This window comes from Labrus bergylta, chromosome 13, assembly GCF_963930695.1.
Source record: "Labrus bergylta chromosome 13, fLabBer1.1, whole genome shotgun sequence".
Lineage (NCBI taxonomy): Eukaryota > Metazoa > Chordata > Actinopteri > Labriformes > Labridae > Labrus > Labrus bergylta.
The window spans coordinates 3,041,076-3,162,971 of record NC_089207.1 but is presented as its reverse complement, the minus strand read 5'-3'; the positions used below and the strand labels follow the sequence as shown (position 1 = coordinate 3,162,971).

General features: G+C 39.3%; 2 protein-coding genes across 3 annotated transcripts; one reads left to right on the top strand and one right to left on the bottom strand.

Annotated features, from left to right (window-relative positions):
* The first annotated feature begins 1,617 nt into the window (after window positions 1-1,617).
* Window positions 1,618-38,067, top strand: tmtops2b (teleost multiple tissue opsin 2b). Its single transcript, XM_020655362.3, has 4 exons — window positions 1,618-2,504; window positions 19,114-19,439; window positions 29,065-29,298; window positions 35,851-38,067. The coding sequence occupies exons 1-4, from the start codon at window positions 2,138-2,140 to the stop codon at window positions 36,064-36,066; spliced, it is 1,143 nt and encodes a 380-aa protein (XP_020511018.1). The 5' UTR covers window positions 1,618-2,137; the 3' UTR covers window positions 36,067-38,067.
* Window positions 29,312-94,857, bottom strand: st6gal2a (ST6 beta-galactosamide alpha-2,6-sialyltranferase 2a). Of its 2 annotated transcripts, none has more exons than XM_020655361.3 (7): window positions 94,616-94,857; window positions 68,253-68,309; window positions 67,075-68,168; window positions 50,887-50,984; window positions 48,670-48,771; window positions 42,395-42,569; window positions 29,312-33,406 (listed from the first exon to the last, which is right to left on the bottom strand). In XM_020655361.3, the coding sequence occupies exons 3-7, from the start codon at window positions 68,078-68,080 to the stop codon at window positions 33,159-33,161; spliced, it is 1,629 nt and encodes a 542-aa protein (XP_020511017.2). In that variant the 5' UTR covers window positions 68,081-68,168; window positions 68,253-68,309; window positions 94,616-94,857; the 3' UTR covers window positions 29,312-33,158. The 2 variants fall into 2 exon arrangements, with proteins under 2 accessions (XP_020511017.2, XP_065817972.1); XM_065961900.1 differs by lacking the exon at window positions 94,616-94,857 and adding an exon at window positions 77,119-77,231.
* Window positions 94,858-121,896: the final 27,039 nt, after the last annotated feature.

Below are 121,896 nucleotides of genomic sequence, written 5' to 3'. Positions count from 1 at the left end.
GTAAGGAGGTAGAAGAGCTAAAGGTCAAGTCAATACTGCTCGTGTAAGAATTCAGCATTTGAAAGAAATGATCAAACAAACAGCAAACCTAACTTTTCATGTAACCAGTGAAGGGTGTAAGTAAGATTTTTTCACATCATTACTCGACTTGGGAATACCTTGTGCAGCTAAAGGTTTATTTACTGCAGCATGGTATCAGTGTTATTAATATACCTGCTGTGCTTTATATCCAGCCGCAACCGTCTGAAGAAGAAAGGAGAAAGTGAAGTCGATCTAATCCAACCGAGACGTCAGTCAACTCCAGAACAGGAAAATGTATTTTCTCTTGAGTTCACTGTGAGCATAGTGAGAGTCGTTTGTACCATTTGTGTAGGAAAAACTCTAAAAGTATAGCTGAATCATTCTAATTTTGTAACATTTGTAGTAGGAATAGTAGGTCTTAAGTGGCATTTAGGCTTCTTAAATTTAATTTAAGTTGTTTTTAATATGCAGGTTTGTAAATGTGCCTCCGGCCCGACACGGTTCCAGGAGGCATGCCAATTTATTTTTTTTAATTTGCATGTTCACAAGTTAATTCCCTTTATACAATTTGTATTTCCAACAGTCAGTTAATGTTCAGTATAGATGTATGTATGTCCCTCGGCGTTATCTTGGAAGCTGCAGGAGTGTCTGCAGAAGCTGTGACATTTCAGTGAACATATGTTGGTTCACACATGTTGTCCTTGAGGCAAGGGAGATGAAACAGATGTGTGATACAAACATCTGATCTCATTTCCGGTTGTTTCTTAAAGAAAAAAAAAGACGCATAAAAAAAGTAAACGTTTCTTTAGCTCAACTTTCCCCAGATTGTTGGGATAGTAAGTCTATCCCAACAATCTAACTTTCGATAAAATTACAAATTATTATAATTTCTGTGTATTCAGAACCAAATCCCAACAAAGGTTAGCTCATAGGTAGATGCCACTTGACATAAAGAGCATGTATGGACAGAATTCTTTGTTTTAATAAGACCAATCATTCATTTATGAAGCAGTTGGCAACAGAGACTAAATAATAGATATTTTAAAAAGCAGAAACCTCGAACAGAACCTCATTGGTGGACAACCATCTCCACAAAGCGCTGTGTTGAGAATGTAAGATACTTGGAAACCTGAGCGTAAATAATATTAATATATTTTAGAGAAGGATATGTTTGGAGCATATTAAGATTCATTCATTTTCACATATTATTATTATTTGTTATTTTTTTGTGTAATTACTCGCCCCAGCTGGCCTCCTGTCATTTCGTCAAAAGGGGCCCCCTGGGCAAAGTAACTTGAGTATCTCTGTTCTGGATTATTAATGTGCTGTGATGACCCTTCCCAGAACGTCTGCAATGTACAATCAGCATTCATCTGTCAAATAACCATCCTGCTGTCAGAAACAGAAAAAAAAAGGAAGGGAGGGAAAAAAGTGACTTATGGAACCATAAATAAAGACAGAATTAAAAGAACACACACACATTATAGGCTACACATAGACACACAAACGCCCCCCCCCCTCCCCCTTGGCCCCTGTCATCCCAGTATCTTGTGACGTAAGAGTCGCCTTTATAAGATGCTGAATAGCGGAGCAGCGCGCACTTTACACATCACTGTCCATGTAGCCGGAGCGTCCACTGTGAGCGCGGATTACAATGAAATGAAAACTGGGGATTTCTAAATGACAGTCTCCCCACACGTAAAAAAAAGAAGAAGAACAGAGCAGGGAGGAGAAGCTAGATTCTTGTGTAAAAATGTTGCGATTGATGGTAGTTATCCCAAGATATCATGGCGTCACAAGAAGCTGAAATGCGCTGAATTTAAATAAGTAAAGGCGCGGTGCGTTCAGGGAACAAACAGGTGGCACTTTTCCTATTTGCTTTTACAGCCTTTTTATTTTTTATTTTTTTGCTCTTGCTTCCGTGTCAGCTTTCTAGCTGAATGTTTTTTTTTTATATCAGTGGATATGCGTTTTGAAAAGATGAAGTGCTCTGTTCTGATGTCCCAGAGGAAAAGCAGCAAGGAGACAAACTGCAATTCATAAACTTTCCAGAGGAGCGCGGTGAAAAGTCAAAACTAGCAAAAAGCCGCTTCAGAGTGGACACAAGCTCCGATGAATGGACAGCAGGATGTTTTCTGGTCAGGCTGGTCTGAATTACAGCTTCAACCTGAGCGATGACCAGGATCTGGAGGACGCACCTGCGGGCAGAGGGAAGCTCTCCCCGGCGGGCTTCGTGGCGCTGTCCGTGGTGCTGGGCTTTATCATGACTTTCGGCTTCCTCAACAACTTTGTCGTGCTGCTGCTGTTCTGCAAATTCAAGAAGCTGCGGACGCCGGTGAACATGCTGCTGCTGAACATCAGCGTGAGCGACATGCTGGTGTGTTTGTTCGGCACCACGCTCAGCTTCGCCTCCAGTGTCCGCGGGAAGTGGCTGCTGGGGCGCAGCGGCTGCAGCTGGTACGGCTTCATCAACTCCTGCTTCGGTAAGACCATCAGTGTATTCCCGACTTACTTTGCAAAATGCCTGAGCAGAAACACACCTGCTACTGGTATATGTTTGAGAAAATAATTTCAGGTAGGCTATACCAGCCAAAGAAAGTAGCCTAGACAACAAGAACAACACATTTTTTGGAAACCAACATCACCAAAAATTGACTTCAATGTACTTTTACATACTGAAATCTGTGCTTCAAATGTTGGTTTATCATGTACTACAAATTTTCGTTCAACATTTTCAGAAGTGACCAAATGACCCAAACTATTAATACAAGTCATATAAAGCATCAGGGCTACAAATCATCACATACCTTAAGAACTAATGATATCTAAACAATACCTGCCTTCTTTTAAATCACTCCTTAAAACCTACATTTAGGCTACATATAGTGGCCTTTTTTAGAGTAAATCTGTTCATAGTATGCTTTTTTAATTATTTTTTATTTCACCTCCTTTTACTGTCCACATTCTTTTATTGTTATATTATTTAAAGAGCTTACTGGTTTAACTGGCAATTGTTTAATTTGAATTGGTCCATATAACCTTAGTACTTTATCTTGCTCTATGAACAGCTCTGACCCCATACGCTCAATATTTTTATGTTATATTACCCTGACTGTGTGCAGTGTTTTATCTGGGGGTGTAAAGCACTTTTGCAAGGTGCCATATAGATAAATGTATTAGCCTATTATTATTATTGTACTACGGGAACTAAAAAAAAAAAAGGAACCCTATAGATTACATTCAAAAGGCTGACATTCCATGTTGCAGCACACAGATGACTGTGAGGACTGATGTGTGGAGTGAGAGCATGGTGTCTCACCGCAACATCTGTTTAATGACTTCACTGGCATGACTCACATGATTTAAAGTTGTAAACACTCATTTGTGGAAATAATGTCATTCCTGGTGGAGGACCCTTTGTCTGGAGGTCTCAGCATGTGCAAAGGCCATTGTGATGTCAGACTTAAAAACTATAGAGATATAGTAGACTGCATATATGTCTGATGCTGGTGCATCATTATGAAACAGCTGCCATGGACAGACATGATGTCACAGGGACATGTCACAGGTTAGCTTTCTGTCCACACAAAAAAGTGATTAAAAAGTTAGCTTATCACTGCCCTCTAGTGGACAAAGTTTGTAACTCGTTTTGGCATTTCTGTGCTTGAATTTCTGTTATCTAATGGCAAATGTTTTTGGATGTGTCTGCTTAAATATTTAACTGGCCAAGGAACAAAAAAAATACATCAGTCAAGCTTTCAGTCTACTTTGTATTCCTACCTTTTTTCCAGCCAAATGTGAAATGTTCCACTGAGCAGGGTTAGCTGTCAGATTCAGAAATTCCTGCATCATGCTGTTAATGACCTCCCACAGGTATCTCGTCTAAAGAAATAACCAGAGTTTTTTTTCCCCACATCCGAACAACCTGGGGAACTTCATCTTTTGTCAATCAAACCTTTGTTACAGGAAATGTCAATGATGGATAAGGACATCTATTTTTTAGATTTTTACTTCATCTCTTTGTCTTTTTTTCACACAGAAGACAAAGAGAGCAGGCCAGGGCTTTCCCAGACGTGTTACATGTTGTTAAATCTGGACACCCAGAGGGGGCTGTGACAGATAGAGGAAGAAATTCAATGCAAACACGCTCAATGCATACTTCTGATAACATTCGGAGGAATTTGATGATAAAAACAATGAGTTGTCGATTCTTGTGCATGTGTATGTTTGCTTTTTGTTTATCCCAAAAGACCAAAAGACTTCCTTTAAGTGTTTAAAAGGAGCTTCACATGACAATCTAGACGTAAGCTCAGAGGCTTGTACAGATCACTAATGCCTACATGTGAAGGGCTTAAAACATTTTTACATAATATAACCTTTGATTAGATCTTAATATTGTGAAGCTATTCCTTTAATTTGATGATTTTTGGGGTCTTACAGAAACCATTCTACTTGGAAACCATCGTAAAACTATAAAAAAGTATCTGTTTTCTGTTTTAAAAGATTAATATTTTCAGTAGCAACTTATGAGCATTGTACTTGCAAAAGAGATTTTTTCTAGTTTTTGAAAAAGAACATGAAAAAAGTATTCCACATATAAGTACTGAGGCTTTTTTCCATGTCAGGTCTTCAGTTTGATAGCAGCTGTTCCTGTTGTTGCACTATAGTCTGTGTAGGTTAGTGCTTTGTACATTATTTCACATCAAACTGTGATTTTGATGAAAGATTTACACTTTAAAAAGATCATCAGACATTAGAGGAAACATGATTTGATGAAGTGCTGGCTTCTTCTTACAACAACGTAGCAGCCATTATGTCCTCCTCCTAAGTTTTGATTCCACTGCAGAGAGTAGTTTGTTTTGACCAAAGGAGGTAGGGTTAGGGTTAAGGAACCCCCAATGGCCGTTGTGGACGCAAACAGCAGATCAAGCGGTGTTGCAGCAATGGTGGGCAGGCAGATATAACTGATTCTACCTGAACCTAAAAAAGCCTCAGCATTTTCTAATAAGCTCCAAGAACAGAAAAGTGGCTAAACACTGAAGCTTCTGTGTCTGGAACATGGCAACAAGCACATGGACTCTAGGGAGGATGGAGACATCTCTCCAATGTTTTGAATTTGGACTGCAGTACCCATTTTTTAACGCTACATGTCAGACTTACATGTTGCTCCTTTGATTCATTGATAAAAGATAATACTTACATTGCTTGAGTTGTCAAATGATTTGAACACTGCAATGACCAATCAAGGTGACCGTATATATTTGGTACTCCACTGAATGTAGTGACTATACTGCAAAGCTGCTTCTCTACAGGCTTCTGTATGGGACTGATTAAAAATGACTATTCAGTCCTCTTGCTAAGCCCATATGCAATACTGAACACACAACTTGACACTGACGCAAAGATAATCAAACAAACACCGCAGATAGTTCTCATTTTGGGTTTCCTCATGGAACAGCTGAAGCCTTACCACGTTGTATTTATTTGGTTTTTATCACATTTCTTTCACAAATGACTTTTTTTTCTTTCAGTTTCTTATCTTTTTTTTGTTGCATTGACGTTTTTTTTGCTTCTGGTTTTTGCACCTGCGGCTTTTTATTTGCCCTCACAGATAAACAGAACGGAATTAATATATTTGAAAAAATAAAATATGCTACTATGTGTCATACTGGGTTTTTGAAATCAGCATGCGCATATTTTGACTTTGTTGTCCCTCTGGGCTCCTGTATTGAGCGGTTTGTGCGAGGCTTTTGTACGCAGGGCTTTACTCAGCATGGCTGTGCATGCTGGAGGCAGTTGTTATCTCAGTGCTGTTCACTGAGTCAGTTGGGCACCTGGCACCAGCGGACATATACAAACGTTTCTTTTGTGACACCTGCAAGCTTTTTATTTATTTGCAGGATTTGGCAAGAAAATCCAGACACTGAATTCACAAATGCAAAGTACTCCGGTTGGAAGCTTTGGAACAGCACATCAGACTGAATTCATGAGATTCAGCAACCTTGAGGATGGCAGAGCAAAAGTCATATAATAAATACAACTTTTAAATCCTATCCTTCAAATGCAAAAAAGAATAAAGGAAGATGTTTTTTTTACTACAGAAACCCACGACTGTCTACAATGAATGAGAAGCACGAGTCCCGCTGGCTGTGTTGTTGTTGAGGCCATGTTTACATACAGAAGACGAGACAGCCTGCTCCTCTCCTTGCCTGTTTTTTTGAACTAGAGAAAAGAAGAATAATATACTCACTTGAGCGTTTTTAGATCACGGTCATTCCGTATAAATATTCATGCAATGTGAAGCTACCAGCTAATTAAAGAGTGCTAACATAACCATTAACACAACAATGCAGGACTCAGGCATTTGCAGCTTGATTCAAGGACAATTTTGTCCGCCCTTTGAACTTGACTCCTTTTGTGCGAAAGCGAGGATTAGGGGGGTTGGAGGTGTGTCGCTGGAGGAGAGTGGAGGCTTCAGTATGGTGGAGGTGAGGCTAAACAGCAGTTTGTTTTAATTTCACGCTGGTGCTCAAGGGAAACAAGTCGCTCATGCTTCCTTTAAGTACAGTCACACATAAACACACAAAAAGCAACATGAAGGCCAAATCCATCGGAGAAAAGAAATGTTTAAAGGACTGCTTGACATAAAGTTCTCAGCAGACTCAGGAGGCAGTTTGTTCAATAGAAGGGTAATAGTGACTACGTGCACCTTCATCTCGATGAGTTGTTTTTCTAGGTACATTAAAGTCTTTCTATGTGATTTTTCACACTTAAATGTAGAAATCAAGAATATCCTCTGAAAATAACTCTGTGAGTCATGACTGTCTACAATGGGTGTAACACCCGAGTCCCACTGTCTGTGATGCTTTCAGAGTTTTCAGAGTCCTATCTTCAGTTTGTTTACATCGCCAGGACGGCCGGCTGACTCCTCCCCTCGTGTATAAAAGTTGTTTAATTGAGGGACTAGAGAAAAGAAGAATAACATACTGTACTCACTGCTTAACTGTGTTTCTAGATCACGCTCATTTCAGGTAAATTTACATGCAGTGTGAAGATACCAGCATAATAAAGATCGCTAGCATTAGCATGCTAACACAACAATGCAGCACGAGTTGTTTTGGTTTCATGCTGGTGCTCAAGGGCGACATCTGCTGGATCAAAAAATCACATATAAAGCCTTTAATGAGGTCTGTACCTGATGATTGAAAAAAAAAAAAAAAACATACAATAAATAAAGTCGACATCACTTCAATCGAGAATGTACACTAACGTGTGTCCACAAACACCAAGAATGAAATTCACCACCTGGTACATGTTGTTCTCCAAGTAGTTTCCTTTAAAAAAAAAACATTAAATCATCAGTTTTGCAGTCCTTTGGTGCGTGTCTATGTAAGGAGTTGGCAAAGTGTTTAAGTTAAACTGCAAACAACCACATTAACGTCTGACTCAGATTATTAACTTCATCTCTAAATCTCAACGCCACCTTCCTCGACCTGTAGTATTTCCTTCACACTAGCCTCACATCACTGCAGGGGCACTAACTCACACCACATGCTCTATGATATATATCATTATTGATCACCAGCTGTTCAAGGTTGGTTTCAAACAAGGGTTTAATTTATACTGCAGAGAGCGCTGAAGCCCCCTTCGGGTCTTTTAAGTGTCCAATTTCCACTCGTCTTTGCTGTAAGTCACCTTCTCTGTCACTTTACCTCAGGTCTGCTGGAAAAGAACAGACCAGTGGACACTAGCATGATGTATGATGACTCATATGAATCACTTCTTATTCTATAGATCTACTGCAGTATTATGCTCTAGTAGTTTAACAGGTGTTCTGTTAGTACCCACTGACTCAGCAGTTTGTGAAAGAGCAGAATTGTACAGCGAGAAGAAAGACATCATAACCCTGTGCCTTTATTCAGAAAGCCATGTGACTAACTGAACAAAGTGATGGAAGTACAATAGTAAACCTTTTACCTGAATGTTCCTTTCTTTCAGTCATGGTGAGGGATTGTTGAGCAGAAGTTTTTCAAGTATTCAGTCAGACATGACTTCCTGTGTAGGGGCGTGTGCAGACTTTTTTATTTTTCAAAGGAGTGGACCAACACTGACTTGTGCATAAAGTCTGGATGCAAAGACATGATTGTTTAAGTAGCTTTCAGTTTAAACAGTTGTATGTATTTTTTTAAAAAAGATAACAGAACTGAGTGGCGGTATACAAACCTCTTAGTTATTTCTTTTAGAACAACAAAAGAAGTTTAATTAAATGTCATAGTTTAAAATGTACAGGTCTAATTTTACCAAATGTTTTCAAATTGTACATAGGTATTGAGTCTTATTTGTATCTATTGTAATGCCTGCACATTTATGCAGATTAGATCCAATCGGGTTCATTTATATGGGAGGGGGGAAAGCATTGGGGGGGAAAATGTTTTATTTCATGCATACTGGATGGTTGATCTGTCTGTCTGTGTCTGTCTGTGTCTGTCTGAGTGTGTGTGTCTGTCTGTGTGTGTGTGCGTGTTACGCCCCACCATAAGGCGGCCCTATGGGTCTAACAGCAAACCATACATTGACCCATTAAAAGACACTAACCACCTTAACAAAAGTCAAAACAAAGGGATTTATTACAATATGACACACTAAATGATAACAAAGATCTAAAGCAAAACAAGAGACAACAGACGATGCCTGACTGAGCAGCACAGCAGTCCCAACTCAAAATGCGTCTCTTTCTGCAGCCAGCACTGGCCTTTTAAGCACTGAGGCCAGGTGTACCTCGTTGTGCAATTAGTAGCTTCACCTGGGCTCACTCTCACTCCTGCTTCTGTAGTCTTTATTGTTTGTGTATTTTATTTTGAAGGGGTGAATATTCATAAGGGGAGGAAGTAAAATCAGAAACCAGGTGGCTTATTGACAAATATTATCAGTTAGTTTTAGTCATGAGCAAAAATGGATTTGTTGGTTGTCTCCATGTTGGTCAGCGGGCTTTACCTAGCACGAGTGAGAGTGACACCGAGGTAGAATAAAAAAAACTGGCAATATCAGAGAGTGGCAGCACATTCATCATGTCTGTGGTTCTCATGAGAAGAACACCTAAACAACAACATGTCAGTCATATTCAGCACGAAGACAAGGATCAGTGGTTAAAATGTAGCAGCACCACAGCTAGAAATGCCAGAAAATAGTGGAAAAACAAGACAAAAACATGGCCTTCAAAATCCTTTCAGCTGAAGGAATGCATTAAATCGTTTTTTTAAAAGCATCCCCAGGCTTTAAGTTTTTATTCAGGCAGACATTTGCCTTCAGCTGCATAAAGTCAGTAAGCATCAAAGCTGTTTTTCAGTTAACAAGTGGGAAAAAAAAGTACCAAAATATCAAAGTCTTAGCTGTACATCCAATTAAAATGACATGTTTACCCTCAAAATAATGTGGTTCTGATTCAACACTGCTGATTTGAATGGAGTAAACATGAAGCCAGGGGAAACTGCTTTATACTGATCGTGTTGGATTTGCTTTTCCAGTCGAATGGTCAGAAACGGGAGGACGTTCAATCCTGATGTTCCTCAAAGGTTAATATGACGTTGAATATCATCCATATGAATTCTAGTGGGATGTAATAATCCCCGAATTAATTCTGCTTGTCAACGGCGATCATTATTATGGAATATGTGTAATAGTAATAGTCTTTAGCCTGCTCATTTTCAGCTGGTGAATGATGTGTTATTGAGACAACAAGCATAAAAAACACATTAAGATAAAAAAAAAAAATTGTCACCGTTCTAATGAAAATCCTATAATCATCACTCCTTATATGACTACAGGACAGGTGTGCAAAACAGCATTCAGTAATGACGGTCGACAGATGGAAACACAAGAGGGATGGGAGTAAACATGTTTGGATTTTTCTTTTTTTTTGCCTATGTTATTAGTTTTTTCCAATTAATTAAATGCCCCCTCTTTTCCATAATACTCAATTTCCTGTGTTGCACCAAGACATGAGCTCTGATATGTTTCCTTTGCCAGCAGAATAATCTCTCTGTGTACCTTTCCTGCAGCCCAGAAAGCTCAGCTCTTTCTCCTAACACAAATCAAGCAGAAAGCATACATTGCTATCATTCTCTTTAAGTATAAGCAAACAAACAATGTGCAGCCTTTGACTTTCAATCCTAAAACCAAACATTCAGAAAGCCCAGTCAGATAGTATTGTGCGTTTTGTCCATACATGCAGTTTTATCAGATTTGAAATGAATAAATCATTATCAGACTGAATTATATCAAAGAGACCAGAACCAACAATGCCTGTGTATTTGAGAGTCCCCTGACCTGTCTGTGGCCCCCTGACTCACGCCTCCTTGTGGCCCCACTGAGGACAAAAAGTCATCGTGAAAGGTTGCAAATGTAAAGATGAATTTTATGAAAAGGTTAAGTGGCTGATTTATGTGATACAGCAGGGAAAATGTGGTAGTTGTAAGGATAAGTCAAAAACAAAGGAATAAAGCATCGGGGTTCAACACTTTAGACAGTAAAGCTTTAAATGGAAAAAAATACACAAAAATACTATTTTGCCCACACTTGTATTTCATTGCTAATTCCTACACAAAACACTGTCAAGTACATTATTCTTTCAGTGTCTGATCCAACCTTCACAACAGGGTCCTAAGACACTGACAAGACTCTTCTCCTCTGTCGCCCCCCGGTGGTGGAATGAACTTCCAAACTCCATGTGATCTGCAGAGTCCCTCTGCACCTTTAAGAAAAAGCTAAAGACCCAGCTCTTTCATGAATAGCTACTAACTTAATGATGATGGTCTCCATATTATTGATGATGATGATGGTAATGACGATGGTTTTTGTTTGATAACGACGACTTATAAGATGGTTTCTATACTGATTAGAGCTCTCAAGAACTGCCCTCAATGTTGTGCTTTGCCTCTGGTCACTTCCTGTCAGCACCTGTGTGTCCAATCAGACTCAAAGCTGATCGTTTGCTCTTACTCACATTGTTCCCTTTTTTCTAGATCCTTGCTTGTGTTGTACTTACTCTCTGATGTACGTCACTTTGGATAAAAGCGTCTGCTAAGTGAATTGTAGAATTGTAGAATTGTAGTATAAGATTCTCTGTTGTTTGTTTGCTAAAAAAAACAAAGGATTTTGATTTTATGATTACATGTTTTCTTTGCAGTCGACAGTATACAAAATCGAAATACAAAAAAGGTGAAAACCTCAGGGAAATATATATTCATTCACTGTTTCTTTTTGCAGCATTCGCGTCAGGGAATAACCATCTGTGTGCGGTATTGTGAATCTAAAACAGCGACAGCCATGGATTTCAATCAGCATTAAGAGCAAACACACATATTGCTGCATTGATCTGTGTGTGTTTGTTTGTCCCATGATGACATGTTGGGTTAGACTCAGACTGAAATAAATAAATCCATACGACTGCATTTTGAAAATAATCCCGGTTTCCTGACCACACAAATAGCCGTTAGTTTGAGTACTGTGATTTCACAAAGTGCTGCCCATGCTCCCCGCACAGCGATTGAACTCTTAAAACCAGGTCTCATGCAGACACTCAGGCTGATCACACAGGTGACGTCAGTTAAAGTCAGCAAGGTTTCGGTGCTTAAAGGCTTAGATTGTGTTCACGATATAATGAAATGTGTGGTAGAGAAAGGAAAGACTCCCCATGTTTAACAGTTAGGAGTGTGTACGTCATCCAGATGTCATATTACAGAACTGGTGGTGTTTAATCCTAACAGCCTCTGTATGAACACTTCTACATTACTGATAAGAAACCTCATAAATTAAGGAGGACGTTTACTGCTACTTTAATAAGCACGTTTCCTTATTTTTCCTAACCCTACCCTAAATATAAGAATAAAAAAAGAATCATTTCCGATTTTGATCATATAATACGACAAGTATGGGTCTAATTAACTACAATAAACTTCTTTATTAAACAAATAGTGATGAGTCTTTACAATCATGAAAATTCAACCAGGCCATCAGCTAAAACCCGTTTCATTCAGGTATTAGTAATGGTGGTCTCTACAGAGCCTGATGACGTGGTGCAGACCGAAGAGTCTTTGCTAACATTAGACCCAGGTGGTATACCAATGTTAGATGTAAGTTAGTCATTTAAAAAGGATGCACAGGGCAGGATTTGTCTTTAGCTATACACACAGTTACAAAGTAGATTAAGTAAAGGCATGTACAAAAAAGTGCTTTAATTGTCAAGTCAGATCTATTATTCAAGTATTTTGACTTTATTTAAGATGTAACAGTTCATAATATGACTATCCAAATGTATTATGTCAAATATGTGTGTAAAAGAGTGTTGTTGGTTTAAGCAGAATATGTCCATATGTGTTCAGATATTTGTAATATTTTATAAAAGGTTTAAACTGCAAATAATCACATTGTGAGGTCGTGTAATGCCCAAGCCAAATTGAATGGCAATGGTTTAGCAATGATTTAGCAATTGTAGTGTACGATATACGTGATGAAGTTAAGACAAAGCGTAGGCTGCATGTTACCGGAAAAATAATACATAAAATATTACTGATTTATTTTTAAAATAAGCTTTAATGGCAGCTGCTTACACCATGTGTTGTTTAGGTTCATGACTATTCATGTCTGAATCTCATTGATGTAGGTGTCGGGGGTTTTTACCATGTCTGTCCATTTTCTGCCTAAAGGGAATAAATTAGGACACACTTGATAAATTTTTCACTTCAGGTGTTGAGCAGTGCTGGACGGAGTTTAGTTATATATAATAAAGCATTATAGTTAATAATGCACAGCCAACATTAAGCATTCCTAGATCACGTTTGGGCATCATAGCGATCATTGTATGCCTACTACTGTTGCTACCTATCATCAAAAAAGTGTTTTAAAACTCACCACTCAGGGACATGTTGAAATAAAAAAAATTTTGATTGCAAGGCTGCTGCATCCTCTTCTGATTACCACTCAAAAAAATCAAGCCCTTAGTGTACTCATTCCAACCACAGGCTTTGCACTGTTGCTTTGCTTCTGTGGCTCTAAACGTGCAATCTATTCTGATACTCCATACTGCAGAGTATCTTGTTTTTGCTTGGATAAACAGCCGGCTCTTCACGAGAGAGCAGAGTACAAAGGGCAGAGGCGAGGAGGGATGTCTGATCTGATTCATCAGGTTAAAAAAGTTCATCACAGTGGGTTATTTTCACCCCGAAATCTGATTTATCAGCATGCAAACACTCCCTTTTCTTTTACTAGGAAATAAAACAGGCCACCATGGATCCGAGCTAAATGTAGACACTGCCAAGAGAGATCGTCCCTTTTCTGAATCAACTGTATTAAGAACTGTAGGGATTTTAAACGGTGTGGGGAAACCTCTGAGGATGAGTCAGTTGGCACAACGTCTCTTATATAATTCAATTTGCGTCATTTTTATATAAAAACGTGAAATCAAAGTGTGTTTTTTTCCCGAAGGCTGTTTTTCTTTGAGGGAGATTTGTGTTGGCCCTTTTGACACTCTGGTGACCTGCCCAGAAATAAGCTTGTGTTTCTAGATATTGTACGTTGTCTTCATGAAATTTGTCTTCAGATGTTTGACTCTTCAGTTTAATCTGGACTAAATATTTCAGATTGGTAAATGGTACTAAAACAATTTAAATGTTTATTCTGTGGGAGTGTTTGTGTGCCCGATTTTACAGCAGTGGGTGTACAGTTAGAGGATTTTATGCCTTCTTACTCCATGTTTCTTGAACAACAATAGAGAACAAACCACATGACGTATTTTTGTAGGCCAACCCGGAAGTAGCATCGCCATGGCGTCTAACAAGAATTCGCCTATGGGAATCTTTCATTGGATTTTGGATCATTGCAGAAAATAATCTCTGTGTTAAACACACGTTTCTGAAGCGTAGGCGTTTTGTTCAGCAGGCTAATCTTCACAGATGAACGCCATTTTTATGATGTTTGAAGCGTTAATGCGGCCGACAGAAGTAAAAAGCTAACGTTATGCTAAAGCTAACTACACCACGGTGGGATGATTGTGACATCACTAGCGTTATGCTTCAGACGATCTCCGATAAACTAATCCACGTAGCTTAATAAATAGTTTACTAACATAATATTCACCTTAACCTAAAGATTAAACCTACAGGAGACATCTCCGACTAGTGAGAGAGTTCCCGCCCTCTGTGTCCGGCGTGATGACCTTTAATGTCCCCGACAACCACTGTAGTCACATTTAGCCGCTTGTTAGCAACCGCCTTTTTAAAGACGAGTAAAAACTTCAAACTTCACAAGTGGAGGTATTACCTAACGTAGTTTATGTGGTCTATCAAAACACCAACATCTCTTCAGCTTCTGTTAACCACAGACCTTATTTCAGGCGTTAACCACAAACACATTCAAAATCCCCGTTGACTTTTAGATGTTAGACCCCATGGCGCTCAAATGCTAACTTACTTCAGGGTTTTAGGACTCATTCCTGTGGCGCTCTATACAGACTAGTTAGTCTGATGGGGTATAGCAAGAAGACTACTTTGTATATCGCAGAAAAAAAGGATGTTTTGGCTCAGATCTTGACATATTTATGTACAGCGGTCCACAAGTGCAAGTACAGCCCAAAAGATGTCCATAAAAAACAGCAGAAATTAAATCATATAAAATACCTCCAAACAAGTATCTATTTGTGAACATAATTCAAATTATTATAAAGTAGAGAGAAAGTGAAGGAAAAAAACAGATAACAAAAACCCATGAAAAACTCTGCATGTCAGGTCCTCACAACGACGTGCTCCAGGCCAGGAGGGGGCGCTGTAACTACTGGGAAAGCAGTGTTTGCTACTTGAATAATGGCAGTATAAATGTGCACCTGCAAAATGGGGGAGAATCATAAAGTTCAGGAACGTCAGAGAGGAAGTACTAGCAGCAAATGAGTCATAGCCTTTAATGTTGGATTTGAAAATGACATTGGTTTATCTCAGGAAGCATTAGTCCTCTATAAAATGTTCTGCAGCTGTTTTTAGTGATCAACTTAATCTGTATTTAATCTAATACGTCTTTGTCCTCTCCAATGCACATTTTAAAAGCAGGGTCGGGTTTGAGTGATGTAAGTCTTGATGGAAGATGTATTTTCTTTTTTGATATAGCACATGCTGCAGTGGACTCGAAATGTGGGGTGGGCTAGGGGGATGGGGGGGGGCAAAGTGCCCTCTTGGATGCCCCTCTGTTGGATGAAACATGATAAAGTGCCCTTTTAAAGTGGAAAAATCGTGATAAAGTGCTCCTCACTCTGAGGCAGAAACGGGGATAAAGGGCTCTCTCGGGTGTCCCCCGATGGTGCATTTTCTTTCCCCTCAGGCATTCCAAGATCACCGCTGTGGAAACAATTTTGATATTTGTTTTTTTACCGGAGAAAGGATAAACAAAGAGGATTCACTGATTTTTAATCTTTTTGCTGTGAACAAACAGCCCCAGGCGGAACGCGTCCGCTTTCATTTTAGTATGCAGTGAAGGAACTGGATATGAGCATTGGGGCAGATACAAGCCATGCATACTGTATCAGGAAACATCCTTGCAGGCTAACTCCTCTCCTCCTGCATTGCCTCGGCCTCATGGGAGCTTCTTCAGAATGAGAATTGATGTTGAAAGTCAGATGAGTTTCAGAGGATGGCTTTTCCTCATTTAAAGTCAAAATCACAAACACCACAAATCTTCTTATGTTCATGTACACGCACACTGCCACGCACTTGAGTGGTGTTATTACTGTCACTGAGTGTATAGGAAGCACTTTGCTGTCATTCTTGGTGATTTACAGCACTGGTGGGAAAAAAAGGGCTGGATGGCAGAAAATATATATTTTTTGTTTGTTTTCCCCCACACAAAGCGAGCTCAGATGTACTGTAGGTACAAGATGGCACGTAATGACTTGTGTTTTTTAGAACACCGTGTGGTGAGTGTGTTTTAAAATGTCTGTCAACACAAACAAGGGGCTAACTGTATGTTGTAACACATCACAAAAACACAACGATTACTTATTCATGCCTAGAGAACAGAGGCGCTTCTTGTCAACAAGGCAAGGCAAACAACTGTAAACAGTGCTGTTTACATCTGTTAGTCCGCTCACTGTCCACTTATATCTATTCTTTTTATATTTTGTATTTTAAGTTAAGTCTAAGCTTTAAGTTGTATTTAAATTGACACTTTATATTTTAGGTTTAAAATGTTTCGTACTTGCGCTGTTGTTAATTTACTGCTCTGTGTGCCTTTGAATTGCCCCCCGGGAACAAATAAAGTTTTTTGAATTTGAATTGAATTTGAACTGCTTGGGGCCTTGGACCAGTAGGGGGCCCCTGAAGTAACAAACTTGAACCAAAGCAGTGGAAATGTTTTGCAATGACAGCATAGGAAACCTCCCCAATTTGACGGGACTTGCTCTCGTTGCCCAAAGAAGTAAAATGAAAAGGAACAATCTGTTGTTAGGAGAAGTAAGAAGAGGAAGAGGAGTAAGCATTGTGACACTGGCAGACATAATGGTGATGACCGCTGGGTGGAGGGACCCCAAATGGTTCTTGCTTAAGGCCCCAAGAGACTCTAGAATCGCCATTGCTAGAGAGTGCCAAAAGAATAACAAGTTGATGTATTTGGGCATGTTGAACCAAATGTAATTAACCAACCAATCAATGATTAATAATTAAGAGGATTGGCAGTAAAGGCCTCAGAAGGGCCCAGTTGTAAACTATATTGGTCATGATTTTTAGGTCAGCAGGTCACTTTTCATACTCAAATGCCCCACAATGCATTGCCGTTCTTTGGCTATCCAGTGGCTTAGGCTTAGGCCAAATGATATTAAAATAATGGCTTAGCTGTATAACAATGACTATTTGTATATTGTTGGTAAATTGCATGGCCGACTGACAGTACTGTATGTTACTACGTGGTTTCAGACACAGCCTAAAAGATTCAAATAAAGAGTGGTGGTGATGTGTGTGGGGTAGCCGTGGTTGGTTCCCCAGTGTGAAAATCTGATGAGTGACTGTGGGATTCATTTTTGCTCCAACACTTCTGAGACTTATTTAAAGCCATGTTTTTCACTCGCAATTCACCCAGAGTTTCTCCTGCCAGACCCCGAACATTTTTTTCCGCTGCAAGTCTGAGTGGGCTGATGTGAAAAGGCCGCAGGATATTCTCTGGAGAATTCACCTCGAGCCAATTCTTTAATTGTTTTGTGTCAAGTCACCTGAGGAGCATACGTGAACAGCCAGGTCGGGAGAATCTCCGGAGCAGTCCTCCTGAGTGCAAATGTGAAAACGTCTTATGAGATGCCAAAAGGTTTAGAAACCTCACACATACTGATTCACTTGTCCACAGTGTAGGACAGTTTTTTTTGTATGTACTGTATATGTCATTGTGTTGCCACAGCCTAGGTTTGAAAAATAAGAAGATCTGGCAGCCAATCAGCTGTTATACTGTCAGCAATCAGCGGAAAAATGCATTAGCCAGGTCCCTCTTAATAAAATATACGGTCATGTTTACACTTTGCATTAACAACCATCTTGAAGTCTGTGCACAGCCCTTATGACTCATGGTATAAATAAGTGTCCCTTACATCAGCTCACATCAGAATCACATCATTATTCCATTAAGTAAACTGTCGAATTTTCCCTGTCTAGACCTGTAATTAGCATGCATCTTGTGTGATGTGATGAGTGGACAGCTCTCAGTACAGCAGGTCACACCATGAGATTAGAATGTGTCTCCACATGTGACCACTAGAACCACATGTTGAGATCCCTCTTACCGGGTCTGTATGCAAACAAAAACGTACATAGTTGAAGTAAAAGAGCCATCAAGTTGTGAAAAAGTGTGATGCAGAGAGAGAGAGAGAGGTTTCATGATAGCGATAGAGAGGCAGTGTGGGATTTCCAACAGAAGTGTCAACATGGTCTAATGTATCGTTCATCACGTCTGTGTTTTATCACAGATGTCTCTTTACAGTGACAGACATATTGCTCACACTCTTCACCCCGCCGGCAAGGGATTTCCCTTTATTGAAAAAATAATGTTTTACCATACCTGGATCATTCAGATTTAAGATTTGTATAGTATTGTTTGTACAGAATAATTTAATGTGTTCTTAACATAAAAAAAAGTTTGAGAAGACACAAATTCAAAGCAATTAATCATTCAAGAAAAACAGTTCAGTCATGTCTCTCAAGCAATCGTTGCCTTCCTTGAAGAGACGAGGCCGTCCTTCAGTGTGGCCCAGAACCATCTGCATAAACAACACTGGAAGAAAAAGGGCCCAACCTCCAAATATTGTCTGAGCAATTGGATGTCAACACCTGGTCAACACTTTTTGTTTCGCATATTGGACACATCACAGTTGTGCAATGTGATTGGCTCACCCAGGAGGATGTGTTACTGTCAGGTGTTAACAGACAGGAGTGTCGCCCACCAACATTTTGTCAGCTGTGTACAAAAACATTTATGCAGCTACATATCCTGATATACTGTTTTGTGATCAAATAAGTAAATTACAATGCAGAGATTTCAATTTATTTTACCTAAAGACTAAAATGCTACAATAATACTTGCCATGATTTCTCTTCACAGCATTCATGGTTGAGACTTTTATGATCTCCCTGGATGCTTTGCGATCACCTTGATGATATTTTAGCTCAATCTTCATGCTCAAAAATGTCACTTTTTACTTTGTTTTAAGCTTATGAGTGAATCTACTGCATAACTTATGACATTGAAACCAGCTTCAAATGTGATTTGGGTCTCCTGCTAAATAGGAAATGTTGCTAACATCGGCTAAATTCACATTTTAAATGCAGAAAAGTTTAAACCTGCTAAAGAAGCGCTTTGCCATTGAGCCAAAAGCATTGCGAAATCGAGACTCAAAGATCAGCTAGTATGGCTGTTGTCTCTTGTAAGAGTTTATACATTTGCTTGTATCTAAGTTTTATGGAGCCCTTTTTTGACGGTGCTATTTTTTCAGTTTTTATATAAGTTTGATGTTTCTCTGTAATATTGTGATGTTGATCTCGGGGACTCACAGCCGTCTCTCCGTCTCTCTCTCAGGTATTGTTTCGCTGATCTCTCTGGTCATCCTCTCCTACGACCGCTACAGCACTCTGACTGTTTACAACAAGCGCGGGCCGAACTACCGTAAGCCCCTGTTGGCCGTAGGTGGCTCCTGGCTGTACTCTTTGTTCTGGACTGTGCCCCCTTTGCTGGGCTGGAGCAGCTATGGCATCGAGGGGGCGGGAACCAGCTGCTCGGTATCCTGGACGGTTCGGACGGCTCAGTCGCACGCCTACATCATCTGCCTCTTCATCTTCTGCCTGGGGATACCGGTGCTGGTGATGATCTATTGCTACAGCAGGCTACTATGGGCAGTCAAACAGGTAGACACATAACACTGTGTGCATAAGTGTGTGAGTGCGATGCTTTTTCCTGTCGGGTGTTCAAGGAAAAGATAAAACTTGCTTTATATGTGATTTCTTGATCCAGCAGATGTCGCCCTTGAGCACCAGCATGAAACCAAAACAACTCGCGCTGCATTGTTGTGTTAGCATGCTAATGCTAATGATCTTTATTATGCTGGTATCTTCACACTGCATGTAAATTTACCTGAAATGAGCGTGATCTAGAAACACAGTTAAGCAGTGAGTACAGTATGTTATTCTTCTTTTCTCTAGTCCCTCAATTAAACAACTTTTATACACGAGGGGAGGAGTCAGCCGGCCGTCCAGGCGATGTAAACAAAGTGAAGATAGGACTCTGAAAACTCTGAAAACATCACAGACAGTGGGACTCGGGTGTTACACCCATTGTAGACAGTCATGACTCACAGAGTTATTTTCAGAGGATATACTGGATTTCTACTATATTTAAGAGTGAAAAATCACATATAAAGACTTTAAGTACATGAAAGTAAAGTGTGGTGGCTGGATGGGGGTCAGCCCTATGTTCCCATATTTCTAGGACATTTTCAAAATTAGGTCTTGTGTTCCTACAATTCCCTTCAATTTAAGCCCTATCCTCCCACAAGAATTCTGTAGTTTAGTTTGTTTATTTAAAAGGACAATGTGCATTTACATTAAATGTTTGGGCGCACCAGATTTAGCTAAAAGCTACATTCTACCTGTAGTCCATTGCTACTGGATAATAGGTTGGGTGTAATTAGCTACAAAATTGGGAGAAAGGGGGATAAAATCTGATACAAATTTATGAAAAAGGAAATGTGGGAACGTAGGGCCTAATTTTGGAAAGAAATCGTAGAAATTTGGGAACACATAGGCCCGCTCCCGCTGCATGCCTCTCATGCTCATATAATTCACAGCTTAGGGTTCATACAAACATATATCTATCAGAAAGCAGCAAACATTGGGCTTATAGTCCTGGGTTGCATTGCAGAAAACAAGTGAGCTGATATGACCTTTACTAGTCCAGGCATATACCCACTGGCCTTGACACAGTCTGGGGACTGATGCATGTGGCTTCTCACTCCCGTGGAGCCCAAGATGTTAGAATAGGCCAAGGAGAACGATTTTTCAGTGATGTTTCTTTACTGCCAAGGGAGCAGGAAATATCAAGAACAACCGAACACACCCTGTCTTTCTATGCAGGGGCCAAACAAATTGCCCTACTTCTTGCCAGAGGGAGACTCCACGGCCTCCTGGGAAGGCATGTGATTGAGCAGTAAAGTGCAAATTCCCTAAGCAAACTTTTTTTAGTAAGTCTTTTATTAACCACTGAAAAAGGGAACACACACCTTTTTTTTCCGGGGTGGGGGGATGTATTTAACTGGTAATTGTTGTAATATTGATTTAGGGCAAAAGCGCATCAAATTCAAAAAACAAAATTATTTTAGTCTGATTAAAAAAAATAATCAGCTGGTTAACCTTTTTTTCTGCCCATTTTCACAAAGAAATTTGGAAAGCCTTTTATTTACAAAAAATGTATTTCATAGTTCCCCCTATAGTTCTAAGACTCTGCGTGTATTAACAAGAATCTCGGTGTAAATACAATACAGTGTAATACAATACAATATACTTTTATCAGCTTTGAAAAACAGGAGGGGAAAAACAGATGACAAAGTTAAGGGAATTCATGCAGTGTGAAGATGCGAGCGTAATAAAGATCGCTAACATTACCATGCTAACACAACAATGCAGCGCGAGTTGTTTTGGTTTCATGCTGGTGCTCAAGGGTGACATCTGCTGGATCACAAAAATCACATATAAAGCCTTTAAAGTATCTGTTAATTTACCAATTCTGGGAAGTGTGGCCATGACAAACGTACATACGAGACCCATCTTCACCGTAATTGCTTAAATCTATCCATTTGTAAACAAAGTGCGAAGGTCATTTTTTCCATAACATAGATTTCATTAATTGTAGCCAGTGTCTAAGTTATAGTTTTTTTTACAGGCAGTTATCAGAATGCCAAATAGGTAAACATCGAAGTGCCCAGCAATTGTCAACTTTCCCAAAAAAGACTTACACATTCTTATCTCTTCTTTATATTTCTGTCTTAAATGCAGAAGAGGAAAAAAATGTATCTCAGATTTTTTTTCTCCATACACCTGTAAAAATCTTCATAGCACATCCAACTTTGTTGAAGTGGTAGAATACGTCCTGTAAAACTCTGCAGGGCCTTCCAACCGTCTCCTTTGGACATGTCTGACACATGTGGTTTCTTCTTGGGAAAGGTAGAAAGACCCGCTGCCAGTCATATTTTAAAAACTTCAGATTCTCCACAGCGATCTGAGACACCTGACAGACAGAAGTGGTGGACGGTGAAGGATGACACAATTTTGACGGCGTGGCATCAATGTTACCATCTAAAGTTTGATGAATTGTGAAATCTGTGTACATACATCAACAGTAAATGTCAGGTTGGTTGACAGTCCATAGATCACAGAGATACATATCAGAGAAGAAGTTATAGGCCAGACCTCCTCAAATCAGCTCACTGACTTGAATGCAATGCAGCTAGCAGACAGAGATCCCGGTCGTGTTCATGGACACACAAATGGTCACCTAAGAAACACAATATTTTACTGATTCGCTTGTCTGAAGAGTTGTCCCAGAATTCCCACTACATATATTTTGAAAACATTTAATTTAAGTGCTTTATCTGAGTCTTAGCTCTGTGAAAGGACCCAACTGTAGAGACAGGAAGAGGTAGAGAGGGACTCGTAGTCACCAATCACTGTCCTTCATATTTAGAGTATCCATTGCACTGATGGGTACACTGAGTTTTGTTTAGTTCTTGGAGAGCTTTACTTGCACTCTCATTGATATATTCGTGAGAGCAGAGGGGGGGGGGGGGTCGCAGATTAAGCCTCACAAAGCTGAGCTGCTGTGACAAAGCCTAAAGCCACGCAGACATTGGAGCTCAGTCTTTGAAGTGCTGCAACAAATAATTATTATTGGAGGACCATTGCACAACAACACACACATAGAGAACGCAGAGGGGGGAATAGTACTGGCACTCGTATCAAGCTCAACATGAGTACAATTATTTTGACAGGTGTTTTTTTTTTTCAGGGGGGTTTCCTCGTGCAGTTCCCTCTGACTGCTGGACAGCTTAGTCCTAAATAAATCATACCCTCTGTTTGTTGTGACCTTCTTATGTCCATAAGCAGCTCTCACAAACCCATAATTAGCTCTGTCGAGGCCCCATTATCTGAATTGATTTCACAACCTTTTCTCTTCCTGAGTCTTTGAGGCACCTGTTGATTTAAGCGCCTCTACAAATATCACGTTAGCTGGCAGAGTGTAGTGAGTAAGTAGGGCTAGTGCGATATAGACCAAAACTCATATCTCGATATTGATTAGCTGAATGGCGATACTCGATATATATCGATATGTATTTTATTAACAGTGACAACACATATAAACTACCTGTTTGTGAATTTAAAAAGTAATATTCTAAAATAAAAATGTTCCTTAAATACAATAAAAGAGAGAGAGAGGAGGAGCAGGGTGAAGAGGGACAGACAGTCAGACATCATCAGTGAGATGAGAAAAAGGTGACCTGGCACCTCTGTAACTTTATTTTAATGCAACATAAACTATATCGATTTAAACGATATTGTCTTACCTTATATCTTGTTTGAAAATATATCGATATATATCTTAAAAACTCGATATATTGTATTTCCCAGCCCTAGTAAGTAGCACACAATAAGAAGTTTTACCATTAAATAAGGTAGTGCTTTAATGTCAGGTCATAAAAGGAAATAGCCTTTAGGTTACATAACAAAAATGATTAAATATTTATACTTCTATTTTTGACTTAAATTTCTCCCATTGGAAGACCGGGAGGCACCGTGAGCAAACTGAATGTGCATCATTCACCGCAAATTGTTTTTATATTGTCCGTCACATGCACACAGTGCTTTGTGATTATAAAACGAGCATTTCATATGGGGAAAAAAAATAAATAAATAAAAGGTTTCATTTTTTCTAAGGATGCCCAAGCAGGAGCTGTTCATTCAAAGTAAACACACATGGCCACAAAGCAAACAAGGGGGACGTTTGTTTTCTGTCTATAAGATAAAATATATATGAATATGTGAGTCCCAGTAATCTATCCTGCAGGTGCAGACGATCAAGTAGATTCCGGACATGCACTTTTAATATCAAGATGTAGAGATCATGTTGTACATTCCTGTAGAAATATCAGGAGCATTAGTAGGGATTTCTCTGCATCTCGGAGATCCTGTTCAGCTTCGGCTGCTAAAGCTGGCCCCTCAGATCCTCGTGTTTTATTAGTTTCGAGCTAAAACTGGTTCAGTAAAGAAATGTAGATCTTTATCGAAGGCATGGCTGACGTAATGGTCCGTCTGTCTGTACCAGCCACAAAGATTCTGTTCTTTTCTGACATTTCATTAAATGCCTGAATGTGTAAAACGCATTCCTATAGTCTTCACAAAAGGAATCTAGAAGTGTTCATACAGACTGAGTACAACACTTCAAGTGGGTGTTTGTTAAGGTTACAGGTTACAGGAGAAGAAAATTATCCAATTTGTTTACAGTTTCTCGCTCATGTTTGTCGCCTCTGGAATAAATGGATTTATAGTAAATGTTAGTGAGCACCGAAAACAATAAAAACTGAAATTCAGTGTAAAAAAAACTGTAAAAATAATCTATGATTCTTCCATGAGCATAAGAGCATAATACATTTTAAAGACTTCTCCTCTGATGTGCTTTAACCTCTTCAATCAACAGGTTTTGTCAGGGCCGAAAATGTATCGCTCATCGAGAGTCAGAGCAGCAACGATGATTCTGCTGCAAACATTAAGCAAACTCAAACAACGATTATTAGAATTTATAAAACAAAACAAACAAAAGTTCAGCACATATAGAGGAGGTTGTGTTAGTTGAGGGCGATGCTGATGAATGAGTATATCAGCAGAGCAATGCTGAGATGTGTCGGCAAGCTGGTCAATGAGTCTATGATGGTGATTCATGAATGGAGCAGCTGAAGGCAATTAGCCAATCGAGTGCAAAATTAGCTCGGCTTAATTCAATGCTTTAAAAAAAAAACGTGTGTTAAACATGGATGTACTCTCTTTGACTTTAACAAATTTGTTTCTGAAGAGGAGTTTTGAAGCCCAATGACCTCAGCCGCCATATTGAAAATAGTAAATACTGTCTTACAAACTGACTTTTGATCAATCTAATCTGTCATTCAGATCAGCTACCTCTATAATTGCAAATTTATGCCTAACTCTTTTCCTTGAAATGATCAAAACTGATTAAAAACACGACACATACAGTGTGGACCAATACAAAAAATTTACCATATGGACCAAAACCATTTTAATTAGGCTGTAAACATGTTTATTACTGCTGTGAAAATGAGAAATTTAACATGAGAGTTAATGGGAGATCGGGTTGACAGTCTCAAGTGGACACTCAGGGAATTGCAGTTTGCACTTCCCTATTGCCTAATTTTTCAACAAAGACGCTTCTCTACAGTATACTGCCCCCATTTTACAAGTTGGCCATTCATGGTACTGCCATCATGAAGCAGCTTATATTGACCCACAGAGGTTATCTGTAGATGCTGCGATGTCTTCCCAATTTAATCCAATCTAGACAGTATTTATCGCTTTTGGGGCAACTTGAATCGAGCAGCCTGCACATGAAAGACCGAAATAAACACAGCAACATTAAAGGCTTTATATGCTACTTAAAGCCTCACATATAAAGCCTTTAATGTAATATATATCAAATAAGTTAAACATTTTGATATTAAACACTCTCGAACAATACATATAGCAAGTGAGTAAAAACACCTAAACTCCTAAAACCTCAGGAGTATTTAGTAATATAATTAGATTCTAATCTACAAACAGGGAAATGCATTACTCTAATTTTAGTCCGAGAGTTTCATATTTATATAGAATGTCCACCAAAGTTAAGAAAATACATTTGAAAAGTAAGAGGGTGAGAAAATATGTCTATGAAGTAGTTGCGCTCCGCAAAACTAAGAGTGAAAAAACGGAAGAAAGTAATTAGTTCAAGTGAGTTGGTGCCATCGTCCTACAATACCTGAATGGATCTGACACAATACAACATTTCTGAGGGAGAAACTCCCCTCTGCCACCAAAACCTCTCAGTGGAAATCTGCTGTTGCAGAAATAAACCAAACTGACAGAAAGATGACGACAATTACCCGACGCAGTCATGCTTAAAGAGAACCCCGACCGCTAACCCAAAATTATACATTCAAGGTGGTTATAAATAAAACTGCTCCGCACTGAGGTTCCTCTGCATGAGTGACTGATCAGCTGGCACCGACTCAACCTCCTTACAATTTAGAATCATTTGAATTAAATGTGTGTGCGGGGTGGGGGGGAGTCTCAAATATATAAAAAGTGGGGTTTAGAGAGTCTGTGAGTGTGTCATGCGCTGAGCTATCTATCACAATTGCTGAATATCCCTCCAGCTGATTTTTTAAATTTATATAACAGAGGGGTAAAGGAACAGCTTAAATGTGTGTGTGTGCATTTTTAATTGGATTTGGATTCAGATTTAGATCGATGGATAATATAAAAATAAGTTTTAAAGAGACAGGTTGAACGAGTTTAAAGAATATGTCTACTTAATGTAGGTGTCAATTGCAAAAATCCCAATCTCCACCTTTAAGCCGAAGAACAGGACTCTAAGAGATGTTAATAGTGTTAGGCGTGCAGTGCATGACTATGAGAAAAACTGCAGGGCAGCAGTAAGCACTCACACACTTACCAGGAACACACCTCAAAGGTGCAAGTCTGTGAGTGTGAAGATTTTGGATTGGGCAAAATAAGGTTTTTCAATTGTGATCTCAGCCTGTTATTGCACACTCAGGTGTTCTTCTGGTGTGTTCATAGCTTTCATGTCTTTTCATTGATTGCAAATGTGTTTGATGTGTTAAAGTCTGTAAATCTACTTAAGTGATGTATGTTTGTTACCTGTAATTATTATTATTATTGCTTTATTAGCAAGACTCGAGGTCCATTGTAATGTCTCAGATGAAGGATTTTGTCAATATTTGGTTTTGAAGTTGGATAATCTATGTTGCTTTTTCATATTTGCTGTTTTGTTGCAGACCTTGGCTTGTAGTTTGCTTGATTACCATCCTGGTTGGTCTCATTTTGTTTGTTATTTTGTGTGCAGGAAATCAGAAACGATGTATTTTCTAAGTGGTATGGAATATGCACAGCTAAAGTACAGTATCCATTTTCATGGTTCCCTAATTTCCTGCCTTTAGTTGTTATTGCTGATGTTTCTAAAAGGAGGAATCCTCCACCATCAAAAATGTATAAAACCATATGTGAAACACAGAAACATGTATCTGAGTTGTCTTGCCTTTCACACCCGATGACTCGTTGTTTCTCTTTTGGGCTTTTGTGTGTCCTGCACTTGATTTAGACCTCTGCACTTTTAAGACATGGCAACTAGTTCTTCCAGGGGGCTTTAACAGGTTATTCCAGCCATCTTGATTGAAGGGAGGGGGGATCATCAGTGACCGACTAAAGGAATTTTTAGAGTCAAATAATATTTTATCTCCTCTCCAATCTGGCTTCAGAAAACAGCAAAGCACTGTTACAGCTGGGCTGAAGGTCCTAAACGGTTTAATTGAAGCTCTGAACAGCAAAATATATTGTGTCGCTCTTTTTATTGATCTGTCAAAATCATTTGACACAGTAGACCACAACCTGCTGATACAAGCCTTACATCACACTGGCTTGTCTAAACATGCAGCTGCCTGGTTTGCCAACTATCTATCCAACAGAACACAATGTGTTCAGGTGGCTGGAACTACCTCTTCTTTTCTGGACATTACTAAAGGGGTGCCCCAAGGTTCAATGCTGGGACACATTTTATTTTCAATATATATAAACAATCTCCGTAATAACTTGTCAAATGCAATGTTTCATTTTTATGCAGACGACACCATTATTTATTGCTGTTCAACCTCACTCATCCAGGCTTTTGAGTTTTTACAAGCTGCTTTTAATGTTATCCAGTCTCGTTTATATGATCTTAAGTTGGTTTTAAACACAGATAAAATGAAGCTCATGGTTTTCCCTCATACAAAGGTGCTACCCCAGAACATTACAAATATTCTAACATCTAAAGGAAAACCTATAGAGCAAGTTTTAAACTACAAGTACTTGGGTTTTATCCTAGATCAGGAGCTTTCATTTAAAGCTCATATCAATAATCTGGTAACTAAACTTCGTATGAAGCTTGGGTTCTTTTTTAGAAATAGAACCTGCTTCTCTCTCAGGGTCAGAAAGAAATTAGTAACAGCGACCTTCTTGCCCATTCTTGATTATGGGGACATGCTTTATTTGAGTGCGTCATCCAAATGTCTCAAGTCCTTGGGCACTATTTTTCATTGGGCACTGAGATTTGTCACTGGCTGTAGTCGTCTCACCCACCATTGTGAATTGTATTTGAAATCGAACTTGCCTTCCTTGAGTGCACGCAGATACGCACATTGGCTGACCCTAATTGATAAGGCTCTTTTAGGCTTGATTCCTTTATATTTGTGTGCTTTATTGCAGAGAACAAGCAGTCGCTATGCCTTGCGTTCTTGTACCACACTTGTTCTATCTATTCCTCGGGTAAGGACTGAATTAGGAAAAAGAGCTTTCAGCTTTGCTGCCCCCTCGGCATAGAATACTCTACAGACTGAACTAAAACTCCCTGAACTTATTCCACTTGGAGCTTTCCGTTCTATCTTGAGGGACAGACAGCGTGAGACCATTGATTGACTGTGTTTTTAAAATCTTTAAAATTGTTGTGTCACAGCTCCCACACTTTCTTTTTTTATTGAAAACACTATGTTGTTAATCTGTACTGTCACTTCATTGTAACTGTTCTTATGACGTGCTGCTGACCTCTTGGCCAGGTCACCCTTGTTAAAAAGATCCTGATCTCAATGGGTTCGTTATCTGGTTAAATAAAGGTTAAAAATAAATAAAAAAAGGGAGATTAATCAAAAGCTAGCAGTGTATGACAAATATACCAGTGACATGTTTAATAAACTGAACCTTTTCTGTGTTTAAGTCCAATTAAACTAAGGGTTCATGTAATGTAATGTAGCTATAAGTTTAAGCCTAAGTGACTTTTTTACTGTTGCATGGCAGAGAAATGAAAAACTGTATTAATGTCTTCCCTTCAAAACGAATCAGATTCATTCCATCTTTTCAAATGTTACTGACGTACATCAAAAGAAGTAGCATTGGAGTGTTATCAGTGCAGCTGTATATATCTATACATGCAGCATTGCTTACATTGAGATCTTTGTAAAGGACGGCACTTCTCTTTAAGTGTGCAAGGTTTAAAACTACTTGAAATACTGGAGAATGTTTCAGCCTCTAAATGATGGAAAGGAATGAAAGTCGTCATAATTGAATTCTTTAGAAAAAGGGAGGAGCACTTGAAGAACTCCAGTATGTTAGTCATGAAAAGATTCTCAGCTTTATGTTTTTGCCCCTTCTCGGTCTCCCCTCACAGGTTGGTAAGATCAGAAAGACGGCCGCCCGGAAGAGAGAGTACCACATCCTGTTCATGGTTCTGACCACAGCTGCGTGCTACCTGCTGTGCTGGATGCCTTACGGCGTCGTGGCCATGATGGCAACGTTCGGCCCGCCGAGCATCATCAGCCCCGTGGCCAGCGTGGTGCCTTCCCTGCTGGCCAAGAGCAGCACCGTCATCAACCCGCTCATCTACATCCTCATGAACAAACAGGTGAGTCGGACGCTCGACGTAGACAACAACTTTATTTTACATAGTAAAAAAAGTCCAAATCACAACAGCTGAAATCATACAAATGGTCTATTTTAAATATCGATTCAAGTGTAAGAAGAAAGAGAATTCACAAATCAACAAATCAAAAGTCGAGAAGGACACCCTAAGGCTGCTGGGAGTGAAACAGGACCTTCACTCGTATTCTCTCTCCAGGCGCAGACGCTTCTGTTCTGTTCTTCCCTTCTTTTCAGGAGTACAGTAAGACACTGCAGGAGTCTCTTTAATGTGTAACAATCCTCAGGAGGCAGTGTGGTGCAGCAATTCCCACGATACTGAGTAAACAAAAGACATGAAAAAAAAGGCCTTGAAAGTAAAGAATGGAGAGTGTCTTTAAATATGTCCTCATCTCCCGGGGAAAACAAAAAAAAAAGTCGACGTCATGTGTCAGGGAAGTACGTCCTTTATTTACTGACGCCGATGCAATCGTTCTCGAGGAGATAAAAAAGAGTAAGACATCAAGTTCCATTTTAAGAAAATCCCCCAAAAAAGCAATAGCACCTTAGAAGTCCTGCTATTACTCTGAAGTCTCCCTTCCTCTCCTTGTTTAACACTTCTAAGACGAAACGAGTGATTGGAATTTGGCACAATATTAAGACGTAAAAAATGAAAAATTCAGAAGATATTGTACGTTCTCAAGTGCTCCCAGGAAACTACTGTTAGCTGCAGACCCATCTTGATGGGATTTCACTGCCCACAAGCACACTCTACAGTTATGCAAAACACTACCCGAGTAAAAGAAAAAAAAACCTTAAATCAGGATCTCCTCTCAAAACGTTAATGACAATGGTGTCCTCCTGCAGCACAGTACAGCACACACAGTTGAAGACTATTAGCCCTGATCCTGATTTACATGCTCTGTGCATTGGGAAAGTAATCAAAAGTTATTAGAAATATACATGAATAATAATGTCCAAGGGGGGTTTGCACCTTCAGTGTGTTACAATCAAGCAATTGAATATATGATTAGTTTATTTCAACAGAGAAAACCTACAGCAGAGCTGAGAACCTGTGTTATCCCAAATAAAAGATAATCTCCTCAAGCTTTCAAAAAACTTCTTCAGACTCTAAACTAATCCTCTGGTGCAGTCCTCTAACTTCAGCTGACTTCACAGGGTTCCCTTGTCGCAAGACTTCTTAATAACATGCAAAAATAGTTCCACTGAAACCGGGGCTGGGCATCAAAACCAAACTAGTTTTCGCAATCCGAGCAGAACACATTTGTTGCATTAGAATCCGTCATATTACCACCATACATATAAATAATCTCAGATCAAGGGGGGGGTCTACTGTTAGAGATACTTCTATCCAATTTTGACAAATGCAAATCAATGAGAATTGCTTTATGGCAAAATTAAATCTACAGGACTTTGCATCAATGTGATGAAATACTATTGTCATGTATGTAACACGATGAATCCATCAGGTTATGCTCATCAATACATAAACTCAGTAGATGCTTAATTACAGTATAGGTCTACCTCATTAAAAGCAATGAAATCCTATGCAACACTACTAAATCCAATCTTCAGAAATATTATAATCTTCTGTCATTTTCTTATTGACATTTTTCAACAGAGCTGAGTTTTGTCCATTTATTATAGGATGTTAAGATAGACTTAGTTTGACTAAATACTGCCTGATAATCTCACATGAGCTTCCCTAACAGATTTCTTTTAATCACTATATCGCAACATACAAAATATCAGGGTAAAATTGTAAAAAATGTGAAGTTGATTTTATTTATATAGCCCACCCTATCTCTAAATTTGAACCAAATACTCGGTCCTAGCTTTCCTCTTCCCTATAATCGAGTACCAACTGAATTCAACATTTTTCTGGTTGTTTCATAGAAAACAGGACACACATATTTGTACAAATGTGTACGATGATACCCAGCCCTTCTCAACATCAAGGTCAACTCCTACGCCAGAAACTACTACAAGGTCATCTAATTCAACATGACTGACTATTCAAAGAAACATTTCTCTGACAACTTTTCACATCTTTACACCGAAACCACAACCAAATGGCACGAGAACATTTTTTGTAGAATAGCACACTTAGCAGTAAAAAAAATAATGAAAATCTTCGTTCATAGGCAAGATTTTTTTTCTGAAGACCGAACATCTGCAGCAGAAAATCACAACCAGCCCTCCTCTCCTCTCCTCTCCTCTCCACGTTGAGCTAATAACCCTTCACAGCTTGCTGAAGATCTTTCTCTAGCTGTAAACATGAAAATTATCCTCGCTGCAGACAAAGCAATTTTGATGATATTACCAGTTTGAATTCCTCTTTTGTTATTGTCTCCACTCCGAGCTGCAGACACGGTGCATGCCGCTATTAGAGGATCTAGGAAATATGAGACATAAATATAGTGTAGGAAATGAGCTTAATGCATGTTACATGACCAAAGAATGACCCCCGCACATATGCAGACACCACTGCAGTGCGGAGATCCGGAGGGGGGGAGGGGGAGGGAGGGGTTTGGCCATCGCACGCAGCGGTTAAAATTACATTCAATAAAGAGCGAACTGACCGTCAAAAACAGGGGGGGGGGGGGGGGGGGGGGTGCTGGTTGCTGATGCAGAGCTGAGAATCTCCTGATACAGCGAATATCAACTGCTACTACTACACAGCTCCCACAGCTAGTTTGAACTCCTCATTACTTCCCACAGTTTGCTACTGCATTTATCCGAACAGGCAACAAGGCAACCCGAGGAAAAGTGTTCAGTTGACCACTAGGCACAGGGTCGCGGCCGTTCTAAGCACCGAAGATCCCGCTTTGGCCCCGTTTTCTTTCTGATTGATAAGCTGTGAGCGTATAGGAAGGCTCCTTTTTCTGTACGTGGGGCGAATACCAAAAAAAACCCTTAGCTTTTCCTTCTCCCCTTCTTTTCTTTTCTGTCTGTTTTTTTTTCATTTTCTGACACATTTTCTGAATCTCCTGAGGGAACCTTCCCAAGGGATTAGTTCTTATTGACAGACCGCTTGACACCAAATGGTAGCGGAGGTTAGCTGGCAGGTTGGCATGCACAGGAGAGTACATTTGGTGTGAGGCCTGAAAAACATCAATTGTTTGAATAACCCCCTCATGACAACAAGAAAATAAACTTCTGACAGATATCAGAGGAATGTCAAACAGGGAGGAGCGCTCTATGCAAAGCAATGACATGAACAGTAATATGACTTCTCTCATGTGTGCCTTCTTCTGCATGTGTTATTCATGCTGTGTGCGTTAGTGAGCACGTTTCAATTTCGGACATTCAACACAGATGACATCTCTGTTTATTCACAACCCTTTTTAGACCAGTAAAAAAAAGAAGGAACAAAATAAAATCACAAATATCCACCATTAGAATCTGTGGTTTTTCCTTTAAGTGGAGAACCACCCTTTCTATTGAAAAATACAGAGCACACCATTGAATCACATCCAGTTATTGAAAATTCACTTGCCTATCTAAAAAACACGGATCTGTTGCTACCCTAGTCAGCTCCACAGCTAACGTGGCTCAGCAAAAGCAGAGAGAGAGAGAAACGTCCTTTTCAGCCCCGTCTCAGAGGCTTTTTTTTCCTGCCCTGTCTGTGGGTCAGGTATTCCATCTTAATGAAGACAAGTTCTCCCATGTTGATCCCCCCACCCCTGGAGGGATATGGCTTATGTTCTTCATGGGTCTCATTTCAAAACTTGTGAGCCTCAGCTTACATGTCTCCTGTGGCTTTATTGCACCTCTTCCCTTCAGTCAGCCAGAAAAAAAAAAGGCCGTTGTGTGTTTGTATTGTCCGGGGTCACTTTTCATATCTCAGATGTCACAGTTGACGGTGCTCAAGCCGGGGAGGGTGACCCGTCCCTTCCTCCTCAGGTCCCTCTCGGGGCCCGTGTTGATCCGCTGGATCAGGCTCTTCTCGTACAGCAGCGGGTGGTAGGCGCCCAGTGTGCAGGCGGCGTCGTAATAACGCTCGTGGTAGTGGCACAGGTCCGTCTGCCTCATGGAAGGGATGTACTCGTACACATGCACCTCCTCGCAAAGTGCCATCATCAGGAGGATGCCTGCATGGCAACAGAGAGAGAGAGCGAGAGAAAGACATATTTTTAAGTACAAAAATTTTCTGAGCTCAGATTCTGTCAGAAGCATAATAATAATAATACATTTTATTTAAAGAGCGGCTGAAACTCCAACATAGTTTAAGGTAAAAAAAAAGAAGGTCGAATTCTGAAGCCTGTAGCATTAGTGCGTCATTATAGCTCATCACTTTAGAGGTTAAAATGTAGTTAGTCGGGCTTCAAATTACTTGATAACATTTTTCTTTTTTTAACAAAACAGCATGGTCGTCCAGAGTTCAAATGATTGTACATGTACATACATTACCAACTCATATGTAAACTGAAGTATTACTATGCATGCAAATCTGATTACATAAAGTAAGGACGTAATAATCTCCCCCAGTAGCTGCTTCACAAGCACCTTAATAAAAGCATGAATCAGAAAATCTCTAATGGATCTGCAACGAGTCAAAAGTCAAGGACTTGAGTGCAAATGTGATTTTTTTTGTGTGAAGTGTAAATGTAAAGTTCAGTGCTGAAGAAGAGCGTGCACCCTCAGCAAAAACCCCACAGTGTGTGATAAGGATAAAAATAGTTCTGAATACATAATACATGAAGACAGTGAGTCTGCCTGCCTCAGCATGCTCTGCGTGGTTCCTTTCATACAATAGAGGCGACGTGCTGACACATAGAGCAGTTAGCTCGTATACATGTTGTTGCCTTTTTGTTGTTTTTCATTCCACCTGGCATTGCATGGTTTCTGTTTTTCATTGTCTCTCTGATGATTACAATTCTGCTCACATTCTGTCCTCTTGCTGCTGAGGACAGCAAGAGGCTGCTGCTGCTCTCTAGTATAATAACGATCCAAACAAACAAGGGAGTCAAATCCTTCCAACAAAATGTGTGAGAATGTGTGGATTCCTTTGTGATTTCTTTTTTGATGATTGATTCATTAGTTAGCTTACTTTGCTAAAGCACCGTTCTTCACAGTGTGTGTCGGCCAAGTTTACTGTCAACATCCAGGAGTTTCCCATCTACCTTTTTACTCTCTAGAGTGATAATCATTTTGTTGAAGATCAGAGATAATTAGCGTCAAATGGCTCCCGATGGCTGCGCTATCATCGTGTGATTATGTGTTTGAATGAGTTTGGATAAACAGCCTGATGCACCTCTACTGCCAAGTGTGTGAACAGAGTGTGTAGGGGTGTTTGTGAATAGGATAAATGGCATGGAGATTATTTAGTTTAAAAGTCTGAAGACTGAAAAAAAGCCAAAAAAAAAGTGCAGTCCACTTATCAGAATTATCAACAATCATTAATAAAATCTCAATATTGTAAACGAAAGGTTCATTACACCAGTTTACAGTCGTTTTATCAGCCTTCACAACACAGACCTTGTATAAAAAACAATACATGTGTTTTTACAGGAAAATAATACTCTTTGTAGCCATGTATTTAACTTCCCCTTTTGAATAATCTGACCATTTTATTTACTTATTCACTGAGACTACTTTCTTTCCAGCGAGCCATCAGAATCCACACAATGGTCCGTCAGTGTTGGCGTAGGCCTCTTTCATTCGCTTGTCGAATTGAATACTGAAGGACAAGAATAAAGATGATACAGAAAAAGTATTTGTATTATGACTCATTCCTCTGAACGTTCAGGAAGCATAGAGAGACCATAACCTTTATGTGTTGGAACAGCTCTCAGAGCTTTTCAACTGTTTGTTTTAGTGATTTCAAAGGTCAAACCCAAGTGTTAGTGGCTCTCTCCTTCCATTAGGGGATGCTTTCCTCTGCTCAAGTGGCACTTCCTGTTGTACAAGGCCAACATTTAAGGCATGATTTCAACCTAATCAAACTCAAAGACATGTCTGTGAGAGCGCCGAGCGGCAAACCACGGTCACTCTCATGGTCTATATAAAATGGAGGAAACGTCTACACCTCCTCCTGTTGTACAAAAGTGACAAAAACATCCATGAAGCAGACGCTAAATGACTCTTGTGTTTGTTGTGGTTACATTTCCTCTAAACGTTCCTTCTCTACTCTGCAAATCGGGTACAGAATGTGGCAGGAGCCGTCAATCAAGGCCCAAACCAAAGAGTTAGCTTACGTTAATGAGGCAATTCTAAGTAAAATCTCAATTTATGAATTTAACTTAAGGGGTCACTTAAGGTCCCAAAAAATAAATGGCAATCTGAAAACAGAAAAACAGTCACAAAAGATCAACAGTCCACAACAATTAAAGGCTTTATATGCGATATTTTTGATCCAGCAGATGTCGCCCTTGAGTCGCCCAGTCAGTAGGGTGAGTTCCAAGTGTTTTGGCTTCACTTTTAGGGTGCTGTCTTGTTGTGCTTTTTTATACAGTTAATGGTCAGTCCCTTTGATGAATCCAGGAGGTCTCAGTTTGCCGCCTGTGTCTCAAATTCCCACTGTCGCTTTTTTCAGTTCTACAGGTGCTTCCTGATACTGTTTCACTGTGATCACTGGTCAGCAGAGAACGGCAACATCTCCATGCCCTCCAAGACCACCGTGATTCAACTGAACCGCAGGGTGTACAGCAACACGGTGGCGTGCACCGCCCAGATCTCCACAGACGCTCTCAACCAGTTCAGCAGCACCCCCAACACCAAGCACACAAACCCCCCTGAGGTCCAGAACTGAGCCGGGGGTTAAACTCCAACATGACCAGGCAGGAAAAAACAGTCAGTTTGACTCCTACACTTTGCAATGTGAACTACTGGAGAAAGTGGACTAAATTACAACGTGTGCTTACAGTAAATGTACAGTATGTGTGTAAGCTTGTGTTTGTACAGAATGGTTTTTTTTCAGTGTCTATTTATCCATTTTTGGTTCGAAAAGTACAAGACACAGATGTACTAAAATTATTTTTTTAAACACTATATGGCCAAAGGTGTGAGTAAAACTGAATATAAGAGTCTGTCCTTGACTCTGAACATTTTAATGTTGATAACAGCCTCCAAATCTCCAAATCCAAGGGAATCTTTCCACATGGTTTTGGAGATTTGGGCTTTAGAGATTTAGCTCCCATTAAGCCACAATGTGAAGCCGAGCCCTGATATTTGGCGATAAGGCCTCTCTTTCAACTGGCTTCCACTTTATCCCAAAAAGGTGTTTGAAGGGTTTATTCTAAGCTTCTGTCCAGACCAGTCCAGTGCTTAAGTGGAAAACAGTTTGAAACTTGAAAACCATGTATTTGTGGGTCTTACTTTGTGCAAAAAATGTACTACAATGTTAAAAGAAGCTACACAAAACTTTTGCCTGTTTGTGTCTGGAATCTATTTCTCTTATTTTGTTTTATGAGGAGGCCCTGTTTTTAAAGTACAGAATGGAGAAATCTACTTTTGGTCATATAATGTCACTCAATTTACTCATACTTTCCTTTTATTATGATTTTTTATAGCAAAGAGTAATGGTTAGTTTGTATAATTTTTGTGAACACACCCGTCAGTGTCATCACCAACAAAGCACAATTTATCTCGTTAGAATTACAATCAAGGTTTTTAATGTTTGAGAAATTATATTTACAAAAAAGTTTTATGAATTTCCTAATTCGCCAAAACTCCTTCAGTTTTTCCAAAATTGTAATACTTCAATAACCTTCCAACATATATATATATATATATATATATATTTGTTGGCAGAATTTGGTCTGGAAATCTACGTCCTGTTTCGGTCTTTTCAACCATATTTTCTACAACACGGAAAAAACCCAGTGCCTACTTTCTGTAGCTGTTCACTCACTGTGTCATTGTGCTGCTGTAAATGCCTACACTGGATAATCATCTGTGCTTCTTCAATCAGTGTGTAAGTGGTTTGATGTGCTCATGATTCAAACTTTGTCTTTTTTCCCTCCAACATCTGCGCCTCTCTGTCTATAAATGTCTCACAACTTTCAACTTGTATATACTTACAAACTCTATACTTTTGGTCTGTGATATTGCATGATTTTGTTGCACGACTCAATCAACTAATAACACCTCGATTTGATGCAAGAGTCATGTTTTCGGACTGTGGGACGCATGGAGCAGTTTGGCTACAATGGGTTATGAGAAAAGGTAAAAGATGCCAAATGGCTCATATTTCAACTTGTAGTTTCCCCAACACCTGGAGGGAATGAAATCTGTGATGTTTGACTATGAGATGCACAAAAGAAAATGGATGAGTCACAAAGACATTCTGTAATGGCTGGAGAGACGGCATAAAAAATTGTAAGGGGATATAAAAAAAGCTTTCTGAACACATCTGCATGACTTTGTCACGAACAAGGCCACCTGTGGTTTCAGAGTGCCTCTCCACCTGTTCCACAGCTTTTCAAGACCAGGAACAAGGAGAGGATGCAACATTCACAAACGAATTGTAAAGCAATCAAGTGATTTACTCGGACTGGGCTCCCTTAAGTCGAGATGTCTTGCTGTTAAAACAGCGCTGGCTGACACTCTCACTGCAGGGTGGTGATGAGGCTAAGTCAAGTGACTGTTAAGACAATCTGACTTTAAGCTCATCTGGAAGCTGAGTGGAGTCTGCTCCAGCAGTTAATGGATGCTAAAAACCCCCTGAGCTGACTCTTAAGCAACAAGTCGTCATTTCATCGTGTAATACTGTTGGTTTACTCTGTTTTAATAAATGTCATTGCTGTGGAAATATGATGTTTCGCTGGTGTGTTTTAAAATGTGCTACAAGTTCTTATGGCAATGATATGAAAACAAAATGAACAACAGGACTCAGAGAAAAGATGATTTTATAACAAGGAGGATTTGATGGTGGTTTAGATGCCACATTATTGTACTCTCTTAAAGTCTTTATATGTGATTTTTCACACTTAAATATAATATAAATCAAGTATATCCTCTGAAAATAACTCTGTGAGTCATGACTGTCTACAATGGGTGTAACACCCGAGTCCCACTGTCTGTGATGTTTTCAGAGTTTTCAGAGTCCTATCTTCAGTTTGTTTACATCGCCCGGACGGCCAGCTGACTCCTCCCCTCGAGTATAAAAGTTGTTTAATTGAGGGTTTAATTGATGTTTTCAGAGTTTTTAAATTTACATGCAGTGTGAAGATACGAACATAATAAAGATCGCTAGCATTAGCATGCTAACACAACAATGCAGCGCAAGTTGTTTTGGTTTCATGCTGGTGCTCAAGGGCGACATCTGCTGGATCAAAAAATCAAATATAAAGCCTTTAAAGACCCTTTTTTTATGATTCACACATTCTTGGGAGATCATTTGATATTTACACTTTGGCTCAATAATTCCTGACTATTATAATTTATCTATGTATTATCTATTAGCTATGAGATGCTTTAAAACCTTAACATAATAAAGTGTAAATCTGCGATACTGCTCCTCAGTGTGAAATAGTTTACACTGAAAATGGTTTTAATTTACTTACACAGGAGTGACAAGCAATGGATTTTATAACTAAAAACAGCACACGACCAATACCTCTCAAGACAGAAACAAAATGCAGCCAATCTTGAGTTAAAATGATCCAGATTATATGTTTGTGGTAGTGATGGGGAACCCTTCTTCAGAAAGAAGAAAACCCTGTCATTAAAGCTACACTGAAAACTGAGCATTTTCTCTCCTTTGTCACCATAATGACTCTGTATCTTTGAGAAGATAAACAATTACACAGCATCTTTTGTTAAACCCATGGTGACTAAGGACCTTGCACTTACTTATTTCCAGAGAAACAAAAGAAGAGCTCTTGTTTCGAGGTTAAGCACACTTATTTAAGTCAATTTATACAAAAGCTACAGATAAATTTCAATGATATGAAAATAATTCAATTGCAGCACTTTCCTTTGTCCTTTCATGAATGGGACCCTTTTTTTTATTTATTTTTTTTACTTTTTCCACTCAGGATTTTGATTTGAGTTCTTTTACACAACTTACATGCACTTCCTTTGTTTAAATTGTGCACCTTCACTTTTTACAATACATTGTCTTTGTGTGCTAATGCTTTTCACTCCTACGTCTCAGTGATTGGCAGTATGGAATTTAATTATTATTATCAATTCAATTCACAGTTTCTGAAAAGACATGTCTTTAACAAGAGAGAGGGGGATTGTTTGACCTTTATAGTCGGGTGGTCATTTGAAACAGCCGGGTAAAAATCAATCTAATCAGCATGTAGCAGAATTAATCAGCCGGCAGTGGAATTTACAGTCTGTGTGGTCCAACAAAACATGACAAGAGAGGACAGAAAAAACTCATGCAAGGAACACGCAGACATGCAAGCCACATTGTTTGTTAAGCTTTCAGTCTGAATTTGACTTATCTCAAGACAGTGACTGATTTATGCCGAAAAAACTGAATATATTTTAATTTAAAAGGGTATTAAAGTCTTTATATGTGATTATTCACACTTAAATGTAGAAATCAAGTATATCCTCTGAAAATAACTCTGTGAGTCATGACTGTCTACAATGGGTGTAACACCCGAGTCCCACTGTCTGTGATGTTTTCAGAGTTTTCAGAGTCCTATCTTCACTTTGTTTACATCGCCGGGATGGCCGGCTGACTCCTCCCCTCGAGTATAAAAGTTGTTTAATTGAGGGACTAGAGAAAAGAAGAATAACATACTGTACTCACTGCTTAACTGTGTTTCTAGATCACGCTCATTTCAGGTAAATTTACATGCAGTGTGAAGATACCAGCATAATAAAGATCGCTAGCATTAGCATGCTAACACAACAATGCACCGCAAGTTGTTTTGGTTTCATGCTGGTGCTCAAGGGCGACATCTGCTGGATCAAAAAATCGCATATAAAGCCTTTAATGGTTATAATGCAAACCAAAACTTCTGCTTCCTGGGTTGTGATACAGCCGATGCAAGTTGGCAATAATTAAAGACTAGTTCAGCTCCAAAAGATCAAATCGTGAGCAATCGATCAAACTGTACTATTCTGCTCTTTTCATTCTGTTCAGATGCCCAATTTAGAATTCTATTGACATAGCTTAGGCTTTGGCCAACCAAGTCAAAGCAAATGTTTCTCTTAACTAGTATTCGGTATCATGCAATTCTATCATACTGATATGCTAACGAGGAGATGGGAAGATGACAGCTAAAGTATAGTTACACTTCAGCTAACATTAGCATCCAACCATTTCAAACATATATGTAATGCAGTTCTATGTTTCTATTCTATCCAATGGCAACGTTTGGCTAGGAAGTGGCTGAATGCTTGTATTAGTGTTTTCAATTCGCTGCTTCTGGACCGAGCAGAAAGACCATGTTATAGTGGTACACAACAGCTGACTTTAGCATCCAACAATGCTAATCTAACATTATTGTGAGGAGCTTGTATTGTGGAAATGTATCTAAAGGGTTATGGTAGGTACAGGCTGGGAAACTATGTTAAGTCTTTTCCCCAATAGCTTATATGTTATGAAATATATAAGGGCTGTCAAACAATAAAAAAATGTAATCGTGTAATCGCATGTTTGAAATTCCCTTATTTCGCATTTAAAAATATAAATTCTTAGGCTTTTATTTTGAATTTTTGTGTTATTTGAAAACAAGAGTAATTCACTTGCCGTTTGAATTCAAACCTGCTTTTATTTTGATGAAAAAAACTAAAAGACTTTCCAGTAAATTTGAAGGTCACCACATTAAGCTAACATCGGAAAAAGGAAGGAAGTAAAACAGCACAAAGGAACGGTAAAAAAAATAAATAAGTGAAATGTTTGATGTCATAAGGTGGATATGACTTTTGACTCGTCAGCTGCAGCTGTCTGAGAGTTCTTTGTAAAGTGAAATGAGACATTCAAAGATGCAGCATTGTTGTTCTTTTCCTTCACTATGACAACAGGGAGACACCGTAAAAGGACAAAATAGCATAGCAACAATAGCAGCAACAAAAAATGTATGCATTTATTTCATACCTTAGTTAACTCATTTACCAGTTAATGCTGACGGCCCTAAAACGTTTTTTCAAGGTTTATTAACCTTTCAAGTTGTACAATTTTAACAATTTTCTCCAATTTTGTACAACTAAAGATTGATTAGCAGTAGTTTCCCTAAGCCTTTTGGAAATTGTCACTTACAATTCTTTTTTATGATACAGGTCCTTTAAAGGTCTTTTCCCCCCCGATCACAGACTTCCACTTTAAGCCTTTAGCAATAGTAGGTTTTCATTTCTAATGGATATAATTTTGCAAAGCATTATGCACTGTCTTTGTAACATATGTGCTTAATTTTCACATTACCATCATGTTCACAATAACCTCATAATGTATTTGTTTTTTTATTGAAGAGCATTAGAGGGGGGTACACTCAGAGACTACAAACACACATGTTGGTTTATTATTAAACTTTAGAAAACAGAATCTGTATATTTCAGCACCAAATGTCACAGTGACACTTAAAAATGATTCTTCATAAGCACATTCAATACGTCTAGATACAAGCCGATCAACAGTGAGAGTCATTTCCTGTCGCTCTGAGATAAACACATTCTAAGGACCATAATTGGATGTTTTATGTTATTTGTCCGTGTGCAGGAAAAAAAAAAAAAGCAAAATGAAACGTCTGAAAATTATAAAGTGCTGCAAACAAAGATGAAGTGGATATTGACAAGCAGGAGAGTTTCTCAGATGAGCTTACAGTGGTCACATTTCTGCTGCCCCACCCCTGCACAGATGTACCGCTCCGGATTGCACTGTAAAGCCCTGTTGCATGCTGATTGTGGCACTATGCATGGTACAGATTAAAAAAATGCATTATGTATTCCAACGCATGGTGCATATGTGTATGTCTGTGTGCCTACATCTCCTCCAGGAGCAGGAAGGAAACGGCGAGATAAGAGTACAAATGGGAAGTTAAAGAACAGACGCACTCTGCATGCATACTGACTGTATGTATGTATGCATGTAAGTCTGTGTGTGTGTGTGTGTGTGTGTGTGTGTGTGTGTGTGTGTGTGTGTGTGTGTGTGTGTGTGTGTGTGTGTGCGTGCTCACCTATGAAGCCAGACGAGGGAGGATTGGGCTGGATGTTCTCCTGAGTGTTGCCCTGTATCACATCCCAAAGTCTCCACACATATTTGGGGTGGAGGATGTAGAAGGGCTGGTCGGGGTGGAGCTTGCGGTGCTCCACGTACGGGCCGAACAAATTGTAGTCCGGACTGGCATACCACTGAAGAAGAGAGAGGTGAGACCGCAGAGAGTTGAGAATCAACGGATTCTGTTTTCATTTTGAAATTCAAGTCGATCTTTCAAACTGCCAAATATCCATCAGTGTGAGTGTTTGGTGTATGTAAAAAAATATTATGTTCATTTTGTTTTTTACAGATCCTCAGCCTGGTTAAGACAGCAGGCGAGGTCATGGGAATGTGTGCCCCTCTTGCCCCCCAAGGATCTTTTTGAGCAGGCTACCATCACACAGGCCAACGGCATTTTATCGGACATTTCCCATGTATCGCACTTGGAATATGTTTTGTTGAACTCGGGGAGAAGGTACAGGCTTTCCTCTGTGTAAACACAACCGCTTCAAAAACTCATTAGTTCCTTTCTCAGTTAAATAATAGAGGATGAACGATAAAACAGGAGGCCCCCAATGTACCGTTAACTGTAGCCATGTATATATGTATGAAAACATTTGGAGTGTGTACATGTGCATGTGATTGTAAGAGTGAGTGTGTGAGTGTGTGTGTGTGTGTGTGTGTGTGTATGTGTGTGTATGTGTACGGATACTTAAGCAGACGCTTGGGTAAACTGTAGCTAATGGGATAAGCTAATGTTTTTGCACATTTGTAATTACTGTTTTTATATTGTTTTGATGTATTGTCTATGCAGCAATTTCCCAGAATCCGAGACAAATTTCTCCCTAGGGAGACGAATAAAGAAACCTTGACCTTGACCTTGACTTTGATACAATTATTGGTCAAGCCCGGAAGCACCAGGTTTTCTGTATATACATTTCTTTGTACTTCTTGTTACCCAACTTGAATGTGTGGCCTTCATTATACTGAATCATATGCAAGCAGAATTAATTACCAGAAGAATGTTGTCTCATTTAACTATTTCTGTGTCCTTACATTTCTACATTTCAACCATTTTGAAAGCCAAACTTTACTCAACATGAAGCTCAAGTGTGAGCAGAAACACCTCATGCACAAACAATAAAATCATTTCTTTCAGTGACGTGGGGGAGACATTTGTATAGTCATCGATTATGAGCTTTTCAAATGACGTAGAATAAATAAGAGTTTAACTATAAGTTATGATTTTTTTTTTTGGAAAGACCATGTCTGATTTTTTCTCTTATTTAAATAAGAGTTTATTTCTAGGTTTAATGGTGGTTTCTAGGTGCAATGTGGAAACAGTAATCATAGGGAAGAAGGCCAAATAAATACATGAAAGTGAATAATTATGAGCTCATAGTCAAAGCCAATATAATATATGCTGAGAGGATCAAAAAAGTGAACATATGAAAGCACGTCACCGGCCGGTTGGCACAGAATGAATGTTAAAAAAAAGAAGAGAAATGAAAAGGTGAGGCGCTGGTTTGGCTCAGTTTGTTGAGCAAGCGCCCTATGGAGGATGCAGGTCATCCCCCACCTTTCCTGTCACTCCATTCCTGCCCTATCAAATAAAAGGCAAAAAGCCTTTTAAAAGAAATCTTTAAAAGAAAAGATTCTTTTGAAAAAAAATATATTGAGAAGGCAGCAAGAAGGCCCCTTCAGCAGCTTTCACTCTCATCCTTCTGCTTAGTAATGCTAAGTTAAATCCCGGTTGTACATATTCTCATTCTTAGTTTTGATATTTTTAGTGCTTATTTACTTTGTATTTAATATTATATTGTGTTTAAATTTGCTAATATTGTGTTTTTTGCTCATATTGTGTGTTTGGACAACCTGCTGCTGTAAGGCCACAATTTCACAGTTTGGGATCAATAAAGTAATTCTATTCTATTCTATTCTATTCTGTTCTGTTCTGTTCTGTTCTATTCTATTCTGTTCTGTTCTATTCTGTTCTGTTCTGTTCTATTCTGTTCTATTCTTCTCTCATCTTTCTGATGAACTGAACTCAGACCTGCTTTCATCAGAGCTAAAAAAAACACATTTCCTTTCTTGTGCATAATCTCAAAATGGTATCTGACTTCTCCAGTGTGCTACAGCTGAACAGGAGACTATTTCTTATTGCAAAATTCATGGTCCTGACAAAAGCGAATACAGGCCTCTCTTGTGGCAACTCCATATGAACACATACTTGTCTTTTATTGTTACATCACCTGTAAAAGACAAGCTTTTCAAGCCTTCTGTTTCTCTGTTTTTTTGTTTTCTTTGTTCTGCGTCATGCTGTTTGGTTACACGGCTGTTCCAGCAATCTGCACAGTCTGACTCAGTTTATGTGTTTTTCCACAGTAGGTGTCTGATTTACATTATTCATGGAGGTTTCTTATTGTTACCCTAAGAGATAAATCGTCTATGACATACAATGCGGGTATAAAAAAAGAGCAAGAACAAAGAAATTTTTATATAACTAAATAAACATCCATAGATTACTTCACCATAATGTACATCCAAGCACCAGAGAAGAGGCTGTGTTGGGTTCTATGTAATGAATGGGTGGCAGAGTCATAAATGCACCTTTGTCTTTCAAGGTCTGTCTTGATTTTATAATTACAGAAAATCTTCCTGGTAAAAGGTGAATATGCGACTGTAAAGATTTCCAAACATAAGACTGTATTAGGTAGTAGTTCAGAGCCCGTCCTGTATTTTTCTTCTGTGGTAAATGTTTCTTTCTGTACCTTTGCCCCCTCTCCACTGACCCTTTGTCCTATTCTCCTGTGGGGGAGGTGGCTGTCAATTCATTGACAACCAGTTATTACACCAATTCATCCCTTTAACTAAATTCTTTAGTTTTTATTTTGACATACCATAATGCTATATTGGCTGTCTCTACCTCTTAGTTTATTGTTTTTAAACTATCAGGGAAAATAACAACTAACCAAGCTAAGCTTTTTTATTTATTGTGCAGTAGCAGGAGCGGGCCATAGAATGTACATGGATTTAATTACCACTATGTATATGTCAGGTATGCTTCAGTGTAAATGTAATTTTACTGCATGCTTAAAATTGATCATTATCTGACGACTGTCCTATGGGAGAAGAGATTGAATATGCAGTAGAATTAACATAGAGGTTCTGTTTAACTATGTGTGGTGAGAACAAACCATGAAGAGATCCCCGTGTAACACATGCAGTAGATTGTATAAAAAAATGGAGGAAACATCTTCCCCCACCCGCCAAAAGATTTAGAGCTACCCCCCGACGGACTGGCTGCAGAGTAGGTCCAGACTGTCTCGTGTTAACAGGTGGGACATGGGTGAAAGTTTAAAAATGAAAATACACACAAGGTAAATCTATCCTGAAACTGAATTCTGTTGTGATAGTTATTATCACACTGATTTATGTCCAAGTGTTCATTTAACTAACAAATTTGGTTTTTACAACATATTTGAGGCAAAAAAAACAAAACAGCTGATGTAAGACTTCTCCACATTCAGTCATTGTACTTTACATAACCATGACTGTTTGCTTCAAGCTGACGCAAGAATTCTGCAGTGGACTATACCAACCCCTTCAACGAGTAATTTGGCTTTAACAATGTTTGACAGAAGAATATGGAAACGCTGTGTCCATATTTATATACATTAAAGGCTTTCTATGTGATTTTTCACACTTAAATATAATAGAAATCAAGAATATCCTCTGAAAATAACTCTGTGAGTCATGACTGTCTACAATGGGTGTAACACCCGAGTCCCACTGTCTGTGATGTTTTCAGAGTTTTCAGAGTCCTATCTTCACTTTGTTTTCATCGCCCGGACGGCCGGCTGACTCCTCCCCTCGTGTATAAAAGTTGTTTAATTGAGGGACTAGAGAAAAGAAGAATAACATACTGTACTCACTGCTTAACTGTGTTTCTAGATCACGCTCATTTCAGGTAAATTTACACGCATATAAAGCATTTAAACGGTATCAAAACTCACTAATATATGTAACAGGTTTAGCTGTTGCTTCAGGGCCTTTTGTGGATTTCTCCATGCTGAGTTGCCATCATAGATACAAAGTTTTTGTTGGACTTATGATATATTCAAACGCATAGCCTGGAGAGTCTATTTCTTGTCAAATTAAAGGGTTTTGGAATCTGTCAATTACTCAAAAAATCAGCCTCAAGGAGAGCTTTTTTTTATATTTAATGCTCCTGTCTGATTCAACAACTTGACAGTTTCCACCAAAAAAAAAAAAAACAAGCATGTCAGGGTTATCAAAGTAGACGGGGAAGTTGTGAGCCTCTGACAGAAATCATTAGAAGAGATATATAACATGCTGTGTATAGAGAAGGGGCTGTCTGCGATGAACAACACTGAACTATACCTGTGTAATGAATGAGGCAGAGCTGCTTGATGGAGGATGCTGAAAAAAAAACCCCAGCTCCAGTCCAAAGAATCCTTTGTTTCATGAGAGCTTCATTTACAGTCATGAATAAAAGAAACTAAACTAAAAGCGAGAATTTAGACGCACTCATTTCTATACACCTTTCCTTGGGGAGTTAATGGCCTTTTACTGTGAGATGTTTCCTGTCTTTGTTGGAGCAACAAAGTGAAATGTTCTAGATCAGCAAGCTGAGAAGCTGCAGAATGGATTCTATATGTCCGTGTTATCAACCTTTACGACTGTGCTCCTCAATGCAACACAATGGCTCAAACTATAAAGATGATGATATAATGGTTGATGCTGCCAAAGGTCAGTTAGGCTGGATCAAAGGAAGAAAACACATCATCTATAATGATAACATGTAATTTTTCACTTTTTCAATGCGCCATAAAACTGTGCTTCCTTTTTTCATTAAAATGTCTCAATAAACTCTGATTTTCTTGATGAGACACAGAAGAGGCTTCATTAACTTTCATTTGCTGTTTTTCATGAAGCATGACGAACCTGATGAATATTGCATTTCTCTATAGAGCCTTATTAAAAAAATGTATCACAGACCTGAATTATGAATGACTTTGACTTTAATAGCATGACTACATGTATCCAAACTGAATAAATGCAATGTGCACACCACAGTCTGATGTGACGCAATATGTTAAGTAAAAACGTTTTTTTAAAGGAAATTTACAAAATAAGAACTTCAACAAGAATGAAGTTGTCGCGCAGAAACAACATCTAGCAGCTGCAGCTTTTTATAACTCTGTATTTAGCTATTTTTAGCGAGTTAATTTCATTAATTTCAGCTAAATAGCTTAATGACAGCTGATGGGTTCTGGGATGCATTATGGCCATTGTGTCTCCTCTAGTGCAGATATCCTGCAGACAGAAATATAACGTATTTATTTAAACACAATTATATAAGAAACTGTACCACATACAGTTTAAATTAGGCGCATTGCAGTATTTCCACATGCTAATAAATCAGCCATTTGGTGTCTTCATCACATCCGCTGTAAGAATCTATTTGATATCTTACAAAGAATCCTTCACGTTCCCTTTGTGTGACACTATTGGTTTTATTCAGCTGAAGGTTGTCGTGGAACAAGAAGCATGTGCAGTGTGCAACGTGCATGTTAGTGTACTGGCTATTGATCTGATTAACCTTTATGTGCTTTACTCTTGGATCAAATGAGCCATTAAGGTGATGGGAGAGAAAAAATGGCTTCAGCTCAATATGTCAGCGTCATGTTGTGTAATATGGGAGGACCGTGCTGGACAACAACACCCCCTGCTCTTACAGAGAACTAAAGGTCGCCTAATTTCAAAAGACAAGTGCGTCTATTATTAACTTGTAAAAAAAAAAAAAAAATGAAATGTTGGAAGTAAATCAATGGGAACAGACAAGGACGTTTTTTTTTTTTTAAATGATCTGGCCTCATAGAAATTTGCCAAAATAATTGAGAGAAGCTTACGTGCAGCATGCAAATCAATTCCAATTGCAAATTGTGGTTTTCAGGATATTATCCTGGCTGCTTCAGCTAAACAATCGTATTAAAAATTATGGCAGCGGGCCGTTCCACGAATTATAATTAAAAGATAGAACAAAGAAGAAGAAGAGCGGGAGAGAAGGGGAGAATAGATTTATATTATGAACATTTATATTATTTTTATGCATTACTCTGGTTACATATCCATCTTTAGAATTCAATTCAATTTTAAATCCATTCAGTGGCTATATGAACGGGTTGCATGTTTGTGTGAGAAACAGGCTTGTACAATACAAAAACACACCTTGTGTAGGTTGACAGTATAAGGTGCAGGGTCCCAGGCCACCAAAGTCACATTCTTGTAGATCGAGCTTGAGTTGAACTGGTGTCGAGGGTTGTCTAAAATCTGTAAAGAGAAGTAAGCAACATGAGAGTAAAAAAAACTTTAAATCAAAAGTAACATTTTCATTGTATAAATTATCTTTAAACTAACTAACCACAAGAGTATCATCATTGTGATATTCTTGATAAATATAAAATTCTAAGCTTTGACAATTTAACTTTCTATACCAATGTCCGCTTAGTGTATAAAATAATCCATGATGCTGCTCCCCCGCCATTGAAAAGCTTTGTGAAACCTCGCTCTGAGCTGATAAGCAGATCTTCAAGGTCTGCCTCTAACGGAGATTGCAGTATTTCCTAAACGTGGCTTCGCTTTAGCACAATCTGTTTTTTCTTTTAAAGCCATTAAAGAATGGAATAGTCTTCCAAAACTTCTGCACTTTCACCCGGGAAGTCAAAAAATGGATTTTATGGAACCAGTCTTGTCAGCATTAATGTGTCATCTCGACAACCTTTTAGAACTCTCAGGGAATGTTTTAATATCTGTAAATTGTTCTATGTCTTTCTTCTCTCTTATGAAATGTGTGTGCGTGTGTGTGTGTGTGTGTGTGTGTGTGTGTGTGTGTGTCTACCTGTTGCCCTCAGTATCTAGAGCTGATCTGAATACACAGAGTGGTGATAACACCTTTCTGACACTTCACATTCCACACTCATTAAATACATGTTCACAGTGATTAATAAGAGTAGCTGTTACATCCTCTGACTGGGCTGTGTTTTTGTTTTGCTCTCCCTGCCTAACATTCAAGTATATGTCCTTGATTTGGCCAAAATGCAGTATGCAGTATATGAAGAAATGTGAGATCTGCAGTATGCCAAAACTACCCAGAAAATCATACTGAATCAGGAAAAATTCACAGAATGAATCAGACCAGAATCCAAAGTGCCAAGTCACAAGAGCCGTTTTCACATCTGCACTCCGGATAATATCTAGATATTTACAGGAGGAACGCTCCGGAGATTCTCCTGACCTAGCCGTTCACATATGCTCCTCACAGCGGGGGACTTTCCCTGTCAGGGGGGAGGGGGCGCGGGGGATTTCCCGAGGTAAGAGGTAATTTTTTTTAATTTAAGATTTATTTTTGGGCTTTTTGGGCCTTTTATTGTAGAGATAGGATAGTGGATAGAGTCGGAAATCAGGGAAAGAAGTCATTTAAGGATACCTTTCCGATAGAAAAGGACAGCTGTCATTAACAGTAACACATGAACACCAAGACTCCTTCAAGTGTTTGTGTCGCCGTGTCGGCATGTCAGCTTGTCCCCGCTTGTCAACGCTTCAAACCTAGGGGAAACACTGGAGTCTGCTACACAACGTTATAATGAGAATATTTGTCTTTATATCAATGCTATGTGTAATCCAATGGAATGACAACATCCACAAAAGAGAGGAGAACAACAAACTGACCAACAGAAAACAGAATGCAGACGTTTAATTAGTGTATGGAGATCGTAGAGGTCGCGTGCAGACACTTTAGACAGTCACTATATAAACATCATTCTCTTTCTATTGGCTCCAGTTGAAATCTCTGGAGTATATGCTGCTGCGTCCAGACATCAGCTCACTCGGATGTTCTGCAGATAAAATACTAGAGGTCTGGAGGAGAAACTCTGGGTAAAGTCTGTGTGAAAAATGTGTCTGTTTGTGTTCACACATAACCTAAAGAACCTCCGGGTAGACAAATCTCTGGAGTTTTTCAGGAGATTTCCGTATGTGTGAAAAGGGTTAATGACGGTAAAGCAATGGGAAATAATCAGACCAAACCACATGATCTTTTTGGATTCTCAAAATCATGTGAATCAAAATTAAAGACTGCTGTCAGCTTGATTTTCTTCACTTCCGCAATTCAAACCAAAATGTACCGAATGCTCGAAAATTCCAGTCCCAAATGTTCAACTCTGAGCTGAGTTCTCGTTCTAGTTAGGCAGCGGCTCGAATGGCTGTACTTCATAAAAGAACATTAACTATTACTGCTAAAATAATAATTAGATCAGAGTCATGAATCATTTACATTTCCCTCGTATGCGGCTCCACTAGTCTTACATCGCGTGCCGCAGAGTGCTGCAGATCCTCTGAGTTTTTAATCAATGATTCACGCATCACGCCGCTCTCTAAGTCACTCACCTGTGAGTTGATGATGCGAATAGTGGTTTTGTTTCCAACGTCTCTCTCGTATCCCTCTGTGGGTGCAGCGTTGAACCGTAAAACTGCATCGTGGGTATCTGAAAGGAAAAACACAGCCCGAGGCAATTTCATTAATGACATGCAGGAAGATATAACTTATTGATCATTCACTGAGTCTGTATCTAATATATCACTACTGAGTGTTTCAGGAAGCTAGCAAAAAGCAGTACATGTCGCATCTGTAACGTGTTTTTTTAACAGTCACAAGACATGCACGCATGCACATGATTGCCCACTATGATTTCGGGTCATACTACATCATTGATGTGACGTCACATTTAGTATGAAAAGTCTGAAAAGTATGCGGTTTTTTGGACACAGTCCCAGTGATGTTCTCTTGTCTAATCAGAATGCTTGGTCGGATCAAACTTTTGTATAAAATGTATTGAATGTCGTTTTTTTTTTTCATTTTCTTGAATCTAACTATGAAAATAAACCAGAAACCCTAACAGCCGCCTTTATGTGTGATTTACATGCAGAGTGCAGATTACAGTAAAAAACTCAAATTTTGAGGTTTTGGGGTTTAATCTAAATCTGTAACATAAAGGAAGACACATGTTTAGTGTTAAAACCCGGAGAGAGCTCAGTGACATTCACAAACCAAGTCCCCACCGTATGATTATCCTCCACAAAGCGGGCTTTTAAACGACTAAATGCCGTCATTTACTCTGAGCCTGATGGGCTCTGATTACAGCTTCCTGATGACACAATGTTTAAAGCACTGACTCTGAATAAAGATGAGATCATTTCCACCACTGATGCTGCTCCTCGTGTTTTTACCACGGTTCAGCACCCCTTTTTAAAAAAAATGGGCTCTGCATGGGGTCTTTTCTTTCTTTCTTTCTTTCTTTCTTTCTTTCTTTCTTTTCTGACCCCTCTTGAATCATTCCATGTTTCTTCTCATCTTTCTTCTACAAAACGTTCTCTCTTTAATGAACCTTTTGCAAATCTTCATTTCTCTATTCTCTGTTTCTCCCTCTCTATCTCAAATTTGTATACCTCAAATTTATAGTCTCTTGAAACTCTCTCTTAAATCACTCGTGAATCTTTTCTAAAATGTTGCTTTCCTCATTTTCTCAAATTCTTCTGCGTCAGGTCTTTCTGTCTCATAGTTTGTTTTCTTGAATTGCGTTGGCGCTAGAAACAATCTTGCACCAAATGGGGTAAATCTTACAAGTACCATTAAAACAATGTCAATAATAAGTATTCAACTGACTGAAAACTGAGTGAAAACAATCCAAAATTAATTCAAAATAAAACACTTCAATGAACAAAATAATAAATTCCTCCAACAAATGCTGTTGTTGTCCCTCCTATACAAACTGTACCAGATTAAATTCTAAACTGCTGTTTATTTGTTTTCACCTTTTTTCCCCCCATCTATGTATTCATCCAATACATCTTTTTTTAAAACCCTGAGCATCAACAGAAGGTAAACAGGAGAATAGTCCAAGGACTCTCAAAGGACTCTAGAACATGTGAAGATGAGACACACACTGATCCCCGTGCTCTCAGGTATGTGGTGAAAGGATAATGTTCAGTTAAACAGGTTGCTTCTCGTCATCAGAGGAGAAAATTGCCAATTGCAGAAAATTACAGTAACTATAAAGAACTCGGGGATGACGTCTCCAAAGTGTCGAGCAGATGTTGCAACGCGTCAGCCTAATTCTGTATTCCTACTACTGTCATTTTCTGAGAAGGCGTGCAGAACAGACTTCATTTACATCCTGAAAAACATGTCCAAACAAGGTCTCAGCTCAACACCTCCAATGTTGCAAATCCGGAGTCCAATGATGCAAATACCTGCTGTCACCATCTCCTCCTACTAGATGGAGTAAATCAGCCGTACTCCTCCAGAAGCAGGTTTGATGTATGTCCTCCTTAAGTACGAGTCATTATTAAAAGGCATTGCTTGAACGGCTGTACAATAATGACTCCATTTGTCCTTAAGACCTGACTGTCTTCAGTGACGTAAAAACACCACATCTGTATTCAGACATATGCATGATGCTCGTACATATCAGCTTTGGACTATAATTTGTCTTTCCGCTTGAATGTGCAGCTTCACCTCAGGCATTTTGGGTCACAGAGACACAGCTCTCATCCCGTTCCTGTGGCGTTCTTGTCTTCTACGCTTCAGTAGTGGGATGCCATGTCTCGTTTGTGATCTCTTGCTGCCAGAGCTATTTTGACGGACAAAGAAATGTGTCATAATTATAGCGAGCTACGCTGTAATGCTCTTTTGAAAACTCTGAATGCCTCTGACGTCCAGCATATGGCTAACTGCTTAAGATCAGGGTACGAGGCAACTATTCTTTCCTGCGCCAATGTTTCTGTTTGTCATCCGTCCAGTAAAGAGACCATCGGGTATGGAATGTCTTTGTTAGGTCATCATGACTGTAACCAATGTCATGGAGGGGGGGTGGGGGGTATTTAATGTCCGCAACATTTTTGAACTTTGACACTTGCCTGCTGTATTCTGGCTGAAGACCAACCTGCCACCATTTTTCCTGATTTTGAGATATGTATCATCATCCAACCGTTGAAAAATGTTAATAAAAGATTATGCCATAAGACGAAATATTGTCATCATCTTCTCATCTCAACAATGTTAGCTGTAATTCCATTGAACAAAGCAGACCGGCTATGGAAGCGATTAGTGATCAGAATTCAAATGATACAGCTCATTTGAAAATGAAAATGCATTAACAGAAATTATTTTTAATTTTCAGAATATGGGTGTATTATTTGACTATGATGACTAATTTATCTAATTAGAATTTTAGTTTTCAACTTCAAAAATGCACTTTCTTTGACTAAATTAAAATGAGGAAGAAAATGACATTTGCTTTTTCATTTTCAAAAAAAGCCCCACAAAATCTGTATCATAATTCAAATGAAAAAGCTAATTTTAAAATGAAAATGCAATAACAGAAACACGTTTTAATTTTCAGAATATAGGTGCTTTATTTGACCTATATTTAAAATTAATATTCAGTCAATTTGCATTATACTTTTGCGCTCTATGTATGCATATGTTTATGACATCATTCGAATGGAAATTAAAAGGTTTTTGGCTTTTCGTTTTCAAACTTGCCGTGCTAAAAAGTTCTCATAATTCAAACCAACTCGAAAATGAAATGGCAAAGTGGACGGCGCAGGAAAGTGACGTCAGACTCCATAGATCGACCAGTGGTTGGTTTGCATGCCCCATTTATGGAGGCTGTAGTCCTAAAAGTGGGCGGCCCGGGTTCAAATCCAGCTTGTGGCTCCTTTCCCGCATGTCATTCCCCACTCTCTCTCTCTGATTTCCAGCTCTATTCACTGTCCTGTCTCTCCATTAAAGGCACAAAAAGCCCCCCCCCCAAAAAAAACAAAACAAAGCAGACCGATGAGGCACTGATTTGTTGTTACAGTTTTATGAAGGTCTTTTTTTCCACCATGCTGCTCCCCTCTCAGACTCTAGATTTACTCCACAGATAGATGATAATGAGCTGGGAGAGGAGGATGCAGCTCATTTTCAGTTTATTTTGAAGGCCAAACCGCAGCACCTGGACAGATGTGATACCAGATACACCATCTGTAACACAGATTCCTTCTTGGAGAGAGCCAACCAAAAGCCGGCGCTCTCATCACACGCCTGCATAATTACAACAGACTGTCACCGCACATATGGAGGAAAATGTGTCCTTATCTATTTCAAGCCATTTTATTCAAATAATGTAAAATGATTATTTTCAGGCGGATGCATTTCAAAACATCTTATACACTGCTATGTAATAGTTAATTGATTGTTATTGTCATGATGTACATGTAGAGTGCAATAGACAGAAATAATCAGACCAGCGGTAGTATGTAATCGTCATTTCAAAAAGGGGGAAACCAGAAGAAGACAAGGAATTATTAATTATTATTAATCCTTATGCTCCCTACTCAAGTGACATAATCCCTGAGTTTCCTCTTCCTATTGTTCTTTATAGTTACTGTAGTTTAGCACAATGGGTCTTTCACCCCCTCCTGGCCCTACCAGAGGTAGATGTAGAGCAGCCTTTCCCAAACTTAAAATGAATAGTCATGACATGCCTTACTAATCACTTAAAGGGTTGACTCATGGTAACTCATCATTATTGTGATATTTCTTTTATTTTAATACTTGGTTGAGGGCTTTTCGCTGCCCACCTGCAGTACCAACACGGCCCACCAGGGGGCCACAGCCCACACTTTGGGAAGCACTGAAGTAGAGGATATGACCACTGACCTCTGCAGTTTATTATTATTAAAGCTTCTGTTAATGATTTTTGAAGTGGTGGTCTATCAGGTATCATTAGTGAGTGAGTGCATTTCATAAAGTAGATGACAGTCTGCATGGCCCGTGTTTGGAGAAACTTGGTCGAGTTATGCAATGTAAGCAATTTGCATAAATACAGGGTCATGAAAAACATGTATTTTAGCCATTTAGAAAAAAGGTTCTACCTTAAAAAATAAAAGTTGACATCATCCAATGTGTGTAGTACATTCACTATTAAAGTAACTTTCCCAACCCCCTTCAAACGATCTGAACTCTCCCTTTAAAGGCTTAAAAAGTAAAAAGTGTTGTGTGTTTGCGTGAGTAGATATTTGTCTGACACAGGGTGTAGATGCTTGCCATTGGCTGCCTATTTCAGAGGTACTATTTGTTGTACAGCCCAAAGGGGGTCACTGCATCCTTCACACTTTCTTTGGCGTGTGAGGAGGTTCAGACGAGGTTATTTATAAAGATTAGAGGACTATGGGGGGGGGGGGGTGCAGCTGATGAAATACTTTGACTGAATGAAAAACTGAATATATTTAAAAAGGGTATAAGTCTTTATATGTGATTTTTCACACTTAAATATAATAGAAATCAAGTATATCCTCTGAAAATAACTCTGTGAGTCATGACTGTCTACAATATAATAAGCATAAGTACCAAGTGAAAGCAATAATAAAGTACCGGTAGTATAAGTAATAAGCTATAATGTTCAAGCGCAGGCAATTGAAAATATAAACAATATTTACAAATATGAATATAAAATGTATAACTTTAATATTTATTTATCAGTACTAATTTGGAGACAGATTAAAGGTTTTATATGTGATACACTTAAATATAATATAAATCAAGTATCTCCTCTGAAAATAACTCTGTGAGTCATGACTGTCTACAATGGGTGTAACACCCGAGTCCCACTGTCTGTGATGTTTTCAGAGTTTTCAGAGTCCTATCTTCACTTTGTTTACATCGCCGGGAGGGCCGGCTGACTCCTCCCCTCGTGTATAAAAGTTGTTTAATTGAGGGACTAGAGTAAAGAAGAATAACATACTGTACTCACTGCTTAACTGTGTTTCTAGATCACGCTCATTTCAGGTAAATTTACATGCAGTGTGAAGATACCAGCATAATAAAGATCGCTAGCATTAGCATGCTAACACAACAATGCAGCGCAAGTTGTTTTGGTTTCATGCTGGAGCTCAAGGGCGACATCTGCTGGATCAAAAAAAAAGTATATAAAGCCTTTAACAAACCAACTGGAAAATACAATCTGGTACGGTATTAAAAAGCAAAGAGGATTTTGTTCTCATAAATGCAGAGGAGGATAAATCAAGACTTCAAATAGCATTTTAAAATGTTTGCACATCAAATCTCTAACATCAGCTGGAGCATCTCAAGGTCCCAAAATAAAGTCAAGACTGAAGTAGAATGAAAGCCAAGGTAACTTCAAAAGATACCATTAATTATATAAAAGGGCACGGCGGCTCGCTGAAACATGCACACAGTTGTTTGCATATGAATGACTTCCACCTCACACACAGATTCACACATTATCATTTTCTTTTGTAGATAGTCAGATCAATGGCTCAGCAGCATCAAAGTGTGTGTCGCAGACTTCCTATGACAACACATAACAGCAGTGATGTATGATGATCACATAACCAAAGTGCTCTCTAGTGTCTTGCCCCTATAACTGATGCTATTTTAGAGCTTTCCTAGAAAAAACATTATTGTTCCACTTCTGTCCTTCACCGCCCTTCACTTTCACGCCAACATTAAATCCTCAGCTTGATGGATGAGCGTGGTAATAATTAGAAACTTGTAATGTCTGCCCGCGTGTTGATCGATCAGCCGCCGGTCTTCCTCCCGCATCGATCCAACACCAGAATGGATGCTTCTCAAAGGTTTTCATCTGATGCTTCTCCATCACTGCCAGCACTCAGCTAATAGGCATTCACGACAACAAGACACACGCCGCCGACGGTCAGCCAGCACGTGCCGTTCACTGGTTTGACATTGAGTCTGCCCTCCTGCTCCAGTGAAAGACTGTAAACATGTCGGCTCCCTGCGGGGCCGCGGCAGACTGATGGGTTTTCAATAAGGTGTTTCTGAAAGCAGGGAGCACTCTGTGTTCATCCTTGAGTTATTATGTGTGGGGCTGATGGAGCTTGATAACATGAACGGGCAAAGTGACCAATCACAATGGAGTACTGAATGACAAAGTCCAAATCAATAATTGAAAAATTAGTCACTAGGAAATAAAAAAAAAAGATACAATGGCAAAGCACAATACACACTGTGTAATGCTGCAGAGAGTGAATAGTGGAAGTGAATCATCTCTAAATGAGTTAGCTGTCATTAGATGTGATTAACTCTAAGAGAGAGTCGGTAATTGTTGATGTTATTATTGACCTTCTTCAAGGGATCATGCGCATTTCAGTTGTTGTCGTTGTCTTTTTATTTGATTTCTTTTTTTACGTTTTGTTTTTCTCTCCTCGTCTTTGTGCAGCTTCACTGTAACAGCATCGTATTGTATGCTTGGATATTGTTTGCTTGTGATGATTGACGCTGAAAACTGAATGCTGAACTGTTCTTTATGCGTTACATTAACGCTCACTGGACTTTAAAAATGTATCTTCCTAACATGCACTCTGTGATTAGTTACACACACTAAGATTTTGTTTTCTCATAGTCCACTGCACAGCTCCTACATGTCACCTTTTGTACATTTTGTGTTTATTATATTTTATATTTTTAAATTCTATTTTATATATTGTAATATCTTCTTATTCTGTATTATTTAAGTTGTTTCTAGTTCTGCTTTATTTCCCTGTTAATTGTTTAGCACCAATACACTAAGTCAAATTCCTTTATGTGTAAATGTACTTGGCAATAAACCCAGATTCTGATTCTGATTCTGAAAACATACATACAGATTATCAATGTGTCAAGAGATACTTACAATGAGACATGTTTTCTGAAAATGTTCATTATTTATTGTTCTTTTTTTATACAGTAGACTTCCCTTGTGGAAATTCTGGTTTACCATCTGTTATTGAGTAAAATATCTACGTACTGTTTATCTCTGAATGCAGATGTGCTATTTTCACATCATGGAAGACCGTCAGGTGCAGATTCCAGGTCTGAAGAACAAATGGAGTCATGGTTGTTCAGTAGTGCAGCCAACACAAACACGACGTGTGGACATGCATTAGTGGAGAGATGTCAGAGCGGGTGTCAGATGTCACATATTATGGTTCGCATCGGAACTTGAACCGGCGACCCTCGGGTTCCCAACCCCAAGTCCCTACTGACCGATCTAATGCCGCCCAATTCTGTAAACGTCTGTAGAATGAATGAATGAATGTTTTTATTTTGGTCATTCCTTAAAGAATAACAAGAGTCAAAAATATCTAAATAAGGACGGCTTCTTATTAATTGCTTTATTGTTTATTGTAAGTCTGTTCTGCACGCCTTCTCAGGAAACGACGTCAGTAGGAATACAGAATTAGGCTGAGGCGTTGCAACATCTGCTCAACACTTTGGTGACGTCATCCCTGAGTGTATTTTGACTTTCCCTCTACACGTGTTTGATTGTCTTTTTCAATTTCCATATCTACCCTTTTATTTTTTCCAATTGATCAATTACCATTTATCATTAAAAAAACAAAACACTTGCACTCCTCTGCCTGAGGATCTCAGACTAGCTCCGTCAGTACCTTCCTTTAAATCACTTTTTAAATAACATTTTTTTATTGAAAGTCCTTTTTGTAATCCGTGTTTTATCCATGCTGTTATATTTGTTCTAAAGTCAAAATGAGTCAATCTTTGTCGTTGTTGTTTCTGTTCCTGTTGTTTTGATTTTCATGTTTTAGGATTTAATAATCGTGTATTTTACGGTTGGGATTTTATATTCTGTAAAGCTCTTTGTGACGTTGGTTTAGATCAGTGCTTTATACAGAAACATCATTATAATCCTTTACTTCTAATATTTAAAAAAACATATATATTATTAACTTTATTCCATGTTTCATGATTGCACTTTGAGAACTCCTTTTCTCCAACCCTTGCAGGATTTGTATCAAAGATTTGATCTCGGTCTTAATTCATCCAGGGTGTTTCATGGAACACGTATTATTACTCCTGATTACAGAGCCCTCGCTTGCATTATGCATCACTTGTACCCTACAGTTGTTATTTATAAAAAGGAGAGGAGCTTGCTTCGGTTTCCTCCTCTCAGCATCGGTGGACACAGCGCCTGACGAACAATGATCAGCTGTGATTTATGAATGTATTTATGGAGACTTGATGTTCAGCCTTTATTGCCGTGTTTATATCTTTGTTTAGAACTTTATTGAAATGGCTGTAAACGAAATAATCTCCCTCTGGGACAATTAAGTCTGAATCCATATTTAAACCTTGAGCTCATTGTTTGTATCTTTGTATGAGCCTCATGGAGCTCAGAGACAGAGAGATGCTTACTTCTTGTAGATTACATGTGAAGTGGGCTACTTGAGTTACATAAACCTCCATCACTGAATGTTTGTATTAGCCGACTGTGAGGTCAATAATGATTAACGTTTTGTTTATTTCTACTTTTATTTACAGGGTTAATTTGACAGATAATGGAGCACAATTAAGTCTAATCATTGATACTAAGACGGCGCACTCAGCCTCCGCTTGTCTGACATCAGTTATGTACAGATGCATCTAAACCCCTTAAAACCCCTTAAAAATAAAATCGATGCCCCACACATGACCCCTTCACAGGCTGCGTAACAGGCCGAGCAACTTAATGGTTAAGTTGCCCTCTCTTGTGTCATTCAGCGTTTTTAAAGACCTCGTGTCCAAACTACCTCAGGAAGGAAATTGCAACTGTTTCACAATGTGAATTCATTTAAATGGACATGGTTTTACATGTGTGAATATGTGTTTCAGTATCCAGATGATATTATGTTTATATTGCTGTTTCTATTTTTGTATTGCTGCAGGGGACCCCTGGAAAAGAGACCTCGGTCTCAGTGCCGAGACCGAGTCGGTCCTAGCTGCTAAAATAAAGGATAAATTTAAAAAAAAATAAAAAATGTTAAGGTTAAGATTAAGATTAAAAAAATACAATTGATTACTTTCAAATACTAAAGTAGCTCATAAAGAAGCTCCTTTGCATGTTCTACATGTATATCTTGCTCCAATAACTTTTTTATTTTCAGTATTTTGGCCCTCAGTAGTCTGACCTTTGACCCTGATCGTGAGCCTCTCTGTTCATCAAACATCGACTCCTCTGATCTTAATCTTCTCTTCTACAGTATTGAGTTGCAGCACGTTGCACTTTGTTTATTCCACCATTTCCCACAACAATTGTTCGGTGGTTTAACCTCAGCTTGACCAGGATCAATAATCCACCTCTCTGACTACATCCTGTTTGTCTCCTTGACATTTTTTCAGGACTAGAACACACTCTGAATTTCTTAATGACACTAATGAGAATGTTCAGCTTCATTTAGTAAGCAGTATTATTTGACAAGTTTATGAAGTGTGGCTTTTTTGTCCTGTAAGACAACGTTTGAATACTTTAAGGGTAAAGAGTTGCACGCACAGATCTTCAGAACAAACATATCAAATGTCTCCCTGAAGATCTGTGTGTGTGAGCCTTTGCATTTCAATGTTTGTGTACTTTTATAAAATGTATTTGTCCAGTCTGATACAAAAAAACTGTTTTGAAAAATGTCTGTGAAGGTCAAATTAACTTCTCACGTTTCAACAAGACAAAACTTTGATATATTTCTCAATCAAAATGTAAGCTGAACATGGTGTGCTTGTAGCGTACAGTAGGGGTTAGTGTGCGGCGCGAGCATTGTACGGAGCTGTAGTCCTTCAAGCGGGCGGCCCGGGTTCGAATCCAACCTGTGGCTCCTCTCTCTCTCTCTCTCTCTCTCTGATTGCTGACTCTGTCCACTGTCCTGTCTTTAAAGGCATAAAAAAGCCCCAAAATAAACCATAATTAAGCTGAACTCCCACCATGGTGTGCTTCCTGAGATGAATCCTTAATAAAAGGAGTGTATTACAGAAAAAAATAAGTAGAGTATTAACAAAAAGACAGCGAATAGATCTCAGCTCAGTTGAACAGTGTGTGTAAAAACAAAAGGGAACAGTCATTTTGGCTTTCTTCACTTCAGTAACTTGTTTTTCTGTGTTTTTATGTGAAGCGTGTGACATGTACAGTGATTACACTGCACTAATACAACACCATGTTTCACACTCTGTCACAAAGACTTTGATTAATTTACCCCTAAAGAGCTCATCTATCAGTGTAGACGAGATGAAAGTCTGATCGTACACTGTGTTCATGTTTGACATGTTGCACTTCACCTGGTGATGAATCGACTTCATGCTTTCAGATCAAGACCTCTGTGGCTGCGTCTGTTCTGTTTACTCGCTGCTTTCTGACGCCTCGTGTTGCTTTAGAAAGTCAAATATAGATACGTTGATTGTTTGACCTGTAGGGTTAGTGCTATTAGCTAAATATAGCTGACCCTGTGAGTTTTATGATTTTACTGCTTTAAAAGTTGGGCTCTTTTTATGTCTAAAAGTGAGCCTGTTAGCCTGACAGATGAGCGTGGGGGCGGGAGCAGATGTCATAAGCAGGATGCAGGATGCTGGATGTCTGCATGTTCAAAAACCTGTCATGTTTTTTCAAACTTAAAAGGATAAAATATCACTTTTTTTGTAAAATGGGTTTTCCTTCTTTCTACCTTAGCGATCATGATGCAGTATAATGGTGTTAACAAGGCTCCAGGTATTAACTCGACATACAGTGAATGATGTGAGCTGGACACCTTTAATTGGCTTCACAACAGGTTGTAGACTGTGAGGATTTCTCACTTTTGAAAATTCATTTTTTTAAATAAACCTTGATCGAACATCTTAACCTACCTCCTAACCCGTTATATGCTTTCACTTCATGTTTTAGCTAAACCTCAATATCTTTTTAGCAAAGCTTTTGTCTGTAAATATTCATTTTCCTTGTTCTTTGTTTCAGTTTATGAGGTCCATGTTTTGAATTTGGACTTCAGAAATATCTTGTAAATATGTAACTATAGTTGTTATATTTGCAAGGGTTGAAATGCTCACTCGATTTAATCAATCATTAAATTATTTGAATTTCAACAACAAAAACAGCTTGAAATTTAGTTTTTTCTTCAGGTCATACTTCACGTGCCAAATACTGTCCAGTCACAGCTTCTTAAATGACAGTGTTTGTGTTTTTATTTTATGCAATAATAAAGGAAAGACATTTAAAAGACATCAAGCCGTGCGACCTCATGGCTCTGTAAATATTCATTCTTTTTTTTAACATCTTGTGTTCAACAATTTTGACAAATCAGTTAAAATGTAAAACTGACAAATGAACACACAATGAAAATAAACGTCTCTAGTTTTGATATACTCGTCAATTTTATAAAAGCCAAGTCCATATATGAGAAATAAATCTTCTCTTTACTGCTTTGACAGGGATGCATTTTGATACATCGCCCCCCGTGAACACTAGTGCTGATGCTTTTATTTTATTTTTATAAGAACCATTTGAAACATTTTTCTGTTTTTGGTTTAGTTTCAGGGTAACAGATCATGTTGTGTAAAAAATATGCCAAAGCTTCCTTTCAGTCGCTTTAGTCCATGAATGTATTTCAATGTCATTTTCATTTTTAATTGTAGTTTTTAATATCACTTCTAAGCGTTTTTTAGAGGGGATAAATTACTGCCGACAGAAAAACATTTAAAGTCAGAGCAGTGAGTGTGTGTGGAAGTTTCATGTTAATTGCAGATGTTTGTTTTTGCTTCATTTATTCCTCTGATGGAAGGAATTAAAAAACCCTCTGCTCATCTAACGCTTTAAAATTCAGCGATCTAGTAGATCTAAGAACTGCTCAGATAATGTTCAAGGCGTACAATCATTTGCCTCCGAACAGTATTCAGAGGTTTTTTTAAACTAGAGAGAGCCGGTATGAACTAAGGGGAATAGGTGTGTATAAAAAAACAAAGGTAAGGACAAACATAAAGAACAGGTGTAACTTATGCCATGGAATTAAGAATGTGTCGTTCACTTTCCAGATTTAAAGTTTTGTTTAAAAAAAAAAAAAAAAAGGTGTTTAACAAATATAAAAGATTGGTTTGATGTGTTTTGTGATTTTGACTTCTGTTTTGTTTTTTGTTTGTTTTCATTTGTTTTGTTTTGAAAGAAATTCTTGGAACATTTGGAAATTTTGTTCTGATATGTTTTGGTTTTTTTGTAACCAAACTAGTAGTGTCTTAAATAATAAGATTTGTAATAAGGGGAGGTGTAATAAGCTAAAGCTTCAGCGTACACCTTTTCAGTCAAAATGTTTTTGTTTTTTTCTTGTTACCGAAATAAATGATTAAACAAAAAAAATGAAATGAACAATAAATCCTATTTACTGTCATGAAATTATAAATTCCCACCCCCATACAAAGAGGGACGAGGCTTTTCTGACAAATGCTGAGGATTACTCAACAGGTTATTACGTCAACAATATTACAAACTATGATCAGTGACACTGGGTAGTGCTCTATCATTTCAATCATCCTGAGGATGCAGTGTCTGTTGTTGACCACATGATGGCAGCCACACATCACACACTCAGAAGAAAGCGAACCTAAACCTCAGCTACAGAGTCTCACAGGATGCAGGTTCTGCAGCCGCTCATAAAGATGCTAATTTAAACCCCAGCCAAGCTGCAGGCTGCACAGAAAATAAATGATGTTCAGATTCATCATTCAATGATTTTTTTTTTTTTTTCCACCATTCAGAAGCTGCCTGGCGGGATGTTTTTTTTTTTTAATGCAGTGCAGCCTTTTTGGAGAGAACCGCAGGGTGAGAAGAAGAAGAAGAAGAAGACAGAGCGGGATCAATGCTGTTTGATTTCATGTTGAGTCTGAGCCCTGAGTATTAATGTAACAAAGTCAAGCTCCTCCAACTCTGAGAGGCAGCTCAATAATTAATCTGCTGTTACATCTATCTTAGTCGTCAAGTCACAGAGTCCCCTCTGAGGAGCAGCATCTCCTTTTTTTAAAAGAACTGAATACCATGATGATGACACACTGATCCAACACCCTGCTACCGCCTCTTTGACGTAGAAATGTGTGCGATTCCCTTTCAGAGAAGAAACGCTCTTTGGTTAACATTTAATTTGACTTCATCTCAGTAATTTCTAATGAGTCGCATGAAGCATAGAAATTCTCTTTACGAGGTATGTGTGTTCAAAGCAGGAAGAACAATGAAGGCAGATTCTGAGCATGTGCATATGGATCCCATTATTGGACTCAAACCAAAAAACGAACATGGGGAGGATGATGATGCATCGACAGAGATTTTCGAAGCACCTGCCGAGTTTAAGTCCAAGGCCTGGAGCCCTAAAGCTAAAGACTGTCTTTATTTTTCGCTGCTTCCTAAAATAAGTTACCACATGGTTCGAATGTTCCACATACTCCAGAACTAAAAACACCAACCAGAATAAAAATGATGATATTTTTTCACAACATGTTCTCTCCTGATTCTGCACCGGATGTAAGCTTGAATTTCTGCTGATACCTGCTACCTTTCCCACACCATCCATCCATCCATCCATCCATCCATCCATCCATCCATCCATCCATCCATCCTACAGGTAGGTAAGTAGACTAAAATGTGATCACGTATGTATGACAAGGCACAAGTTTATTTTTTATAGGGGGCTAATATTCATGGTAGCCTATAAGCGCATTAGCATTCACAATATCCCATTAAAGGCTTTATATGTGATTTTTTGATCCAGCAGATGTCGCCCTTGAGCTCCAGCATGAAACCAAAACAACTCTCGCTGCATTGTTGTGTTAGCATGCTAATGCTAGCGATCTTTATTATGCTGGTATCTTCACACTGCATGTAAATTTACCTGAAATGAGCGTGATCTAGAAACACAGTTAAGCAGTGAGTACAGTATGTTATTCTTCTTTTCTCTAGTCCCTCAATTAAACAACTTTTATACACGAGGGGAGGAGTCAGCCGGCCGTCCCGGCGATGTAAACAAAGTGAAGATAGGACTCTGAAAACTGTGAAAACATCACAGACAGTGGGACTCGGGTGTTACACCCATTGTAGACAGTCATGACTCACAGAGTTATTTTCAGAGGATATACTTGATTTCTACATTTAAGTGACAACAATCACATATAAAGCCTTTAAGGCCGTATTTGATGGAATTCTGATATTACTATTCTTTAACAAGCCAAAAAAGATACATGCAGGCATCCAGTCACACACTCACTCAGAGATTTAATCAAATGCATCCTTATTTTCGGTGAACACGACGCACCCACACCTGTCTTTTGCACAGAGCAGCAAGTGAAAACCTCAGTGAAGGACTGCAGCGATGACTTTTTCCGCTGAAACCAGGTAAACTCCACTGTGACCACAATGTTTGATTACATCGCTCATGTGCATTTTATTTTCTCTGAAACATGTGCTCTCTATCTGGGACAGTGTTATCTGGGACAATGTACAGAACGCTATAACAGAAACAAAATGCATTAAGACCAAGCTCTTCACCACAAAGAGCTCTGAGCATCTGAATTCACCAGAAAATGCAAGAAAAAACTATACACGATACGAAGCAGCCTGATTGTTAACCAGAGGGGGGTTCAGCTTTCTATCTAGTGAGCCATCTGTCACGGAGTTCACACCCTCCCTACTTACCCAAAACGCTGCCAGCGCCTCTAAACCGAAAGCACACACACACAGTCTGTAATGCAAAGACACACTGTATAGCCTAGTAGGCACACGTTCAAACCTGCTCACAGTCAGCTTGACGAGTTAATCAGCGAGTGCCGTGCATAAATTAACGCAAATGCAAATCATTGGAGGTGCAAATGGATTTTTTGTTGACCTTTAAAATTCAATATCTTAACAAGCGACTGAAGCAGAAGAGATGAAGCTACGTTTCGAGATAGAGCTCATGATGGCAGCCATGATTTTCTTTTAAATCTTTAATAAGCTAAAGCTGTTTGCCAAATCGCAAATATTTAAACAACCGCTCACAGGACGACGCAATCAAGTCTGCAGACGTGGTCGAGATAATCTTTGTTTAATACAAAATGTCTCAACAAGGACCTTTGTAACACCTTTTAGATCTTAATTCATGTTGCTAAGCCTCCACTGAAAAAAAAAAAAAGCATATTCAAAATATCCTGGACTCTCAGCGTACATGTTTGTGTGTGTGTCATCCTTTATCTTCTTTCAACTGGCGGTGCCGGGTATTATTTTTTGGTTTTTTTCCCCAAAACAAAACGCCTGAGGTTAAATACTGATAAAAGCACTTTTTATTCCTCTGAGGGATATTTACATGCTTTTTCTGCAGAAATTTCTTTAAAAATTAACAAATAAAGGCGCAAATGTTGTCTGTCTGTATTTCTAAAGACAAGCAGGGCTTTGCTCCCGACCATCGTAAATGAAGCTTTAAATAACTTACAGTCCGATCAAAGCACAAGAAACTTAAAAGTGCAAATCGGAGCAAGCATTGGATACAAGATTCTTTTCAATATTAATGTTTGGTTACCAGCCCTTTTAGCCCTTTTGTTTTTATTTGTACTTTTCTACTTTTTTTTTTTTTCTTATAATGCTATTCTCTTTTATATATCATTTTTAATTTTTTTGTAGAAGCTGACTCAAGGAGAAACGCACAAAAATTCCAATGTACCTGTACTATCCTGTACCTGTGCAAATGGCAATAAACATCTATTCTATTCTAGCCTTTCCCAGTTCTTTTGTTCTCTCCACTCACCGATCTCTTTGCCCAGTCCGGAGCGCAGGATGGCGCCAGCCGAGGTGACCACGGCGCAGGTCTTGTAGCTGCTCCGGCCCTGATGTTTGTAAAGCTGCTCCAGGGGAACAGACGGAATGAGACGGCCCCAGCCGAGAGAGGAGAAGGGCTGCTCCGACCCGTCCACGGTCCTCAACCGGGCCTGGGCTTTCATCTGACACAGCAGCTCCTTGGCGCCCTGGGCCGGCCTGCGATGCCCGCTGAACGAAACGTGGTGTTTGTTGGCGCTCATGTAGTCTTTCATGGCGCGCTGGAGACGGGGACTGAGCATGCCGGCGGACACGCGGCCTCGCCACAGACGCTGCACCACAGAGGCCGACTTTGAGAAGTAATATTCCTCCAGATTGGAGGAGTCACCGCCGGCCCCTCTGCCTCCCGCTGCAGTCCTTATTCTGTTTCCTAGTTCTTCTTCTTCTTCATTGTCCCGGTCGTCTTCTTCTTCTTCTCCACCGTCGTGACTTTGCATGGCGCTGACAGGGTTCTGGTACTCTGCTGTCTGGGAGGTTTTCTCTCGACTCAGGGCCGCAGGGTTCGAGTGAGAACCCACATTTTCTGTACCAAAAGAGGACCAGGCAGCCAGACTCTGCTGGTCCAGGTAGTCCTGCTGACTGGCTTCCTGGCTAGCGTAATTGGCATAGGGGGCACCGTTGGGGCTGCGGCTCGCCTCGAGGCTGAGATCTGGGGTCGTGGAGCCGGCAGAAGGCTGTGGCTCTGGTTCCTGTCTGGTGTAGGATGTGGTTAAGGCGGAGGCTGGCTCAGGTTGGGATCCCAGGTTGGAGAGCTGTTGGTGGGAGGCCTGTATGGAGGCCAAGCGGCGAGTGTCGGGATGCTGGGAGAGCAAAGTGGACGTCAGGGTCTCATTCACACGAGCATCTAGGAAGTAGGAAAGGAGGGCAAGGAAGAGGAGACCCCAGGCTAGCATTCCCGCCAGCACCAGCCGCCGCCACTGCCTCATGCTGGATTTCATCACCTCTCGCTCACATGCACGGTCTGTTCAGCTGGCCCACCAACAACAAAGCCCCACAGGACGCAGCCCCCGAGGTCAGCTGGAGGGCCTGTTGGGAAAAAGAGAGAGAGAAGGTTCATTACAGAAAATGTGGGAAAAATTTGCTGAAGTATAGTATGGGATTTTCACACACCTCAACAGATACTTCTAGTTCTTCATGTCCTTGTGGCCTCAGGGATACAACAGCACCCTGTGAAGAGGAGGGGTACAAATTAGATGGAGTACAAATGCAGACATGAGGCTGAGGGCGCACAAAAAAACACTGCTGCTAACACACTCTCTCTCTCTCTGCAGGAAAACACCTCCTGCCAGGCACAACTTGGCTGCTTTTCCCCCTCACAACAACAAAAGGGACAATTTTTTTCAAAACTAGGACTGTCTATTAAGCAAAATCAAATGTACGGCTTCCCTCAAAAAAATCTGCAGCATGCAAGTCCCAATAAGAACCATAGACTGCTCCCATGTGCAATGTGTTCTCAGCAACCAAATATTATACAAAATATTAAGTATTCTTTATAAAACCTTCAATAAATAAATATACTGTATACACAAACATACAACTTAACTGGAACTCGATTCAGACTCTTTTAGGTAAAGAGTGTGTTTATCATACACTGTATAAAAATGGATGTAGTATCAATTACGTCACCCATTGGTTTCTAAAGAGGAGTTATGAAGCCCAACGATGGCCAAGGTGAAAAATGCTCTCAACCTAACATTCAGTCAATTTAGACAGTCAAAGATGTACTGTATGGAAGCGATCAGTGATCAGAATTCAAATGATAAAGCTAATTTGAAAATTAAAATCCATTAATAGAAATGAAATTTATTTGACCTATTAAAAATTAATATTCAGTCACTTTCCTGCGCCGTCCACTTTGCCATTTCATGTTCGAGTTTGAATTATAAATAACTTTTTAGCACGACAAGTTTGAAAACGAAAAGCCAAAGACCTTTTCATTTTCATTCGAATTATGTCATACAATATGCATACATAGAGATCAAAAGTATAATGCAAACTGGATGACTGAATATTAATTTTAAATATAGGTAAAATAAAGCACCTATATTCTGAAAATGTAAACGTGTTTCTGTTATTGCATTTTCATTTTAAAATTAGCTTCTTCATTTGAATTATGATACAAATTTAGCGGGGCAATTTTTTTTAAATGAAAAAGCAAATGTCATTTTCTTCTTCATTTTAATTTAGTCAAAGAATGTGCATTTTTGAAGTTGAAAACTAAAATTCAAATTAGATAAATTAGTCATCATTTTATTTTTGAGTCAAATAATACACTCGTATTCTGAAAATTAAAAAGCATTTCTATTAATGAATTTTAATTTTCAAATTAGCTTTATCATTTGAGTTCTGATCACTAATCGCTTCCATAGTACTAAAGTAGGCCCTAAGCCTTCTTGCCAACAACTTCAAAGCCTTCACATTAAGTCAGCTCATAATTGCATATTTATGAATAAGTCTTTGGATTATTACAATCAAAACAAATTACTTGTTTTCTAAAAAAAAGAATGTGTACAGAATATAATGTGTCCCAATAAAGAAACAAGCTGCAGATACGTAAACTGTCTGAACCCAGTCTGTAAACTGGTTTATTATGGCCTGGAGATTCCTTGCTTTTGCAGCCAGCTGTCAAGTTGACAAACAAGGAACTGCAGTTTTTGGGGCTTCAATTTTTTCAACACATGGGTTGTCGCTTCGTGCTCATACTCTTGAGTGATTGGGAAGCTATCTGTACAAAAAGTTAGAAGATGTAATATACTATTTAGACTCTTTAAGTGGAGCTTCTCCAAACATGTAAAACCAGTAATCCCTTTGTTGTTTGCTTTGTTCATTCTTTGGGGATAGGAAAATTCTAATTTGTTTGAATCGCAGACTTTATATAGGAAGCTCATTCAGCCATTTGTGTGAACTCCGATTGTGAAACTAGTACCAAAACACACCAAAGCAGAAGTGAGAATATTTAAATGACATGGTGAATACACATTCAGCCTCATAAGACAGTTTCCCATGTGGTGGCAACTCCCTTCAGCATATCCTGTTTTAATGTCATTTTACCCTATAAATAGAAACATCAAAAATCAATATCATCCTGTAACGAAGAAGACTTTTAGGAATTGATGAAGACTAAACACTGAAAAAGCTTTTTTAATGTAATAAATAAACCGAAAAAGTTAGCTCATTTGATCTTATTTCATTAATTTTAGTATGCAATCAGTCAGTATGCAGGAGTCGCCCCCTGCTGGCCATTAGTAAGAATGCATGTTCAAGCTACATCTTCACTGGCTCAACTTCTCAAACAAAAATTTTCAGAAACAGTGTACCATCTATGTAAGATAATATTTATGTAAATAAGAAACAAATCTGCTGCCATCATAACAACCAATGTTCCTGTGCTCTGCTTAAAGACACGATAATATAACCCCCTTTAAAACATGTCCCCGTCAACATTGTACAAGCGCACCAACAAAGAATTCTCTGCTCGTTTAGTTGCTGCACCGAAAAAAAACACAATCATTAAAAATAACACTCTCATTATCAGCCTGGCTTTCTCTAAAGCTCTGGAGTGAAAAAACACCTCAGGTTCACTGATGGCTGCAAAGTGAAATACACAGCAATGAAGGTAAATAAATGAAGCATTAAATTGCCTCACATCAGAGGACTTACAATCCTCTCAACCACACGTAATTATGAGCTTTGGTCTCTTAATGTGGGAGAGAGAGAGAAAGGGATAGAGAAAGGGAGAGAGAGAGAGAGAGAGAGAGAGAGAGAGAGAGAGAGAGAGAGAGAGAGAGAGAGAAAGGGATAGAGAAAGGGAGAGAGAGAAAGAGAGAAAGGGTGGCAGGGTGAGGCAGGAAAAAAAAGGACTCCAGAGTGTTAAGCCTCCACTAGGCCTAATTACAGCTTCCTGTCTGTGTAGCTGCCGGGGTCCTGTAGAGAGCAGCAAGAGTGATCTCAGGCTGTGTCGTTCCCCCCCCCCCCCACTTTAAACTCAGACATCCAGGCCTCCTGCCCCGGGGGCCACGCAGGAGGGCAAAGCTCATCCACTGACCCTGGTTAAGCAGGAGGAAAGCAGCAGGGAGCAACTGGGCCAGAGGGAGCGGATGGGAGAAAAAAAATACTCAAGACAAACACACATCTGCAAAAACACACAAAAAAATGTGATTACTGTCTGAGAAAACCTTTTTTTTTTGTTTAATGCCTTGAGGCGATTGATGGTTTTGGGTTGACGGTATACGCTGTGTAGCAGTTTCTACATGTCTGGGGTCAAATGTTACTCTTTCTAAAGTCGTCATTTAACACCTGGCTACAACAACAGGCTTTTTGCACACAAAGAAAACAAGCTGGGGAAAAAAAATCACACAATGACAATGATGGCAACAAGCAATGTCATTTTAATGCATCACCGCCCCGCCAAAAAAACTCACTTTGGATGTATTTGTGTGTCTGTGTATGTGTGGCCCCCGAGGCATGACACGCATGTATTAACGCACGCAAGCCGGTTTGCCTGCCTCACCTGGCAGCAATCAGGGATGAGTGCTTCAGTAACTGCGGCGAAACAACATAAATGCGTGGCACAGATGGAGAGGCGGGGGTGGAGGACAGAGCTAGTCTTGTGAGGGCTGCACAAAGACGCAGCACAAAACGGAAAACATGGAAACGAGATGCTGCCAGGAAGCAAAAGGACGACTAAACGACGAGTTTTAGCAGGAGAGATACGAGACGAGACGAGACGAGGACAGGAGTCTGATCAAAAAAAAATGATTTACTGCAAACAGCAAAAACAAGCACCCAGTGTTCATGTATGACGAAGGGAGGGAGGAAGAGAAGATAAAGGTTAAATGTTTGCATGCGACTATAGCCCTCAGGGGGATAATTACAAGGTGTGTGATAAGCATCCACAAGAGGACAAAAATAGGAAGAGAAATGAAACGATGCTCTGTTTGGGGTCACAGGTGAGCTCTTGGTATGCAAACAATCACAAGACTCCTATTTCTCTGACGCGTCACAGCTGAATCTGCATATCATATTATTCTAAAATAGAGAAAAATGCGTAAGATTACATCATTTAAAGTCTTTATATGTGATCTTTCACACTTAAATGTAGAAATGAAGTATATCCTCTGAAAATAACTCTGAGTCATGACTGTCTACAATGGGTGTAACACCCGAGTCCCACTGTCTGTGATGTTTTCAGAGTCCTATCTTCACTTTGTTTACATCGCCGGGACGGCCGGCTGACTCCTCCCCTCGTGTATAAAAGTTGTTTAATTGAGGGACTAGAGAAAAGAAGAATAACATACTGTACTCACTGCTTAACTGTGTTTCTAGATCACGCTCATTTCAGGTAAATTTACATGCAGTGTGAAGATACCAGCATCATAAAGATCGCTAGCATTAGCATGCTAACACAACAATGCAGCGCAAGTTGTTTTGATTTCATGCTGGTGCTCAAGGGCGACATCTGCTGGATCAAAAAAATCACATATACAGCCTTTTAATGTCTTGTTCTGTCCAGTATACATAGATGACCAATCACAGAAGAACAGGAGCTTATTTGCATGTAAGTGTTTAAAAGAATTTTGCTTCCCTTTTACTTTCTTGAACAAAATAAAAATGACTAATCTGCCAAAATGATTCATGTTATTATTATACCAGCCAGACAGCATTGTGTCTGAATTATGGGGGGAATGTTTGGATAAAAGTAATGAATTCATTTATTATTCATGTTGTATGAAATGTCAGAAAAAAAGCTGATCAAACTTTTATGAAGCCTTAAGGGACCCAATTCAAATGACTTGTTTTGTCAAGCCTCAAATCGAGCAAAAGAAAAGCTGGAGAACTGGGACTATTTATTCTATTGACAAGAGATAAAAATGACTTTGCTAGAAATACACCATTGGCTTCAAAAGTCGGATGAGAGTCGTTCCCACAAAATAGAAAAAAAAACATTGTGAGCTTAGTTTAAAGATTAGAGACCGAATCCATTTTTACATATACACTCCTGAAAAAATCTAGATAATGTCAGGAGGACTGCTCCACATATTCTCCTGACTTGGCTGTTCACATATGCACCTCACAGATGCAGAAACGACGCGGAAGTAGCGGACAAAGCAACAGTCTGCTATATTCTACAATTCTGCAATTCACTTAGCAGACGCTTTTATCCAAAGCGACGTACATCAGAGAGTAAGAACAACACAAGCAAGGATCTAGAAAAAAGGGAACAATGTCAGTAAGAGCAAACGATCAGCTTAGAGTCTGATTGGACACACAGGTGCTGACAGGAAGTGACCAGAGGCAAAGCACAACATTGAGGGCAGTTCTTGAGAGCTCTAATCAGTATAGAAACCATCTTATAAGTCGTCGTTATCAAACAAAAACCATCGTCATTACCATCATCATCATCAATAATATGGAGACCATCATCATTAAGTCAGTAGGTATTCATGAAAGAGCTGGGTCTTTAGCTTTTTCTTAAAGGTGCAGAGGGACTCTGCTATATGATGCTCCAATGAGAATATTTGCTAGGAGCCTGGCAGGAGAAACTCCAGGTGAGGTAAGAGCAAAACATTTGGCTGTTTGCGTTCACACATACAGCTCCTCCTGCAAATACCAGGAGTTTTTCAGGAGTTTTATGCGAGTGTGAAAGCCATATTAGAGCAACAAATAGCCTCAATCAAAGTTTGAGACTAATGTTGAAGCAGACACTTTTTCAGCATCCACGACTCTTTGGGTGTCCCGCTGGTTACCATCTTTAGCTTTTGGATGTAGCAAGAAGAGAAAATGGGATACTTATTTCTTTTAACCTTTAGACTGACTTTGGACTTGCTAGACATCTTCTCCATGTAACAAGACTTGACACAAAGTGTGCAGTCTCTCCATACTAAGTCTTATTGAAATATGGATATGAAGTTTTGAAAGTCTATGGCAAGCCGTTCAGGAAATGAATATATTGAATGAAACTTTGAATATATTGAAGGAAGTCTGAATATATTGAATAAAGTCTGGATATATGGAATGGAACTTTGAATATATCGAATGGAAGTCCGTAGTGTTACTTCAGCTGACATCTCAGTAAGAGACTAAAAAATTCCCTAGAGATGGATGCACAAAGTGCACTCAGCAATGTTTTGTTGAGCATTACTACTCCTAAGCAATAAAAGTCTTCCAATGATTGATGATCTTCAAGGTCTACATTCCACATTATTCATATGATTTTGAGTACCAACAGCTGTCTCAAAAAAGTTTTGACGTTCAACAAAGTATTTGGTATATTTCAGCTGATGTCATCTTGCAAAACCAGCATATTCATCAGGGTGTCTTTTGGATGACAACAATGAAACTGGTGGATTTGGAGAATTGAAATCAATTCAATATATTCAGACTTCATTCAATATATTCAAAGTTTCATTCAATATACTAATTTTGCCATAAAAGTCCTATTTATATAATTATCTAATACCGCCTGATTTCTTTTTACAATAGTAATGGAAGTAAAATAAACCATTTTGTGCTTAGTCATCTACTTCTTGACAACAGATCTGTTTTTTGATAGGCAGCCTTTACATTGTGTGACATCTCTAGCAGCTGGTTTTCCAATGATTCTTGTCTTTCCCACAGCGTACAGCGGTGTATTTTATTCATTGTTTATACAGCTGTTTAAGAGGAAATTCTTTAAAGAAGGACTTGACATGTTCCTTGAGATTTATCATGTCCCGCAGGACTCTGTCACCAAACCCTGAAGTTTACTGTCAGTCAGATTAAAAAAAAGGCTAAATCAAATGCCCCAGATATATCTGTGGAGTTTAAAGGACGTGTTCCAATGAAGTCGTCTGGAGCTGGATATAGAAAATTAACAATTCATCAATTTGCAACTTCTTCAAATTTTAGGTCAGTTTGCTTTGGGATGCAGACTTTACTGGACTTCCCTAAAATATTAATGTAATTTCAATAGTGTGAAAAAGAAAGTAATGCTACTACTATACTACTTTATATTTTAAAGGCTTTTGATGCCTTTATTTAGAGTTAGCCTGATGGCCTGAAGAAGATCTTTTGGATAGAAACACTGGCCTTAATAAAGTTGCTCATTGGGAGCTGTTTTTTTAGAGATAGGACAGTGTACCTGCAGACCGTTGTATTAACATCTTACCTGCTATAGCCCTTTGTCAAACTTTAGCACATGATGCCATTAAACATTAGCTACATTTCATGGTTGGTGCCATTGGATTTAAATACGACAGTGTCACTTTAAGAGGCAATGAACAACAGAGTCGTTATTTGTACATATAAACGGCCAATAAAGCAGATTCTGTTAAAAGCTTTCTATGTGATTTTTCACACTTAATTATAATATAAATCAAGTATATACTCTGAAAATAACTCAGTCAATAACTGAGTCATGACTGTTTACAATGGGTGTAACACCCGAGTCCCACTGTCTGTGATGTTTTCAGAGTCCTATCTTCACTTTGTTTACATCGCCCGGACGGCCGGCTGACTCCTCCCCTCGTGTATAAAAGTTGTTTAATTGAGGGACTAGAGAAAAGAAGAATAACATACTGTACTCACTGCTTAATAATCAATGCATTGATGCATTAGCATGCTAACACAACAATGCAGCGCGAGTTGTTTTGGTTTCATGCTGGTGCTCAAGGGCGACATCTACTGGATCAAAAAAATCGCATAAAAAGCCTTTAAAGAACTATTTTTAAAAGTTTTTTTTTCTGTGGAAATAGTTGAGCGAGAGTTGTCTCAGCACATTCACTTTCATCAATGGTCCTCATGAGTTGCAGTGACAATGTAGTGCAGTACTTCATACAATGTAGTCTGAAGTACAAAGAACCACACACAGTTAAGAGAACTCTCAGATGTGTGTGTTAAAGTTTGGCTGCTGTGTCTCATTGTCCTGCTGGTCTCATCCCACATTTGATTCTTTTACTGCTTGTGAATTTTCCTGTATTATTTTAATGCTGCTGTTCTGTCTGACAGATGTGTTTTTATGTTGGACCATGTGTATGGTTATTGAGGAATGCCAGGCGTTATAATGTGTCTGGGGCCTACACCAGGTGCAGTGCTCGTTGGTGCCTGTAATTTGGCAACAGCATTTCAGAACCTAATTGTCTTGGATGGGCTACACACACACCTGGTTGTTTTCACCATGTGTACCTGCCCATGCTGTGATACCTTGACCATATTCCAACATTTTTTTTTTACTAGCATTCTGAGGTAGTCATATCTCTCTCTCTGTCTTTGAAACTGGATAAGGATTGTTGAAAGCACAATGGAAAAGGTTGAAATGATAAGCTAAACTTATTATCAGGGGGACAGAAATGAGATTCCCAACGTAATAAAGGATAAACGGAGCAAATGTGTCTAAACTGAAATGAAGAAGCTATTTTCTAGAAGACTTCATTTCTTCAAAAAGTATCTGAGTGCTTAACGTTTGAAACACACAGCATGGATTGAGTCCTGGTCGTTTCTAACACACATTACCAACTCTAAACCACTTAAACTTTTTATACAACATTTAACAGTTAAAGCATTGACCAGATAAAGTAGGTAACAGTAGAGGCTTATATCAGTATACAGTCCCCTGCTGTTACCTTGGCCTTGGATGTAGATTGGTAATTCACATTTCTGTTTGTCATGAGTACTGTGTAGACTTCTCAAATTTATTCTACAATGGACGGATGACTAGTATCAATACTGTCAACGGTGTTATAATAATAACAATGAAGTTTATTAATAAAGCACTTATCCAAACCAAGATCACAAAGTGCTTTACAAACAAAAGAAAAACCCCAACAGTCAAATACACAACAATGAAATCAATAAAACAATAGACAAAACAATAAAAATTAAAAAAGCATGAAAAATAAAACAACAGTGCAGCAATCATCCAATGAACAGAGAAAAGAGAAACAACCGAGACAAAGATTGGCTAAAGTTAACAGTAAAACAAATAAAACTCAAAACCTACCAGCAACAGTGGAGGTAAGGTACCTGTAGTGATTCGTGATAGATAACAGCTCAGATCGAGTGCACCAGTATTCTGCTTGTTTCGCACCGACAAACAGTAATCTCAAGCGCTAATTTATTAGCGTGTCAGAGCAGTTGTTTCCAGTGAAAATGAATTCTGGCAGAACATTCAGGTAAATTTGTACGACTTGACTCTGAGTCACTTAAGCTGAATCAATATCCTCATTTCCACCTTCAACAAATACTGAACACATCAACATGGTATGACGTGTGTGCTCGTCTGAGTGTTTTTTTAATGTGGAGTTTGTGATTTTTGTCGTTCACGTGTCTTGGACTTGTTTGCTTCTGCAATGCTGTAAGTCTATGTACCATCATACACTGGGACAACAATATCACCCTTCGTTTCACCTGATAGTTTCTAAGTGAAGGCAGAGCTTCTTTTTTATGTAAATGGGCTACAGTACTGATCTCCTGTGTTCACATTAAAGTGTCTTCAAAAAGGTAAAATCACCGAAATCATACAAAAGCATCTGAAATGTAGAGAAGGATGAAATAAAAACAAATTTAAAAAAAAGAGAGGGAAAGGAAAAAGCAGCAAAAGAACTCTCAAAAAGTGGATTTTTTTTCCTTGTTTTTCTTTTATAAACAAACAAAAATAACTGAATCATCTGTCTTTACTGTTGGTATGGAAGGATTAAATAAACGCAGGCAACACATTTTGACAGTCAAGTATCTAAGTCTTCCTCAAGATATTTGCTTAAGAAATATAGCAAAGGACTAACTGTAATTGTATCTTTTATAAATACACACTCCTGAATAATACAACATGAACATAACATAACCCTGCATCTCTTTAAAGAAGCCACACTCAAGACAAATCTAAAGGTGGAATAATGGGACTATATTAATAGTTTTTTTTTTTTTTTTTAATGTAACCACTTTACTTGAGTCCTAGCATGCCCTGCTGCTGCCTGCTGTAATATTCTCAATGTGATGACAGTGCAGGCATTTCTGGAGGTGACTGTACTAAACTGCAGCCACTATTTGGCAGCCAGGTAAGAGAGACCAAACCCTGAGGGAAAAGGGCCACACACAGCATCACAGTTAGAATTAGTCAAGACCACGTCCTCAGTTCCTGTTGATAAAAATGAGGGTTGTTGAAATCTTTATCAAGGCCAGCTTGAACATTTTTCTCAAATAATGCACATATAAATACAGGAAAGAGGTTTCTATAGGAAGCACCAGCTCTGACCTTGGCGCAGGAAAGTAAAGGTAAATGTGAAAATAACGGGATAAAACTGAAAAATGCAGAGGTTTGCAGGAAAATGTTCACAAAGCCAGGAAGCTTTTAGCAAATAAAAGAAGTTACCGGTTATACAGAACGAGAAAAAAAAGTCTTATCAGCCTAAAACAATTTGTGGTATTTAACACAGATGTCAAAACACGAACAGGAAAGAATAAAAAAGTCTCACAAAGATGGATGCCTGAGGTGTTAAGTCCCCGAACCCGGCTGCTTCTGCAGGAGAACACACAGTCCGTCTCCATTCAGCTCACTGCATGGCAAAAGTGTGCACATTCTCTCAAATAAAACACAGACCATAGGGCTTGTTCCTCATGAAATATTGAGTCAACAAGAGTGGAGTCGTTCTTCGTCTAAAAATATCAGGACGTTTTTTCTTTAATATTCACCTTGCAGTCGTTCAAGCAGCTACAAACCGATACATCACGGAGAGGATATGAAAAAAGCACCAGGACGAGCTCTTAAAAGGCATTTTTTTTACAAACATGTTGAAGCACTACCATGTGATAAAGATACTTTTTAGACTGGATTTGTATGTCAAATTCCAGGTTAGATCTCACAAGATTATGTAAACTGAACATGAAATGGATGCACATGTCACTCTGCCGTTCATCTCCTTACACCGGCTCCCAGTTACTGCTCGCATCAAATTTTTAAACTCTGCTGCTCGCTTACAAAACAGCGACAAAAACGTCTCCTCCTTACTTTAACTCTCTGATCCAGGTCTACACTCCCTCCCGCCCACTACGCTCTGCCAATGAAAGGCGTCTGATCCAACCTTCACAACAGGGTCCTAAGACACTGACTAGACTCTTCTCCTCTGTCGCCCCCCGGTGGTGGAATGAACTTCCAAACTCCATGTGATCTGCAGAGTCCCTCTGCACCTTTAAGAAAAAGCTAAAGACCCAGCTCTTTCATGAATACCTACTAACTTAATGATGATGGTCTCCATATTATTGATGATGATGATGGTAATGACGATGGTTTTTGTTTGATAACGACGACTTATAAGATGGTTTCTATACTGATTAGAGCTCTCAAGAACTGCCCTCAATGTTGTGCTTTGCCTCTGGTCACTTCCTGTCAGCACCTGTGTGTCCAATCAGACTCAAAGCTGATCGTTTGCTCTTACTGACATTGTTCCCTTTTTTCTAGATCCTTGCTTGTGTTGTTCTTACTCTCTGATGTACGTCGCTTTGGATAAAAGCGTCTGCTAAGTGAATTGTAGAAATGAAGAATGAATTCCATGTATAAAAAGTGAGAAAACCAGCCCTTTTTCTCAGATTGTCCAGTACTACATGAGGGAGACAATATTAGAAACAAGCTGTAGTTTGGAAAAGGTGTGGGTGTAGGGTGGGCATATGCACCTTCACTACAGGGGCCTCGAGTTATTTATGAAATAGAGTTAGACTGGAGTGTTTTTGGGTTACCACAGCCAAATTGTGCTCCAACTTAAATCCCAAAGCGGCCTTTAGAAAGACAGTTAAGATGCTTGAAAAGAAGAAACTTTCTCATTAAACATAATCAAGCAAGTCAGTGGGAGAAGCTGGGGTGTCAGTGTCATTGTCCTGCATGAAAAGTTGAGCCTGGCTTCATTTTGACAGAAACACACTGTAAAGTCTAGTTAGCATAACACAGTTTGTTCAAAGTGGAACTTTTACACTCTGCCTCTGTGTTGTGTGTAAAGGCAGACCTGGCTCAGCTGTCCCACTACAGAGAATTAGTAACAGAGTTGTCGTGAAAGCGGAGCCCCCTTTACGGCACCTCTAGAGGTGGGGGAAAAAAATCCAATTTATGTAAAAAAAAAAATAATCGAGATTCTTCTCTTCTAAGATTTTAAATCGATTCTTAACTTCATAAATTTTGACTCCATGGATCAATCTACGCTTTTAATCCATCAGTGTATATTCATATTTGTAAATATTGTTTATATTTTCAATTACCTGTGCTTGAACAAAGCTTATTACTTATAGTACTTTATTATTGCTTTCACTTGGTACTTATGCTTATTATATTGTTAGACTATTTTTGTTTTATATTGTGAACTTATCTGTACTTCCTATTGATTTTTGGTGTTATGAGCAACTACAGCAAAGAAATTGACCCATGGGATTAATAAAGTATTTCTGATTCTGATTCTGAATGAACCCAGAATTGTAGGATATCTTAATCGTTTTGAATCAAAACTCGATTCTGAATCAAATCGTGTAGAAATTCTGTATAAAAAGGGCCTTTGAGTGGACCACTCAAATAAATACATGAGCTATACATCCAGTTTATTTTGTAGCATCAAGAATGCATATTGAGTCTTGATCACTTGGAAGTATCAGAAAAAAAAACTGTTTCATAATCTTGGCTTTTTGATTTGTTGAATACAAGTACCATAGCTTGTTCAATCAGCCCACTGAATGGTGGCTGATCAGCTTCACATGGTGTACATGCTGTTACATAGCTCAGTGGAAGCCTACATTTCTCTGCAACCAGCTGTTCTGTTCTTTTTCTCGGAGGGACTCGACACAAGCACAAAGCCCAATCAGTTGTCTCTGGGTTGTTCAGATGAAATTTTCATGAAGCCGACACTTCTTAACTTCTCCAAGTTGTGCCAGAGGGCGACTTTTGAGCTTTCGTAACATGTAAGAGGGGGTAAGACAAGCTGCAGGGATGTTCTATTCACATTAAAAGGTCAGTCAGACGCCTTTTAGAGTCTGAGTCTTTATATGGGAGTTTGAGAATGATCAAAGAGGATACAGTCAGGAGGAAACTTTGACAGAAAAAACTCTTCAGCCTGCCCGCGGCACGCTCTGAACAGGTATAAAGTTTTTGCAAAGTGTAACCTTAACTCAAGCTGTCTGAACTAAATTTAACCTGGGAGTGAACATATTGACAATGAAGACATTCTGTCCATGTCATGCTCTGTTCAGGTGATCAGGTTTCCTATTTTTTGGGGAGGACGAGTAGATGTTGTACGCACTGAGAATCCAACATAGATCCTAAAGCTAGACGACGAGGAGCAAGCAAGTGTTTAATCTCAACACCTGAACTGTGACGCTAGAGACGGAAATCACACAGATAGAAATTAACCATCTTATAAACACTTTTCTTACACACTTTGGGTAACCTAGAGTGATTTTAAAGTCTGTATGCCTCAGTATTTATAAGCTGCCTTTCAAAAGGCACCTTTCTAATTACTGCAGATGATCCAAAACGCAGCAGTGCCACGGGGTCTTCAACCTACCCAAAAAGAGCACGTCATCATCATCAACCTTTATTTAAGTTCTCGGAGAGATCACTGAGGGCGACCCTCATTTACAATGATGCCGAGAAAGCATGCATGAATGATAAACAACGAGAAATTAGATAAAGCTACTGCAGCAAATAAAATCAATAAAAGAGCAATAAAATATACACACTAAAATAATTTAAAAGCTTGAGGAAACAGTTATGTTTTTTCTTCTTTGTCCTTATCTGTCTGTTTTATAAATGACTTTGGACTGGTTTTCATGGGGAGAATAGAGAAAGGGTTTAAGCTGTGTTAATGGGGTTGTCCGATAGTCTTAAACGCACCATTCCTGAGGTGCGCACAGTGCGATGCTGTGTCGCTGTTAAATGATGTCATAAGACTCTTCAGGTGGCAGAGGACCCGTATGGACACCGACTTGGAAGCTGCCGGACTTGACAGCCGACTCACACCCATGAACTTGTTTTAGAAACCAACCGTATCTTATGTGATCCGACTACAACATAAGGCTCGGTCAGCTCACCTAAACGTCTGTCTACAACAACAAAAAACCTGAACTCATAGACGAAGCCTGGGCTTGTCGCTCATCGCAAAGCCGTTCGGTGCGATCCGGGGACCCAGCAGACAGACGTTTAGGTGAGCTGACCTAGCCTTATGTTTTCCCTGTGGTGAGAACCAGTCCATTCTGTCCCTGTCATCTATTGACCGCTCTGTCACACTTCAGGTTAGGGCTATGTTTTTGTTGTATTAATATGTGTAGCAGGTGCTAGCTAATGTCTTACTGACATTGTTTCCTTTTTTCTAGATCCTTGCTTGTGTTGTTCTTAATCTCTGATGTACGTCGCTTTGGATAAAAGCGTCTGCTAAGTGAATTGTAGAATTGTAGAAATGAAGAATTAATTAATTCATTAAAGTTACTTTGCACCTTTAAGAAAAAGCTAAAGACCCAGCTCTTTAATGACACCTACCGCACTTAATGATTTTGATGATGATGGTTTTGTTTGATCATGACATTATTTAGGATGGTTTAAATGCTTATTAGAACTCTCAACAACAGCTGTCGATGTTGTGCTTTGCCTCTGGTCACTTCCTGTCAGCACCTGTGTGTCCAATCAGACTCAAAGCTGATCGTTTGCACTTACTGACGTTGTTTCCTTCTTTTTAGATCCTTGCATGTGTTTTACGTACTCTCTGCTGTACGTCACTTTGGATAAAAGAGTCTGCTAAGCAAAGAATTAAAGGATTGTAGAAAAAATGTCTTGACTGCTATTATATCCTATAAATACTTTCACAAGTGAATTTCAAGTTAGATGTCATTAATGACGCATTTCTAGGTATTTGATTTAGCGAACACTGCCTTATCAAATGCACATCTATTTACTTTCTTCTAACATGTTGGTTTATAGAATTTGTGATTGCAGATCAGGCATGAAAAATGAGACGGGAGCAAAAACGTATTAAAAAAGGGAACATCTGAAGGGAGAAAATTAAGCTCAAAGCAGAAGCAGATGCACGGACTAAATGAACCACGTCTCTCTCTCTCTCTCTCCTCACTTAATGAACCCCCCCCCCATGCCGCTTCCCCGCTTTAGCCTCAGGAGGCAATGAGGTTATTACTGTGTAGGACATCAGACTTCGCCCTGCGTAATTACACTGCCAGCGTCCGAGCTCTCTCGAAGGGTCCATTGCACTTCATCACATCTTGAAAGCCCAAATTGCTGCTGTTAAGAATAGATGGTAGACTGAACGGCTCGCTACCTGGGCCCATAAGAACGAGGGAGCGGAGACACACACAACTTCCGCAGGTGTTTCATAGATAGATAGATAGCTAGATACTTTATTGATCCCGAGGGAAATTCAAAGCATCCAGTAACAGGTTACAAGACATGACATGAAACATTTTTCACAAATTAACCACAAAACCGACGCCCCCCCCCCTCCCATACATATATATTAACCTGAAAAAAAAAGATTTAAAGAATCCCCCTGGATGAATCAAACTTAAACTGTGCAATTAAAAATAGACTTATACAAGAAATGTACATAAAACATGCAGGGAGAAAAATATATGTGAAATTTAAACAAGAAACTATAAACAGTTGAGGAAACAAAAAATCTGTAATTAGACCTGAATATAAAAAATAAAAAGTGTTGACCTTCTGTTGTGTTGTTTATATATGTACAGTAATGTTTAAAAAGAAGAAAAATCATTAAATAACATTGAATAATAATTGTAATTTAATTATTAATTATTAAATTATTAATTATTATCATTATTATTAATAATAATAAATTATTATTTAATAATAATAATAATTTAATTGACATTAAATAACAGGCAGTGCAAACATTAAATTAAAGGTGCGATTTAAATAATTGTGAGGTTAGCATTAAAGGTCCCATGTTCTTCTTCTTCTGGTTTTATCTGCTCTTTAGTGTGTTTTCCAAGTGTCCTGTGCATGTTTAGTCACATCTATTTGCAGAAATTCAAAGTCCGCGGAAACGCAGCTTCTCCTACGTCCTCCTGTTAGCTGTAGCATTAGCTGCATGTAACGCTCGGTTCTAGCCCCCCTCGATTAAAAATGTGTCAGTCCGACGTCATTGTCAGTGTGAGATCACTGATCTAAGCCCATTGGCTCGTTGTGGTAAGCCCTGCAGCTCATGTTGCACGCCCGTTAACTTCTGTAGCACGCCCACGATATGCCGTAGCCTGCGGTAGCACAGTAGTGCTAACACGCTAATGTTTATGCTCACCTCGGACGGAGCCAGTGGCTGCATTCCCAATATGGTAAAAGAGGCGGGACATTTCTGAGAACCGTGCTGAGCGACTGACCAATTACGACAGAGCGGATCAGCAGACCAATCAGAGCAGACTTGGCCCACGTTGGGTCTAACAGTGTGGGCTCAACAGAGTGTAGTTGACAGACTCAGAGCGGAGAGGGAGCAAGGAGGAGCAGTTCATGAAAACAGACACTTTTTTCAGACTTTATCTATTGTGAACGTACAAAAGTAGGAACATAGATTAAATATACAAACCCCGAAAAGGGCAGAATATGACCTCTTTAAAGTGTCCAACTAGAGGCTGACTCTTGGGACAGCTGTGCAGATGGGAAATGTAAAAAGGGAAGATTCATATCTGCAGCTCTAATTCTGTACACTGTAGTATAGAGGAGGAGACAGGAGAATTTACTATCTTTGATTTTTCTCACATGGAAGATTTATGACATTTTTACTTCTGCAGCTAATGCTCACAATCCAGGGGTTAAAGCATCCCTTTATATCTTGCCAAACCCCTAATCCTACCTCTGCTCCAGCAGGTTGACATAATGAAAGGCTTCCTCCTCCCTTCACTTCCAGTTCCAGCACTCATCTTCTCTCCTCACCCCCCCCCCCCCCCACATCTGCCTTATTCTGTGACCTACATTCATCTCTGCATGCAGATGTATGTGCACACACGGCTCCACTGACTGTCTGTGTCTATATGTGTTTGCTCTAAAGTCACTCATCTTATCGTTTTTCGCCCTTAACCCACGCGGAGAAGAGAATAAATATTACATTCGTTTCTGTATCTCAGCCCCGTGAGAGCAAAAATGGGGTATGCGTGTAGTTGCCGTGTTTAGCTCGGTTCTGTCTGCGAGTTCGCGCGCGTGTGTGTGTGTGTGTGTGGAAATGTGACTTAGTACCAGCAGCAGATCAGCCGACTTCCTCACTACTGGCACCTAGCATGTGGAGCTGTGCACACACTGCAGGCGATACAGCTCATTCCAGCCATCCCACTGCCTGCCAATCACACACACACGCACGCACGCACGCACGCACGCACGCACGCATACAGCTATAAGTACAGATCTGATATGAAATCTGATAAACTGCACGAAGTACAGACGCAAAAACAATGACAAAGAAGTTTACATTTCTGTTCCTTTTTTTTGTAACTAGAGGCTCGATGGAGACACACAGCATGCAGCTTACCTGGGCATATCTGAATCTGCCAGACTACAAATTCACCTGCAGGAACATGAATGTAATGCAAGACAATAACTTATCCTCATACAGGATGATGCCACTGCTTTCAACACTATAGGCTAGCCTAGGAAACAAGCCAAAAGCAATAAAGTGAGTCATTTTATTCATTCATAGATGATCAATGAATGATCAAAAAGGAAACTGAGGGTTTTTTTTTACTCATTTTGTATTATTTCATTACAGTTTATTGAGGTATTATTTCAGTAACATTTACCGTTACTGCTGAACATTTACTTCCAACATGTGAAACTTTACTGATATCATGGTCTGCTATGGCACTGCTGGTCCGACAAAAATAAGAGTGCTGGCGAGTAGGGCCCGACCGATATGACTTTTCTTTTTATTCTAGACTATGATTTTTAGTCAAATTGCTCAGGCCTGCTGGTGACAGTCAGAAAGAGAAGTGCAGTGCCAGAAACTGCTCGTGTAATACACACAATACTCAAATGAAATGCTATTAGACTGGTAAAAAATTCTAGTAATAACACAAGATAGTCACTGGATATGCTAATAGCGGCCAATATTATTGGCTGGCCTATGACTGCATTCATTACAATCCAAAGAGCACCTCATACTAACACTGTTTTTAGGTCCAGTGAGCCCTCCTGTCCATTTAGTTTTTTGGTTTCTACAACATTAAAATGGGTTTTATGAACACCTATTACAGGAAAATCCAAAACATACTCCTACAGAAAAGCCTTGGGGGAAGTGTGTGGCCCATATGGGCTTCTAAATCCTCTCCCCTCTGTATGCATACCACTCAACTACTACAAGGAAGTGTACAGTGGATGTAATGAAACGTTTGCTGAAAACAGCAAAGACAGTAACACCAAAACAATAAATGAATAAATAACAATTTGGGAGATAGCTCTTTGTGGTCATAGCACTTTAAAGGCTGAATCTGCTATTTTTCACACTTAAATATAATATAAATCAAGTATCTCCTCTGAAAATAACTCTGTGAGTCATGACTGTCTACAATGGGTGTAACACCCGAGTCCCACTGTCTGTGATGTTTTCAGAGTTTTCAGAGTCCTATCTTCACTTTGTTTACATCGCCGGGACGGCCGGCTGACTCCTCCCCTCACGTATAAAAGTTGTTTAATTGAGGGACTAGAGAAAAGAAGAATAACATACTGTACTCACTGCTTAACTGTGTTTCTAGATCACGCTCATTTCAGGTAAATTTACATGCAGTGTGAAGATACCAGCATAATAAAGATCGCTAGCATTAGCATGCTAACACAACAATGCAGCGCGAGTTGTTTTGGTTTCATGCTGGTGCTCAAGGGTGACATCTGCTGGATCAAAAAAATCACATATAAAGCCTTTAACAAAGTGAGCCTGTGATGCTTTGTTCATACTAAAAGGTTGTGACTGCAGCTTTTAGTTTGTTTCAATTCCTTGAAGTGCAGAGTTAGGTATGACTGTTAGTCACTGGATCACCTCAAACTGTCTGAAGAACTGTTCATCAGCTATTTCTGTCAGTTTCTCACTTGGTTCACTGAATCTTTGGTAAAAAAAGATGACAAAAACATAAAAATCATTTCTGAAAAAAAAAAAGTTCACTCCCCTGTCTTGAGAAATGTCCAAAGACAAGAAAAAAAGTTTGACTTCCTTCATCCCGACTCCCTTGGTTGGCTTCAGAATCGGACTCATGAGGGATGGATTTATAGCTGCCGCGATGCCGGGTCCAGCAAGGTCAGAGCAGAAAGTACAAACTCCATTAAAGGCTGATCCCGCCGAGGCAGATTAAGTCTGTCCTGTCCCCTGCTATCCTCCTTCAGCCACAGCAACCGATTATATCTGCAAAAGAAATGTCTATTTTTGCAAAAAGAGTGCTTAGACACTCATTAATCTCGCTCCGGAGAGGCTACTACTAGATCCAATAATCTCTGAGAGGTGCAGGGAGGCGGAAGTGTCTCGCACACACCTGTCACAGTCCATCTGCTGCAGGAAATTCACACCTGATCCAGAGCGCGGAGAGGAAACAACAGGGTCTACACGCTGCAAAAATTGGAGGCTCCATACAGCAGAGTAGTACTAGCGTAGACATTCATACCATAACACCGAGGCGACACCTGGACAAGGACACTGCACTACCAATTAGCCCCTCCTTCTATTGGAGCACCATGTGAAGTGTTCATGCACCTTGTAATTACCAGAGCAAAGGACATGTTTCCATTTTTTTTTAAAGCAGCACCATTGACACAGCCCTTGAGAGGAAAAACAAGCCTCTGACTCATTCTGAGTGAGTAAGGGACGGGGAGAAAGTCATCAGCCATCAGACGACCACCGAACGTCTGAACTTCACATTTAACGCTCCTCAGATGTCAAAGTCGCCAGGAAAAGAATGACGTCAATGTTTAGCTTTTAAAAAGTGTAACCTCCACTTAAAGAAGAAAAGGACGCGTGATGGAAACTTGCCAGCCGGGGAAGAGTTGAATCATCCTGACCTTCTGAGCACATCCTATTCTGATAAATCATACAGCGGCCCAGCGGTTCTTGATGACAGGCTTTCACGGTGCACAGAGCCCCAGCTAGAATACAACCTGCCAACAGCAAGGTCCTGTGAAGGAAATGCAGCTCTATACACCTCACATTACGGCCCATAAATACAGCTAGGAGCCACAGCAGGCAGGCGTTTGATGGCAGGAAGTAGGGGAAAGTCCCTTTAAAGTCCATTTCACTGTTGGTTAGACTTCTCGTGGAGGCTGAATGAACATAATACTGCTTGTAACTTCTCTGTGTGACTTGTTGGCCTCACACACTTTCAGTGACCCCGACTCAGCTTGTTTGTGAAATTGGATTGAAACGAAAGTTTTACCATTTTTTTCCCAGCAAAGCTTAGGACAAACTGCAGGAGGCAGTTAAAGAATTTCTATGTGATTTTTCACACTTAAATATAATAGAAATCAAGTATCTCCTCTGAAAATAACTCTGTGAGTCATGACTGTCTACAATGGGTGTAACACCCGAGTCCCACTGTCTGTGATGTTTTCAGAGTCCTATCTTCACTTTGTTTACATCGCCAGGATGGCCGGCTGACTCCTCCCCTCGTGTATAAAAGTTGTTTAATTGAGGGACTAGAGAAAAGAAGAATAACATACTGTACTCACTGCTTAACTGTGTTTCTAGATCACGCTCATTTCAGGTAAATTTACATGCAGTGTGAAGATACCAGCATAATAAAGATCGCTAGCATTAGCATGCTAACACAACAATGCAGTGCGAGTTGTTTTGGTTTCATGCTGGTGCTCAAGGGCGACATCTGCTGGATCAAAAAAATCACATATAAAGCCTTTAAGTAAGATAAGAGTTACATTTCTGACGTTTGGAGATGAAGTAAGAGCCAATCTTCCGACACATGCTAATGCTAATGCTTCAAGGAGAGATGCTGACGTTGATTGGTCCACATCAGAGTTTCACACTCTCTGGCTGTTGTTGTATTTGTGGGTGGAGGGGGAATCATGTTTGACTGGCAAGAGAACAAGCCCACTTAGTCTACAGCACCAGAGCCATTTCCAAACAGCTTAACCTCTCCATAATCTGTCTGAACTCCTGGGCACTTACTTCTAAACACAGCCCGAGATTAGCAGCCTATGAGAGATTTATAGCACAACTATGAAAGCTACGCCCAAATAAGCTGCTCAAACATCCAGTGTCGCTTTAAAGACGACTCAGCATGAGAAGTATACGTCAACATGTGGCACCGAGAGCCTTAAACGGCTCCTCTCAGGAAGTTTACAATCTGGTGGAGATGGTTAATAACGCCTGGACGACCATGTGTTCCTCCTGGAGAGTCCTGACCTCGGAGCGCGCACACACACACACACACACACTTCAGACGGTGAGGGGAGTGAGCGGCACAGCTGGTTCTTGATGACTCCAGCGTGCTCACTTTGAAGGGCTGAGCTCAGATAACTGCTGCTCTAGCCAGTTAACGGGCATCTGAAATTACACCTCCATCTTCCTAGACCGCCCTGCCCATGCGGTCCCTCCGTTCCTCGGTGCACTGTATATCCACCATCATGTACTGTCTGGAAATGGAAACTCTAGCATCAGCTGACAGGAAAAAACGATGAGAATGTTTGTGTTAACTAAAAAGAAGCTCGAATGTTGACCTGAAAAAGTTCAGCCTTGCCATTTCCAGGGATGCTGAGAGGCTCTGAGCCACGACTTTTGATGACAAAAACCTTTGAGATCTTTTTTTTTCTTCTGTTAAGTGGCAATAAAATCATGACCTTGATTTATACAGGCCTTTTGAAACTGAAATAATTACAGTATTATGAAAAAACGATCACGGACCACCCAAATGGCAGCCAATACTCTGAATTTTCTGCCCAGTAATGAATATAGTTCTTTTGTACCTTAAGTTGCAAAAACAAAGCTACAAAAAGGTACTCAGAAGGCTTTGTAAAAAAATACTTTTTTAAAGTCTTTATCTGTGATTTTTCACACTTAAATATAATATAAATCAAGTATATCCTCTGAAAATAACTCTGTGAGTCATGACTGTCTACAATGGGTGTAACACCCGAGTCCCACTGTCTGTGATGTTTTCAGAGTTTTCAGAGTCCTATCTTCACTTTGTTTACATCGCCCGGACGGCCGGCTGACTCCTCCCCTCGTGTATAAAAGTTGTTTAATTGAGGGACTAGAGAAAAGAAGAATAACATACTGTACTCACTGCTTAACTGTGTTTCTAGATCACGCTCATTTCAGGTAAATTTACATGCAGTGTGAAGATACCAGCATAATAAAGATCGCTAGCATTAGCATGCTAACACAACAATGCAGCGCGAGTTGTTTTGGTTTCATGCTGGTGCTCAAGGGCGACATCTGCTGGATCAAAAAATCACATAAAGCCTTTCAAGAACATGTTAATTAGAAAATATTTCAAAATCCCCTAAGCACTTCTGCGGTCTACGTTTCAGAGCAGGTTTCCAAATTGGTGCATATCAGAAAACATATACTGATAGATATATCTGCTGTATATTAAATCAATCTGGCCCAATTAAAATCTGTCAACTGACTTTAACTCCAAATAAATGATAATGCAACCGTTCCTTACAAGTTCACCAAATCAACTTCACAAGGTGGATGTAAGTCGGTGCGGTCTCGACTTGTGTCGTATCAAATTGACCATTCCAACCTCGTCCTAACGATTTGGACGATATCATCTTACAATCAATGAGGCTGCACAGAGAAGCTTCCAGGCTGTAATGGTGGCGTATGAAAAAATGTGCGTCACCTCTGCTGCTGGTGAAAAATGATCGACCGCCACAGATTCCTTCTTTCAGAGACGGAGAGTCTGCATCCCTTTAAAACTGCATACCGTTAAGAAATGTGTCCTTGATGCTTAACTACCGCCTCATCTGTCCAGGGACTCGATAAACACCAACAAACTATCACAATGATCTGTAGAAAAGATATTTTTCATAAAGTTCCAAAAGTCATCAAAGCCAGAGAAATCCTTAATTTTATAGTTATAACGGCCCGTGTCTCGTCGTGAAGCTGCCATAACAGACCCGGAAACACCGGGTGTTACGTTAAAGACCGCTGCATAAGGAAGTAGGAGCTGCTACTGAAACCTGCCGTGCTGTTGCTGTATGTGCTACTTTGATACCTGAATACATCATGGGTAAACGTATTCTCTCCCTCAGGTCCGTTTCGCTTGTTCAATCAACTCCGGAATTGTTTTGGGTTTTTTTTTTTTTTTTTTAAATCAGGGATGTGTGGGAGCGGGGAATCATGGGAGTTCCAACCCAATAACAACGTCATCTTTTGTTATTGGGTTGTTACAGGGGTAGAGCCCCCTGGTAGCGGAATATACATCCTGCGTGTTTAAGTGAGGAAGGGGTGTGTACAGAGTCAGAAGGATTCTCCAACAAACAGTGACTGTTTCTGAGCACACATGGTAAATGGACTTGTGCTTAAAGCGCTTTTCTAGTCTTCAGTCTTCAAAGCGCTTTTACACGGCATGTCACACCTACACATTCACACATCTGATACACCACAACCGCATTCATACACCGCAACCGAAGCGAAGCTAAACACATCGTACATGTTACCCTGCTGGGGATTGAACCCTCGACCTTCTGGTTGAGAGGCGATGACTCTACCAACTGAGCCACAGCCGCCCCCCCCCCCCTCACATCACTACAAGATAAACTCCATCATCTCCACAATACTATCAGACAATTACCTGCTGCGTTCATGGATCATCTGCTCACAACCCAACACCGACTCTCTTACAAGGATGCTGGCAGGAAGAAGTCTCAAAAAAAAAGTGAGGATCAGCAGATTGGGATGTTGGCATTCACACATGATGCTTCCCTCCTGGTAAATATCAGGACATCTTTAGGATTACAGTCCATGTGTAAAAGGAACTTAGCTGGCTGTGTGTCCATGCACAGATGTTTATTCTCCACAGATAATCAGAAAAGTTTGTCAGGAAGGGAACGAACAAAGAATCAAACATTGATGTACAATTTTTCAACCTCAGCATGAGCTTTAATGTGCTGACTAAGTAATGCACTGTATTGATGTTTGGAGAGTGTGAATCACTAATGTTCTGCACAGGCTTCAGCACTTCCTTTTGTTGCTTATTTGCTGTTTAAAAAAAGGCATTTAATTATGGGTTGTTAGGTTGTATCTTATGATCTGTTGCTGTCATTTTTTGTCTGGATAAATTGCCTGACAACGAGCTCTTTAATTAAAATATACCAAATTTGGGGAGTTGAAATATTTCAGCGAGGGGACAAACTTATCTTTTCTTCTATGGCATAAATTCTTTGGGGGGAAAAAACGATGGCAAAAAGCATGCTGAGTGAAATGTAAGTATAAGCTCTAGAGTGAAAGAAGTCTTAGATTTGATGCATCTTGGTGGAAAAATTCTCTAAAATAGGTGCTCCATGTGTGAAATGGCTGCTGGACAAGAGTATAAAGGCTCAGCATAGAAGAAGAAAATTGGAATAGCGTTAATGCATACAGAAGCTCCCTGACACACACCTGTACTCTTTCTGCACGTGCAGTGGGCGGCACTCCAATTTGAGACAATCAACATCCATCTGCAGAGACGAAGAGGTGCCAGTCGGTGTGTAGCAGTAATTAGATATCTGTGTGTAAAAGGCAATCATGCAGATGTTCGGCCAGAAGCCGTTCCCCCACACTGCTGATGATGGGAACAGTATGTGCATTTATCAGGTATCCATCAGCACATTCATAATGCATCATTAGAGTGGGTATAGCAACATCTGTAGTTCACTTACTATAAAAGACAAACGCTCCGGCTGAGGAGAGATGAATTATTGAGCTTAAGCTTTATATAATGTGTGTCTTTTCTGCTACACTCCCATCTGCAGACTGGAAACATTGTCTACAAGATTCAACTCTTGTCCTCATCACAAAGGCTTTGGAAGTCAGAGGGAATGCAATTATTCAGCAAGCTGCACCCACAAACAAAAACAACAACACTTTCCTGACGCAATGTCACTATAACCTGGAGAGGAAACATTAGACTTTACTTCTTCACACTGCCCGAGGGGAAAGAAAATATGCAAAGAACAGACTGGTTTCCTTTGATTGTAGTGGACTACAGAGAAGCGTGATGAATGTGTGTGTGTGAGTGTGTGGGCGATGTTATTGTATGTTGTTCGGGTTGACTCTCAACCTCCACTGCTGTTCTCAGAGGTGATGTGATCATGTGATACGTCTTGACAGCTCAGAGAGAGAAACCTTAAGTTTCCTCTTAGTTGCACTGCAGAAAGACACAAACCCACACCGCACCACGTACACACACACACACACACACACAAAAAACACTTAATTACCCTTGACACCTGCATGTTTCCCTCTGCTTTTCAAAAGCGTTTTACCGCAGTCCTGTGATGTGAAGGAACACTTTTCGAGCTTTAACTTCAAGCGTTTTAGTCCAAAAAGTAAAGGTATCTGGCTGACACTAATTAAAATTGCTCCAAACAAAAGCCTTCCATGCACGGCTGAGAAGCGGTGCTGCTGTGTAGATGTGAAAGTGTAATGATGTGGAATAAACACATTTCAAGAAGGAGCATGTTGGTCTTTTTTTTTTTAAAACTGCTGCTGAAAAATTAACTTTTTTGAGCACAGGAGAGAACCAGCATGACAAACAGGGGCACAGATCTCAATCAATTTTAGGAATACACATGGCTTCTGAATTACAAGTTGATTGTTGTTGTATTTGAGCTTTCTTTATAAACAAAGGAGGGAACTGCTACTTTTTTTTTCTAATATGAAAGTCAAACACGTGAAATTAAATATAATAATCATGGGGATTGCATGTATGTATGTTGTTGTTCTTGAGGCTTTGGTTTCCTGTTTTGCATGACAGACACCATGTGCACGGAGCTGTTTTAACAATAACCCGGGTGTCAAGGGAACCATAAACCTCTGCATCTTCTGCCCGAGTTGTAGAGCAGCAGGAGAAGCGTGCAGGCCATGGCTTCACCCTCCTCAGCTGTGAATGAACTGAGATTCTTCAGTGTTGCAAAAAAAAAAACCTTATTCCCCGAGCGTCAATAACTGACGCAGAGGGAACTATATGCTGCTTAAAAAATGCATCTCATGTAGCCAATAATAAACATATTTTTCTGTGTGTGTGTGTGTGTGAATGTTAAAGAGCCGCGCGTAAATGAGCTGCAGTTAAATGATCTCCCCGTGATGATCACCGTGTTCCCGGAGTAAAGTAACCAAGACAAAGAAAGGGCTCTCTCTCTCTCTCTCTCTCTGCCCACATTTTCCCCGAATCTTCGCTCAAACAGAATCCTATATTTGATTATCGTTTGAATCGAACATCGTGCATGCATATCCTCCCCCCCGAGCTGCTCCACCACGTCCTGCACAAAGCGCTCATGATCTGTATTGAAATGCTGCAGAAAGCGAACAAAGCCTTACCTTAAAATCTGTCTCGGTCCCCGCTGGATGATGCTCGGGCTGCTGTTGTCCGCCGGTCCATGTCGCGTCCTGTCCGCCTTGTTGCACAGCGAAGCATGCGGCTTGGTTTGGCTCGGCTCGCCTCTGCTCCACTTTCATTCAGGGGGAGAGAGATACTACGTCGAGCGGAGCAGAGGGGCTGTGTTGTCTGTTACACTGTTGCTGGCCTTTTTTTTCTCGCATCCACATCTGAGTTTGAGGGGCGGAGTCAGCGACTGATTTTTTTGTCTTTCAGTCGGGCACCGAGGTGGCTTTGATGGCCTGGAGAGAAGGAGGGAAGGAGGGATGGAAGGTATGTCCGTTGAAAAGGGAGGGGAAAAAATGAAAGGTAGAGGGGAAAGGCATAGTCTGTTTTATTTGTGTTTGATCAAATTGTCCTGTGTGAAGTGGTGGATGGAAAATCGTGGGAAATACATTTAATTGGCTGTTTGGTATGTTTTAGAAAAATGTCTGCCTTAAAGTCTTTCTATGTGATTTTTCACACTTAAATATATAAATCAAGTATCTCCTCTGAAAATAACTCTGTGAGTCATGACTGTCTACAATGGGTGTAACACCCGAGTCCCACTGTCTGTGATGTTTTCAGAGTTTTCAGAGTCCTATCTTCACTTTGTTTACATCGCCCGGACGGCCGGCTGACTCCTCCCCTCGTGTATAAAAGTTGTTTAATTGAGGGACTAGAGAAAAGAAGAATAACATACTGTACTCACTGCTTAACTGTGTTTCTAGATCACGCTCATTTCAGGTAAATTTACATGCAGTGTGAAGATACCAGCATAATGAAGATCGCTAGCATTAGCATGCTAACACAACAATGCACCGCGAGTTGTTTTGGTTTCATGCTGGTGCTCAAGGGCGACATCTGCTGGATCAAGAAATCACATATAAAGCCTTTAAGGCTATATCTAAGCAGCATCCTCTGGTGTTGAAAAAATAATAAAACTACAGTTCCTCGATTGTCCATTAGAGGCCTGCTCCAAAAACAAAGGAATCCTAATAAGGTCCCATGTTAAAGTAACGTCATGTCACTTTGCCATATTAAAACAGTAGTTTCACAGTCTAATAGTACAATCCCTTTATACGTAATGGTGTCCCTGTTGCCTGTTTACTGCACTATGTAACTTTGCCTGCAGGGCAGCGGCCAACTTGCGAGAAGCGGGTACTGCTATAAAGCTCTAGTTCACACACCGGCACAGTTGGACAAAAAGCAACAATCCATCGGCTGAGTGTACATTCCTTCAGATATTATTCATAACAGATTGGGAGGCTGTATGGTTAGCCGTGCACATTGTCTCATGTTTCACACAAATAAATCAATCTATTGCCAAAAAGTTGTCTCTGTTCTTGTCAATCTTCAACTTAGTTTTTCAAGTTAAGAACCTGACAAACCTACCTCATGTTAAAATGACCGCCTACAATGTAGCCATTTAGCAATAGACGTCATTGTAATAGGTAAGGCAAGGCAAGTTTATTTCTATAGCACATTTCAACAACAAGGCAATCATGACAGAGGAAAGAAAAGAAACATTAAAATAGAACATTTAAAAATCACTGAAATTATTAAATCTGAACATATGTTCAAATATATATATATATATATAACATATATAAATATAAAAATAATTCAAATGAAATTAATTGAAATAAATGAAGTAAAAATATAAAAATAGTTAAAAGTGCAGAGTTGAAGTTTAAAATCTTATTAAAATTGTTTAATGAAAGGCAGCTGTAAACAGGTGTGTCTTCAACCTCGATTTAAAAGAGCTGAGAGTTTCAGTAATATCTGAATACACATACATATACTCCACATGCAAACAGTTTGCAAACAAGGGGCTGTAAACTAGAAAAGTCAGATTTGCCCAAAATCTGCTAATATTACTGAACCTTGTCAGTCGACGTGGTTCACTGGCTTCTCGCAATAACTTTGCCAATCTCTGTTTCTCATCAAATGCACGTTTTCTAAGAGATGGGAGGCGTATGTTACGTGGAATATGCAACCTAGATTACAAGCTTCATTTGTGAGTTTAAGCAACCACATATGCTCCAACTCTTTGTCTTGATTAGCCAGAAGTTAGTTTGAGTCAACATTTACAATATGGTTACAGTCATCGTGGGGCTTCACCCACGCCTCTTCAAAGACTATACGTCAACGTTTTAAACAGTTTATCAATATTTCCAACCATGGCTCACTTTATCTTATTTGAGATTAGCTAGGCCGGAAGCAGTCATGGTTTTTCTGGCTGCGTGGAAACAGCTCCAATCCAAGAATCTAACCTCCTTTGAAATAGGCTAGAAAAAATACATAAAAGTGAAATGATTGCTTTTCACTTTTATGTATTTTTTCTTGATTAAACTAAGAAAACATAAAGTGTTAATTGATAACTTATACAGGGGATGGCAGGTGTATTTTCTGATGTTTTGCCAAAGCCATTCAAGCAGTGTCCCCTTGTTTCCAGTCATCAGTTAATCTACAGTTATGGAATGCCTGCTGTAGCCATTAACAAAATGTCTTGTTAAAAATGTAACGTGTCCATGAATTGTGATCAGTGAACAAAGAAAGAGTGAAGCTGTTGCATTTTGTTTAAACTATTGATACAGCTTAGAAGGAACAGAAATATCCAATACCGTAATAAAGGCACAAAAAATATATTGAACTGGTCACCCACTTGTTTGTCTCCTAACTGTAATTTACTCACAGGTTGGAGACCTCTGCCTAAATGACCCACAATACTACAGGATAGTGATGATTTAAAACTGAATGATTACATTTAAGTATTTCACTCATAAAACCAACCCACTGTCACTCTGCCCGTAATACAAGGAAGCAATGAAAGCTAAGTCAGAGGCCATTAACAGAAACATGTGTGTTTAAAGTGCTTCACTCAAGACATTGGTTGGTCGGTTAAAATAATAAAGAAGTAAGGAGTTTCATAAATCTATTAGTGTTGCTGTCCTTGAAACTGAAACCTCTACCACAAAACCCAGAGGTCCTCAGGTGTCTCGCAGGTGACATAACGGCAGAGCATTGAGCTATTAGACTGTGGAGTTTTCAATAAACAACTGTCAAAGTTTGACTTTCAAATCTGAGATGACATGATACCCTTCAGTTTGTTTTTCTTCTCTTTCAGTAAGTAAAGCAGATGTGTGATTATGTTAAACAGCAGAGGCTCCAGTAGGTAGTTTCATCAAGCCAAGAAGTAGTTTGACACATTGAGCAACAGAGAAGCAACAATTCTCATTTGTGTTGTTTACGACTGTAATAAGCTGCTGCTCTGTGTGCAGATGCTAAACAATGCTAACAGACTTGAACATTTACAGTAAATAATGAATTTTATAAAATGTCAAACTGTTGCTTTAAAGGCTTTATATGTGATTTTTTGATCCAGCAGATGTTGCCCTTGAGCACCAGCATGAAACCAAAACAACTCGCGCTGCATTGTTGTGTTAGCATGCTAATGCTAGCGATCTTTATTATGCTGGTATCTTCACACTGCATGTAAATTTACCTGAAATGAGCGTGATCTAGAAACACAGTTAAGCAGTGAGTACAGTATGTTATTCTTCTTTTCTCTAGTCCCTCAATTAAACAACTTTTATACACGAGGGGAGGAGTCAGCTGGCCGTCCCGGCGATGTAAACAAAGTGAAGATAGGACTCTGAAAACTCTGAAAACATCACAGACAGTGGGACTCGGGTGTTACACCCATTGTAGACAGTCATGACTCACAGAGTTATTTTCAGAGGATATACTTGATTTATACATTTCAGTGAAAAATCACATATAAAGACTTTAAGGTCCTCTGACTAGTTTTTATCAAAGTTATGTAAAGTCTACTCCAGAATGTCTCTTTCCTTTTAGTAGCTTCACCTGTGGGGAGGAATATAGAATGATTTTGAGCAGAGTTTGAAATTTAAGGGAAAGTTTTTTTATTATCATTTTACTATAACAAGATTTACTTTTTATTGCAGATTTCTTATATCTGTTGTTAAACATCTTTATCTCTGATATTTTATTTTAGCTACTTGGGAGAGAAGCAGGAATAAACAGTGACTACATCTGTGAGTGAAGGTTTTCTAACCGCAAATAACAAGACTGATGGACCATTGAGCTGAAGGTGACTATAGCCACCCAGCATTTTGTTGTTTTTTTAAGGTGATTTTTACTTTTCAAAGTATAGAGTGACTGCTTAGTTTAAAACAGATATATTGTATAGGACAGGTCACCAGCGACTGATTGGTAAAACATGCATGGGCTAAAGTAAAAAAAAAAAAGAGTCTGAGACATTAGACTGTTCAGGCCTTCAACTATCATAACTTGGCACTCCCCCAAAAAGACACCACTGGGCCTGACAACTTTTCTAGGGGGAAACCATGAAGTGTGTTTACATACTCACTGGTATCCTGTTTTTGATCTTATTCAGGATATTGTGTTTACATGTTCATATCCCTGTATGGAATGTCTGGCTGTTATATCAGCATCTCAGATCATGAATGATCACAAGTGTTGATCAGAGGTTAACATGCCACAGTATGCTTCTATTGTTTCTGGTGTGCCTCAGTGAGTATATCTTCTCAAACAGGTAACAGATCTGATCTGTGCAGATTACTACTCCACATATACTTCAGTCAGGTAAACACAGTCATGTTGACAAAGCCTCAACTTTTAAGTTGTTATGATGAACTTTTTATTGCACAAAAAAAATAAAAACATAATAGATCAATGGAAAAACAGACAGTACATAATGATTAGTTAATTAATAAAATGTACATTTTGAAAGAAATGTGCTGGAGGAGCTAAAGGAACCCAGAGGGGCTCGTCGAGTGTAGCCCTCCTAAAGAGAAACATGTAACACAGAGACAAATTATTAATGTTAGTCCAAGCAAAAACAATAAAGCTAACAAGAACACATAGTCAATAAGATGTAAAAGAAAGCAAAACAAGAAAGAGACAAATTAAAGAAGAGGGGAAAAGGGTAGAGAATGATTATGATGGCGCTTTGGTTAATTGGCCAAGCAGGAAATAAATGGTTTGTTTTTTAAATAAGTTGAGGCTGGTTCTCATTTACACATCCTGGAGACACAATCCAAACTTTTATACACGAGGGGAGGAGTCAGCCGGCCGTCCTGGCGATGTAAACAAAGTGAAGATAGGACTCTGAAAACTCTGAAAACATCACAGACAGTGGGACTCGGGTGTTACACCCATTGTAGACAGTCATGACTCACAGAGTTATTTTCAGAGGAGATACTTGATTTATGTTACATTTAAGTGTGAAAAATCACATATAAAGACTTTAAGGCAGACATTTTTCTAAAACATACCAAACAGCCAATTAAATGTATTTCCCACGATTTCCATCCACCACTTCACACAGGACAATTTGATCAAACACAAATAAAATAGACTATGCCTTTCCCCTCGACCTTCGCTTACATTTTTGTTCCTCCCTCTTCAACGGACATACCATCCTTCCCTCCTTCCCTCCTTCCCTCCAGGCCATCAAAGCCACCTCGGTGCCCGACTGAAAGAAAAAAATAAAAATCATTAAAGTGGCAAGAATATTGAAAATGTCCAGTAACAGAGTCTAAGCAAAGTCTTGATGAAAATGATGATCATCTGATAAAAATGACGCCCTAATGTTGTGGGACTATTTTTCAAATTGAATACAAGATGAAGAATTACCTAAATAAGTTACAGTTTAGTATTTAACTGCTGTTAGTTATTGTATCATTTAAAAGTGATATTAAGGTCTTATAGCTTGTGCTAGCTTACTGAGCCTTTTGCATATCGTTGTGTGTGATTGAGTGTGTCTTTGTTAAAGAGCAGTGGAGCTTGATATGTAGCCTTCATGAAGAGCAGTCAGCATGCACTTGTCTTCTAAACACAGTAAAGGCCTGTGTGTGAAGCATGGAAACTGTTAAGCATACGTGTTCATTTAAAGTTAAAATGTTTCCCTTCATAATAAATGTGTATGGAAGAGTGAACCTAGTTTGTAGATTGTGTTATTGTGCCGTGACAGGATCTTCCAGTGTAATGCAGGTTTGTGCGTTTGTGCTCTACTCTCTTAATTGCCTCATCAGTAAACGTCAAACGTTCAAATGGCTCCGCCATCTAGATTTATTTATCTAGATTTATTTATTCATTTGTGCTCCATCAGATGCAGGCGCTGCTGCATGGTGCAATTACTGCTGCACGGCCAAATGTGCCAATGAATAATAAATCACAGCACAAAGAGATCTAAAGCAGCTAGCTGGGAACCAACTTGAGCTAAACCTGCATTGTGATTACAGTATAACATCCTCTCTAACGGCTGAAGCTGTTTCAGATATTCAGATGTCCTCTCAGGTAATAGAGAGGGGACACCTGGTGATAGAATATGTACACAATCAGCCTCACAACCAAAAACCTGCACACAAACATCCAGATTTACATGCATATGGAACAAGGAGTTAGCATGGCTTCTCAAAATGTCTCCAAAATGTTGCCTCAAAATAATGCAACCAGAGGCCTTGGCTCCATTGCGCACATGCTGTTCTCTTCAAAGTGAAGCTGAATAACGGGGCGTTCGGAGGCAGATGACTCACACCATTGCACTGGTGTGCTCAGAGACTGTGACTGAAAAATGGAGAGAGTGTGAGTGGGCTGTGGGAAGTGTGTCTCTGTCCCTGGAGCAACATGTTAAGACCTATGTATTGAAATGTCTCCTCCAGTCGTCCCCGCAGCCCGGCAGCGGCTCTTTGTTGAAAAACCTGACTCGAGTGCTTATCGTCTTTCTCCAGGTGTGTGTCAGTCAGCCACACTTCATTATGCTGCTGCCTTTGTAGTGGACAACCAGAAAAGGAATCTCACAATGAGGTTATAAGAAGTGTGTAGCCAGGTGTGGAAAAAAAAAAAAAGAGTGTGTATGTGGGCTTCATGTGTGTTGTGTGTGTGTGTGCAGGATAGCCTATCTTGCTCTTTTTGCCCTGCTGTGAAGCTATTTCCCCTTGAAACTGGCGGATCACCAGGATCAAAGGGACCAATTAAACCTCCCACTCCCCCCATCAAGCTCTCCATTCCAGCTTTACATGTAGAGCTTATATTAATAGAGATGGCAGATTTTCCCTTCAAATGTATGGTAATTTTGAAACAATGAATCATTGATTGACAGGCAGAAATGGACAAAAGCCCAAATTTTTTTTGTCAGAGGATGTCGACTTAAAGGAGCAATACAGTATGTTACTCTGACACAGCGTTTAAAATGGGCACCGCAGTCCAAATTCAAAACATGGGAGAGAGCGGTCTCCCCCTGCCCCCTCCTCCCTAGAGTCGAGGCACACCAGATTGCACACAATAGGCTTCCGTGTTTAGAAAATGCCGAGGCGTTTTAGGTCAGGTAGAATCAGTTATATCTGAACCAAATGACTTGCCCGCTTCAATTGCTGCAACACGTTTGCATGGCAAACCGAGGGGCGTCCATACTGGCAGGGTGGGGGTGACTCGATAAAGGCTACCTCAAAACAAAAACAAACCATTCACACTGGATTCGAAACTTAGGCTGAGGACATACTGGCTGCTGGTATGTTGTCAGAGAGGCCAGCGGTTCAAAATAGCATGTTTCCTTGATATAATATGGTTATTTCATGATATAGTTCAGGAGACATCTTACATATTGTTCCTTTAAAGGCTTGCTATTACGATTTTTTCATCCCTCAGATGTCGCCCTTGAGCACCAGCGTTAAACCAAAACAACTCGCGCCACATTGTTGTGTTAGCATGCTAATGCTAGCGATCTTTATTATGCTGGTATCTTCACACTGCATGTAAATTTACCTGAAATGAGCGTGATCTAGAAACACAGTTAAGCAGTGAGTACAGTATGTTATTCTTCTTTTCTCTAGTCCCTCAATTAAACAACTTTTATACACGAGGGGAGGAGTCAGCCGGCCGTCCGGGCGATGTAAACAAACTGAAGATAGGACTCTGAAAACTCTGAAAACATCACAGACAGTGGGACTCGGGTGTTACACCCATTGTAGACAGTCATGACTCACAGAGTTATTTTCAGAGGATATACTTGATTTCTATTATATTTAAGTGTGAAAAATCACATATAAAGACTTTAAAAAAGTATTTTTTTTTTTAAGAACAAAGCCTTCTGAGTACCTTTTTGTAGCTGTGTTTTTGCAACTTAAGGTACAAAAGAACTATATTCATTACTGGGCAGAAAATTCAGAGTATTGGCTGAGAAAGCCTTTAAGATATGATTTTTTTAAACTTTTGATTTTTTTAAAATAATTCATCCTTTCTTTAGCCTGTATTTTAGCACAAGGCTATTGATGTGGTTGGCTAGGCAATCAAGTAGGAACGCTAATGCTATTGCTACACAGACACACTGTTAAATTGCACATTGCTTTCACTTTTAAGTTGCTGTCTAGTTTAAATAATACAGATCCCACCAAACGTTCTTTTGGCTATTGTAGTTTTGCGGAGAATATTTTAAGGAGTTCAGAGACTGACAACAACAACTGAAACTCCTTTTTTGTTTTTCTTTTACTCATGACAAAAATAAATGACTCCTCTCACCATAGGCTACAGCATTTCTGTTTTTATTGAGCTCCCATTGCTTAACATTTATCTTCACGCTCATCGTTACAAGCTGTGAAAAGCAGTGATATGCCAACACTGACACACTCTCTGCTGTTGTCTGTTTATATGTACTGAAGACTTTTTTTGTCTGTGTTTTAAAATCACAACACAGACACCAGCACTAACCTCGTCACAGCTCCTTGCGTAACCATCTCTGAGACTCATAACTATGATTGAGATGAATCGGAGAGTAGTCAAAGCTAACAGCCACAGCTTAAAGCATATCTGAACATCTGGCCATCAGTCTGATCCCCCCTACCCCCCCAATGCTTTGTTGTTCCTCTCAACTAATTGTACCCATTAGAAACCAGCGAGAGCGTGACAGTTTCCATGGTGATTTGCTGATGTGCCCGGGTGTTTTGAGCCTTAGATATCCCGGTCATTTTCACGCCATCTGTTTCCCCTGATCGCAATATCTCGACTGATTTAGAAATGATGTGAGTCAACATGTTGCGGAGGTCTCGGCTGACTCGAGGGGCTCGTTTACATCAACAAGATGCTGGTGGATGTGCTCCATGGAGGTTTGACTGACTGGAGAATGAGACTTCTGAGAGCATTTCATTAAGTTTTATAGTCAAATATTACACAGGGTGACAATGTTAACAGCAGATGATGAAGTGAAATGATAGCACAGTGGGTAACTTAGGCGGCTACAGGCCATTTGATGGTTTGGTGCTAAATGATGTGCTGAATAAAGGCCTACAATAAGAAGAGAAAGCAGTTGATCTCAGAATTGTCTTTAGGTAGATTACCAACTTCTGTATTTAACTTAAAGGCTTTATATGTGATTTTTTGATCCAGCAGGTGTCGCCCTTGAGCACCAGCATGAAACCAAAACAACTCGCGCTGCATTGTTGTGTTAGCATGCTAATGCTAGCGATCTTTATTATGCTGGTATCTTCACACTGCATGTAAATTTACCTGAAATGAGCGTGATCTAGAAACACAGTTAAGCAGTGAGTACAGTATGTTATTCTTCTTTTCTCTAGTCCCTCAATTAAACAACTTTTATACACGAGGGGAGGAGTCAGCCGGCTGTCCGGGCGATGTAAACAAAGTGAAGATAGGACTCTGAAAACTCTGAAAACATCACAGACAGTGGGACTCGGGTGTTACACCCATTGTAGACAGTCATGACTCACAGAGTTATTTTCAGAGGAGATACTTGATTTCTATTATATTTAAGTGTGAAAAATCACAAATAAAGCCTTAAAACATTTTGTTGAACAGTTAACATCATAAATACATGTCACAAATAAAAAAAGCTATTTGGCACCCGTTTGTCCAACAGAGGAGCAGGCCAACTCTGTTGACTCAGAACGTTTCTGGATGTCGAGCCAATGACAGCCCGCAGGTGAGTTTGGGAGTTGATAGAATTCAGTGGCTGGACTCAATTCCATCCAGAAAGTATGACGTAAATGAACATACCGGCAAAAACAAGAAAATATAAACATTTTGAGGCAAAAAGCAGAGCTAACTAAGCTCATTCCAAAACTAAGATGAACCTTGGGTTGGCTTTAACCAGCGGGATGCCGAACACCGGCGGTTAGCTTGTGCTAGCTTGCTAAATTATCGCTTTTTTCCTTTACAACAAATGTTATTATCTTTGGCAGCTTGCATTGTAGGTACAAGCATTAAACATACACGCCAAAGACTGTTAAGAAAAAGTGTGTGACTGAGTCACTCAATTGTTACTGCATACTGTAAATCCTGTCCCAGCCTAACTTGAGAGCTGGAGCTGAGGCGGGTTTAAAGACGCCAAAGAACAAGTGGCGACATGTGATGTCGACGCACAACGCTTTTTGTCTTGGCCAAAAAGTTTCACTAGAACACACCCTGCAAAGACTACAGCCGACAGCCAACCACCACGTACTAAAAAGAAGAGCTATAACTGTGGTGGAAAATCAAAACAAGGAGTGGCGTTGTTTTTAAAACTCCAACTCTTGTTCCCAGCCCTTTTCAAAAGAGTACGTCTTTCATAAGCTGCTTCATTATAAAACACAAACATTAAAAAACAACAATGAGGGAAGGCTGATGTTGAGGAAGACTGCTGATGAGGAATCAAAGAATAAATAAATAATTTATCCCGCGAGGAGAAATTCAGTTTTACACTCTGTCTAATGAACATGCTACACAAACATATGCTGAAATACACACACATGCACAAACAGGATCCTGTGGACATTAATCCTGTGGCACTAATGGAGAGGTCTCAGAGTGAGGGGGCTGCCCACAGCAAGTGCTCCAGAGCAGTTTTGGGGTTTGGTGCCTTGCTCAAGGGCACCTTGGCAGTGCTCAAGAGCTTCAAGACTTGGTACTTGAACCGGCGGCCCTCCGATTCCCAACCCAAGTCTCTACAGACTGAGCTACTGGGGACCACAATCAAGTGAGTCCGAAAGAACCACGTAAACCTCCCCAACCCCACAAAGAAGTCTAAGAGGCACAACACATTGAAATGGAATGAAAAGCCTTTGTGATGAAAACAACAAACACAACCACAAAATGACAGGTAAAACACTGAATGAACCAAACATATATAAAACATTTACCAGGGACGACTGCATGAACTTTGAACAGCGCAATGACTTTTTATGAAACCAATACAACTTCATCCGCCTTAGCAGTTTCCTTTTTTATCATCTTTTTTTCAAAAGATTATTTATGATGTGCAACACGTTGGTTATGGATAAAAGCGCTCCAAACAAACCCGAACTGTTTCATTACTGAGATCATGCCACTGCAACTTATCAGAAAGCAAGAGGACAAACAGGAGAAGATTATTTGAGTAATAAAAGTGAGGCAGGCAAATGGCTGTGTGCCACACTTCTCTTCCTTTGTTCCCACACCTACTTTGCTCCACCTAAATATTACATGTGCATTAGGGAGGAGCGGTCTATGATGGATGTGTTGTGTTACCAGCTACACTTGCTCTTTTCCTCGTTCCCCGCTGTTCACAACACCGCTGGCTAACCTCATAAACCCAAGGGAGAAACTGTAGGAGAAAAAAAAGTCATGATGACTTCTGGCACTTCAATTTAATTCATTTCATAGAATTTAAAAAAATACTTACGTGGTGTTGTCCAACAAGAGACATCCATTTACCCATATATCTGTCTGTCTGTCTGTCTGTCTGTCTGTCTGTCTGTCTGTCTGTCTGTCTATCTATTAGATATATGGTAATTTATTGAACATGTTTGAATATATAAATATTTGTTTGTATAATCTCTGTTGATGTTGAGCTGTTGGTGTTTAGTGAAGGCGGGGAGCAGATTAGAAGATGAGGATTTGAAGGAGGATGTCCTAAAAACAAATCATGTCAAGAGCCTCCTAAAACAAGAAACTGTGAAACACTCAAACCTCGTGTAACATTTACTTTTATTTTGTTCTAACAACTGTCAAGATCCTCACAACATTCACACTACAGACGCTATCTTTAACTAGCATAATTAATGTTAAGCAGGGTAAAAATAATAATAATAATCTTATAGTAACATATGTTGAAAATGTGAGAAACACACATGACAACCACTGAAAATACATTGAACATATTTGTTCCCATATAGTGTTCAGAGCAACGATTTGACCATTTACCAACGTGGTGGACGACAGGCTGATACCAGTTGGTGATGATGTGCTTTTGGACCTCTTTGCTGGGAATTCATGAAGTAACAAGACAGAACACAGATGAAGCTGTGGAGACAGCGTGATCCCGGGATGTTCATGGGGCGCGGGAAATTTCTTTCTTTCTGTCAAATTGATTCTCAATTAGATTTCCCCACAGGATATTCTATCGTGATCATATCATATTTCATATTTAACAATTTGACATTGGTACAGCCATGGATCACTTTTAATATTCGTCACATCACTTGGAAAATCTAACAAGATAATCTTTCCTACCATCAAAAATCGGAACTTTTCTTACTTTTGTCAAAAGCGGGGAAATTAAGACCAAAATCACCCGGATTATCTTCGAGTATGTACCCCTCACAGGACATGAAAAAGGAAGGTGCATATGATTTCTCGATTTCAAATGAAGGGGCTTAATGTGGATGCTGAGAGGAAAAGAAGAAGATTTAAAATATATTTTCTCGTAGTACCTTACCAAGGATTTAAGCACCCCTGTGTGATGGAACAATAATCAGAATCAGAATCAGAAATTCGGTCGTTATAGTTGCTCCAAAATATACAGTATAGCAGTAGAAATATAGTAATAAAAATAGGAATCAAATAGAATAGGAATGTAAGTAAGATATCAATAATAGGTACAAGAAATATATACAGGAATAAGAGTCAGATGGAATATATACAGACGTTTTAAAGATTATTGCACTGTTTGTTTCAATATTGCACTTTGTTATCATGGACATATTATTCATTATTATTATTATTATATTGCAGTTTTAATAAATAATGAGTTATGGTGGAGGTTACAGTTTTTAATTTTATTTTTTTAATTTTATTTTTTTCCAGGCTGAAATAGTCCAGTGTCAGATGGAGTGTTTGTCACTCAAAGGGAGGAGTTATAACTAGGCTAGTTATTCCTAGGCTAGCCTAGTGTTGAAAGCAGCTGCATAATCCTGTATGAGGGTAACACATTGTCTTACATTAAATTCAAGTTCCTGCAGGTGAATTTGTAGTCTTGCAGAACCAGATATGCCCAGTTCTTTAAAAAAACATAAGCTGCATGCTCTGTGTCTCCATCGAGCCTCTAGTTACAAAAAAGGAACAGAAATGTAAACTTCTTTGTCATTGTTTTTACGTCTGTACTTTGTGCAGTTTATCAGATTTCATATCAGATCTGTACTTATAGCTTTTTATTTTGCTATAAAATTACTACCAGTAATTCTGACTCATGTGCAGGTATATTTTTTTTAATTTCAGATGATCCGTGAGCTCTTGTTTTCACCGTGGTGTTGAACCCCCTGGAGGTTTCTCTGTGAATTCTTCACACTGTACCTGTCACCTCCTGAGAGGTGGCAGCCCCATTTCCCACTTCCAAACCATACAGCTAAGGCAGACCCCGTCAGCTCACCTTTAGTCCCTATCTTTGCTCTCTCTCTCTTTCTCTCTCTCTGTATTCTTGAGTTCAGTCTTTCTTCAGTATATACCTTCACACAGTGTGAGGTCTCAATCATCACAGTGCTGAACGTCACACTTCTTCAAAAACTCTGCTGCCATCCCATAATGACAACCTTTTCCAAGTCTGTCTCTTTCCTTTTAATGTCTCTTTTCTCCCGCCCTCAGAAGCATTGGCTCTGACTTTTTTTTTTATCTTTGACTTTTTCTGTCTTCGTCTCCATCTCTCTTTTTTTTTTTATTTCCTGGCTCTGCCGGTAATCTGCCTGCTATCTGACTGATGTAAGCTGGATGTAATAACTTTAATGATTACATGTTGTCGGTGAGATAAGCCTCCTAGAGCTCTTTGAAACTCTCTCTGAACCCACAAATTTGAGGATGGTAGAGGATGTGTCGTCTGGCATGAGCCTTGGTTTTTAATTTCAATAAAAAAAATAAAAATGGCCGTGGGGCTTTTTATTGTGCAAACGCTATAGCTTGTTTTGTGTATATTTTGGGTCCTGTAGCCATGATACAGTCCCTCTCCCCTAGACTCATTTAGTCTAATTGGGATAGACGAGGATGAGGGTGGTCGCTTTAAAATCAGTACATCCCGAGGCAGGCAGGCAGGCAGGCAGGCAGGCACAGCTCTGTCTGGTCCTCCATTATGTCGCTGCACCCTCCTCGCGCAAGCTTGGAACTAGGTTGTTTCCATGGCGACCGTGTATTTGATGGACAGCTCTGTGGTATGATGGCCGGTCCCACTGCGAGAGCTTCCACCCTGTGCTGTTGTCAAGACGGGGAAACTAAAGATTTAGCATGTCTGTATCTGCACAGTTTGCTATCTGCAGTGCATTCATATATACATACAGAGCAGTGATACATTCACTGTCATCTACTGCTGGAATGACACACTTTGATTCACACCCAGCTTTCGGCATGTCTACTTTTACGTACAAACACCTACAACATGTCTTTACCAGCCAATCCTACACCCACAGGACGCAGGCATTAAATAATTTTGATCTCTGACGTGTGAAATGTGGCTCGTGTACAAATAAAAATGTTTAATCATGAGACTGCACACAAAAAAATAAACAAACACAAAGCTCGCAGACTCAACCATTGATTCTGTGATTCTGTGTCTCCTCTTGCAGAATGATTTTGCATGTTGATGTTCTGCGTTTGACATCACTTAGTATGACGTACATTGGAATCGCCTCTGGCTATGCTCTTTGGTGTGTTGTAATGCATTCGCTGAGTACAAATTTGAGGTGCTTCAATCGAGTACTTTGATTTCAAGCTTCTTTACATTATTATGCCCCTGTGTTTTCAAGGAGAAACATAGTACTTTTACACTTACTCTACTATTTTATATGGAAATGAGCAATACCACAAATCCAGAAAGTCCATCAGGGGGGCTCAGGGGTGTCTTGGACAAGATGAATCCTAAAATAAACATTATAAAAAACAGGGAACATTCTGACAATTAATGAATGTCATGTGTACAAGAGTAGTAATCAGAATGCATATATAGTATATATGTATGTTGTGATTAAACATTTAGGAAATCCAAATATGATGTAGTTATAGATCGAGCTGCATATGAACAGCATAGCTCCTTTGTGACCAACTGCAATAATGAAATGTCACACATGAATAAACAGGAAATGATCCAATACAATGGACATGAATTAACTGAATGAACTCTTAATCTTCATGATTTCTTACCCTGACTTCTTTTCTTCCTGAGTGAAATCATTGTAAATCAATAAAAGCATTAACAGAAGGCCTACACATGATTTGAATTGACTTTTCTCTTTTTACTGTTTTAGGTGGCCAATGCTTCATGTGACTGCTTCTATAGCGAAACATATCTTAGCTTCCATGTAGAAACCTCAACAGGGACCATGGATCGCTGTGAAATGACTCTGGCGTTACAGATCACTGTACGCAAAAACAACCCCCCATAGGAACAGTTTCTTCCCCCAGGCTGTCACTCTGATGAACGCTAAACAGTCACAGAGTGTCAGACCTGTTGAGGTGAAATGACTCTAAACCAACCGTCACTGTGAATATATATATATGTATATATATATATTATTTAATTTAAATGATAATATACACACACTTATTTATGTAAATACTTTAATTGACATCTTAATTGAGCCATCTGTAACATAACTGCATTTTTCTTATCATGTTACTTCAGCATCTTTTTGCACTATTCACCACTGCACTGTTTCATATTTAGTCATATATTTAGTAAATATTAGTCTTTTCTTATTTTGTTTATTGTTGATATTTAATGTTGTACCTGTACATAAGAGAGCACAGTTCACCAAAGTTAAATTCCTTGTGTGTGTGTGTAAGCATACCTGGACAATAAATCTGACTCTGATAAATGATGAATTGACTTGAGCTTATATAACGCTTTTCTAGTCTTCTGACGACTCAAAGCGATTTGTCAAACCTACCCATTCACACACTGATGGAATGAAACCATCAGAACTAATCCCATTCATACGCCGCTGCTGACGAAGCAGCAGGAATTCGGGGGTTAAGTGACTTGCCCAAGTATACATCGGACATTTTGCTGCAGGAGCTGGGGATCGAACCCCCCGACCTTCCGGTTGAGACACGACGACGACGACGACTCTACTAACTGAGCCACAGCCGCCCCTGATAAGTGTGATCTAATGTGTGTCAGACGTACTGTACAACCACACATCAAAAAACAAAAATCATCCCTTTTAGGATTTTGTGGTGCAGAAATTATATATACTGTCCTTTCAATTGAAATGCATTAGATCGTCCTACTGACAGATCATGTCCATGTTCTGAGGCCAGGTTGTAATTCAAAATCTAATGTCGTCCAAAACATATTTACACATTATGATAAACGTGGAGCTCAGCATAAGTTCAGACAGGAAGACTGGTTATATTCTTTCACAAATTAATTCATCCTTTCACTTCAACCTAAACTACTTCCTCCGTCTACCTGCTCTGGTGATCAGCTCATAATGGGCATTTATTCTTTAAGTAATTAACCAACCAGATTCGGGCACAACCTCTCTCAACTAATCATCCTGCTGCAGCAAAATGCTAAAACAGTTCTCTCTCTCCCACAGTCGTTCTGTCATTTCAGGGCAACCGCTACCTGCAACCCACCACCGCCCCCCCAGTCACCTCCATTCCAGCTCAGCAGAGTCCAGATCCAGGCTCATCATAGCCTCCATTCCTCTTCACCACCACAAGGGTCTAGACTCCACAAGGGTCTAGACTCCACAAGGGTCTAGAGGAGACTCTGTATCCTATCCTGCTGTCGGCCTCATTACCCTTCCGAGTACTACAATTCTACAATTCACTTAGCAGACGCTTTTATCCAAAGTGACGTACATCAGAGAGTAAGAACAACACAAGCAAGGATCTAGAAAAAAGGGAACAATGTGAGTAAGAGCAAACGATCAGCTTTGAGTCTGATTGGACACACAGGTGCTGACAGGAAGTGACCAGAGGCAAAGCACAACATTGAGGGCAGTTCTTTTTTCTTCTGTCTTCCTGATGTAAAGAAGTTATACGTTTTATTACAAGTCTGTAATCTGATAGGTGCGACGGAGGATTAAGGCCATGTTGATTTGGATTTATTTTTTAATTTCAAGATTAAACTTGTAAATTTACAAGAATAAAGTCGTAAATTTACAACGTAAATTAATGAGTTCGAGACCAGCCTGCGCGAAAATGATGAAAGTAGAAAGTAGAGATTATTCTCGTAAATTTACGACTTTAATCTCAAAATTAATTATTATTTTTTTAAGGTGGCCCTAATCCTCCGTCGTAGATAGGTCTTAACTTTCATATAAAAAGAGTGACTAAAAAACATTTTGTTCAGAGCAGAAATATTTGTACAGTCATCCTGAGGTTTGAGATCTCGAGAGGAATTCAAAGCACAAAAGCTAGAGTAATAGCCTTCATCTTCATTATTTTAAAGACCTTTTTCCTTTACAGGTGGCTCTTCAATGTTGAGTTTGCATGGTCTTTGTGTGCTATGGTATGGGAGATTACCTCCATCGCTCTGCTGAAGACAAACATCCACTGCATGGGCTCAGACCCAAGACTCTTCCAGAATGAATGCTAACTTAGCAGCTTGGATGCTAACTTTGGCCAAATCTGATTCACAGGTGCACAATTGAAATATCAAACCCATGAAGTTGATTACAACTCCATGAGGAAATAGTCATCATGACTGATAAACTGATATTCATGAACTACTGTATTATCACTAAATCATTCATCCCAGTCTGTTCGCAAGTAACTTGTCATATATTGTCCCAATAATATTTAGGGAAGTACATAAAGATGATTCATCACAATTCAAGTAGTTCCCCATTTGTTTCACACTAGTTTCTTTTTTATCTCATGATTCACTCTTTGTACTTTACAATTCTGCAATTCACTTAGCAGACTCTTTTATACATCAGAGAGTAAGAACAACACAAGCAAGGATCTAGAAAAAAGGGAACAATGTGAGTAAGAGCAAACGATCAGCTTTGAGTCTGATTGGACACACAGGTGCTGACAGGAAGTGACCAGAGGCAAAGCACAACATTGAGGGCAGTTCTTGAGAGCTCTAATCAGTATAGAAACCATCTTATAAGTCGTCATTATCAAACAAAAACCATCGTCATTACCATCATCATCATCAGTAATATGGAGACCATCATCATTAAGTTAGTAGGTATTCATGAAAGAGCTGGGTCTTTAGCTTTTTCTTAAAGGTGCAGAGGGACTCTGCAGATCACATGGAGTTTGGAAGTTCATTCCACCACCGGGGGGCGACAGAGGAGAAGAGTCTAGTCAGCGTCTTAGGAGTACATGAAGTCGTCACAATGGAGTCTAATCCCCCAAAGACTTTGCATAAAAATCTAAATTGTTGCACATTTATTGTTAAATAAATAATTGTTCATTCTCAATTAAGTCTCTCCTGATTTAAATAATGTTAGCATGTTCTGCTACATAAGCTATCTTACAGTACATACATGAAGTACAATTTGCAAATGACACTGCACTTATCTCACTTAAGTGACATATCCATGCTAGATGCCTTTACCTTGACGTTGTTATAGTCTTGCTACTTTTCTTTAAAAAATGATCTATATACTTCCTCCATACAGTTAGACTTCATTATGTGTAGACAGATTAAGAGTAGTAGTGGAAGACAGTTGAGAAAGGCTGTAAACACTTGCAGAACTTGATGTTTTTCAAAGACTGCCATCAGGAGCTGCCTCGGGCAATTTCTTGTTTGTTTTTTTTCCGCGTGTTTCATTGCATCTAAAATAGATCATTTAGATATGTTTTTTTCATGCTGGAAAAAGTGATGTGTTATAAGTGCAAATCTCTCTCTATCTTCCTGAATCCCCTTCAAATCTGCCTCTTCCAGCTTATTTCAAACTTATTTCAAAAGGGATGTATCAAAGTGTTTGGCAGTCAGAGGCAGCAAAGCCCTCTTTAAAAGGATTACTGTGCGAGTCGGATGAGATTTTTCACTTCTTTCCGTTTATATCTTCCCTCTCTAGCTGCGCAGTGCATGGAAAATTAAATTGTTAACACCTCACAGTTTCTATACTCAGGTAAGAACCAGCAGTGATTTCACTTTCTTAAACAAGAATATGATTTTTTTTTTTTCTACCAACTGTAAACATCGAGCACTGGAGCAGATGTATGCTTGGCCGAGTGATTCCCCTCATGTTTGACTCTCAGCGCCGCCTGTGACTCAACAACCTGCAGGTCACATACAACATATGCCGTGGTTAGCAATTCACAAGAAGAGCAGGACCCCCACACACCCACATGTGAGAGAGGAAACAGTGTCTTTATGCAACAGGATCACACATGCAAACACCTTCCCTAATCAAAGCTAAAGGAATAGAAGTATGTCTTAAAAATCCACACACATATCCCTAACCCCGAGGTCAAGGTTGTATTCTTAATCCTCAATACAAATCCTCACATTGGATTAGCCTTATTGTAAAACAGGTATCAGATAATAATGTGTTTGCTCGCTGTAAGCCAGTGGTGACAAAGCACCTGTCTAATCCATCAACAAGTTTGGGGGCTATGAGGATTTGCATGACAAAACAAATGCTATTAACATGAAGTGCAGGACTGAAATGAAATTGCCTTCACCCTCTGCATAATTCCCCAGCACGAGTTGATTCTGTTGTGCAGTCGTAGGAAAAGCACAACAGGTAAAAGCTGCAGACGTGCGCGATGTGATTGGTAGTCAGCGTGTTTAGTCATACATAATTCATTCACCAGTGTGGCGGACGGTTTGCAAGAGAGAGGAGTAGTAATTATTTTTGGATTGAGGCAGCTTGTTTTGAATCCCTGACTTATAGATATATGAACTGTATACAAAAAAACATTAGGGGTGGTCACACAAGCACTTAAAAAACATCATATTGGACATCAGAGCGACTTTTGTTGCTTTATGAGTGTGTGGTTTCAAACAGCACTGTGTAATTTCTCTCTCTCGTCCTCTCTCTCTCTCTCTCTCTCTCTCTGTCTCTCTCTGTCTCTGTTTCTCTGTCTCTCTCTCTCTCTCTTTCTCTCTCTCTCTCTCTCTGTCTCTCTCTCTCGCTTTATCTCTGTCTCTCTCTCTCTCTTTCTCTCTCTCTCTGTCTCTCTCTCTCTCTCTCTCTCTCTGTTTCTCTGTCTCTCTCTCTCTCTCTCTTTCTCTCTCTCTCTGTCTCTCTCTCTCTCTTTATCTCTGTCTCTCTCGCTCTCGTTCTCTCATCTCTCACTCTCTCTCTGTCTCTCTCTCTCTCTCTGTCTCTATAGAAGCTTTGAAAGCCTGTTTTTCTTTTTCCCCAAACTGGCCCGGCTCCCCATCAGATATAATGAGGGAACATGGAAGCCAAACTAGAGGTTTGAAATGGTAATGAGTAAGACTCCCTGCCTCTAAAAGAGTCACAGAGACTGATTTAGAACAGCTGAATTAGAGTTGGGAAGACAGTAATGGGCCACATTTAGATGGCAGTCATATATATTTAGCTGTGGTGCCCAGGAGAAAGAAAGAGTGAGTTCAAATTTTAGCCACACGTTCATAATGTCTATTTTTACCAGAGCGATATACATGGAGAAAATGTTCTGCCCTATACACAGAATCACAACTGAGCAGGAATACTCTGCAGCTTTTAAACATTTTGCCTCATAGTCAGGAATGTTCATTGTGCCTGTGGAGAAAAAATGAACAAGCAAACACAACATCTTGCTTGTTCAGTCACCATTAGGGTGATAAACACCCGACCACACGCTCATGACAAAGAGCCACACAAGACGCCTTCAAGCACACTTGAATGTATAGTTTTCTCCAGTTTATTGTCACTGCTGCTGTCACCCTCATTAGCAAAGTATGCAGGCTGCAGCAGATTGTGTCCTGCTGTGTGCTCGCCTCTGACACATGAATTCTGCATAGAGACTGCGTGATGCTCATTTGACAGACATACAGGTTTATTTTTGTATGGAGAAGTAACAGACTCCTTTTACAGTCACTTCTGCTGTCAGATACAATAATGTGTGTACAAGAGCCGGTCGTGGTCATTTCACATATTGTTTTTTTAGATCAGGCTGAGGCTGAAGTCGGAGCTGGGATTTAAACTAAATGCTAACATAAAAATGCTGCTTTGAAGAATGTATGACGCTAATGTAAAGCAGGTATATACTGTCCACTATAAAGATAAAGATAAACTTTATTGATCCCCAATTGGCGGGAATTTCTTTGTTACAACAGCTCAAAAACAGTAGTATAATTAGAAAAAATAGCCAAAAAAAACCCAACATATTTACATTAATTAAATAAAGCAAGAAATTACAATAGAGATAAAATAGGGGAGCTGAAATGCTGTCTTTATGTTTTACAGTCTTTTCATATCAATATGTTGTACTTCTGTGTACTAGGTTTATATATTCTACGAATGGGAAAATCATATAATTATGATTCAGTGGCAACTGAATTGACATTGGAAAGTAAAATAAATCTTGGTTTAAAAAAACGCTGCCATCAGAAAAAAGTTAACATTAGCATTCAACCTATTTTTTTTTTAGCCTGCATGATTGTTATAGCAGGCTTTCCGAACCTTGGGTAATTTCCTAGCTTACAGTTTGGCGCAAGCTAACACTACTGACTGCTGTTAGTTGTTATTGTGATGCAGCTGTTCAATTCAAATGTAATGTGATATATGCTGTCAGTTGTCTGTTCAGTTGCTGAGAATGAAATAATCACTTTTCCAGTTCTGCTTTTTTTAAACTGCATGAAAACCTTGATACCAGAAATACAGGACAAGACAAGACAGTAAGGTAAGGTAAGGTAAGGTAAGGTAAGGTAAGGTAAGGTAAGGTGAGGTAAGGTAAGGTAAGGTAAGGTAAGGTAAGGTAAACCTGTATTTATCCCAAAGGTAGACAAAGACGGGCATCTGAACATATAATAAAAGCATTTCCATCCTGAAAAATGTCTGCTGTGTGAATATGGTGAATTGTTATTGTAATTTTTATGATAATTAATAGCAAAAAAATAAATATATTGTATAATTATTGGGACATATTGTGGAAAAAATAAATCCTAGACTTCTGCACCAAGCACTAAGTAGTTGGTGTATTTCACCACATAAAAGAAATTCAACAAATCATTAAAGTTAATCAAATTCACCCCGTGCTATTCATGATTTCTCTTTTGATTTTTAATGACTGCAACCGCACAAAGTTGCCAAGATCTTTTGCAGGGCAGTCTACAGGGATGAACTCAACCTTCAAAAACAACCACCCCCAAAAACAGCCTGCATGGATAATTGGGCCACATGTTTTTTTTTTATTCATGTTAATGCAGAAGCTAAATGGCACTTCAGGGCTCCAACACACCATGTTACTGTGACATTTAAGGTTAATATTTGACCTTAAAAAGTCAGCTTATGTTGGACTCTCCTCTTCCAATTATCATTATAAAGCATCAACACATTTAACAAAGATAAATAAAGTGCAAAGCAGAAATACTTGAATGTGTAGTACTCTTATTTTCTTTGTCATTTTGTGTAAGTTACATCAGAAACTTGCTTCATGCATTGCAAACATTCGCTTGTATTGAAATAGGAACTGCATCACAATGAGGAGGCTTCATGCGAAACCATGGGTCTCCCACTGTCGTACAGAACAATGACCAACAGAGTCATGCTACAAAAATGGGATCCATGAAATGCAAAACAGAGAAGCCACAGTGAGGTATGACAATGAGAAAGCAAAACAGGAGGAGGCTGAGCCGGTTTAGCATCCAGAGCCGCTGTGAAGCAGGTAGGCAGCATGACCAGCAGGAGATGCATTATGGGTGAATCGAATGGTGTCTTCATTAACTGCTCTGCATGAACCCTGGTGGCTGAATATGAATGTGAGCGATCAATTTGAGGCCACTGACAGAAAATTCATTTTGTTGCTCCTCCAGGAAATCTTTGAACCAACCTGCAGTAACAGACAGTATTCTGTACAGCTGATTGTCTGTTGTTCATCACAAACTATTACTGAAAAAAAAGACCTGTAAACCCAGACTGCAGCTTTGTGAAGGACAGTATACTCGCACTATTCAATGTTTATGTTACTACATGATTTTTTCTATTTTATTGCCTTTTTATTATTTTTTTCTGCACATTCAAACATAAACAAAAGTTGTAATGTTGAGCTGTGAGATGCATCATTGCATAAAGAAAAATGATATTACAAAATGCTACTTGCATGACAAAGGTAAGATCAAGATACATCACAGTCAATTGATTATTGTGTTATTTCAAAATTTCAACAAAAAAAATCCAAATACAAAGTACCAACACTGTGCCACTTGTTTGTTCCCCCTCTCTGTGCTTTGCAAGATGTCATACAGAAAGCTGCAGCTTTTTGCCCCGTCAATTTCTATAATTGCCGTCTTTGTTGTAATTTGCATGGAAGAGACTCCCCCGTTGTCTTGACAACAATAACAATACAGAATATATTTAACGCTAAACAATGAAAAATTATATTTAAAAAAAGAAAGAAAAACATATTAAATCTTATTAAACTAACTAAAAAGTAAAAGGATACAAAAATAAAAAACAGTTACAAAAATAACCAACAGCCCTACCAGGGCTCAAAACATATGTAGATGACTAACAGAAATATGGACTGATTATCAGTTTTATGCATCCTTAGAAATAAAGATATGGTATTTTCCTCCATTGTAATAGGTAGACTTGCCATCTGTTAGTCCGTCTAGAAATAAGATTCATATGAGGCCCCACTACCAAGTTCTAGGAACCACTCTCCATAAGAGGGGTCCTCTGTCTTCCTCCATCCCCTCAATAAGATCGACCGATCCACCATTACAGCTGTTTGGATAGGTTCTGCGTTTCTAAAATCTTTTACTAATAACACTTAACACATATAAACTGGGTTAGAACTCAAACCGATCTCTTGTAATCTCATTTATACATGTTGTGAATTTATTTTTTCATGTATTGCCAGATTGCCAGAGGGCATGCAGTAATGGGCTCGCACTCTGGAAATTCTAGCAAATGCCAGATATGCTGACTCACCTTAGTGTTCCTCAACGCCGAAATATAAAAGACTGAAAAACAAAACAAAACACTGACCTACTGCTCCGGCCAACTTGATGGAACTGCAAAGGTGATTTGAGATACACGGTGCCAAAATGATCAAAGGTGATACTATGAGGCAGTGACGTCTCCTGTTACCTTCACTGGCATTTGTCTATGTTTAGTTTTTAGTTTATTTGCATTTTTTTTTAAAGAAGAGTCAAACAGAAAATTAAAACAAATAAATAAATAAAACACATGTGTAGGTGAGGGCTTATCTCAAAACCTCACCATAAGAGATTAAACAAAAGTTAAAATAAAATACAGTAAAAATAACAAAGTAAGAATATTTACTATCACAAATAAAATTTACCCAATTGAAAATTACAAACAAACATTGAAAACATAAAAATAAAACAAAACAGGATGTACAGTATGTAGACAATATAACAAAATCAGGACAGTTCACTATTCACTAGAAATCTTTCTGACATTAAAGCATTTCTGAGTCTCAATTTGTATCTAGAAAAAGACAAAAAAATAAAAGTAAATAAAGATGAGTGTTCCATAATTTGACTCCACAGTGTCTGAGTATCATCTGAGTCCTCGAGATGTACGACACATTGGTAGGTAGAGGTTATTGATTTGTCTGGTTGAGTAATAAGTAATAGTTCACTTGAGAATTAAAAATGAAAAATGCTTTGAAGCTTTCTGGCAAGTTTGCGCTCACGTATTTAACTTTTAAAATAAAGCTTCTTATTTGAAGAATATTGATATCAAAGATTGTCAATGTGTTACACTTCAGAAAAAGAAAAATGTTGTTCTGTGAATGTCAAGGGTCAAAGCAGGAAATGATCAAGCGACTCAAGACTGTGTTGACTGAAAAATCCTCCTCAAGCTATATTTAATAGGTTTTTATTGACAATAAATAAATATAAATATATCCAGTTTTATCCTGTAACGTAAGTTAATGGTCTACTTATAGGTACATTCAGGACCCATGTATATTTCTCCCCTATGAGACTTGACTCCATACAATAAGACTCAGTTGACTCAGATGGCTTACGTTGATGAAAGTTTATACATCAGATGAATACTCAGGAGGAGACATGATTCAACATCACACTTCTGCACTCGTGTCTTGCTCAATTATCAATTATCAGGGTCACATTGATCCACCTAGACTAAACTGTGACGTCAGTTACACTGGAGCAGACAATAAGTCTACCAAACATCCTTACAGATATCAGAAAGAACAGTTGACACTCTCTAAGCTGTCCTTGGTGTTCTAATAACAGCTGAACTCTGTCAGGTCTGACTGACATTAGAGAACAGTGAATAACCCTAGTTACATCTGTACATTATAATCTAAATAACTATAGAAATTCCACCACACCCTATTTTGAAACCGTCCATGATCTTACTGGTTTGTAATGAAGAGAGCAGCGGAAAAGAAAAAGAACCTTTCCGGTCTTCTTATGAACTCTATTGAAATTCCTGACCAATCATGTCATTTTCTGCATGGGATTACTTCTTCTTACCATGTGAGAGTTTGCTCCAAGCACCCTGGATTTCTCAATTTCTCCCAGGATTGATTATTGGGCTCGGCAGTGACACAGGGTGCACCACGTTGAAAAGTGACATTTTGAAATATATGCTGAAAAATCAAAGCTTCAGTAAGGCTAACAGCATGCTTTTTTACTTGTTTTTTTTTCTTTCTTTCTCAGCATCTCTGTGACCTCCCGCTTCAGGCTGCCCAGAGGCGGCCATTAGGAGCGTGGAATGAGAAGGTCTTTCTGCGCACTCATCCAAGTGTGACAACCAGTTTGAGGTCGGGGACACATGGACCATCACAGATCCATTCAGGCCTTTCAGCCGTGGTGTTTGCCTTGGCATGATGCCCCTAAAAGGTCACCAGCATTTGAGATAACATTTATACAGCCATCTCATGCTTGGCTGGACTACTTTGGATGCAGGAAGACAGCAGCAGGAAAAGCAGTGGTGGGGTTAGACGGGTCTCAAGGGTTAGAAAGAGTAAAGCAGAGAGTGAAATGAAAGTCAGACACAGACTCTGTTTTAATCAACTGTTGGTACATTTTCCCTGCGGGGTTGTTGTTTAGTCCGCTGCTGATCTGTTTGTGTTGGGCACTTTGTGGGGTTAATTTGGGAGGCGTGTGGATTGAATTCTCTGGAGATAAAAGTGGTGCTTGGTTCAGGTTAAGAATGAGGCTAAGAATCCTTATAGGTCCAATGTACCAGCCAATGGAGAGGATTATATAAGAAATATATATGTCTATGTGAATACCAATAATGGATCAAATGGCAAAATGTAATATAAAAAGGAGAGTTTTAATCAGGGAACAAATCAGGAATAAATGAACTAACTACTGGTGAGCCATAGTGAATGATCAAATTGAAGTACCTAGTGAATACCTACTAACTTAATGATGATGGTCTCCATATTATTGATGATGATGATGGTAATGACGATGGTTTTTGTTTGATAACGACGACTTATAAGATGGTTTCTATACTGATTAGAGCTCTCAAGAACTGCCCTCAATGTTGTGCTTTGCCTCTGGTCACTTCCTGTCAGCACCTGTGTGTCCAATCAGACTCAAAGCTGATCGTTTGCTCTTACTCACATTGTTCCCTTTTTTCTCGATCCTTGCTTGTGTTGTTCTTACTCTCTGATGTACGTCACTTTGGATAAAAGCGTCTGCTCAGTGAATTGTAGAAATGTAGAATTGTAAAGTACAAAGAGTGAATCATGAGATAAAAAAGAAACTGGTGTGAAACAAATGGGGAACTACTTGAATTGTGATGAATCATCTTTATGTACTTCCCTAAATATTATTGGGACAATATATGACAAGTTACTTGCGAACAGACTGGGATGAATGATTTAGTGATATTACAGTAGTTCATGAATATCAGTTTATCAG

Bases quoted from the DNA above. Each gene is read 5' to 3' on its own strand.
- tmtops2b (XM_020655362.3), top strand. From the start codon at position 2,138: ATGGACAGCAGGATGTTTTCTGGTCAGGCTGGTCTGAATTACAGCTTC. The intron at 2,505-19,113 runs GTAAGACCATCA...TCTCTCTCTCAG, and splicing joins CTTCATCAACTCCTGCTTCG to GTATTGTTTCGCTGATCTCT. The intron at 19,440-29,064 runs GTAGACACATAA...CTCCCCTCACAG, and splicing joins TACTATGGGCAGTCAAACAG to GTTGGTAAGATCAGAAAGAC.
- st6gal2a (XM_020655361.3), bottom strand. From the start codon at position 68,080: ATGAAATCCAGCATGAGGCAGTGGCGGCGGCTGGTGCTGGCGGGAATG. The intron at 48,772-50,886 runs GTGAGTGACTTA...TTCTCTTTACAG, and splicing joins TTCGCATCATCAACTCACAG to ATTTTAGACAACCCTCGACA. The intron at 42,570-48,669 runs GTGTGTTTTTGT...TCTCTTCTTCAG, and splicing joins ATACTGTCAACCTACACAAG to TGGTATGCCAGTCCGGACTA.